Raw genomic sequence first — 144179 nt, 5'->3', positions numbered from 1 at the left:
CAGTGGGTGGATTGCCCACTGTGCCATCCTGGGGAGTGCAAAGCCACAGTCTCACGAGTCTCTACAGTGGGTGGATTGCCCACTGTGCCATCCTGGGGAGTGCAAAGCCACAGTCTCACAAGTCTCTACAGTGGGTGGATTGCCCACTGTGCCATCCTGGGGAGTGCAAAGCCACAGTCTCACAAGTGGATTACTGACTCCACTGGTTCTGGAGGAGGAATGGTGCCCAGAGTGCTACGTGCAGCCCTGCCCGACACAGATGCGGGCCTGCCCCTTCTGCCAATGGGCCAGCGGTGCTTGAGACGGCGGTGCCCAGCGGAGCGGTGCTTGAGATGAAGGGCCCAGCGGAGCGGTGCTTGAGATGAAGGGCCCAGCGGAGCGGTGCAGAGACGGTGGTGCACAGCGGAGCAGTGCTTGAGTTGAAGGGCCCTTTTCAGCGGTTCTTGAGATGGCGGTGCCCTGTTCAGCGGTTCTTGACTTGAAGGGCCCTGTTCAGCAGTTCTTGAGATGCCGGTGCCCTGTTCAGCGGTTCTTGAGATGGCAGTGCCCTGTACAGCGGTCCTTGAGATGGCGGTGCCCTGTTCAGCGGTTCATGAGATGGCGGTGCCCTGTACAGCCGTCCTTGAGATGGCGGTGCCCTGTTCAGCGGTTCTTGACTTGAAGGGTCCTGTTCAGTGGTTCTTGAGATGGCGGTGCCCTGTTCAGCGGTTCTTGACTTGAAGGGCCCTGTTCAGCGGTTCTTGACTTGAAGGGCCCTGTTCAGCGGTTCTTGACTTGAAGGGCCCTGTTCAACGGTTCTTGAGATGGCGGTGCCCTTTTCAGCGGTTCTTGAGATGGCGGTGCCCTGTTCAGCGGTTCTTGACTTGAAGGGCCCTGTTCAGCGGTTCTTGAGATGGCGGTGCCCTGTTCAGCGGTTCTTGAGATGGCGGTGCCCTGTTCAGCGGTTCTTGAGATGGCGGTGCCCTGTTCAGCGGTTCTTGAGATGGCGGTGCCCTGTGCAGCGGTCCTTGAGATAGCGGTGCCCTGTACAGCGGTTCTTGACTTGAAGGGCCCTGTTCAGCGGTTCTTGAGATGGCGGTGCCCTGTTCAGCGGTTCTTGCCTTGAAGGGCCCTGTTCAGAGGTTCTTGACTTGAAGGGCCCTGTGCAGCGGTTCTTGAGATGGCATTGCCCTTTTCAGCGGTTCTTGAGATGGCGGTGCCCTGTTCAGCAGTTCTTGACTTGAAGGGCCCTGTTCAGCGGTGCTTGCCTTGGCAATCCTTGCCATGTTCAGCGTTGCTTGAGTTGGCGCTCCTTCATTGCCCAGCTGGGCTGTGGCTGGCGCTCCTTCATTGCCCAGCTGGGCTGTGGCTGGCGGGGCCCTTCTGGGCAGCTGGGCTGTGGCTGGCGGGGCCCTCCTGGGCAGGTGGGCTGTGGCTGGCGGGGCCCTCCTGGGCAGCTGGGCTGTGGCTGGCGGGGCCCTCCTGGGCAGCTGGGCTGTGGCTGGACTTGTCGGACGTGCTGCCCTTGCCACCCTTCCCTGCTCGTCTGTGGCCCTTTCCTCCCTTTGCCGGTGTGCCAGGTGGCACCCCACTCCCAGACGGTGCCAGGGTAGTGCTTTTGGAGCCTGCTGTCTTTGGCCTCTCGCGCCGGGCACTGGCTTTCTTGGTTTTTTTTGCAGGGGGTGGGCTGGCCGTCTCTTTACTCCTAGCCGAAGTAGCTGGGCTTGAAGGTGGTGGACTCCAAAATCCTTGGACTATTGTCTTTGTAGGTCCAGGTTTTGTGGTGGCTGAGGTGCTGATTGGAGCCTTATGAGATGGAGGGGGTGGGTCAGTTGATGGAAAGAGGTCAAGGTTGGAAAGGAAAAGCAATTTAGTAAGACAGGGACGGGTAGTTGTAGTGGGTATGGGAGTGGAGGAAGAGGATGTGGTTGTAGGAGAGTGAAGTCTGGTGTCTTTGGGTGCAGGTGCTTGTGCTGGAGGCTGTCCTGAGGTGGATGGCTGTTGGGTGGGTGACTGCCTGCGTTTGTGTGGTTTGGAAGAGGGGGTGACAGACACACTGGGAGAGGACCCAGGGGACGTGTAAATGGTTGTGGGGGTGGTGACTGCACGTGTGCGGAGTGTTCTGGTGGGTGTGCTGGTGATGAACGTAGTGGCTGAAGATGTTGTGCATGCAAGTGTGAGTGGAGACGTCACAGGGAGGGAGGAGGGAGACGAGGAGGAGGTGGACACAGAGGAGGCAGTGGCTGTTGGCATGTCTGCATGTGGAAGTTGCTTGTGTGAATGCTTGTGTGATGTGTGGTGCTTATGTCTGGATGAGCTTCCCTTGGGTGTTGAGGTGTGTGCAGGCTGGTCTGTAGGTGTGTCTGGGATAGGCAGAGGTACAGGGGAGTGGGACTGGGTTGAGGAAGTTTGAGGAGGGAGGCAGGAGACAGGGACAATGGCTGCCGTCAGTGCTGAGGCCAGAGCGTTGAACGATCGCTGATGGGCAGCCTGACCCGAATGAATGCCCTCCAGGTATGCATTACTCCGGTGCACCTCCCTTTCTACACCCTGGATGGCATTCAAAAGGGTAGACTGCCCAACAATGAGCGTCCTCAGGAGGTCAATGACCTCCTCACTGAGGGCAGCAGGGGTAACTGGGGCAGGGCCTGAGATGCCTGAGATGCCTGGGGGGAAAGAGATGCCCACCTTCCTGGGTGAGCGGTCACGGGGCAAAGGCTGAGGGGCTGCTGGGAGGGCGGAGCTGGTGCGCTGGGTGGCGGCTGTACCTGTTGTTGCGGTGGGCACGGATGTTGCCGCCACCACAAGGGAGCTCCCTTCAGAGGACGTGTCTGTGTCGCTGGTGTCACCACGTGTTCCCTCTGTGGAGCTCCCCTCGCCCTCCATCTCACTGGTGAAATCCGAGTCAGTTGCATGGCCCTCCATGGCCATGTGAGATGCAGCTCCCTCGTGCTCCGATGCCACTTCTCCTCCGCCTGATGATGCTAATGCACACATGAACAGGAAGACCACAAAAAAACGGGGGGGGGGGGTGGAGAAACAAAGACATGTTGAGTGCATGCATTGGCGACACCGTTGGCGGAGAGGACAGACACAGAAGCCCCCTGCACTACGCTGCGCACTTGGGGTACACTACTCATTGACATGGCCTACAAGCCTATGGACGACAACTCCACACATAGGTGACACAGGGCCATGATTAGCTGTACTAGGCAACCTACAGAGGTGGGGGGCGGGGGTACAGGGCCATGCCTAACGGAGAGGCCTAGCCTACAGAAAACGCCCTGGCCTAGGGATACCCACAGCCCTCCTCCCCCACCCAGACACCTCCAATGTGCGCAAAATCAGCAGAATGTGCTTGTACTCACCCCCTTGTGTCTGCTGTGATGTCCTCACGCGCCCATCCAAATCGGGGTAGGCCACCGCCAGGATCCGGGACATCAGGGGGGTCAAAGTACGACTGGCACCCCTCCTACGTTGGGAGGCCATCCCCAGCAGAGCCTCCGCGGTCTTCCTGCTCCCGTGGCGGATGTCCTCCCACCTCTTCCGGCAGTGGGTGCCCTGTCTGTTGTGGACCCCCAGGGTCCGGATGTCCTTGGAGATGGCACGCCAAATGTCGATTTTCTGATGGGCGCTGACCTATGTGACATGTGCAGGGGGAGAAAATGAAACAAACATCACCTTCTGCATGCTCAATGTGAGTGGCCCCCCATCCCCACCCTTGCCATGTGGCACATGCTCTCATCTTTCGTTTGATGCATGCCTCATTCGCTCCCCTCCCCACCATCTATCATTCACCCCACTCAACCCAGGCATTGGCCCCAATCATGGTCCCAGTGTACTTACCTGTTGGTCTGGAGGACCGTAGAGTAGCGCATACTGGGGGAGGACCCCATCCACGAGTTTCTCCAATTCTTCTGAAGTGAAGGCAGGGGCCCTTTCCCCAGTCGCAACAGCCATTGTCTCTTCCAGACCTAGGCCACAGCAGCACTTGCAGTATAGGTCCTCTCCTGTGGATGATCAGGTATCGAGTGATTAAGCAGATAGAAAATAGCGGTCACGCCCGCGGCGGTGCGTACCGCGGCGGTGCGAACCGCGACCGCCGGCGCACATCCTCATTGGCTCCTGAAACCCATAGGGTTCAATGTTAACCAATGCGGCTTTGCGCTGCGGTCTTCGACCGCCACAGTGTGCCACGCCAGCGCATTGACCTCACATCCCACTGTTGCACTTCACAGGTCAGGCAGCCGCAATTTCAAGGGCCCCCATATCTTAATTTCTACTGCGTCACACATACCTAGGCCTTGCATCAACACTCATACAAGCCATTCAATGCATTGAGAATCGTGTACTGTGCAAGCTGTGGGAACGTACCTCTGGTTTGATTGACTCTGGCGGTTGAGGTGGGGGTCCGCCGCCAGTCTTCTGCACCTCGATGTTGTGTCTGGATACCATGGAACGCACCTTCCCCCGTAGGTCGTTCCACCGCTTCCTGATGTCGTCCCGATTTCGTGGATGCTGACCCACAGCGTTGACCCTGTTCTCTATTCTTTGCCATAGCTCCATCTTCCTGGCAATGGTGGTGTGCTGCACCTGTGCCCCGAAGAGGTGGGGCTCTACCCGAACTATTTCCTCCACCATGACCCTGAGTTCAGCGTCTGAAAACCTGGGGTGTCTTTGGGGTGCCATGGGGTGGTGTGGATGAGATGTGGGGTGGCGTTTGTGGTGATGAGTGTGGTGAGTGTGGTTGTGTGTGGTGTTTTGTGCGTGGATGTTGTGTGAGTGATAGTGTTATGTGCCTGTGAATGCTCTGTACTAGCTGGTGGTGTCTCTCTCTGGCCTTAGTCAATAAATGGTGGTCGTAGGGGTTTGTGGGTGATGTGGGTGTGTGTTTTATATTGTGTTGGGTGTGTGGGAGTGGTGTTTGTATGTGTATCAGGTGTGTGTGTTTTAAAATGACCAATGTGGCAGTGTTTTGGAGCTGTGTGTGTATTTTGACCGCAGCGGTGTGTACTGCCAATGGAATACCGCGGTTGAAAGACTGCCGCGTGGAATCGTGGGTCGTAATGGAATGGGCGTATTTCTGGTGGCATGATGGTGGAGGTTTGGTCATCACCAGTTTTTCGCTGGCCATTGGTGTGGCGTACTTTTGTGGATGTCGGGTTTTTGGCAGTTTGCCTGTTGCGGGTCAGAATGACTGTGGTGGTTTCCCGCGGCCGCGGCGGTGTTATGGCGGTCTTCTGACCGGCGGTAAGCGCCTTTTACCGCCGAGGTCAGAATGACCCCCATTGTCTTCCGTCTGTCTGTTGGCGGTGACCACCATGCTGTTTGTTTGTACCGCCCTGGCGGTCGGAATGTTAAAGTGGCTGTCTATGTTGGCGGTTTCCGCCATGGTCGTGATTCCATTTTCTTTACCGCCGGCCTGTTGGCAGTCTTACTGCCACTTTGACACCGACTGCCAGGGTTGTAATGAGGGCCTTAATATCTACACATCCACAGACATTTGCCAGTACTCAGATGATGTCCTGTTCTGAAATAGTCTACACTTCAAAAGTTTTAACATATTTTCCACCTGCAAGTAAACTACCACTTAAGAATGATCCAGTAAGGCTGCTACTAATCCAAACTTCTTATAGAACCTATATTTTCTCCTTCTGTAAGCAAATCTTTTGTTCTTGTGAAACAACTACACCTTTCGGAATAGACTTTGGGGAAATTAAACGTTTCTCAAAGCAATAATTCTTTTCCTGATTTTACACAAAAATATTTTTTGCTGCTTCTTCAAATGTAAAAAAATGTGTTTTTTCTCCTCCATATATTTTCTCACGTGGTAGTTTTCTTTTTGAAAATCTGTGTTTTCCCTTTTCCCCCTAAAAACACAAAAGCAAAAATACAAAAGTTAAACACTGCTCAATAAATAACAGTCCTTCATCACTACATGGTCTAAACATTTTTACATTTTCCACCCACAATAACATTTTTATGTCTAGTGTAGCAGTACCTTGTTATTCATTTCTCCTGGAAAATTTCACAGCCTCACCAAGTGCTTCTTTCCATTTATTCGAGATAAATTGAAGCATGGAATCAAATCTCTGATTGAGCTACCTACAAACATTTGCAAGATCAGTACAACACAATTAACCAGGAGTTTTAGAATGCATACCTGCAATGTTTAAATTAGCTAGCCTAACAAACTCATCAAGATCATCGAAAACATGCAAGGCAGAGCTCAATTTGACAAAGCAGCTGAACACATCTACATTGCATAACATGCATTTGAACTATTAACACCTCTATAGGAGGCAAAAGCTGGTTCCATAAGGGATTACAGAGTAACAAATGTTTCTTGACACACCTTTGCAAACAGTAAGCAGGGTATATAACTGTAGATAAAGCAGTGTATCCACTGAAACCTCTGATAAGGGTAAAAGATGTGTGTACTACAGTTTCGGAAAATACTATGGTCCTCATTATGACATTGGTGGTGACCATAAAAGTGACGATAATACCGCTAACAGCCTGGTACTTATTACCACCAAATTATGACCATGGCAGAGATACCTCCCATAGACAGGCAATGTACCACACCAACCGCTAGGGCGTGAACACCACTGACCACGGTGGTAGCCATCAACAGCCAGGCAGAAGCCAAGGTACCACCCACCATATTATGACATAGAAAACCACCATTATTTCCGGGGTGGTACCAATGCCATCAAAAGCCTAGCAGAAATACTGCACACAAGAGGAAAAACTCACCTTCAGGGAAACAGAGGAGACCGCTGCCACCATGGAACCGGAACTTCAAGTCTTCCCAATGCTCTTGTACGCCATGGCCCTCCTAGAACAATAAACGCCAACAAAGATGAGAGTACTGCCGCCTAGCACACAAGGGAGGGAGGGAGGAAAAGGAGAGTGACACAGACACTCACAACACTCACCATTCACACACACACACCAGTGTAAAACCAATGTCATAGGACTTACGTCTAATTAAAACAAGGACCACATTGAGATTTAACGAACACTATAATTTGAAGCCAACAGCCGCCATATTGTCCATTTGAAACCAAATGCAGGCTTCCCACCAGGGAGCTCCCATTGGAGGAAGAATCAGTGTCAGTGTTGTCACCTCCTGTCTCCACCGTGGTGTTCCCCTTGCCCTCCGTCCCACTGGTGCCCTCAGCGTTGGTGGACTCTGCCTCCTGGGTCATGTAGGATGCAACTCCCTCAGTCGCCGGTGCCCCTGTTCCTCTGCCAGACTATGCTAATGCACACATGGACAGGATGAAAGAAGAAGATGGAGGGTGGGAGAAAGGGAGCACTGAGTCAATTACAGCACCAACACCACTGATGACATACACATTACCATCACACACAGGGATCAGGATTAAGCACAAAGCACCGCAGTGGCATTCCATTTGGCTAGGTACCACAGCAAGATGTGAGCCAAACACTGCCAACTGCACCCCTCCTGGGACCCACTAAGCCCTTTCTGACATGGAATGCCACCTAGCTAGGTTACAAGATTTTGCTATACACCCATTTACCTTGAGCTGGAACATGCAGCAATGTCTGAGCTGGCATTAAGGGGTACCCACTAACTGAAACCCACTACCAGGATCTCATGCCAGGCAACAAAAATGGTTGTCACGCCCACTGTATTCACCCCCTTGTGGCTGCTGTGCTGCCTTCAAGTGCCCATCCAGCTCTGGGTGGGCCACCACCAGAATGCAGGTTATCAAGGTTCCGACAGGCAACCCACCCTCATTGGGAGGCCATCCCCAGCTGGGCCTCTGCAGTCTTCCGTGACCAGCGTCTCAGGTCCTCCCCCCTTTTCCTGCAGTGGGTGCTGTGCCTGCTGTAGACTCCCAGGATCCTCTCCTACTTGGAGAGGCACGCCACAATCCCTTCTTCTGATGGGCACTGACCTGCAGAGGGAATACAGACAGGAGGACACCATTAACCATACAATCCAGCCTGTTACACACATGGCACACAAATTCCATTTACATCTCCATTGGCACACACATCACCCGGAGCCCTGCATGTACACTACCATCAGACATACCCCACACTTTGTTGCATGCATCGTCCCCATGGTGTACCCACATGTGGCTCTTGAGGACCATACAGCTGTCCATGCAGGTGTAGGAACTCATCCACCAGGTGCTCTAACTCCTCCAAAGTGAAGCCAGGGGCCCTTTCCCCTATCACACGGGACATGGCATGATCTACATTAAGGTCACAACAGCACATGCAGTGGAGGTGTTGTCCTGTGGAAAGTCAGGAATCAAGTGAGGTTATGGATAGAAAATGGCAGTCACGTCTGCTGCGGTTTACAACGTCACTGCCGCCGGTGATCCCCATTGGACACTGTACTCCATAGACGCCAATGAGGATGAGCACGGCAGTGCAAGACAGCCTTCCTCCATGACGCCCAACGCCAGCGGAGTTACATCACTTCCACCTGTCCATACTTAAAGGATAGGCGTTCGCCATTTTTTGGTGGTGTACAACAATCAGAAACTGTAAACTGCGTCATTGCTGTGAATTGTACATACATTGGCATTCACATTGTCCGATTACATACATGCTCAGTTGCACAGGGGGGGTAGTTCCATTGTTCAGTTTGTGACACCCTTCTCACTCTTGTGTCCCTTAGATACCTACCACTGCAGAGGAATAGGAGGAGGAGGTAAGACCCTGTGTAAAGACCCCTTGTGGACTTGGCTACAGTGGAGGACAGGCACATAATACTGACCTATAGAATGGACAGGGCCACAATCACAGAGATGTGTACTCAATTGGTGCCTGATCTGATATCAGCTATTCATCATCCTACTGGCATCCCCCTTCTTGTGCAAGTTCTATCAGTGCTCCATTTCCTGGCAACTGGTTCTTTCCAAGTGACAATGGGCTTGGCAGCAGGAATGTCACAGCCAATGTTCTCCATAGTGCTGGCCAGGGTTTTGTCTGCCTTGCTCACTTTTCCCCAAGTGGTAAATTTGCCACTGTGAAGGCTGGATTCTATGCAATGGTACATATTCCTAATAATATTGGGGAGATTGGCAGAACATATATTGCATTTGTCCCCCCTGCCACAATAAACTGGTGTTCAGGAATCTGAAGAGTTTCCACTCACTCAATGTGCAAATGGTGTGCCTGGTGGACCAGTACATCTCCCACGTCACTGCCAAGTATCCTGGGTCAGTGCATGACATCTTCGTCCTGAGGAATAGCAGCATCCCAAATGTGATGCCACAATTACAGAGGCACAGGTTGTGGCTAATGGGTGAGCCTATGTCCCCACCCAATGTATGTCAGTGTACGTCTTTTTGAGTCATCCCCCACACCATTGTGTAAGGCTAATGTTTGTCCCTCAATTCTCGCAGGTGACTCTGGCTACCCAAACATGTTGTGGCCCTTACCCCTTTGAGGAATGCCAGGACAGGGGCTGAGAATCACTATAATGATGCACATGGGCAAACCAGGCGGATCATAGAACGTACGTTTGGCCTCCTGAAGGCCAGGTTCAGATGCCTACATCTGACAGGTGGATCCCTGTGCTACTACCCTGAGAAGGTCAGCCAGACGTTTGTAGTATGCTGCATGTTGCACTACCTGGCCTTCAGACGACATGTGCCTTATTTGCAGGAGGAGGAGATTGGAAATGCCCCTGTGGCAGCAGTGAACCCTGAGGACAATGAGGATGAGGAGGCAGAGGATGAGGATGTGGACAACAGAACATTAGTAATACGACAGTACTTCCAATGATACACAGGTAAGACAGTGAAATTGACCATTCCTCTAATTATTTGTGTTTTCAGTGTGTATGTAGCAGGATGGCAGTAACCTTTGCATCTCAACTGACTGTCAACTATGCCTTCTCAATTTGCAGATGTGGATGTTATTGCAACTGTGTAATGATGTGATGACTACAGACAGCTACAGATCATTATTTGTATACTATACCAAAGTTCATGCCAATTGCACAAGATGTAACTGTTAACATAATTGCACATTTTCATCACATAAAGCACTGTCACTCAAGTTGTGTCCAAGGTTGTTTATTGTAGTTCAATTTATGGAAGGAATAGTCCAATGGAATAGGGTGAGGGTAGAGGTATGTCCAAGGTATTAGTCCAGTCTGTTTGTAGAACAGGTCTAGTGTCCAAGGGGCCATAGGAAGGGGAGCAATGGCAGATCAAAGTGGGCAGGGCGAGACAGTGGAGCACAAGGGGGACATTCAAGAGGGTCTCATTTCCTGGCGGTAGTCTTGGTCTTGGCAAGTGCCTTCTGGACAGTTGGTTCCCCGGGCCTGTCCTCCCGTGTGCCTCCGCCCCCTTAACGGTGTGCCCACTGCCACTGACACCAGAACCCTGATTGCCTTGGCTGTAAGATGTGGACTGGGGTCCCTGTATGGGCGGGCACACTGCTGATTGACGTGTCCTGGGGACAGAGGTGTGGAGACATTGGGTGGGTGCTGTGGTGTTGGATACTGAGGGGGGAGGCTCTGTGGTGGACTGGGAATGGGTTGGGGTGTCCGACTGACTAGTGGTCCCTAATGGGCTAGGTAGTTCATCTAGATCCAGAAGTCCAGAGTTACTGCCATCACTGGGGGCATCTTATGTTAGGGGACTGGATAGTCGTGGCACCACCTCGCCACTGGGATTGACTGGGGCTTCTGTAGGGATGTAAGTGATGTATTATGCTTCATGTCTGTGGCATATTGTACATCCCTAGCTTCTCCTATATCATTGCTGTTGCCCTACCACCTTTGTTTGTATATGGTGATGTATTGTAGGATCGTTAGTTTTCCATGCTGTGCATGTATTGGTGGTAGGTGTACATGCAGGGCTTGGAGGGTTGTACATGCATTGGTATGGCATGCAGGGCTTGGCATTGGGGTTAGTCACATTTGTAGGTGCACTGTGTGGGATGGAGTGGAGGGATGGGAGTCAGGGTGATGGGTGAGATGGCATGCAGGTATGGGGGGTGATAAGTAGTAAATATTGACTCACCAGTGTCCAGTCCTCTGGCTACTCTAGTGAGTCCCGCATGATGCAGTATTGCCAAGATTTGCTCCTCCCATGCTGTCAGCTGTGGGGGAAGAGGTGAGGCTCCAACACCAGTCCTCTGGATGGCGAGCTAGTTCCTTCCTGCCATGGAACGTACCTTCCCCCGTAGGTCATTCCACCTCTTCCTGATGTCGTCCCTTGTTCCCATGGCGTTCTCCCTGTCTACTCTTCTCTGCCATAGCTCCATGAAGATTTGAGGTACCTGTGATCCAAACAGCTGTGGTTCTACCCTGACTATTTCCTCCACCATGACCCGCAACTCCTCATCTGTGAAACAGGGTGCCTTTGTGGGTACATGGATGTTGTGTGGTGTGTGTTGTGCAGTGGAAGTTGAATAATGTGGTGGGGTGTGTGACGGATGGATGGGTGTTTGTGGTGTGTGTAGTTGTTGCTGTGATTTGCGTGGCTATCTCTTAGCTATTTTTCGTGTTCATAAAGGGTTATGGGTAATGTGTGTGTGTGTTTTATAGTGCTGTGGGTGGGTGAGTGTAGTGTGTGTATCAGTGCCAGGTGTGTGATTTTAGTTTTGGCCAATGTTGTGTTGTTTTGTCTTTAAGTGGCTATTGTGACCGCGCTGGTTTGTACCGCCAATGGTTTACCGTCGTTGAATGTTCACCATGGTGATTCATGGGTCATAATGATATTGCCGTTGTTTTGTTGGCGTAACGGTATGGGAGTTCTTACCAACACTTTAACTCTAACCTTTTGTCTAGCGAATATGTGTTTGTGGCAGTATTCTGTCGGTTTTGTGTGTGTGTCATAATATGGCGAACGGTTGTTTGCCTCCGTGGCGGTATGTTGGCAGCCATCACCTCAGCGGTAAGCGGGATTTACCACCAATGTCATAATGAGGGCCTATGACTTGTATTAACAAACTATAGATTTTTTTACTTTATAATTTGAAAAACACTACCTTCTTTTATACATACATCTGTGTACAGAATGAACAATGTATCCCTGCTGACATCTCTCTACATTCTAATGTCTAATTTTAAAAGGTTATACTGAGGAACCTACACCTCTACAAATGGATTTTCACATACTATAGCACACAATTACAAAATATATTTAAAAAATAACATTATTTAAGCGTGTATTCGCAAGCATAATTCTTTAAATAAACTATAATTTTATATGACTGAAGCTGAAGCTGTTTTTTAAATGTGGTTGAAGACACCAGTCTCTTTTATTAAAAAATAAAATCACTTCTATTGAGCACAAGTCAAAGACACTTCCTTCATCTCTAAACCACCAGACACAATATCAGCTATCTGTGGTTGTATAGCCAATCACATCACAGCATTTCTTCAACCATGAAGTGACAATGGTAACTCTTGGTTGATCTTAATATAACCTGGTCCTATTTTGGTACTTCTCCCCATACAATCTCACAAGACTTGCGGGATCACACAAGCCTCATGAGGCAAGCATCAATCCCTGAAACTTTGAAACTTCTCTTGCAAGGCTCACAAGGGATTGCAGCACAATTGCAAATGCATCGAATACCATACTCCTTTACAAAACTGATACTATTCCATCAATAAATCTTTCATATAATGACTTCCTTCCATTGGTATAGTGATACACACAAGAGTCTCACAAAGTGGGAATACTCATACAGCTGACTCCACTCAAATATTTATCTAACTCATTTGAGACTAAAAAGCCTATAATATATTAAAATAAATATACTAAACTGAAGAGACTGGATTCATCACTCAGACTGCTAGGGTAAAGAGAGGGGCCTTTACATGAGATGTCTCTCTCAGATGACAGATGTATATCTTAGAATGTATAGAGGCACTCACCTCTCCACTGAGATCCCTCTCTTGGACGATATATTTGCATAGTACAGTATGGGAAGAACTAGCCACTCTGCTCAGATGCCTCTCTCAGGTGAAAGGAGTGAATACTAGGGGGTGGGGGGGACTATCCTCTCCACTGAGTCCTCCCTCTTGGATGACAAGTGTACATAGTAGGGTGTGGGGAGAGACTGCCCACTACTCTAATGAGACCCCTCTCTTCTATGTTGGCTGTGTACAGTAGGGTGTGAGAAGAAACTGACCTATGCACTAATAGATATGTATCGCATGATGTGGGTGCATATAAAGGGTGAATGGAGGAATGTCTTCTATAACCTGAATGTTCATTACACTTACTTTCACTTTACATTGTGTTGTTTGATATAAGCTGATCTTGGTCTAGAACTTTCCAATCAACCTGTTTTTTTTATTTTTTTTATTTCATTTGCAGAGTTAGAAGCATTCTATGCTGGTTCATCTGCTCCATTCAGTCTACGAAGAGCCTTGTTTTACTTGTGACATCTTCCCTATTTGGGCTGTTAGTGCCATCAGAAGTTAGTCCCTCTGGAAAAACCCATGCATCAGCAGCAAGATTGGGTCGAGGTGGCAGATAATACATTTCTGCTTCAGTATGATCTGCATTTGTGTTTATGAATGTTACAGTTGAAAGCACAATGACACAACTAATAATAATAATCATAATAATCATATTAATGATTAGTGTGTTTATTTAACTAAACATAAAAAAACAACAGCACCCAAAACAGACCAACCTCTCACCCTAAATGGCTTGAAAACTCATTCTAAATCTAATGTATCCTACCCCTTCCCCTGTTGTTTCAACCTACACCACTGCACCGTGCCCATCCTTTTCCCTAAATCCCTCAAATCTATCAAAACCCCACAAAACTAAACTAAACTAAACCTTACCTATTCTATCCTTTCTCAACTGTTCTTACCCACACCTCCTGCAAAAGGCCCACCCCTCTTCTACCTTTGCTCCTCTAAATGGTCCAGTCTTAGTAATGTCACTGCAAAAATCTGTTTTTTACAAGTAAAAACAAACCTCACAAATCTCACTGAATTGCTAACCAAATAATTGCCTTGATGAGTATACTTCTATTTTTAAAAATCATATTCAAAATGAAAGTTTTGCATTATGCCTGTAATGTGACAATCCTCCAGTTTTACCATTTACGCCATTGTGCATTATCAGGTACCATTTGTTGTAACATTTTACAGTGAATATGTCACTACAAACACACAGGAACATCAGAACATGAGCAACTGTTGTTGCAGTACGTTTTATATAGTACAGAATTATGGATTTTCATTTAATGTAACTACAGGTGAATCATTTCAGAGAAATTTTGTATCGTTATACAAAAGCAATTTATGTGAATTTCAAATACGCTAGTTTTAATAAAGGGCAAAAAGACTAGTAAAGGATCAGGAAAAGAATGATTAAACAAAGGAGAAGGGAATGAAGATGGGAGAAGAAATGTAGCAAGGACGAGGACATGTTGGCACTACAGTAATATAAATAATGGGAAAAGAGGAAGTAGACTGCGGAAGTATAAGAGAATATCAACAGGATTCACAAGGAGGTGTGTGAGATATACAGAAACTAACTATAGTAGATATAAGGATTTGGTAGGAAAAAGATAGGATAAATACAAAAAAAGAAAACACAGGTTGACAGACGGTCACATTGCATTACTATAAGTGAGATTCTTGAAGGAGTAAATATATAATTATACATGACTTACCAGCACCATAGCTAAAGGTTTTCTACATGGTATTGGCATCAGAGAATATTGGATTTCCTGCCTGGGGTTCTTCCTCTTTGGAGTTACTTAAAGCTCATGTAAAACAAAATTGCCAGAAGACAAATGCACTGCTCAAGTAACTGACTCAATTGCCACTCTTTAACTTTCATTGTAAAACAGTTGCCAAGTTAGTTACAACTACAATAATATTGCTCCTCCACTACATTCATAAGTTTCCATTATTATTAAACTAATGTTATCTATAATTAGAGTCAACAGTAATGTGCTCCCAAAGATGGAGTTTGAACAGTGAAAAGAGTTGTGGAGGAGCCCCACCACCATTGAGAAGTTCCTTCTGTCCTCATCACAGGTGACCTCCACTTAACTTGGATTTGTGGAACAGACTTTTTACATCTCAATACCAGCACAATGACTTGACGTCAGTGATATCATCAATTGTGTTATTTTAGATGTCTTTATTTATGTCATTGAATTTGATCATGAGTGATATATATATATGTGTGTGGTCATAAACAGTGCATGGTAGTGGTGCAAGTTATAGTTAGCTCAGTAAACTATAACTAGAGAATTTCAGTGTTTTTTTAGTTTAAAATGTTGCATGTTAACTGGCAATTTCCGGTAACTTTAACATCACTTTAACCTTTGTTTTTTTTCAGTAATTTCTTAGTTTTTTTAATTAATGTATCAAATACTTACCAGACCTAACATTAATGTCACTTTTAATACCCCACCACACAGGGCTTTGGCCATGAGTGGCAAGAGGTTTGCAGGTTGTACTTCCAACCACCCAGTAGGCAGTAAGCCAGGTCCTGTGTCTAATCCCTCTGTAGGAAGCTTGACCCCACTGTGCAAGGCTGGTAGGGTTGACGGCCGGACCCGGCCATCATAATATAATTGGGTGTCATTTTGAATGAGGCAGACCCACTGACTTTACCACAGGTTCAAAACGTCAAAATATAAAAGGCATGCCTTAAGGCTTTGTCTGGGGGTCAGAAAATCAGTATATATGTATATAGAAGATCTATGGTTTTTTCTCAAAGGCTCACCACATTAATAAATGAGCCACACCTCATAACTTGCCAATAAAACAAATGAAGTCAATAACAATAAGCTATTGCATTCATTATTAAAACAAACATAATAATTTTAGCTATTGTCACTAAAATGTTTTCAATAAAGCAATTTAGCACTACTAGAACAAACTTGTGTTTGAGTTCATCTTTAACACTCTTCTGTCCAGTTAATGCAGCCATATAACTAACCACAAGAGATCCCTGCACTCCAGCTGAACACCATAGGGCTCCAGCTCAGACTGCTTTGAAAATGATGGAAAGATCTACTGGATCATGCTTTCGATGACCCAGGAGACCAAATGTATTTTTTAAAACATTCCTAGGAGGGCTGCAGTGCGTCCTGCAGCTCCACTAAAACACTTACATTAATTGTTGGTGGTGCTCCTGCCCCTTCTTGGGGTACCACAAGGAGTCAAATATGCTTTTAAAAATAAGCCCACACAAGGCACTAGGGAGCACTCCAGCCAAGTGATGTATATATTCATTGAGTGGTCTCATCACTTTCAGTTCTGAAGCTGCAGCGAGGCTACAGCTGCTTTCCTTATTTTAACTATTATACTATGGGTGTCCTGGTCCCATTTGGGACATCACCAATATTTATTTTCTTTATTTTCTTTCTTTTTAAATGGCAGTGCAGGGAGCCCAACTACATGCTGTGTAGCCATTTGTGGATTGTTTTGCTTCTTCGGATGCCTAGGTTCTACTTGAGGTACACAGAGACTCTTTTGACTAATGACAGCCTGGGAAGCTTGCTACCTTGCTGCCAATCTGGCTCTTCACCTGCCAGCACATGTGTTGCTGGCACAGGAGCCAGTAGTTTTGGGGTGGGTGTGCGGCAGTGCCCCCTTCTATTTACCTGGGGTCCCGGGTAAAGGAGTCCAAGGACCAGCTGCCAATCTTTTGACACACTGCCATGTCAGTGATGTGGTCAGAATATACTTTGATAGGGATCCTCAAGCACACCCCTTCCCAAATTTAATAAAATAAATGAGCAAAATGCACTCACCCCCCAAGGTCCCACCCTAGAGCACTTTTACTGAAAAAGGACATACCACCCTTTTTTTAAAAACAAAATTCATGCAGTACTGCTGTACTATTGCAGTACCACAAAACAATTTTGATCTGGAAGATTCCTCAAAAGTCACCAAAGTTATTAGCAAAACAAAAAATGTCTTCCTATGGTAAGTTTACCCAAACTATAACTACACTGTGGCGACCATCACTATGTAAACTATATATGTTTAAAAAAGAATTATTTGAGGTGAACACATGCCTCGAACACCTAACTGTATGATGCAGCACCGAAAGAAGCTTCACCATACCTCCTCAAAATTATTTTCAGAGTATTATATATATATATATATATATATATATATATATATATTTACTGTCAAAAACAAAGGTTACAGGGACATTATGGTTAGGTAGTAAATGTACACGTACAAAACAATAGTAACTCAGCAGTTATAGTTAGCAGCCCTAACTATAACATACACCCCTGCAATGCACTGCTTTTGACCTCACATATTACATTACTCATGACATCACTTGTGACACGGTCAGTGACATCACTGATGACATCATCCAATCTGTGCAAGTGTGTAAAACACTTACATGAGTTAAACTTATATACTAAGGTATTGCATACGTTAAATTAGTGCTCTTCCAGAGCTTCTGATCACTGATAGTATTTGTAATAGATGTCATCTGAGTTGATATGTGTGTTTTTGCAATTGTAAGTGAGTGGTTGTATGAGCAGCTGCAAATGTGGGTGAGTGGCTGTATCAGTGGTCGTTTTACTGAGTGAGTAGGACATATGACTGTTGTATGGCCTGTCCTGGTACTAACAAACAGCCTATTTGTTTTCTCACTGTTGTGAGTGCTGCCTTACTCATAGGATTGCATTGGAAATGCCCTGCCTTATGTCTAGGGGATACTGTCTAATTTATGAGGGATAGCGTATGCATATTTGGTATGGTTGTAATGGTAGTGAGAAATGCAGCTTACTGGTTTAGGTGGATTTTTTTATCATTATAGAAATGTCACTACTAGAAAGTGAGCATTTCTCTGTCCTTGCAGCTTGACTCCAATCCACGTCTGAGACAGAGTGACACTTGGACTTTGTGCAAAAGTTTCGGACAGCCTCTACACAGGAAGGGTTGAGGTGTCACAGAGGTGTATCAGCATATTGAATGGTCTTCCTGGGCTGAGAGAAGGGAAGGTGGGGTATACTTAGAATTGTAACGACTGTGCCCTGGCCTCACACAAATGGCTTGTTTACACCCAACTGATGTCTGGAGCCTGTGCTGGAGGAGAGAAGGGGCACTCTCATAACCAGTTGTGACTGGTTGGAACCTCCTCTCCTTTGTGAGTGTTATGCAAGACTGAGTACAAGTACAGGAGAATTTGCCCATGAGAGACACAGGAGAAACATTCTTGAAGAAATGGACACAGAATGCTGTTAGAGGTACTCACTGGGAACTGCCTTGGAGTCCTACCGTCCTGTGCTCCACTTATGTCCCCTTGGGTTGGGTGTTGTGGCCCCTGCAGCTATTTGCTTTCCAATGCAAGGATAGCGCTGTATTTTGCAGCTCCTGTGATGGAGAACAAGTGTCTAACGGGCACTTTACTTCATTCAACTAGCGCCTTGAGAGAACTCCTCCTTTGATTTGCTCAGCACCTTGAGAGAACTCTTTCCTTTATCTGTTTAGCCCCTTGAGAGCGTTTTTCTAGTATTGCAGAGGGAGAAAATCACTGCTGCGACCCGGAGAGGCTGTAATGTCAGAGTGAGTCCGAAGCATGCTCAGTAAGGTGCCCCCAGGGCACAAGAAGAATGAAATCCAGAGCGACCATGCTCATAGCAGTACCCCCAGGGAGAGGCTTCAGAGGAGAGTGCCCCGGGGCACCAGCAGGCACCAACTCCAGCCAGGATCACCACTGTATCCTGAGGATTGCTGTTGACACTCGCACACCAGATTGGGTGTGGGCGAGTGTGGAGGAGTAGCCCCAGGGAGCTCCTTCCTGCTCCCAGGGACACCCCAAGGCCCGGGACATCGTCAGAGCACTCTCCCTTTCATCAGAGGCTTTGCCCCGCAGGGAAGTTGTGCATGGTACCCCCAGATGAGGAGGGGGCATCGGAGAAGCAGGACAAAGGGAAGCGAGGGTGAATCCCTTTCCCCTGGTCGCTGTGCGAGAGGTGAGCGCTCCAGTGTTGCTTTGGGGCCATTGGGCCCTCTGGCCCCCACGAGGGCCAGATGAGGCCCCTGTTATTTGCAAAGTGAGGAGAGACTGCCTTGCTGGGCAGGAGGAAAAACCTCAACAGAGGTACTTTCCCTGCAAAGCTGATTTTGGGCTCTTTCTGAGCAGAAGGAGCACTAGAGCCCCCTTTATCTGGCCCCAGGGATTTGGGCCTGGAAACAGGCAGGGAGGGCTTCATGTTTTGTGGGCACATGAGGATGCTACATGATATGGGCAGTCATGATGGTGCATATATGATAAAGTACTGACAATTGTGGTGATGTACTTACAGTGACCCATGCATTCAAGGTTATATGTTTTCATATCTGGCCCTGTATTCTCTGATGTTCCTTTTATGGGCATGTATGATGGTAACAGATTTATTGTGACCTAATGCATTTCTGATGATATGTTGTCCTGACTTGCCATGTGTTCTCTGATGTTCCTTTTATGGGCATTTATGTTTACTATGACATGTGCATTATTTTAGTAATGTTAACCTGACTACTGCTTATTTGCAGGATAACCAGTGACCTATATGTGACTCCTGCTGGCATTCACAGAGCAATAGTGCTGTGTAATGTTCTGACACCTGCTTGGGTAGCATGGTATTACTTACATGTTGTGTTTGGTCTAATAATGTTGTGTACAATATAGTTTATTTTTAAATAACTTAGTGTTGTGTTTCCTTTGTGTTGTGGAAAGTATGTCACCTGTGTTATGTGTGTTGTGCAAACACTATACACATTGCTTCTGGGATAGGCCTGACTGCTCGTGCCAAGCTACAAAGGGGGTGGGCAGGGGTTATCTTCGGTGTGTAATTTCCTCATGCTGACTAGAGTGGGTGACTCTGCCTTGCTTAGGTGCCTACCCTAGCCAACCAGAAACACCTTTTCTAACAACAAGTGTGGACGTGGTATTGTTTATGGGGAAATATAACTAATCTATGTGAAGCCTATTAAATAAAAGCATGTGGTGATGCACATGTGACTGTGTTATTTATTTGGGTAACCTGCTGTGTCATCCTTCCCATCTACTGATCCATAGTCCAAATATCCTGTTAGTAAGTTACCCAGCTCTTTGGTCTCAGTCCATTCCTGTTCCACTGGATCTAGCGCTATGTGCAACATAGAGTCTCACAGGTGAGAAACAGGCTAAATATTCCTGATTTGTGAAATAGGTGTAAACTTCAAGTGAGGGTGTTATCTCATAAAGAAATTTCACATGGCACACTTGCTACACTTACTCAGAGGAGTGAGGAGGTGTCCCCATTGTTAAGTGTGGACTGTAAATTGGCAAATGTGATGTCTGATCAGGGTGGGCATCCTACATGATGAAAAGCATTGTGGTAATGATACATTCCTAATGGATGACATATCATAGACATGAGAGTTCATACTATCTGTACCATGTACATGTTATTGAGAGGTAAGTGGCTAGCCTGCTATTCACTTAGCCAATTTAATGTTGCCCATGCTACATAGGGCATGATATCTCCTATATTGGTACAAAATACACTGTTTTCTGCCACCATCATGTGTGCATTAGTACTTCCTTCATTTTTAAGATTTTAGATAAAGGTTTCACATACTTACTTTTGCTATTCTGAAGTATTTTAGTATGCCTAAGCTCATTTAACTAGAACTTAATTGTGTTGCAGGTGTTGTACTTGACAGTTACATGTTGGTGGAATAGTATCTGTTGTCAGTCAAATTGCTGGACTATATGTGTATGTGTCAATTACGGTTACTTTAGAAGTGGTTTATGTCAGTGTAACTGTACTCCAAAGATTTGATCTTGTCATACTGAGGTTGCTACTCAGCAAGATTAGTAGAATTGTATGTGGCCTCCATGCACACAACAGGTGTTCATTGTATTGACGGTGTTGGCATGCTCCCTGTGGTTGTCTGTGGGTATACCATGTGTGCTAAATAGACCCCTATTGTTTGACATGCCTCTGTTTTCTATGTGAGAATGACTAAGATGAGTAGGTCTAGAATGTCTGTGTAATCCTTTGCAAAAACACAGTTGATACATGTGTTGCTGAAATGGATTACCTGCAAGTACCCATGCCCCTCCTCCTGCCAAAAAACCCAACCCTCCCCTAGACCTAAGATAAAGCCAAGACCCTCCTCCCAAACCAGATCCCCAAAAAACCCTTCCAAAACCTAATCCCCCACCCAAACCCAATCCCCCACCCGCCCCCGATAACTTCTGAGATGCCTGCCCCACAGATGCCCCTACCTGTGGAGGTTACATGGCAGTCAGGAGCCAAGTCCGGGTCCCACATATGTGCACTGTGAGCATTAAGACTGCTATTGAAGGACTGCCCTTTGGCCTTTGTTTTTCCAATATTTTGGCTTATAATAATAATTTAGGCCAACCTGTTGTTGGTTTACTGCTTAAATCATTGGCACGCATTTCTTTCTCTAGTGTGGTTTTGTTCCAACATTAGTTCTGTGTCTGCATGTGTGTGTGTGTGTGTGTGTGTGTGTGCGCTGCTTGGGCTGCCTGTGTTGTTGAGCCAGTATGTGAGGTTGTGTGCAATGTTTTTGTCCGAAAGTGGTATGATTTGTGGTGTATGATGGACAATTGTGTGTTCAAGATTTTTTGTTGTGTTGGTATTGAGTGTTGTTTGTGTTGAGATGTGTTAGTTTGAGTGCTGTGTGGCTTTGTGTGCTTTGACTGTGTGAGTGTGTGTTTTGTGCATGGTATGTTAGATACGATGTTCTGTGTAAGTCGATCAGTAAGTATTATGGTTGTGTATTTGTGTGTATTTTTTGCCTGTTGGTATTACGTTGTGATGTATGTGTGATGTGTCCATGCAGGACCCTGACAAGAGATTAGAGATGATGTGGTTGTCACCTGTTGTGGTGGTGTGGGGTACTATGTGAGTGTGGGCCTATGCGATGTTTCTGTGTGTACCTGTGTTTGTTTGTGATGTGTATGTGTGTGTGTGTGTGTGTGGTGGCTGCAGTGTGGTTATTGTGTATATGCAAGTGTGTGTGTGGCTGTATGTGAGTGTGCATATTAGTGTGCTGTTTCTTGTGAGTGTTGCCCTCGCATCCCCTTCCTGAATGTATGTTGTGTGGGTGTACAAAAATGGCCAATCTACAACAGTAACAGGTAAGTATGTGTACTTATGGTTGGTGTTGTCATCATCGTCGCAGATTCTGAAGTCTTTGGGTGAGCAGTTGCAGTGGGAAGATGTCAAGTTCAGGTTCCATGGCGGCTCCAGATGAGTATGGCTTCCTGAAGGTGGGTGTCTCCTTTTATACAGTTGGCTTCCACCTGGGTTTCCGTGGTGGTGCGATCGTGATGGAAACCTTGGCAGTGTGTAACCTCGTAATCTGTCTGGCAGAAACATGGCCTCTGCCGGCCTGCAGGTGGCTACCTTCAGCCATGGCAGACAGACAGCAATGGCGGTGCCAGTGGTGCTATGGCTATGTTCTGTACTGAATACCGCCAATGTCATGATTTGGCGGTCTTCTCCACCAGCCTGTTGGCGTTATGGCCGTCAATGCCAACATGGTGGTCCTGAGACCACCAAACTCGTAATGAGGCCATATGTGTTTGTTCTTGACACTGCACAGGGCATCTAACAAGGTGAAGAGCGCAGAGCACAATCTTTGATCCTGTTTCTGTTTTAATTGTATGAACCAGAGGAGATAAAGGGAGTAGTGCATTGAGTACTACATTGGCAAAGCAGCTGACTCCAGAGAGGCTTGAGAACTGGTATCCACCAATTTCATCAGTCTTTTAAGTAATTTTTCTCCAATACTTTCTTCTTCTCTTTTTATCTCTTTTTCTCAGGAACGTCACTATGATCCTTTGAACTCTTTCATTTTGTTAAGATTCTAGGCTTTTGGTAAATTGGGTAAACTGTCCTAGATGACCATAGAGGCTTCTCAAATGGTTATACTCTATCACACAACTGAAATAAGCATTTACAAAGTTCTAACCTTGGACAATGCTACATATGACATAACTTCCTTGAATACGGTGCTACCAATGTTAATAAATACTGCATCTATAGTTAAACCTTGAGACACACGTATTGTTACAACATACGCTAGAGATTCCATAAGATGCTTTCTACAAGCAATTCTATACAAGTCTTTTACAAGCAAGAAACACACAGCAGAGCTTTCTATCTGCTTTACACCATCAAGTTGATCAAACTTAATAGCTAGATACAAGAATCCAGTTTTGCTTGTAGTTTTTTAGTCAACAGTTTTTTCACTCCATTTTTGCAATTGATGTGAGAGTCAATCGTTTTTCTTTCTCCAGATGTACCAATTGTTCATTAAAATTGGTACATTCTTGGAGAGTAGGCATTAGACACACAAAATATTTCTGTTGTTGAATAAATTCAAACAGTAGCTGTGTTGCAGATTTTTTGGAAGGAAATATTTTCTTTATAAGCCTAGTTTGTAAGCAACATTTTCCTTCTTTTCATAGTATACCTACCCCTATATCCTTCAGAATATTACCATATTGCATATTAGATGCTTGACGCATGTTTCTTATTACTTCTGTATAGATGAAATTCAACCAAATTTTCAATGCTTCCTAAAGAACTTTGAGTTTCTTCATGTAAAAGTGTCTTAAACACACACTGTCCTTTCATGGGGTAAGTTACAATACCAAAAACAATTACGCGTTTTCCTCCAAAACGTACATCATACTCTGTCTTCAATAGTTGTTGCATTCTCAAATGTACAAAAGTGATCATTAAGTTTGAGACAATGCTCACTTCATTGATGAGAAAAAGTTTCAGTTTCTTCAAAACTCTGGAAACTTCATGACAAACTTCACAAGAAATGTGTTGTTAGACCAGTTTATTATTGCGTTCAACAAGTAACATAAGTAGACAACGCAATGTAATTAATTTGATGTTATTTGCAGCTAATACAGTAGGTGCTGTTACTTCACATTGCAAAATGGAGTCAGTAGCCCTCTGTAGATAAGTGGTTAGAACTTGGCTTAACAAGCTGTTCGTGTGCCAGCTTATCCACTGACACACAAAAGAATTGGCTTAAATCTTGAACATTTAAATGTATTGTTTTTGTGGAGGAATTCATGCTCTATTTTTGCTTTGACTTCCATATATATTTATTTCTCCTCGTCATTCAGTTGCTCCACTAACTGTTGCAAATCAACATTTTCTTCTCTTGCTTGTTGCATTGCTGTCTCCACTTCATTCAGTGCTATGGCAGCTTCATTTTTAATTACTGACTGTCCAAGAGGATCTTGAATGAGAAGTCCCGAACTCTGGCTGCTTTATGAACTATCTTCCGCTATCTCTTGGTTATTTTCCTCATTTAGCATTTTTTAGGTAGCTGGGAAATATTGGACACTCAATGCTGTCTTTTACAGCATTAAAAGTCTCTTCATTGCAGTTGTACTGTCTAAGTAACTCTGTTTCAGAATGCCACGGTTTGATTAGCTGATGATGTGCTAAACAGAGCTTGATGAGTATGTTTTCTATGGTTTATTTGGGTACATTTAGACTGTCAAACCAAACAACTATCACAACCAGCTGCAGCATATTTTTCTGTATTTATGTTTTCTGTCGCATTATTTCTGTAGCTAGACTGTTTCAGAATTCTTTAAGGCACATATTTTCGAGGTGTAGACTTCTTCTTGGATAGTAGGTTTCCAACATATTTGTTTTTGCAATATCTGTACTCTCTGAATGAAACTCTGCTAAGTACTGAATTCTTGGATAAGATTTCAAGACTGTTTCACGTGTTGGCAAGGCCTAGACTAACCCAAACAATTCCCCTAGACTTTGAGTACAAGATAGCTTAACTCAACCTGTCACAGCATTCAAAGGAACTCATCTCCCATGCAAAAGCATTTTCAAACTGAAACTGTACAATTTCATGAAAAGAGATTTTTCTGCAAAAATCTCCTCCCAGGTTTCCTTCATCTCTGTTTTCTCTGATTTTGTGATGTATGAAGTGACATAGCGAGCAACAGCAATGGGATTGTCTGCTGTAGGAAGCTGGCCTGGTGTGTGGTGGGAACCTAAGTTAGTTACACCTTATACCAGGTCCAGGTATCCCCTATTAGTGTAGTGTAGGCAGTGCCTAGAAGCCAGACTCTCTAGAGATAGCTGTGGATCAGCAGCCAAGGCTTATCTAGGAGATATGAAAAGCTCATGCAATACCACTGTAGTCACACAGCACTTACAAACATGAAAGAATACATTCAATGTTAAAAAAAATAAAGGTACTTTATTATGGTAACACAATGTCAAAATTGCTATAGACGCAACACTCCCTTAGGAGGTAAGTAATACACAAGTTATAGACACTAATTTTCAGAGAATAGTGCAAATAGTGCAAAACACAAAAGAGAATAATGGATCTAGGGGGAGCACAAACCATATACTAAAATAAATGGAATGCGAGAGTGTCACCACACCCAGGAAAGTGGAGTATGTAAAGGGTCGCTGGGGGTAGCAGGAAAGCACAAAAGTAAATACCACAACACCACCCAACAACCAGGAAAGCAGGAGTAAATTACTAGAATTTCCACAGAACACCCACTTAGAAAAAAAGAAGAGAATTGCAAAACCCAGAGATGACTGCAAGAAACCAATGGTGGATTCTTGAAGAGGAAGACCTGTGGAAAGAGGTGACCAAGTCCAGAATACATAGAGAGTCCATTGGGGACAAGAGCCCCTACTCACCAAGCTGAGTTGGTCGATGATGAGGAAGAAGAATCAGCACTGCAGCCCTGGAGGATGGAGGTGATGTCTCACGCTGGAAGTAAGATTGCAGTTGGGTTTGCATGTTCGGATTCCACCAACAAGCCCTGACACAGGGAAAAAGCATGTTTGGCTAAAAGTGGTGCTGCCAGGGACCAAAAAGGCCCAGGAGGACTCAACTCAGGAGGAGGAACCAGTGGAGACCCTCAGCATCGCAGAGAGCCCACAGAAGCACAGGCAGCATTCACAGGAATTCCACAGGAACAGGATACAGAAGTTAGAAATGGAGACCATGCAACACTACAAAAAGGAATCCCACACTGCAGGAGAGCCACTCAGAGAACTGTGTATCACAGGAAAGGAGTGCTGGGGGCTGGGGCTACACGAAGAATAAAGACCCCTTGGAAGAAGTGCCAGTAAGCCTGGGCAGCTGCAAAAGACATAGTGCACAGGGTACTGTCTTGCGTGGGAAGGCAAGGGCTTACCTCCACTTATGTTAGACAGCTGTTAGAGAGGACCATCTGGACCACTTCTGACCATGACCCGTAATGCAGGATCTATGCAACTCAGCAGTAGAGGGGAGCCACGCAGCCAGCCAGCATTGCTGTTGGTGCCCGCAGATGCAGGTGAGTAACTTCTTCACTCCAAGGAAGATTCCTTCTTCTCTCCAGTTCAGACTGAGGACGGGCTGTCCTCAGGAGATGCATGACCAGGAAAATGTTGCAAATGCTGGAAAAAGCCAGGGAAACAATGTTGCAGGTGTAGTCTTTGTCTTTGTTACAGATTGTTTGGTCCTGGAGAGTCCAGATGCAGTTTCTTTCGTCAGAAGTCAAATTAAGGAATGCAAAGGAATCCTACTGGAATCTTGCGAGCTGAATCTGAGGAATCACCCAAAGGAGATGACCCCAAATAGCCCTGAAAGGAGGATTGGTCACCTAGCTGGGTGACCACCTATCAGGAGGGGGCTTTGACATCACCTGCTTGACCTGACCACTCAAATGGTCTCAGAGTTCCCTGACAACCTTGGATCCAAGATGGCAAAACCCAGGGACCCTCTGGTGGAGCTCTGGCCACCACCCCTGGGGAGGTGTTAGAAAGGGGAGTGATCACTCCCCTTTCCATTGTCCAGTTTCATACCAGAGCAGGGACTGGAGGTCCCTGAACTAGTGTGGACTAGTTTATGCATGGAGGGCACCAAATGTGCCCTTCAATGCACACCAGCGGCTTGGGGAGGCTACCCCTCCCAAGCCATGTAACACCTATTTCCGAAGGGAGAGTGTGTAACACCCCTCACCCAAAGGAAATCCTTTGTTCTGTCTTCTTGGGCTTGTGCTGCTCAAGCAACAGGAAGGCAGAAACCTGTCTGTGAGGTGGCAGCAGCTTGGGCTGCCTGGAAAACCTCAGAAGGCTGAGGAAGCAATGCTGGGGTTCTCTAACGACCCCCCAGAATGCATGGAATGATACAACCAATACTTGCAAATGTATTGGGTTATGATTCCAATATGTTTGATAACAAACATGCCTAGGTTCGGAGTTACAATATGAAGCTGGACATAGGTAGTGACCTATGTCCAGGACATGGGTAAAATGGTGTCCCCGCAATCACAAAGTTCAGAAAAATGTGTCTGGAGTTTGTGGGGGCACCTCTGCAAGTGCACAGGTACCTTCACACACAGGTATATCCTCTGGGCTGAGACGGCCTACATAGGGGTGAATTATAGTGACCTGGTGCAGTGATCTATAGTGAAAACGGGTGCATGCACCCGGTTCATGCAGACTACAATGGCAGGCCTGCAGAAACCTTTGTATGGGCTCCCTATGGGTAGCAGAATAACTGCTGCAGCCCATAGGGATTTCCTGGAACCCCAATGCCATGGGTACCTAGGTATCATAGACTATGGGCTTACATGGGGTCACCAATATGCCAATTGTGGGATGAATTACAGAGTTTTCAGAGAGAGAGACTAATCACTGGAGTCCTGGTTAGCAGGATCCCAGTGAACACAGTCAAACACACTGACATCAGGCAGAAAAAAGGGGGCAGTCATGCCAAGAAAGAGGGTACTTTCCTACATCTGCAACAAACTGTCTGTGCATATTTGCATTCCATAATTTTAGAATGACAGGGTTATAATCATTAATATAGATGGAAGCCTCTGATCTTTTCAGACTATATGGATTTTCTGGTGATTTTCCTGTCGGTGTATGCCTGACATCAGACAGAAAGCTGTTTATTCTTCCTCTGGAAATAATAGGCCTCGGAAATCCAAACCAATACCTTGTATAACATTTTCCTTTACAACTGTATGTTGGCTGGAATATTTGCCACATCTATGTGTTTGGAAACATAGACTTGCTGTCTTAGGGTTCTGTTATTATTCTCATCTGGGATGGTGCATGTAATATACTGTTCTATGAAAGAAAGTACACACACATCACTATCAGCTCCAAATTTTGGTGTATCCTTTATCCATAACAGCATGTGTATATGAAAAGCATCTCTTGCCTGGTATTCCTTTCACAAAAAAACTGTAACTTCTTTCAAGAGGAGAATTTGTTTTATTGCATATAAAATGCAGCACCACTTGAAACATGTGATTTAAATACCTACTTACATTAAGGGATCCAAAGAGAAAAGTTTTACTGCTGTCTTCAAATTATTATCCTTAATGTTAGAGTTTGCATCTCTTGAAAAGTGTAGTAATCATCCCATGCATACTCTTCGCAACTAAGTATCACAAACAAAGTAGGTGGCCCTAAGTTTCAGAACATACATTTAAGTTCTTTGTGATGACGATTCCAGTATTCATTAGATCCACGTTGGCATGCCATCAAATTAATTAAGTTGTACTCCAGATTTTCATCCTTACCATGTATCAACAAACTCCAGTGCAGATTTTGCAGATTAACACCTTTCTTTGGAATATGGTTCCCACAATAAGACAGCCCTGACAAGTCACTCTCAAATAATAGATGGGATAAATGGAGAATACACTAGCAAAACCTAAGGTCCTCTGAAAATAGTCTTGTTGTACTGTATTCAGCTGCTGGTATTTCTACAGGTTGGTAATTGTAATGGTTACCCACTCCTGCAGGAAGAAGCTGTGGAAAGCAGCATGCTTCTAAACCTTTTCCCCCACACACTCATTAAAGCTTCTCTACCTTGCTTCATTTGAAACAGATCGATGACAACACCAACAACTTTTTTGGAATGAAGTGGATGCATACTATAGTGCTCATACATTTTTTCTGACTTTTACGCATCCACTTTTGCTATTTATCCACTTGATTTTAATGCTTCATCAGCTAAATAACTTACATGTCCATTTTTTTAAAATTCATTATTTTCTACCAAGTATAATGTGGCTTCTTTTTACTTTATTCACATCCACTAACTCTTGCCACATTTATTTTACTTTTAGTTAGCACTCCATTTGCTAGAATGATGTGTGGTTCTTCTACATCTTTCTCAACACCCACAGTATCAACATTTTTTTAAAATCCAAAGGTAAATAGACAACCCTTCCTTTAAGTTCTTTCTGTAGTTCTGTTGCTGGTACTTTCTCTACCTTCTACTCTCTTTCAACTATTGCTTGAAATGGATGGACAGTTTGTAGTAGAATTGATTCATACATATTTAATTGTTCAAGTTCTTATGGGATTGGTACCAATTCTAATCTTTATCAATTGCTCTAGCTGTCATTGTATTATCCTCTAATTTATCATAACAATACTTACATATTTTTTGCTTTGTGGCTAAATCAAAGCATTCTTCTACAAATGGCTATTCACCAAATTCCTGCCACTGATCTCTATCTTGCTCGGTTTTAGAAAATAGAACTACTTTATGAGTTTAGTTTTTGTAGTGAGTGTGGCGAAAACAAAGACAACTTATTCAGGCTTCTCAGAAGATGGTGCAATACACTTTCCTATCTCTTTTCCAACATTTTTGATACTAATCTCTGTGTCCTGTTGCTTTACAGATGCAGTCACTACCTCTCCATTTTCCCTATATTCTTCTTTAAGACCAAAAAAACAGAACTGAATGTATTCACACACTTTCTCAACCTCTGCTACAGTACCATATAATAAAGCTAAATTAATAACTCCTAAACATAAAGCTAGATGTTTTATGTAATTAATTCTCCTTACTAAATTTCATATTTTTGAATAATGCACAACTAACACTCTACAGTAATGAAAAGTACGTTTACACACTTTCTTTGAAAGACATGCCAGTGAATGGCCTTGTACACTAGTGTATTTTCTAACTTTGCATGGATCTAATCCTTGAAGCATTTCAATTTTCTGTTTCAGATTTTTCTATGAGATTCTCTTAGTAATGTTTTCAATTTATCAATTGATTCTTGAAGGACAGTACAAATACTGGTACACTTCCACTTGTACAGAGGAGCCAGTGCAAACCTTCCTTGTACTTCTTCAGCTGTCACTTGTTCTACATTCTTAGGAAGTATCTATTCTTTGTCTATGGGAGTACCATCCCTTACTCCATAGCAATGACCACTTGTGACAAGTGCATGCACTAATGTATTCTCTTTGGAGTAGATCTGTTCATTACAAATGGTTCTGTACTAGATGTGTGTATCCATTAACCTTTAAAAACTTTACAAAATGTACTTTTGTTAATAAGTATTTTCCTTAATGTCATTTTCCTCATGCACATGACTGTTCTGTCTAGTGTCTTCATTCTATTCAATATTAAGAATAAAACATTCCTCTTCAGAGCAAATGCCTCTTAATATGTTGCTTTTCTTTAACTAGAGCCCTTCCACTCATATACTTCTTCATCTTCTTTAGTAAAGTTTATGTTACTCTAGTTAAATTTTTTTTACTCTTGTCTCCTTAAGCAGTTCCTATCTACAAGTCAAATGTTGTCTTTCCTTATTAGATTTTCTACTTTTAGAAGCATGTAGTCCTTCCTGGTTCTCAATTGATTTACAACTCCTGTTCCTGGACAAATTGTGTTTTCAGTTTGCATTCTACAGATAATTAGGTGTGTGAATGTGTTCACTACCATGTACATGTGTGCCACAGACTGCCCAAGTGGTGGGTGAGTTATTTGCAGGTAAAGTAGAGTTTAACATTTGGCAAAAGTATTTTCAATGACAAATAGAGCTATCAGTAAAACTGCATTCTAAGGCTCTGTAGTAGTAGGCCTGAGCCATGTTTAAAAATGTTCTTCCATCAATAGTTGAGTAGGTTGTGTCAATATTTGACTACATATCTCAATGATTCTATCAGTATCTCTATCAGTATCCCACCACATATTTGAGTAAATATGGTGAGTACAGGGATAAGTAACTGTATATGCAACTACATCAAATACTGCTGAAAACAGAACCACTGTCTGGCAGTGTGCGTGAATATATAAGCAGCCCTCTCAGTTTCTCAATGAGTGCACCAATGACTCTCTCCTTTTCCTAATAGCTATATAAGTTGCAGTATTAGTGGGCCACTGCATATATGAGTGAGAATAAGAATCTGCAAGTACATGTTTAAGTCACTAAATCGTAGAAGGGCATGTTTATTTCTTTAACCAGAAAACACCCTGTTGTACCACCTAACTACAACCTAGCTGAGAGCTCAATTTTCTGTAGTAAAAGGATAGTTTAAGGATTGTCAAGGAGCCTTTTTAATGGTGAATCAAGATGACAGTAAATCTGCTCACTAAGACTCTGTAGTAGTAGGCCTGAGCGATGTTTAAAGTTGTTCTTCTCTAGATGGTTGGATAGGTTTTCACAGTGCCAGGCTTCAGTTCTGAGTGAGTGTATCATTGCGTCTATGAGTGCACCATCAGATAGTTGAGTAAATGTGATGAGTACAGGGGTATGTAACTGTGTGCGTAACTAGCGCCAACACTGCTGGAAACATAACTGCTATCTGAGTGTGTGCAGGAATGTATAAGCAGCTTTCTTACTGTCTGACTGGATGTTTCATTAGCTGTATCCTTTGGTTAATAAGTAAATGAGTTGCTGTATGGGTGGAACATTGTATATATAAGTACAGATGTAACTCATGAAAACCTTGAAGGAAATGTTTTCATCTTTTAACCACAATGCACCCTGTTCTATGCCCTACTTACATCCTAGCTGAACACTTAAATTTCCATAGTAAAACAACAGTTTAAGGATTGACAAGCATACTTTTTAATAGCAAGTGGAACTGACAGCAAAGCTGCATTTCCTCTTTCAATAAAATAGTTTATTCACACTTTTAAAAAAAAGTATCATTAGAATTGCAACTACAAAGACACAGTCTGGTCTTTTTTATTCCCTTCCCCCCAGGCTCCTGTAGCTCTGTTACCAAGGAGATGTAATTTGCAACATTCTGTTGGAGCAGTAGGTCACAAGCTCACTAGTAAAGGACAAATAGCAGGTATGGTTGGGCTATTTAAATAACACACATTTCCCAAACAGCAATACTTTTTCTACTTTTTCAAAGCCCAATCCAACATATTTAGAACATCTAGTAAAATTTGTTCTTTCAAATTCTAACTAGTAGCCTCCATTTTTAACTGCATTTCATGTCGAAACTGCCTTATTGAACTGCAGCCTTTGTGGCATCAATAGCCCCCTTTGGTTGAAACCATTAAGGATTGCCAACACCCAGACCTCATGACTGTGCACTGTGGTGGCAATAAGCTGGGCACACTGACTGGGGTCAGACTAGAAATCCCTCTGAAGGATATCTTAGGAAAATTAACGGCACTCTTCCCACGCAGTGCCTTGTTTTTTTCTAACAATTCCCAAAGGCAGAGGTGGAACTGGTTGAGTAAATTCTGTCCACCAATAGACAAATCCAGGAGTCGTGTTAGTAAAACTGTTTCTGCATTCGTCAGAGACCATAACATGGGCTCTATATACCACAATATTTTATTGTTTGATATGGGTCGTATTTATTGGAATTATGGAGTTTACTTAACAGACAAAGGCAATAATGTGTTACTGCAGAACTTGAGGGACTGCATCCTATTTAACATGTAGTTATCAACTACACACCATAAACACAAAGGCTCTTTTCAGAGCTAACCCTCTTAGTACAGACAATCAACTTTTTTTTTAATTCCTAATTTTTAAAATCTAAATTCGGATACTCAGATCCATCCCCGGATCTCGAACATTCCAAAGAAGACACTTTTTTAAATTTACACCCATTATCAAACGTTGTCCCAAATTTATCAACCTCCACGGGTCAGAGCACTTCTACCCTGACCTCTTCATATACATTTCAGCCTACATTTCTTCCCTGTGACATTTTCCAAATAACACAAAATGAAGGACACATCATTCCCTATCAGGTTGTGGACAAGCAAAACTGTATGTGTGGCTGCCTAGGTGTGTGACAGGGTGTGCGATGGTATGCCGGTTGTGAGAGTGGATGTGAGAAGGTTGGTCTGGTGGTGGGAGTGGTTGTGACATCGTGTGCCTGGGTTTGAGTGTGGGATTGAGAGTATGGGGGTCATTACAACCCTGGCGGACAGTGTTAAAGCTGCGGGAATACCGCAAACAGGCCGGCGAAAAAAAAAGGGAATTATGACCGTGGCGGAAACCGCCAACATAGACAGCCACTTTAACACTCCGACCGCCACAGCGGTACAGACAAGCAGCGCGGCGGTCACCACCAACAGACAGGCGGAAGACAAAGTACCGCCCACAGTATTACAACAGGCCAACCCGCCACCTTTTCCGGGGCGGATTCACCGTGGATAAAAACACGGCGGAAACAGCTTTTGCAATGGAAAATGATCACCTTAACACACTCCATGAGGAAGGAGGCCACCATGGAGCCGGAACTCCAAATACTCCCTGCTCTTGTCTTCCTGCTCCTCTACGAACATCAGCAACGGCGGCGCCGAAGGCAACAGTGAGTACTGCACCTACGACATAGGGGAGGGGGAGGCAAAAGTCAGGGACACACACACGCAACACTCCCACCCCCACTGATTGGTCCTGGGGAGTGCAAAGCCACAGACTCTCAAGTGGATAACAGTCTCCACTGTTTCTGGAGGGGGACTGGTGCCCAGAGTGCTTCATCCTGTTAAGGACTGAGGTAGTGGATGCTGTTCTCCACTGGTTCTGGAGGGGGACTGGTGGCCAGAGTGCTTCATCCTGTTAAGGATTCAGGTAGTGGATGCTGTTCTCCACTGGTTCTGGAGGGGGACTGGTGCCGAGAGTGCTTCATCCTGTTAAGGATTTAGGTAGTGGATGCTGTTCTCCACTGGTTCTGGAGGGGGACTGGTGCCCAGAGTGCATCACGCTCCTCGTGACGGTCCCAGTTCCGTCACTGTCCCAGCCGCACATGGGCTAACGATGCTTGAGTTGGCGGTGCTTGCCCTGTTCAGTGGTGCTTGCCATGGCGGTCTTTGCCCTGTTCAGCGGTGCTTGCCATGGCGGTCTTTTCCCTGTTCAGCGGTGCTTGCCCTGTTCAGCGATGCTTGCCCTGTTCAGCGGTGCTTTCCATGGCGGTCTTTGCCCTGTTCAGCGGTGCTTGCCATGGCGGTCTTTGCCCTGTTCAGTGGTGCTTGCCATGGCGGTCTTTGCCCTGTTCAGCGGGGCTTGACTTTGCTGTCTCTGACCTGTGCAGCGGTGTGTGGTATGGCGGTCCCTCAGTGCCCAGCGAGGCTGTGGCTGCCGGGGCCCTCCTGGGCACTGACGCTAGCGGTGGTCTCCGGACCAGTGACGATAGTGCTGCCCTCCAGGGCACTGACTCTGGCGGTGGTCTCCGGACCAGTGACGATAGTGCTGCCCTCCAGGGCACTGACTCTGGCGGTGGTCTCTGGACCAGTGAAGATGGGGCTGGCGGTGGTGTCCTGGCCAGCGGGGAGGGTGGCGGCCTTCTCCGCCGCGCTGCACTTCCCAGACTTTGGCGACTTCCCTTCCCCACCTTGGGAGAAGTCACAGCTGACTCGACACTCCCTCCGGGACCCTTGTGAGTGGCTTTGCCGGCAGCAGTCTTCCCCCTCTCCCGTCGGGCACTATCCAACTTCTGGTGCTTTACAGGGGGTGGACTGGCAGTGCTTTGGCTCCGTGTCACACTGGCTGCCCTGGTGCCCGGTGCACTCCATATACCTCTAACAGGCACAACTGGTACCGGACTTTTTTTGTCTGAGGTGCTAGTACGGAACCTATGAATTGGAGGGGGGGTGGTGGGACAGAGGTCAAGGTTGCTCAGGAAATGTTTCTGACGAACACTGGGACGGGTAGCTGGAGGGGGTCTGGGAGTGGAGGAAGAGGAGGTGGTTGTAGGAGGTGTAACTTTAGATGATTTGGGTGCAGGTGCATGTTCTGGAGGCTGTCGTGAGGTGGATGTATGTTGGGTGTATGTGTGCCCGTGTTTGTGTAATTTGGGAGGGGGCGTCACAGACACACTGGGAGAGAACACAGGGGATGTGTAAATGGTATTGGGGGTGGTGAGTGCAGGTGAGCGGGGTGTGGTGCTGGATGTTCTGGTGCGAGTCCTAGTGGCTCTAGATGTAGTGCATGCAGGTGAGAGTGTAGGTGACACTGGGAGGGAGGAGGGAGACGACGAGGAGGGGGACACAGTGGAAGCAGTGGATGTTGCTATGTCTGTATGTGGGTGATGCTTGTGTGAGTGCCTGTGGGATGTGTGGTGCCTATGTTTGCCTGAGCTGCCATTGGGTGTTGACGTGTGAGCAAGCTGGTCTGATGGTGTGCTTGGGATAGGCTGGGGTACAGGGGATTGGGTCTGGGTGGAGGAAGTTGGAGGGGGAGGCTAGACACAGGGACAATGGCTGCCATCAGTGCTGAGGCCAGAGATTGCAGGGTTCGATGATGGGCAGCCTGACCAGAATGAATGCCCTCCAGGAATGCATTTGTGTGTTGCAATTCCCTTTCTACACCCTGGATGGCATTCACAATGGTAGACTGTCCAACAGTGAGTGACCTGAGGAGGTCAATGGCCTCCTCACTGAGGGCAGCAGGGGAGACATGGGCAGGGGCTGAGGTGCCTGGGGTGAAGGTGATGCCCACCCTCCTGGATGAGCGGGCACGGAGCGAAGGCTGAGGGGCTGCTGGGAGGGCAGTGCTGGTAGGGGGGGTGGTGGCTGTACCTGTGGAAGTGGGGGGCACAGATGGTGCCACCACCACAAGGGAGCTCCCATCGGAGGACGAGTCCGAATCGCTGGTTGCAGATCCGGTGACCGACGTGAAGCTCTCCTCGCCCTCCGTCCCACTGGTGTATTCTGAGTCTGTGGTGTGGCCCTTCATGGCCATGTGGGATGCAGCCCCCTCGTGCTCCGGTGCCACTGTACCTCCGCCTAATGATGCTGATGCACAAAAAAACAGGGAGACCGCAAAAAGGGGTGGGGAAACAGAAGAAAGACAGGTTGAGTGCATGGCTTACCACTACCGTTGGCGGACAATACAGACACAGCAGCCCCCTGCACTACGCCGTGTTCTTGGCCTCTACAGATGCAGTTCCTGGGATATGGCCTACATGGCTATGAGTGACATCTGCCCACATAGATGACACAGGGGCAGGTATACATGTACTTGGCACTCTACAGAGGTGGGGTGGAGTGGCACATAGCCTGCATTCCGGAGGGGCCTAGCCTACGGAACTCGTCCTGGCCTAGGGAAACCCACAGCCCACCTCCCCCACCCATACCCTTACACTGCGCGCAAAGTCAGCAGAATGAGAGTGTACTCACCCCCTTGTGGCTGCTGTGATGCCCTCATGCGCCCATCCAACTCCGGATACACCACCGCCAGGATCCCCCTCGACGCGCACCCCTCCCATGTTGGGAGGCCATCCCCAGCTGAGCCTCCGCCGTCTTCTTGCTCTAGCGGCGAATGTCCTCCCATCTTTTACGGCAGTGGGTGCTCTGTCTCTGGTGGACCCCCAGGGTCCAGACGTCCTTGGCGATGGCACGCCAAATATCCTTCTTCTGGTGGGCGCTGACCTACATGACATGTACAGGGGAAGAAGAGAAGTCATTAGCAACTGCACCGTCAAAGTGAGTGGCCCACATCCCTGCCCTTGCCATGTGGCACATGCAATCACACTCCTTCATGCTCGCAGAACTTTGCCCCCTTCCTACTTACATCCAGCCCTCTCCACCCAGACATAGCCCATACAACTTGCACCCTATGTACTCACCTGTTGGTCTGGAGGACCGTAGAATAGCGTGTACTGGGGGAGGACCCCGTCCATGAGCTTCTCCAACTCCTGTGCAGTGAAGGCAGGGACCCTTTCCCCAGACGCACGTGCCATTGTCTCTTCCAGACCGAGGTCACAGCAGCACTTGCAGTGTAGGTCCTCTCCTGTCGAAGATCAGGTATCGAGTGATTAAACAGATAGAAAATGGCGGTCACATCCGCAGCGGTGACCTCCACGGCGGTGCGTATCATCGCCGGACTTCGTCATTGGCTCCTGGGATCCATAGGGTCCAATGTTAACCAATGCAGCATTGCGCCGTGGTCTACGACCGCCTACCACGACGGTGTACAACGCCAGCGCAGTTACCTCACATCCCATTGTCCCACTTTACAGGTCAGGCATCGGCCATTCCAGGGGCCCACATGGCTTCATTTACAACTGCGTCACACATACCTAGGCCTGGACTCAACACACATACAGGAAGAATTTTGTATTTTGTGTCGTGTTCTGTGTAGCTGTGGGTACATACCTCAAAATTGGTTGACTCTGTGGTCGCTGTTGTCCTTCCTAGGCACCGTCAGCTGGGACATGTGAGGAGATGGCAGAATCCTCCCATGTACCGACCGCTGGTGGACCTGTTGACAATGGAGGAGCGACATTTAATCATCACCTACAAGTTTGACCGTGCCACAATCCAGGAACTGTGTACCCAGTTGGAGCCAGACCTCATGTCACCAATCCGCCATCCCACAGGAATCCCCCCTCAAGTGCAGGTGCTATCAGTGCTCCATTTCCTAGCAAGTAGGTCATTTCAAACAACAGTGGCCATGGCATCAGAGATGTCCCAGCCTATGTTTTCCAACGTGTTGTCCAGAGTGTTGTCTGCCCTGCTGAAACACGTGAGGAGCTACATCGTTTTCCCTCAGGTGGAGGATTTGGCTACAGTTAAAGGTGACTTCTATGCCCTGGGACATATCCCTAACATCATAGGTGCCATTGATGGGACCCATGTGGCTTTGGTCCCCCCCACAGGAGTGAACAGGTGTACAGGAACCGGAAGAGTTATCATTCAATGAATGTACAGATGGTATGTTTGGCAGACCAGTACATCTCGCAGGTAAATGCTATGTTCTCTGGCTCAGTGCATGACGCCTACATCCTGCAGAATAGCAGCATCCCTTATGTGATGGGTCAACTCCAGAGGCACCGTGTGTGGCTATTAGGGGACTCTGGTTACCCCAACCTGTCATGGCTATTGACCCCAGTGAGGAATCCCAGGACCAGGGCAGAGGAACGCTACAATGAGGCCCATGGGCGGACTAGGAGGGTGATCGAATGCACCTTCGGCCTCCTGAAGGCCAGGTTCAGGTGCCTGCATATGACAGGTGGTTCCTTATTCTACTCACCAAGGAAGGTGTGCCAGATCATCATCGCCTGCTCTATGCTTCACAATCTTGCTTTGTGACGCCAGGTGCCTTTTCTGCAGGTGGATGGTCCAGATGATGGTGTTGTGGCAGCTGTGGAGCCGGGGGACAATGATGAGGAGGAAGCAGAGGAAGAAGACATTGACAACAGGGACTCTGTCATACAGCAATATTTCCAGTGACACACAGGTGAGAACAATATGTTTACTATTACATTTACTTTCACACTTCTACCTCTATCCTGTCTGTCAATTTGAAGTAGTATTTGCTAACTGAGTGGTACATTTCCATTACGGTTTTACAGGTGTGGTTACCAACGTGTGTCATCTGCTTGCATCCTTCATGGGCTTGTGATGTGTAACATAGGTATGTTGACATTACATTTTCGAACGGATTTTGTCATTGTCATAGATAATACACATTTTAAAAATCACAGACTGACTCCACATTGTTTTGTGGTTCAAGGGTGTTTATTGAAGTGCTAATTATTGGAGGGGGTGGCAAAATGGTGATGGGTGATGGTGGAGGAATGTCCATGGCAGAGTCCAGTCTATTAGTCTCACAGGTGCACTGCCCATATGGGCATAGGAAGTGGATCTGGGGCAGTTCCAATCTGGACAGGGTAACAAGGTGGGACAGTGGGAAGACAATCAGGGTGGTCTCATTTCCTGGCGGGGGTCTTGCCATCTTGCTCTGTCCTGTTCCTGGATCTCAGGGACCGCTTGCGGGTGGTTCTCAGTCTACAGGGGGTGGGGTGCTGGTGTGGTGGTACTGTGGCGGGGCGTCCTGTCCACTAGCGCCGGCGGAGGTGGTGGGCAGTTCATCGTCCAGGCTAGTGTCAGGGGCCCCTTGGAGTGCCACAGTGTCCCTCATGGTCTTCTGTATGTCCTTCAGCACCCCTACAATGGTGCCTAGGGCGGAGCTGATGGTTCTGAGCTCCTCCCTGAACCCCAAATACTGTTCCTCCTGCATGCGCTGGGTCTCCTGAAACTTGGCCAGGACCGTAGCCATCGTCTCCTGGGAGTGGTGGTATGCTCCCATGATGGAGGAGAGGGCCTCGTGGAGAGTGGGTTCCCTTGGCCTGTCCGCCCCCTGTCGCACAGCAGCCCTCCCAGTTCCTCTGTGTTCCTGTGCCTTCGTCCCCTGGACTTTGTGCCCACTACCACTTCCCGCAGGTCCCTGTTGTTGTTGGGGTGGTGGGTTATCCTGGGTTCCCTGTAGTGGTGGACACACAGCTGATTGACGTGTCCTGGGTACGGAGGTATGGGCCTGCTGGGTGGGTGCTGTGCTGGTGTTACCAGAGGGGAACCGACTGTCCCGAGGCCCACGATGGTCCGTTCTGGTCGTCTGGATCCAGTTGGCCAGAGCTGCTGTCATCACTGTGGGCCTCTTCTGTGGGTGGGGTAGAGATGTCTGGACCCTCCTGTCTGGTGACATTACGTAATGGTCCTGCAGTGGTATAAAAGCATGATTATATCATCTGTGTGTGTCATGGTGTGCAATGGGTGGGTGAGTGTGTACCCCAGTGCAGGCATTCCTGTGTGGGGGCTTGTGTGATGATGGTTCGGGGGTGTTTGGGTATGTGCAGTCGACATGCTTTAGTGATGGGTGTCCATGCTTTGTTGTGTCATGCAGGGCTTGGTGTTGGTATATGTGGTTTGTGATATTGGGACATTTGTGAGGAGTTGGAGTGATAGGGGTGAGGGCGAGGGTGGGGGTATGTGATAGCATGCAGGTTGGGTGGGGGATATGATAGTTGAGATTTGACTTACCAATGTCCATTCCTCCACCGACTCCTCCGAGGCCCTCTGGATGCATAATGGTCAAGACCTGCTCCTCCCATGTTGTTAGTTGTGGGGGAGGAGGTGGGTGTCCGCCGCAAGTCCGCTGAATAGCATACAGGGAGTCCCTTCTTGAAACAGTAGAAGCCAGGCAAAGTCCTTTTTTTGGAGAAGCCCAAGTATGCAGCTGGTGCAGTCCTTCTGAGTGCGGTGTCCAGCTTCTGGATAGGGGGCCAGCAGGGCAGTCCTTCTTCTTGTGGTCCTGTTACTGTGAAGATCTGCGGTGGGGTGCAGCTTTGCCAATTGTATCTTTGTTCCTGGGGTGGAAAACAGAGGTGGCTCTTGACCAATCACTTGCAGGCCACCACACTTTTGAGTGACCACTTCATGTGAAGTGTGGCAAAAATCAATCCTAGGGAGCAACATTCGCCCAAAATCCAAGAGGACAAAAATTCAATCTCAGAAGTTAGGTCTGGCTGAGCCTATCCACTGGTGTAGCAAGGATTCCCTCGACTCACCTCTTTCCAGCACTTTCTTAATCTAAACAGGAGGCACCTGGCTGCCTGGGTTTTCAGGGAATGGGGGAGGTACAGTTGCTGTCCCAAATGTTTTTCCTGCTTTGAATTCCAGTTTGGCTGCTCTGCCCTCATCCTGTTTCACCATTTGCTGAGGTAGATCTCTTCCCACCAGATGCTTCCTTTGTGTCAGCCCAGGCCACTACACACCTCATCAAGACAGCCTGGCTCAGGCTGCCAGAGGATGACCAGTCAGAGAAGGGCACTGTAGCGCTGAAGCTGGTAACTTTTAGAAGGAGTTCTAAAACTCCCTTATTCAAGTTATATAGAATTTGACAGTGGAAAGTTGTTGGATTTATTATAGCTATTACTTGGATACTAAACTTGCAATATTTATCTCCTTCCTATAGAACATAAGACTTTATTATTTTAAAATAAAGTCGCTCCATGTTAGCCTAGTGAGACCATTCACTACATTGGGGAAAACTTAATTTGGCCATTTTTTCCAAACTAGGGCTTATAAAACATCTTATATAAAGCCCCCGCCTATAGTTACACTGCACCCAACTCTGGGGCACTTAGGGCATACTTTAGGGTTGTCTCTTTTGTAATAATAAGCTAGCATAGGTCTTTGGAAGTACTTTTCATTCCAAAGTTGAATTTGGGGTTAACTTTAAATTAAAAGCAATGCAGGCCTGCCTTTAAAATGATACTGGGCACCACAACACTGCATCTATTGGATGCACTATCTATGCTGGGGTCCCTAGACCTACATACCCTATGGTATACTAGGCATTTATAGGTAGGTTTGTTCAGCCAATTATAATTAGCTTAGCCTAATTTGGATAATCTATTTTACACAGACCACTGGCCCTGGGACTGACTAGCAATGCCCAGGACACAGTCAGAGTCAGTTATCACAAGTATCAGTCAAAATGTTTGGGGGTGAATAGGGCAAAAAGGAGGACTTTCCTACACTGCCCTCCCCAGATGAAAGGTGATGGCTACTAACCTAAACCTTGTTAGTCATCAACAGCTAAATGGAAAAACCTAAAAATGCCATCTGCATTGGCATGGGCAGCCCCAGGTCTATTCTCTACTGTAAAGTCCATCCCCTATAGGGAAATCAACCACCTTAACAGTTTTGGGTGCCCTTCCCCCCTCATCTGCATGAGCCATCTGAGAGGAATGCAGTCAGTTGAACATGGGATTGAGTGCCAAACAGTTATGGCCTCAACTTCTTCAGGGGCCAGCCGACAGCAAAGGCCTCCCTCTCAAAGGCACTCCCTCTTTGCTCTTAGGAGTGTAGTCGCCTGCTGATGAAGGCAACTGGCTGATCCTGGCCCTCCTCATTTACATGTGTCAACACTGCCCCAATCCCTTTCTCTGAAGAATCTGTTTGCACAATAAATTCTTTATTGTAATAAGGGGGACAGGCAGCACTTGTGCTGAACATATAGCCTCCTTTAGAGTGTCAAAGGCCTTCTGATACTCTGGGGTCCAAAAGACTTTCTTGGGCGGTTTCTTGGAGGTGAGCTCTGTCGGAGGGGCCACAATGGTCCCATAGTTCTGGATAAGCCTCCTGTAATGTTCAGTCAGGCCACCAAAGTCTGGGTTTTAGGAGCCTCCCAATCGAGAATGGTCTGGATTTTGGGCCGTAGAGGCTGTAGATGACCTCCAACTCCAAGATGGCACAGGTACACCACTGAGTTCCGCCTTTTCTGGCACTTGGTTGCCTTGAAAGTCAGGCCTGCCTTGAGCAGGGCCTGAAGCACTTCCCTCAGGTACGCTGGGTGATCCTCCCAGGTGGATCTGATTATAGCTATATCATCCTTATAAGCTACACTAAAAGGTCCTGACCTAGAAAAGATTCTGTTCACCATCCTTTGGGAGGTGGCAAGAGCATTTTTCAAACCAAAGGGCATCACCTTGAATTGGGGGAGAAAATATTGACTGGATTTAGGGCAATCTGCCAGTGTCCTTAGGTCAGATCAAATGTGCTCAGAAAGTTAGCAGCCCCTAAACTGTCAATTAGCTCATCAGCTCTAGGTATGGGGTCAGCATCAGTCTTAGTGACTACATTCAACCTCTGTAGTCTACAAAGAATCTGAACTCCTTCTTGCCACCCTGGGGATTAAGGTCCTCATTATGACCCTGGCAGATGGCGTTATTTTGGATAAAGTTACTGCCAACAGGCTGGCGATACCTTTCCTCAAAATATGACATTGGCAGTATGGCACAAGCCAAACCGCCAATGTACCACTCCGTCCGCCAGGGCGGTAACAGACACCAGTCTCCAGCTAGGGGGATGTCACAATCCCACCCTCGGGATTATGGCCCAGCCTACCGCCATGGTTTTTCGTGGCAGACTTACCTGCTTGCAGGGGGTCTCCCGGCAGCAGACCTTACTCTTGTCTACCGCCATAACCGTAGCCGGAATTCCGCCAGGCTTGTGGCAGAATTCCAGCTATGGTCATAATATGGCGGACGGTAGGTAGCCACGGAGACTGTCTTTTGGGGGCTGTCACCATGGCGGTAGGCAGATTTACTGCCTATGTCATAATGATGACCTAAGTTTGGGTACCAGAATCATTGGACGGGCATACGGACTATCAGAGGGCAAATACCCTTAACTCCAACATCTTAACTACCTCAGCTTTGATGTCAGTGCTGACCTGGTCTGACAACCTGTACTACTTATTTGTGACAGATCAGCTGTCACCTCTGTCAGTGTCATGGAGGCACCAAGTGGTGAGTCAAGGGTTCAGGGGAAGCAACACCGCAAACTGTTTCAACACTTGCCTGCAGTCTTGTTGCTGCTGGGCTGTTAGCTTGGGGGAGAGTATTACTCCCTCCACTGACCCATCTTGCACTTTGGTAGAGAGGAGGTCTGGCAGAGGTTCAGTCTTCTCCTCTGTTCCCTTATCTGTGACCATAAGCATGGTCATGTCTGCCCTGTCTTGGTGGGGTTTAAGTCTGTTGACATGCAGGATCCAGTAGGGATTCCTGTGGTGCCAAGGTCCACCAGATAGGTGACCTCCCCCTTTTTCTCCAGAATGTAGTAGGGCCTAGTCCACTTGGTCTGGTAGGCCCAAGGAGCCACATGCTCCAAAACCCATTCCAACTGACCTGGATGGTACTCAGGTATAGTAACCTTCTGGCCATGCCAGAGCTTCATGAGCTGTTGACTGGCCTCCAGGTCATTGCTTGCTTTCTTCATGTACTCTGCCCCGCGTGACCGAATGCCTAGCACACAGTCAAGCACATTCTGTTTAGACTCTTTGAATGGCTTTTCCCAAGACTCTCTCACCAAACACAATGGGCCTCTAACAGTGTGTACAAACAGTAACTGAAAGAGGATAAAGCCAACCCCCTATGCGGTACCTCCTTGTAAGCAAACAGCAGGCATGGGAGGAGAACATCCCATCTCCTCCTGAGTTTGTCAGACAAAACCATGAGCATTCCCGTCAGTGTCTTGTTAAATCTTTCTACCAGATCATTGGTCTGGGGATGATATGGGGTGGTGAACGTATACATAGCACCACATCCATCCCACATTGCCGCCATTTAGTCATACACAAAGTTTGTGACCCCTACCTGAGACCACCTTCTTGAGAAAGCCCACTCGGGTGAATACATCAAGTATGGCCATAGCCACTGTGGAAACAGTGACTGTCCTGAGAGGTATTGCCTCTGGGTACCTGGTGGCATGGTCCACTACCATCAAAATGAATCTATTGCCTAAGGCAGTTGGTGTGTTCAGGGGACCAGGAATTTCATTCCACACTCTCTCAGAGGGAGTCCCAAATCTTTGCCCCTGGACTCTTCTCTGATGGGTCCACCCACCCCTTGCAATACTGCCAAGTTAGGCAGAGCTTGCAAGGGTGGGGGACTCCCTCAGAGTTCAAGTTCTTCCTCTCAGGATTAGATTCCTCCTGCATCTCTATAACACGTGGGGCTGGCATGCCAGACCCTGTGCCCTTTTTCTTACTTCTGGCGGCTTGGTCCATTGTTCCAGGGTCCAAGTGTCCAGCACTTCCTTGTTGTGCAGCCTGTGACCTGGTCACAGCACACACCCATTCAGGGAAGTCCAGCATCTGTGCATGGACCATTCTCTCCAAATCTGACCATTCAGATGCTTCCTGAACCTTTCCCAGAAGACACCCTACTGGGAGAGCAAGAGCTACATCTGGATTTTTAGGGCCAGTCACACCTCCTAATTCCAAGCTTACCATGGTTATGGGAAATAGCTTGGTTCTGCTGCTGCATAAGGTACCTGGTAGAATACCCCAGGTACAATCTGCTCCTGGGAAACCAGTTTCTCTGTGTCCATGGTCACACTGGCTCCTGTATCCCTCACAGCGTACGCCTCAGTCCTGTTGACCTTAGGCATCTGCATGTATCTCTCTGTGCTTATAGGTAAGGCAGCCAGGACTACAACATCCCCCACTGCCATGGGCAGTACGGTGACATCTTTGTAACCTGAATCCATACTTGGATCAATTCCTACCCCACCCCTAAAGTGGCAATCCCATGGAACTGCCTACCAGTGTGGGGCTTCCTGGAGCATACAATATCTGCTTCTGTGTCCAGACTGGTGACACTGAAAACACTTCCCTGCATTGTCAAGTTCCTGGAACTTTCCTACCTTAACATGGTCATAATGCTTACCCTAATACCCCCTCTCCTTGGAGGTGGCATGGCCAGGGGTCCTCCCCCTGATGAAGGCTTTGGGGACTCTTGTAAGAACTCTTGATTTTTTATCCTCTGTCTCTTAGGCTTTCCCCTGGGAAGGACCTTGCACTCCTTTCTTCTGATCACCCCCTGGGATTATTGGAAACTTTGGTTCTCAACCATTTACTGAGATATCTACTAAGTCAGCCCAGGACTAGGTATTGACCTTCAGGGTCTCCCTAAGCTTCATTATGTATTGGCCTCGTGTAAGTCCAAATGTCTGGGTGAGGCACTTCATATTGGGATAGGAGTCTGCCTCTTCTTCCCCTAGGGTCAGGAGTCTATTTCCCCCAGATTTGGGGATCAGCTCCCATAGGAGTGAACCCCAGTACTGAGGCTTTACACTCCTTATCCTGAGAGCCCTCTCAATGGCTGTCAGACACTTGTCTATGTCATCCCCCCCCTGATAAACAGAAACAACTCCCTTGGTTAGTATGGGACAAAATCCACCACCCATGGATATCTCAAAGTCTTCTTTGCTGCTACCATCTCTCTGTTCTTCTCTTGCCCATTTTCTCTTTTCTAGGGCCAACTTCTCTGCTTCTTGTGCTATATAGGCCAATTGGGCCTCAAGTTCTCTTTCCCTGAGGGACAGGTTGGCCCATTCTGAAGGGCCCACAGCTAGCTTGAGGCAGGGCCCCGGTAACTGTGTGGAGAGATGACCCCCTCCTCCTCCCCATCACAGAGGTGAAGAAGTTCTCCCTTCTCTGAGAGATGGGAACTGGCATCCCCCTTCTCTCCAACTGGAACTTCCTCTGTGCCTACCTCCTGGATCTCTGGCCCGGTTGTCAGGGATTTATTCAGCTCATTCTTTTTAATGTTAGTGGCTGCTGGCACACCTCTCCCGGCACAAAACCCCCTAAACTGGACTACAGTTAGTGTGGGTAGGCTAACCAGATCAGGCCCCATGGTATCCCTACATTTGTGTCACAGAACTTTTGCATTGCAAAAATTGAATTAGAAGTTTAGTTTGGCAATGAGCTGTTAGTCTTAACTTAGGAGAGAGGTGTGTAAACCATTTAATAATCACAAGATAGTAAATGAGTAAAACACAAAACACAATAAAAATCCAATACCAATTTATAAAAATAGATTATTTTATTATAATTTTTATAATGACAATGACATTAAAATGACAAAAATCCAATGAAGAGAACTGGAGATATGAATTTCTTGAACAATACAGTGGTCATTACGAGGTTGGTGGTCCTAGGACCACCACGGTGGCGATGGCGCTTGAACCAGTGCTGGCCCAGAGAAGAAGACCACCATATTACGAGCATGGCGGTGTTCCCTACAGAACACAGCTAATATACCGCCAGTACCACCAGTGAGGGCGTACCGCTGCAGCTGGTGGCAGGCATCTTCAGGCTGGTGGAGGCTATGGGGGTCATTACGAATCTGGCGGCCGGCGGGACACTGGCGGCAACACCACCAACAAGCTGGCGGTGTTCCGCCAGTGTATTATGACTGTGACGCATTAGCCATGGCCATACCGCCGGCCCCTCCACTATACCACCAGGCTTCTGCCAGGCAGTCATAATCCCCAGGGCAGCGCTGCAAGCAGTGCTGCCCTGGGGATTATGAGTACCCAACCGCCAGCCTGTGCATGGCGGTAAGGGGGACTCAGGGTTCCCTGGAGGAAGCCTGCATGGTTCCTTCTGCACAGGCTTCCCAAGCACAGTTCTTGAGATGTGCACGGCAGGAACCCTCCCCTCTCAGCCCTTACATGTGTGCACACGTGTGTGCACACATGATCAGGTGTAACCAGCCCAGGTCCTCCTACAATTGCTGTGCCACAGCAGCCTTTCCTAAGCACAGTGGCACCGGTGGTCACACGCGCAAACAAATCAGGGCAGACCAGATGGTCAGAACCATCCTCTCACAGTGGGTTTGGGTGGAAAACATGCTGGCTATCAGGGGAGATGTTACTGTTCTAATGTCAGAGCTATTTGTACTATGCTATAGTCCAGCATCACATCTACATTGACTTAGGCATGCTTGATGTTCCCTGTACTGCTATGTCAACTGCAATAGGACTGCCAAACATATTAGTGTTACTAGTATTGTTATCTATCAGCACTGTACACAATGGACAATTATGGAACATAGCTTTTACTGACAGTGGAACTTGCCTTTAGTGGAGTTACGTCAGCTGTGAGGGAATGTCCATTGGGAAAGCATGTCTGGAAAAAGTGGGTCTGCCATGGTAATACCTGTTACCATTCCACTTGCCTATTAGCACTAGTGAGCATGACAATGTACTACATGTGTTTTGAGTGTGCAATATTGATTCCTAACATGATGTTTGTCCCTGTCTTGGTCTATTTGCAGGTATGTTGGGTGGTGCTACTGTTGTAAATCAGTAGCGATTAGATTAAGCATTAGCAGAACACATCTTGTATTTAGCAACTATTGTGAACATTTCACGGAATCTATTTTGTATTCATGGCAGCCATTTTCTCTACCATGTGTTCGCCATGTGCTCTGACCTACCTTTCTGTTAACTACTCTTGAAAATCTGCCTAGTGACAAGTTATATTTAGCATCTCCCACTTTCGCACATGCCCAGTAAGGTCTGCAGCTGTTAGGCCTTGAAAACTGTTAGCCGCTCCTACCTGTCGACTGTGCATTTCCATATGACCTTACATGTATGTAAGTCTTGCTTCTATAATTGTACCACCTTCTTTTAGCCCCTGCGTGGGTATAAAAGGACCATGCTCTCTCAGTTCAGTGTGCTACTTCAAACATTACCGAAGGGTGCTGTTTGAACTGTAGTACCACCTCATAAGGTTTAATAAAATTTGTCTTTTATTTCACTTTCTGTGCCAACTTCTTCCTATATGGTCTGAGGACTTTGTGCAGAGAAGGGCGAACCTCTTGCACTAGTAGTCCTTGCTGAGGCTTACCTCGACACTACTCTGGTTCCTGGCTTGAGTGGTGGCTCCCTTGACAGAAGATTTCAGATTATGGTGGTCATTATGAACATGGTGGGAAACACCACCCCTCAGGCGGTGGCGGTAACTACTGCCAACAGGCTGGCAGTTAGGACCGCCAAATACTAAAGCCAATGAGAAACAAGTAGTGGTCCATCCACACACCGCCATATTTGTGGTCCCGACGAGGATGGAGGAGGCCGTCCACAGGCTGGCAGAAAGGTCCTACCCGCCCACCAAATAATGAAACACAAGACCACCAGCAGTTCCAAGACGGGAACCACCACCGGGCAAAGCATAGCGGAAACGGACAATATAAAAGGAAACACTCATCTTAGGCACACACAACACGCCGACATGGAGAGAGAGTTGGAAATCATGCCAGTGCTGCTCCTTGCCATATACCTCCACAACCGTGACCACCGACGAAGACGACAATGGTAAGTACTGCAACCTAGTACACATGGGAAGAAAGGGCACAGTTACACACCCACCCCACCAACGCTGCAACACACTTCCAACCCCTCCCGCCATCCCAAACCATACATACTAAAACAAGATGTACTTACCAGACACAAGGCAACAAAGACCTGCACCAATGTACACACCTGTGCACACCACACCGCCACAGTTAAAGGCTGAACAATGCCACTATATTGTGCCAACAGCAGCACTGGGCACGCATATTTTATTTAATGAAAAAAAGTATTTTTCAAATAAGGCCATTGGCCAGTCTATTGCAAATACCCTGAAGGGCATAAATAGGCTGAACTTGACTCCCACATGTGCAAGGTGTACTCCACTTGAAAGGGGCATCAAGGAGGCTACCAGGCACCTCAGGGAACAGGGGCAGGGGGTGGGGGGGTGTATACTTACATCTGGAAGGGGAGGTTTGGGCTTAGGTTTGGGAGGTGGAGGGGGTTTGGGCTTACCCTTGGAAGGAGGGGGAGCAGGCTTGGACCGGGGGTGGTAGAGGGAGGCAGCAGCAGTGACTGAGGGTGCAGTGCTTTGGGTGTGAATGGTGTGGTGACAGACAGGGTGGCGGGGAGGATGACACTCTGGGGGAATTGGATGTTGTTGTGTGTGCTGTGGTATGTTTTGTGTGTGCCTGCTTGTGGTGGGAAGTGTAGTGCTTGTGCTTGTCTGTGTGCTTCTTGTGTGTTGATGTGTGTGCATGGCTGTCTCTACATTTGCTTGGGATGGGTTAAGTGAGTGAAGTGCTGGAAGGGGCAGAGGTGGTGGGGGGGAGCAGAAAGACCAGGGACACTGGCTGCCGTCAAAGAGGAGGCCAGACCCTGAAAAGATTTCTGTAGGCCAGACATGGCACCGTGAATGTCTTACAGGTAGGCATTGCATTGCTGCATCTGGGATGCTAGCTCCTGGATGGCATTCACGATGGTTGTCTGCCCTACAGGGATGGTCCTTAGGAGGTCAATAGCCTCCTCCGTGAGGGCAGCAGGGCTGACTGGGGCAGGGGATGAGGTGTCTGGGGCGAAGGAGACACCCACCCTCCAGGGTGAGCGGGCACAGGCAACTGGGTGGGGAGCAACTGGGAGGGCAGTGATGGCATGTGGGTGGTGGAAGATGGCATAGAATGGGTGTGCCCAGTAGGTTCCGCCACCACCAGGGAGCTCCCATCAGACGAGGTATCAGAGTCACTACCTCCAGTGGTAGTTGCCTCCCCGTGGTACTCCCCTCGCCCTCCAATCCACTGGTCCCCTTGACGTTACTCGACTCTGCCTCCTTGGAAATGTGTGCTGCTGCATCTTCACTCGCCGGTGCCACTGCTTCCTCACCAGATGATGCTGATGTACACAAAGGACACAAGAGCGCAGGGGTGAAGAGACAAAACAAGGGAGAACTTTGTCACAAATTGAATATATGTACATCTCTGGCTCACACACACTCCCATCCAGGTCACACACGTACACACAGCACATACAACATACATCATGATTGTGCCCCTGACTAGTGGCCATTACCCCAGAATTCACCAGATTACCCAGAGAATACATGGACCGGTTACACTGTGTGGAGTACACCCATGAGAGACCACGCCCAGCCAATGCACTTACAAGTCCATGAGGCCACAAAGCATAACAGATGACAGAAAGGGGACCCCCCATGGGCCTATAGAGACTGCCCAAACTAGCCCTCACACCATCCCATGGACTTTGAGGGAGCAGGACTGCAGGAACCCACCTGTCCAAGTCCCTGCCACTAGAATGCATACATACCACAGCACCAAAATACATCCATCAAAGCAGTATCACAACAGTGTTGGTACTAACCCCCTTGTGGCTGCTGTGCTGTCTTCAAGCACCCATCCAAATCCGGATAGGTCACCGCCAGAGTGCGGGCCATTGGGGGGGTCAGGGTCCGAAGGTCACCCCTTCCTCATTGGGAGGCATTTCCCAGCTGGGTCTCTCCAGTCTTCCTGGCCCAACGCCTCAGGTCCTCCCACCGCTTCCTGCAGTGGGTGCTCCGCCGGTTGTAGACCCCCAGGGTCCGCACTTCCCTGGCGATGGCTTGCCACAGACCTTTCTTTTGATGGGCGCTGACCTGCATGGGACACACAGAGCAAATAAACAGACGCCAGTATGTGTGCACCGAATACAGATGACATGTTGTTCCCTACGGAACGGCTATTGTTGAAAGGCATGTTTTCAACTCACATACAGTACATACCAGACAGTCTACGGCTTGGGCAGTCACACATCAAACACACATGCATACAGGCATCCGACGCAATCACACACATCTATGGATGACAGACACCAGCTCACCTTCTCCTCTGGTCGCCCATACAACTTGGCAGACAGGGGTAGGACCCTGTCCACCAGCTTCTCCAGCTCCTCGGCGGTGAAGGTCTGGGTCCGTTCCCCTGTGACCCGCGCCATCTCAGGGACTAGAGTTAGGACACAGCAGCACACGCAGTGGAGTACTAGCCTGCACGGGAATCAGGAGTCAAGTGTCAAGGGTCTGACAAAATGGCATAGGTACAGCTCACCGTCGGCGGCGATCATGATTGGCCCAGCTTCCCCATTGACAAACATGTAAACCAATGATCGGGTGCACGGCGGTGAACACCGCCTTCTGCCATGACGAATAACGCCAGAAGAATGAAGTCACTTCCACTCCTTCAAACCTGGGTGGCAGGAGGCTGCCATTTTACTACCACCACTTCACCATAGCTTGGCAAGGGGCCCCATCCAGGGCATCCAAATCTCCGACCTTAGTCTCTTGCTGACATGAGTCTAGGATCCACACATGCACTCATTTTTGGAATTGTGTTCACACTGGAATGCCAGTATTACAGAGTTAACTCAGCACACATATGCCTGACGGTGTACTTCATACTTTGGGTCTATGTGGGTTACCTATGTGTCGCACTTACAAAGATACAGTGACATCATGTGATGCAGGTGTATGTTTACACTCAATATGTGTTCCTTCCACCACCATAGGTACAGACCGATGTGGCGAGGGAGAGCCCCATCTGTTTACAGACTTCTGGTTGATTTGGAAACTATGGAGGAACATCACATCATTAGAACCTACAGACTCAATAAAGCTACTATCCTTGACCTCAGTGCATTAATGGATGCTGTTCTGAAACCGGCAAATTGGAATCAGCATTCCATCTCTACAACTGTGAAAGTGCTATCTGTACTCCATTTTTTGGCTATGGGCTCATTTCAGGTGACAGTGGGCATGGGTGCAGGGATCTAACAGCCAATGTTCAGCCTCATCCTGTCAAAATTCTTGGACTAATTCATCTAACACCTGCAAACCTATATCCAGTTTCCCCAGAGGGCTGAAATTCCTGCCATCAAATCTGGACTTTATGACTTTGCCAACATCCCACCTGTGATTAGTGCCATTGATGGAACCCACATAGCTCTCATACCACCAAGAGTGAATGAACAGGGGTACAGGAATCAAAAGAACTCTATCTCCATGAATATACAATTGGTGTGTACTGCTGACCAGTACATTCCACATGTCAAAGCCAGGTTCCCAGGCTCAGTCCATGATTCCTTTGTCCTGAGAAATAGCAGTGTTCCACACTTAATGGGCCAACTACAAGGGAACAGAGGATGACTCATAGGTGAGTGTGTATGACACTGGATCTGTACATAGCTGACAGCCAGCCAATATGTATGTGAAGTCAGTTTCTTAAGGTCCTGTTTCACCCACTTTTGCAGGTGATTCTGGCTACCCCAACTAGCAATGGCACCTGACACCTGTGAGGAATCCCAGGACAGATGCAGAGAGGAATTATAATAAGGCCCATGGACCTACTAGGAGGGTGATTGAGCGCACAATAGGTCTCCTGAAGGCTAGATTTTGTTGCCTCCATCTCTCTGGGGGATCGCTGTGCTATGCCCCTGACAAGGTGTGTAAGATAGTGGTGGCCTTCTGCATGCTGTACAACTACAGCTATGAGGAAAGCTATCACCCCTGAAAGAGGAGGGTGTTGTCCAACCAGCCCTACAAGCTAAGAGAGGGGATGAGAGTGATGGTGAGGAAGAAGAGGGGGAGGATCTCAACTCCAGGAACCAGCTGATCCGCCTATACTTCCAGTGACTATGAGGTACTATGCACTGGTGCTGATGTTTTCACTGCATAGTTTCATTCGGAATAATGTTATTGGTAATGTGGCGTCTATAGTCATTGACACTGTTAACTGATGACTGAAGTGGCAAGTTCCAGGTAACCCAATAGTAGGTACACTGTGACATACTTCAGACACTACAGTGCTTTGGATCCCCTCCTGCCATAAAGTTATGATGATGAAACAGACTGGCTAATGCATGCACAATCACAATTAATATCTCATTGGTAGATGGTGTGATGACAGTGGCAAGTCAACAAGGGAGCATAGTGGCATACAAGTGAGACAGTTCAGGGCAGAGTCACTTCCTAGCGTTGGGCTTGGTCTTTGATGGTGTTTCAGTGGCGTGTCTGGTTCTGAGGGCACGTTTGCAAAGCTAGAGCTGAGCTGCAGGGGTAGGGGTGCTGGTTTTCTGAGTGTCCTCTGGCAGTGCCACCAGTCCAGTAGCTACTGCAGATATAGATGGCAGGGCAGTGTCCTGGCTAGTGTTAGGGGCTTGCATGCACATGGAGGTCTCAGACTGGCTGTGGTACTGTTACTGCAGCACCCCTGCAATGGTGGCCATGGAGGCATTGAGCTGTTTCCATTGCTCCATGGCCTCCTGGTGGTGTGCTATCTGCAGCCTCTGATTCTGCTCCAAGGTGGCCAGGATCTGGCCCATAGTGTCCTGGGAATGGTGGTATGCTCCCAGGACCTTAGATATTACCTCCTGGGCTGCTGCATCCATCTTTTGGCCACCAACCTGGGCCACTGATGTCCTCCCACTGGCCCGTGCCCTGTGCCTGTGCCCCCTGCACAGGTCTGGCAGTCCCACCTCCACTGGGCCCTTCCTTATCCTGACTGTTGGTGGGTGGAGACTGTGGCATCTGTGAATGTGGGCCGCCAGTCTGTGGACGGGTGGCACTGGTGTGGGGTTGTTTGGCCAGAGCTGATGATGGTGGCTGGGTGGTAGGGCTGTCAGTGGTATCCTGGGGGGCTGCTGGAGGGTGACAGTCCAGGACTGTGTGATGGGCCTGGGTATTCCTCACTTTCCATACATCCCTCTCCACTCTCCTTAGTGGGGCCTCTGTCTCCGTGTGGGGCGCTGGCACTCCTTGGCGTTTCCGTCCAGGTGGCATGGGTGGTGGTGCCTGTGGGGGGGGAATGGACATGTGGGTGCCAGGTACCTTTTTCAGCAATTAATGCACAGCTCTGCCCTAATTTGTGCTTATATTCCTGTGTTGTGACATGCAAGTTCACTTTGTCTACATATCTTTGCATTTTATGTGGGGGGTAAGTGCATTGTGGGTGATATAGTGCCACTGGGAATCCAAGCAGGGGTAGGTGCCTGTGCACAGGGGGCATGATGGAGGTCTGTTTGTGGGATTATGGGCATGCAGGATAATTGGATGTGGTTGTTGTGGACTGGGTGGGGATGGGGTCCTGGTGGTAGTGAGAGGGGTGGGGTGATGCATGCATTATAGGTGGGGTGACTGTTAAGGTATTGTAGTTGACTTACCTGAGTCCATTCCTCCAGTGAGTCTAGTGAGGCCCTCCGGGTGCAGGATAGCCAGGACCTTCTCCTCCGAGTTGGTGTAATCGGGGGGTGTCTTTTATGCGGTGATGTTGTGCCTGGATGCCATTGACCGAACATTCCCCCGCAGGCCATTCCATCTATTCCGGATGTCATCCCTTGTGCTTGGATGGTTTCCCACTTCATTGAATTTGTTGACAATTATATGCCATCTTTCTGGCCATGAGTGTCTGCTGCACCTGTGCCCCAAATAGTTGTGCCTCGACCCTAAGTATTTCATCCACCATGGTCCTTAGCTCCCTATCTGTGAAGCAAGGGTGCTTAGGGGGTGCCATGGTGTGTGTTATGGGTGGTGTGTTGTGGGTGTATTGGTGAGGGTGCTGTTGTGTGGTTATGTGTGTGGGATATACAGGTGTTTGTGTGTTTTGGTGGTGTATTTGTGCATGTGACTTGTGTGATTTTATTCAGTGTATGCGTGTTGTATTGTCAATCTCAATTGTGCTATTGGCGATACAAATGATTGTCGGGTGTACATGTGTGTGTTTTATAGTGTTGTGGATGTGTGTCAGGTATGTTGGTTTCAAGGTTGCCAATGCGTGCATTTGTTGTTGGTGCGTCCCATTGCTGTCCGTGGCTGTCCGTATCGCCAATGGTCGTTCAGCATCCACTATCCATCACGCTGATTTGCGCTTCATTATTTGATGGGCGGAGGATTTGTCTGCATGACGGTGGCAGGGTGGGGTGTACTGCCTTTCTGCTGTTGTAGGCCCTGGCGGTGGGTAGAGGTTGCAAGATTTTTGGAGGTTTAACTTTTTGACCTTCTAATTCGTTGGTGTCCAGTCTTCCACCACTGGTGGTCTTCTGTTTACCGTCGCCACGGCGGTTGTCGGTGATTGCCGCCAAGTTCATAATGAGGGCCTATGTCTCTTCTACTGTCTTTGTCCTTGCACGTTGCTCCCCCTACTGTCTATCTTCCAGACCTTTAATGCTCAATGTGTTAAGTGTAACAACATATTGTACAACAGTAACTCTTACTTTTAACAATAAAGACAGGTAAGCAGTAGCTGTGCTCAATGGTGTTTATTGTGATGCACAAGTGCAATGGGTGATGAGTGGGGTCATGGTGGATGACATCATCAGAGTAGTGGGACCACCGTAGGTAGTCCAGGTCCAGAATCAGAGGGGCCATGGGAAAATGGAGACATGACAGTGGACAGTCAACATTGGCACACAAGGGAGAATGTTCAGAAGAGTCTTGCTTCCTGGCAGTGGTTTTGGTCTTGGCATCAGGTCCTGCAGGAAGTCTGGGTGGATGACCTCAAATGCAGGGGGGTTCCTCAACTACAGAGGGAGGGGTGATGGTGGTCTGTGGGTCTTTTGACAGGGCATCCATCCCACTAGCTGCAACAGAGGTGGATGACTCAGTTGTTATGTGGCTAGTGGAAGGGGCCTGTTGGTGGGTGGAGGATACATGCAGGATGGTAGCAAGTTTCTTGTGCACCCCTGCGATGGAGGCCATAGTGGCATTGTGAGCCTGCCAATGCTGCATGACCTCCTGGTGGTATTCCCTCTGCAGTCTCTGGTTCTCCTGCAATGTTTAGAGTATCTGGCCTGTCTTGTCCTAGGATTGCTGGTAAGCTCCCAGGACTTTGGTGATGGTGTCCTGGCCAGTCATTTCCCTTGGGTACTCCATCCCTTGGACCACGGATGCACACTCACTGGCCTTGGCCCCCGTGCCTGTGCCCACTCACAGTTACACCGGACCTTCATCATCTTGGGTGTGAGAGGTTGACTCTGGTCCCTGTACTGTGGGGCACACTGCTGATTGTACAGTCCTTGGAATACAGGTTTGGGGACGAGGAGTTGGCTGTGCTGTTTTTTGCACTTAGGTGGGGCACTCAGATGTGGCCAGGGTGGGGCTGGTGGTGGTGGACTGACAAGTTGTCCCAGATGGGCAAGGTATGGCATGCAGGGCGAGGGGCATCAGGTGATTGAGGGTGGGGTGGCAGAAGTGTGAGATGGGGTGAATTGAAGAGTTATAGGGTGGTGGGGATGCATGCTGTTCAGGAGTCGGTGCAAGGGGAGTGTTGTTGACTTACCAGAGTCCAGTCCTCTTGTTATTCCAGTCAGGCCCACTGGATGCATGATGTCCAAGACCTTCTCCTCCCATGATGTGAACTCTGGAGTAGGAGGTAAGAGTCCACCGCCAGTCTTGTTGATGGCAATCTTGTGTTGTGAAGCCATGGAACGCACCTTCCCCGGTAGGTCGTTCCACATCTTCCAGATGTCCTCCCTTGTGCGCAGGTGAGTCCCACTGAGTTGACCCTATCAACTATCCTCTGCCATAACTCAATTTTCCTGACTAATGATGTTTGCTGGACATGTGCTCCCAACAGTTGTGGTTCTACCCTGATGATTTCATCAACCATGACTCTCAACTCTTCGTCAGTGAATCGTGGGTGCTTTTGAGGGGACAGGGTGGTAGTGATGTGGTAATAGGGTGGTGTTGTGTGCAAGGGTAGGGTGTTTGGGGCTTAATAGGGCATGGCGGTGCTTAGTTTGGTGTGCTGGTTTGTTTTGGTGTATGTGTGCAGTTGTGATGTGTGGATGGTGTTGATGGTGCAGTTGTGTGGTGTGGTGCTGCGTATGAAGTGTATGTGTGAATATGCTGTATCAGTGGTAGGTGATAGGTTTGTGGGTCCTCACTGTCTGTCTGTGATTGTAGTTGCAAATGTTTGTGGGGTGTGTGGAAATATGTGGAAATGTGTTTTATGGTGGTGGGTGTGGGTATGTGTAGTGTGGGTATGTGCCTCAGGTGTGGGGTACTCATACTGTCTAATGTGGTGTTGGCTTCTGGCGGAGGTACTAATTTGAGCGTGGCGGTTTGCACCGCTAATGATTTTATGCCGTGCAACAACAGCTGATTTGTGGGTCATAATATGGAGGGTGGGATGTTGTCGGCGTGGCAGGGCTGGTGGGGGACCGCCTCTCTCCTGCACTCGGTCAGCCTGGCGGTCAGATTTGTGGCTTTTTTTGGACAGTCTTAAGTATGTGACTTGTAATATGGCGGTCAGGATACCGCCATTACTGCTGGTATTTTGGAGACCGCCACCACATCAGTTTTCCCAAAAGACTGGCAAATTCATATTTAGGGCACTGAAACCTGCAACCGACCCACCCCCCAGAACCCACCCTGACCATCCACGACTGGCCCACGCTCAACACAGAGGAAACAGTCAACATCATGAATAGCACCCACTCCGGACCCCCTAGAGACCCCTGCCCACACCACATATAAATCAGAGCCAGCACATCCATCGCCCTTGAGCTTCATAACACAATCAACTGCTCCATCAGCATAGGCACTTTCCCTGAGGACTGGGAACACGCTGAAATATGCCCTCTCTCAGCCTACCTGAACCGCCTCATTTCCTTCCACACCCCGCCAGATCCCTCCACTCCACCCAGATGGCCCTGGCCACCGTCCCTCACATTTGTAAAACCACTGCTTGGGGACGATCTTTTACCTACACTGCAGCGAACAGCTGGAACAACCTCCCCCTCCACCTCAGACAAAGCCCGTCACTCACCAGCTTCAGGAAGATCCTCAAGATGTGGCTCTTCGGACAAGTCCCCTCCCTCTCCCCAGTGCCTTGAAACACTCACGGGTGAGTAGCCACGTTTTACAAATACTGATTGATGGACGTTTTCAAGTGCCTAGAAATCAAAAGTGCCACTCTGGACATTTGGTCGCACTCGATCGGGACAAAGTCAAAATTTGAAGCAGAGCGCAATGGAGCCCTGCTTGGCTACACTGACCGGGAGGACTCAATTAAAGTTTTACCTTTACACTTAGGCCCTCATTACCTCTCTGACGGTGGGTAATAACGTGGTGGTAATACCGCCAACAGGCTGGCAGTAATTACCACCAAATTATGATCATGGCGGTGATATCTCTTGTAGACAGCCAATGTACCACACCAACAGCCAGGGCGGAAACAACAGCCACCACGGCGGTAGCTGGCAACAACCAGGTGGAAGACAAAGTACCGCTCACCATATTAAGACACAAGAAAACGCCACAGTTACCATTGCCAACAAAACCGTGGTGGAAACAGAGCTCAGAAGTGAAAGGACTCACTACTGGAGACACAGGGAAGAACCACGCCGCCATGGAACCCGAACTGCAAGTTTTCCCGATGATCTTCTACGTTATGTTCCACCTAGAACACCAACGACGACAACGGTGAGTAGAGCGCCTAGCACACAAGGGAGGGAGGGAGGAAAACAAGAGTGACACACACATGCACAACACACACCCCACACACACACATACACCATTACAAATCTCAAAACTGTATGTTATTGTGTCATCAAAAATTGAAGAAGGCAACAGAGATGAGTGGCAAGACTTTGCAGCTTATTTATTTGTAGAGGAATGTTTTGAATGTTGCACACAACAAATGATATGTAAAAAATATTATGATAAATAATAAAATAAAATACCAGCTACATCAGTGTGTAACAAGTCAGAACTAGTTTCTATTCTGCAATAACTACAAGATTTAAATATTCATGAGTCTATACTTATGCAATGTATACCCCCATTCTGAACAATTGTCCCTATGGAGCCAAAGACAGGAAAGTTACCTCAAACAGAGCTCCAGAAGGGTCTAAAAGGTAGAGTTGTTTACTTGTCATTAGGTTTTAAGAAGAATGTTGAAACTGTAGGTGTGGAAAGAGTCTTGGAAGAAGGACTTATAATTGTAGTGAATGGTGTGCCTACTAAGAGTAAAAAGATATGGCATAAGTTAGTAGATGTTAGCAAAGTTAATATAACAACATTATGGGGGTCATTCTGAGTTTGGCTGGCGGCGGGCGCCGCCAGCCAAACGGGAACCGCCAGAATACCGCTGCGCGGTCAAAAGACCGCTGCGGTTATTCTGAGTTTCCCGCTGGGCGGGCGGGCGACCGCCAGAAGGCCGCCCGCCCGCCCAGCGGGAAACCCCTTCCCACGAGAAAGCCGGCAGAGTGGGAAGGGTGCGACGGGTGCAGTTGCACCCGTCGCGATTTTCAATGTCTGCTATGCAGACACTGAAAATCTTAGTGGGGCCCTGTTAGGGGGCCCCTGCAGTGCCCATGCCATTGGCATGGGCACTGCAGGGGCCACCAGGGGCCCCACGACACCCGTTACCGCCAGCCAGGTTCTGGCGGTCAAAACCACCAGAACCAGGCTGGTGGTAAGGGGGTCGGAATCCCCATGGCGGCGCTGCCTGCAGCGCCGCCATGGAGGATTCCCCAGGGCAGCGGAAAACCGGCGGGACACCGCCGGTTTTCCGTTTCTGACCGCGGCTGTTCCGCCGCTGTCAGAATGCCCATGGGAGCACCGCCAGCCTGTTGGCGGTGCTCCCGCGGTCGTTGGCCCTGGCAGTCCATGACCGCCAGGGTCAGAATGACCCCCTATATCTGGTACAAAATAACATTTACTAGAGAAATGTAGATACTCTATTTTTCACATACAAATGATGACACAGTAACATCGAGAGGCCAAATTTTAAAGGTGGATCAAGCAAAAAAAAGTAGAAATTTATGAACATTATAGTATTCATCCTCAACATTCTAAAGAGATTTTGGAGATGCTATTGAGCTATTCCAAATGAAAAAAGCAAAAGGAGTCCATTAGATGTAAGGGAGAAAAGTTTAGAAGCTTGTTGCTTCCCAAACCTGTTTCCTACTGGAGTAGGTTGTGAGTATGATGACCGGCCTGTTCAAATACCAGTAGCTGAGTACAGGTCAACTTGGTCATAGGTTATCCTATCCAGTAAATAACATTCAGAAAATGACAGCAGGGGAATTTGTTGATAAGGTTCAAAGAAAAGGTGAACACCTTGAGTACAACTTAATCAATTTGATGGCATGTGAAAGTGCACAAATGAATATTGGTATTGTTCCCATTGTGATTTGAAATGCAAGTTGAGGAATCTAGGATCATCTACTTGATTTAGCACTCCTCTTTGAATTCTTATGAGAAGCAAACTCTAACTTAAAAGATATAAATCTGAAAACACGAGGAGAGCTCTGTTCATTGGATCCTGCAAAAGGTTGTAGCTGCTTCAACTATCAGTTTTAAGCAATGATTGCTTTTATCTGTAGCAAAGCAGATCCACCTCTGGGTTAAGTTACTGATTTCTCTTGGTGAAAAGAGTACCAAGCTAGGGGTTGCCCCAACGTTTCAAACAGATAGTAATGACTCTGTGATGTCTTTCATTGAACAGTATTTGAAATGTGTCATACCAAAGGAAACTTCTGACAAGACACCAAGGCCCAAATTTATACTTTTTTAGCTCCACATTTGCATAATTTCTTGACGTAAAAGTGGTGCAAACGTACAAAATACAATTGTATTTTGTAAGTTTGCGCCGCTTTTGCATATAAATATGGGCCCAAGATTCTTAGATTTCAAAGTCATAGGTGTGATAAATACTGTTGTCGAACATACAGATCAAAAGAAAAATAGTATACATGATGGTGTTTTGGATCCTCACAACCTGTGATCTCAGAAGGTAGAGTAAATAGCTTTTTGTCTGTAGTTAGATACACATTGACACGGAAATCACCAAAAAATATGTACAATCTCAGAAGAACAGAAGCATCAAAATATATCAATGACTACAATCCTGTTATTCTGAAGAATTGGAATGCCAATGCAGTTATACAATTTGTTACAGATAATTCTATTGCTGTGCCAATGAGTTACTTCTTACATAACAAAGGGCAGAAAAGACAGAGATGAAAGAGATGTAGAAGGAGATTGCAGCAGAAAAGAGTCTCCCCAAAATTGAACTGTTTTCATTTCAAAATGCTTTCACATGCAGAAATTAGCTCTTATGAATGCACAAATAGGTTGAGCTATGCAAGTTTTTTCTCCAAGTCTAGAGGAATTGTGTGAGTAAGCTTAGGCCTTGCAAACAGTCATAACAGAGTATTTAAGACTTTTCCAGAAATACAGTATCTTGCAGACGTTGTTCCTGAGAGTACAGACGTTCTAAAGACTAACATGTTTGATTCATACTACCCAAAATTAAGTGTCCATCTGGAAATTGTATGCTTGTATGAAGTACTTCAGCATTACACATACAAATCTAATGTTAGATAAAACATTTAAGAAGGACTATTTACAGTTATTGGATGTGATGGCTGTTTCATAAACCATATCAAACTACATCTAATTAATCACAGAAAGCCTAGTTGCCAAACTCCAGACAGAAAAGAAGTTTTTTATTAACTCTTCAAACCGTGACAAAATGAATCAGAACTACTAGGACACTATGGGGGTCATTACAACCCTGGCGGACGGTGTTAAAGATGCGGTAATACCGCAAACAGTCAGACGGACAAAAAAAGGGAATTATTACCCTGGCGGAAACCGCCAACAAAGACAGCCACTTTAACACACCGCCCGCCACGGCGGTACAGACAAGCAGCGCGGCGGTCACCGCCAACAGACATGCGAAAGACAATGTACCGCCCACAGTATCACAACAGGCCAATCCGGCACCTTTTCCGGGGCGGATTCACCGTGGATAAAAACACAGCGGAAACAGCTTTTGCTATGGGAAAACGCTCACCTTCTACACATCCCACGAGGAACGACGACTCCATGGTCCCGGAACTGCAAATACTACCTGCCCTTGTCTTTCTGCTCCTTCACGACCAACAGCGATGTAAGCGCAGAAGATACCAGTGAGTACTGCACCTACGACACGGGGGAGGGGGAGGCAAAAGTGAGGGGGACACCCACCAAACACCCCCACCCTCGCATATTACAACATACACAGCAATGCAGTCACAAAAAGAACAGTAACAACCCACAATCCCCCCGGAAGAATGCAAAGACAATGCGAATTTCGGGCAAACTTTTTAGTGTGCCACTATACATGTCACACAAAAATATACAAATATATGTATTCCAAAATCACTCATATTTACATATACAATCCGAGAAGTATTGCAGATATGTACACAAAAATGTCGGTACACAAACAGTCCGAAAATGCATGGGCCAGGCCCACAATAGATACCTGACCAAAATCGGAGAAAACACTGCCGGGGCATCAGATAGAAACACTACAGGCACCTCAGGGGGAAGGGAAGGGGGGGCACCTCAGCCAGATAAATGCAATGCCAGATCCACAACGGGGGTCCATGCCCATTGATGTGTCCTCGGGAGTGCAAAGCCACAGTCTCTCAAGTCTCTACAGTGGGTGGGTTGCCCACTGTGCCATCCTGGGGATTGCAAAGCCACAGTCTCTCAAGTCTCTACAGTGGGTGGGTTGCCCACTGTTCAATCCTGGGGAGTGCAAAGCAACAGTCTCTCAAGTCTCTACAGTGGGTGGGTTGCCCACTATGCCATCCTGGGGAGTGCAAAGCCACAGTCTCTCAAGTCTTTACAGTGGGTGGGTTGCCCACTGTGCCATCCTGGGGAGTGCAAAGCCACAGTCTCTCAAGTCTCTACAGTGGGTGGGTTGCCCACTGTGCCATCCTGGGGAGTGCAAAGCCACAGTCTCTCAAGTTGATGCAGGTCCATACTGGTACTGGGGGGTGACTGGTGCCCAGACTGGATGAGTCTCCCTCCCCGTGAAAGGTAGTGTCCTGTCACTGTCCCAGCTGCACATGGGATAAGGATGCCTGATGTGGTGGGCCATTCATTCCTACCCGGTGCATTGCGTTCTGTTCAGCCGTGCTTTGACATGGCGGTTCTGGACTGTTCAGCGGTGCTTTGCCATGGTGGTCTTTGCCCTGTTCAGCGGTGCTTTGACATGGCGGTTCTGGACTGTTCAGCGGTGCTTTGCCATGGCGGTCTTTGCCCTGTTCAGCGGTGCTTTGACATGACGGTCTTTGCCCTGTTAAGCGAGGTTTGCCATGGCGGTCTTTGCCCTGTTCAGCGGTGCTTTGCCATGGCGGTCTTTGCCCTGTTCAGCGGTGCTTTGACATGGCGGTTCTGGACTGTTCAGCGGTGCTTTACCATGGCGGTCTTTGCCCTGTTCAGCGGTGCTTTGACATGGCGGTCTTTGCCCTCTTCAGCGGTGCTTTGCCATGGCGGTCTTTGCCCTGTTCAGCGGTGCTTTGACATAGCGGTCTTTGCCCTGTTTAGCGGTGCTTTGACATGGCGGTTCTGGACTGTTCAGCGGTGCTTTGCCATGGCGGTCTTTGCCCTGTTCAGCGGTGCTTTGACATGGCGGTTCTGGACTGTTCAGCAGTGCTTTGCCATGTCGGTCTATGCCCTGTTCAGCGGTGCTTTGACATGGCGGTCTTTGCCCTGTTCAGTGGTGCTTTGACATGGCGGTTCTGATACAGACATTGGTGTGTGGCATGACGATTTCCACACTGGACATTGGTGTGTGGCATGACAATCTCCATACTGGACATTTGTGTGTGGCATGACGATTTCCACACTGGAAATCTAAAAATGGGGGTGAATTATGAGTGATAAGGCGCTCCTGCCTCTATATATATAACAACACTAGTATCGTGATGCACGGTGCCAAATACTGGGGTTACACCCTCCAATTTCCCCTAAAGAAGTAACCCACTGTTACCTGTAGTCTAATATACGGTATTAGCACACATACAAATAGTATAATGATCAGTAAATTATCATACTAGTTTTGCATAAAATTATACACACTCCCAAATGAAAAAACATAGTTTAGTATAACATGAGTTACAGTTGCATAAGTTGAATCCAAAAAAGTTCATCAAATTTCAGGTTAAATGTAGTCTGATTCAAAAATTGTTCATAGGTAAGTGTCTATCACATCATCCCGCTGTCACAATTGCATGAATTAAATCCCAAAAGTTCATCAAATTCCAAAATAAGCGTAATCCAATTCAAAAATTATTCCTGAGTAAGTGTCCATCCAATCCCAAAAGTTCATCAAATTCCAAGATAAGCATAATCCAATTCAAAAATTATTCCTGAGTAAGTGTCCATCCCAACACGTGTTTCATCCTGGGAGTACCCACGGATTTCTTCAGGACCTCCTTTAACTAATTGTTCCACTTGCGTGATTGATGAAATATTCCTTGTCATCTGTTTGGTACTATATGGACCTCGCTATTTTATGTAATGCCGCCATCGCGCAAGTACGCTGCCCCGACGAGTTTCCAATAACTAGCAGTTATAATTTTTGAATTGGATTACGCTTATTTTGGAATAGTATGATAATTTACTGATCATTATACTATTTGTATGTGTGCTAATACCGTATATTCGATTTCCACACTGAACATTGGTGTGTGGCATGACGATTTCCACACTGGACATTGGTGTGTGTCATGACGATCTCCATACTGGACATTGGTGTGTGGCAAGACGTTCCATCATTGCCCAGCGGGGCTGTGGCATCCCGGCCCCGCCTGGGCTGTGACTGCAGCGGTGGTCTCTGGACCAGTGACGATACTTGGGCCCTCCTGGGTTGTGTCTTGTGCGGTGGTCTCAGGACCAGTGACGATACTTGGGCCCTCCTGGGCTGTGTCTTGTGCGGTGGTCTCAGGACCAGTGACGATACTTGGGCCCTCCTGGGCTGTGACTCTGGCGGTGGTCTCAGGACCAGTGACGATACTTGGGCCCTCCTGGGCTGTGTCTTGTGCGGTGGTCTCAGGACCAGTGACGATACTTGGGCCCTCCTGGGCTGTGTCTTATGTGGTGGTCTCAGGACCAGTGACGGTACTTGGGCCCTCCTGGACACTGACTCTGGCGGTGGTCTGTGGACCAGTGACGATACTTGGGCCCTCCTGGGCACTGACTCTGGCGGTGGTCTCTGGACCAGTTACGATACTTGGGCCCTCCTGGGCACTGACTCTGACGGTGGTCTCTGGACCAGTGACGACGGTGCTGGCGGTTGTGTCTGGACCGCCGGAAATGATGGCGCACTTCTTCGCCGTGACACTCACAACAGGCTGGGCAGACTTCCTCTGGACCTTCCCTACCTTTTTTGGAGTTACAGCTGACTCACCAATCGCCTTCGATCCCATTTCACTTGTTGTCCCACCAGGAGTCTTGACACGGTCCTGTCGTCCACTCTCCAATTTTGGAGCCTTTACAGGGGGTGGGCTGCCAGTGCCTTGGCTCCGGGTCCTACTGCCTGTCCTGGTGGACGGTGCACTCCAAAAACCTGGAACACGCACCACTGGTACTGGAGGCTTTTTGGCTGAGGCGCTACAACAGGACTGATGAATTGGATGGGGGGTGGGGGCAAAAAGGTCAATTTGACAGAGGGACAGTTTCTGACGAACACTGGGATGGGTAGCTGGAGGGGGTCTGGGAGTGGAGGAAGAGGAGGTGGTTGTAGGAGGTGTCACTTTAGCTGTTTTGGGTGCAGGTGCAGGTACTGGAGGCTGTCGTGAGGTGGATGGATGTTGGGTGAGTGATTGCCGCGTTTGGGTACTTTGGGAGGGGGTGTCACAGACACACTGGGAGAGGACACAGGGGACGTGTAAATGGCAGTGGAGGTGGTGAGTGCTGGTGAGCGGCGTGTGGTGCTGGGTGTCCTGGTGCAAGTCCTAGTGCCTGTAGATGTGGTGCATGCAGGTGTGTGTGTAGATGACACTGGGAGGGAGGAGGGAGAAGAGGAGGAGGGGGACACAGTGGAGACAGTGGATGTTGCTGTGTCTGTATGGGTGTGATGCTTGTGTGAGTGCCTGTGGGATGTGTGGTGCCTATGTTTGCCTGAGCTACTTTTGTGTGTTGACTTGTGTGCATGCTGGTCTGTAGGTGTGCTTAGGATGGGCTGGGGTACAGGGTATTGGGTCTGGGTGGAGGAACTTGGAGGGGGGAGGCTTGACACAGGGACAATTGCTGCTATCAGTGCTGAGGCCAGAGATTGCAGGGTTCGCTGAAGGACAGCCTGACCAGAATGAATGCCCTCCAGGAATGCATTACCGTGTTGCAACACCCTTTCTACACCCTGGATGGCATTCACAATGGTAGACTGCCCAACAGTGAGTGGCCTGAGGAGGTCAATGGCCTCATCACTGAGGGCAGCAGGGGTGACTGGGGCAGGGGCTGAGGTGCCTGGGGCGAAGGTGATGCCCACCCTCCTGGGTGAGCGGGCATGGAGCAAACGCTGAGGGGCTGCTGGGAGGGCGGTGCTAGTAGGGGGGGTGGCGGCTGTACCTGTAGAAGTGGGGCGCACAGATGGTGCCGCCACCACAGGGGAGCTCACATCGGCGGACGAGTCTGTGTCGCTGGTTGGTGATCCGGTGGCCGACGTGATGCTCCCCTCGCCCTCCGTCCCACTGGTGTATTCAGAGTCTGTGGTGTGGCCCTCCATGGCCATGTGGGATGCAGCTCCCTCGTGCTCCGGTGCCACTGTACCTCCGCCTGTTGATGCTGATGTACAAAAGGACAGGGAGAGCAGGAAAAGGGGGGGAGACAGAACAATGAGAGTTTTAGTGCATGGCATACCGCTACCGTTGGCGGACAAGACAGACGCAGCAGCCCCATGCACAACGCCGCTCTCCTGCCCTCTGCACATGCAATTTCTGGGATATGGCCTACATGGCAATGGTGGAAATCTGCGCACAAGGATGCCAGAGGGGCAACTATACCTCAACTTGCTAATTTACTGAGGTGGGGTAGAGTGCCACATGGCCTACATTACGGAGGGGCCTTGCCTACCTAACTCGCCCTGGCCTAGGGACACCCATAGCCCACCTCCCCCACTCCCAGCCACCTCCACTGCACGCAAAGTCTGCAGAATGAGGTTGTACTCACCCCCTTGTGTCTGCTGTGATGTCCTCAAGCGCCCATCCAACTCCGGGTAGGCCACCGCCAGGATCCGGAACATCAGGGGGGTCATGGTACGACGGGCACCCCTCCCACTTTGGGAGGCCATCCCCAGCTGAGCCTCCGCTGTCTTCTTGCTGCAGCGGCGAATGTTCTCCCATCTCTTCCGGCAGTGGGTGCCCCGTCTCTGGTGGGCCCCCAGGGTCCGGACCTCCTTGGCGATAGCACGCCAAATGTCCCTCTTCTGGTGGGCGCTGACCTACATGACATGCACAAGGGAAGAGGAACAGTCATTACCAATTGCACCATCAATGTGTGTGTCCCCCTCTATACTCTGACCATGTGGCCCATTTATTCCCATGCTTTACTGTAGTATGACTTCTGCCCCCTTCCCTCTTCCACCCAGCCCTGTCCACCCAGGCCTAGCCCCTACAACGTGCTCCCTGTGTACTAACCTGTTGGTCTGGAGGACCGTAGAGTAGCATGTACTGGGGGAGGACCCCATCCACAAGTTTCTCCTACTCCTGTGCAGTGAAGGCCGGGGCTCTTTCCCCAGACGCAGCAGCCATCGTCGCTTCCAGACCGAGGTCACAGCAGCACTAGCAGTGTAGGTCCTCTCCTGTCGAAGGTCAGGTATCTAGTGATTGAACAGATAGAAAATGGTGGTGACGTCCGCGGCGGTGACGTCCGCGGCGGGGTGCATCATCACCGCCGGCGCACCTGTTAATTGGCTCCTGGGACCCATAGGGTCCAATGTTAACCAATGCAGCATTGCGCCGCGCTCTATGACCGCCTACCGCGACGGTGTGCAACGCCAGCGCTGTTACCCCACAATCCCATTGTCCCAGTTTAGAGGTCAGACAGCCACCATTTCAGGGGCCCACATGGATTCATTTTCAACTGCCTCACACATACTGAGGCCTACACTCAACACACAGACAGGAAGGGTTTTGTGTCTGGTGTAGTCTTGTGTGTAACTGTGGGTACATACCTGGCTGAATAGTGACTGTTTCTTCGCTGTTGTCCTTCGCAGGCACCGTCAGCTGGGACATATGAGAAGATGGCGGAATCCTCCGGTGTACCGACCGCTGGTGGATCTGTTGACAATGGAAGAGAGACATTTAATTGTGACCTACCGGTTTGACCGTGCTACAATCCAGGAACTATGTACCCAATTGGAGCCAGACCTGATGTCACCAATCCGCCATCTGACTGGAATCACCCCTGACAGGCAGGTGCTGTCAGTGCTCCATTTCCTTGCAAGTGGGTCTTTTCAAACAACAGTGGCCATGGCATCAGGGATGTCCCAGCCTATGTTTTCCAACGTGTTGTCCAGAGTGTTGTCTGCCCTGCTGAAACACGTAAGGAGATACATCATTTTCCCTGAGGTGGAGGATTTGCCTACAGTAAAAGGTGACTTCTATGCCCTTGGACATATCCCCAACGTCATAGGTGCCATTGATGGGACCCATGTAGCTCTGGTCCCCCCGCAGGAGTGAACAGGTGTACAGGAACAGGAAGAGTTATCATTCAATGAATGTCCAGATGGTCTGTTTGGCAGACCAGTACATCTCGCAGGTAAATGCTATGTTCCTTGGCTCTGTGCATGATGCCTACATCCTGCGGAATAGCAGCGTCCCTGATATGATGGGTCAACTCCAGAGGTACCGTGTATGGCTATTGGGGGACTCTGGTTACCCCAACCTTTCCTGGCTATTGACCCCAGTGAGGAATCCCAGGACCAGGGCAGAGGAACGCTACAATGAGGCCCATGGGCGGACTAGGAGGGTTATCGAGCGCACCTTCGGCCTCCTGAAGGCCAGGTTCCGGTGCCTCCATATGACAGGTGGATCCCTATTCTACTCACCGAAGAAGGTGTGCGACATCATCATCGCCTGCTCCATGCTCCATAACTTGGCATTGCGACGCCAGGTGCCTTTTCTGCAGGAGGATGATCCAGATGACGGTGTTGTGGCAGCTGTGGAGCCTGTGGAGCCTGTGGACAGTGATGAGGATGAAGCTGAGACGGGGAGTCAGTCATACAGCAATATTTCCAGTGAGACACAGGTGAGAACATTTTCATTTTTACCATTACATTAACTTTCACACATCTACATCTGTCCTGGACCGACATTTCACTCACTATTTGTTAACTGAGTTGTCCCCTTCCATTTCAGTTTCACAAATGTGGTAACCTACGTGTCAACTGTTTGCATCCTTGAAGGGCTTGTGATGTGTGACATAGGTATGTTAGCCTTCCAATTGGTAACCCATTATGAAACTGTAAATGATACAGATTTACAAATCATAGACTGACTCCATTTGTTTTTAGTGTTTCAAGGGTGTTTATTAAAGTGCTCTAAAAATAAAGGGGGGTTGTAAAATGGTGATGGGTGATGGTGGAGGAATGTCCATGGCAGAGTCCAGTCTATTAGTCTCACAGGTACATTGCACATCTGGGCATTGGAAGTGGAGCTAGGTCAGTTCTGATTTGGGCAGGGTAACAAAGTGGGTCAGTGGGGGGACAAACAGGGTGGTCTTATTTCCTGGCGGGGGTCTTGTCATCTTGCTCTGCCCTGTTCCTGGATCTCAGGGCCCGCTTGCATGGTGGTTGTCCGTCTGCAGGGGATGGGGTGCTGGTGTGGTGGTCCTGTGGCGGGGCGTCCTGTCCACTAGCGCCGGCGGAGGTGGTGGGCATTTCATCGTCCTGGCTAGTGTCAGGGACCCCTTGGAGTGCCATGGTGTCCCTAAAGGTCTTTTGAATGTCCGTCAGCACCCCTACGATGGTGCCCAGGGCGGAGCTGATGGTCCTGAGCTCCTCCCTGAACCCCAAATATTGTTCCTCCTGCAGACGCAGGGTCTCCTGCAACTTGTCCAGGACCGTCACTCCCACTGACACCAGGGACCTCATTGTTTGGCCTGTGTGGTATGGACTCGGGTGCCTGTACAGGTGGGCACACTACTGATTGACATGTCCTGGTGACACAGGTGTGGTGGTTTTGGATGGCTGCTGTGGTGCTAGATTCTGAGTGGGGGGGCTCTGTGGTGGACTGAATGGGATGGGGTAGCTGATTAACTAGTTGTCCCTGATGGGCAAGGTAGTTCATCCAGATCCAGAGCTCCTAAGTTCCTGTCATCACTAGGGGCATCTTCTGGTAGGGGACTGGTTAGCCATGGCACCTCCTCGTCGCTGACATTGGCTGGGGCACCAGTAGGGATGTAAGTGATGTATTATGCTACATGTCTGTGACATATTCCAGATTACTAGCTTTCCCAATGCTATTGCTGTTGCCCTCCCAACTTTGGTTGTTTATGGCGATGGATTGTGGGATTGGTAGGTGGTGGGTGTGCTGCAGAGCTGGAAGGGATGTGCATGCAGTGGGACTGGCATGCAGGGCTTGGTATTTAGGTTTGGTAGTTGGGATGGTGCACTGTGTGGGATGAGTGGGGTGATGGGAGTCAGGGTGAGGGGTCGTGATGGCTTGCAGGTATGGGGAGGTGATATGTAGTAAATGCTGACTCACCCGTGTCTAGTTCTGCCTACTCCAGTGAGTCCCTCAGGATGCAGTATTGCCAAGACTTGCTCTTCCCATGCTGTCAGCTGTGGTGGGGAAGGTGGGTGTTCACCACAAGTCCTCCTGATGGCGAGCTGGTGCCTTGCTGTAATGGAACGCATCTTCCCCCGTAGGTCATTCCACCTCTTCCTTATGCCGTCCATTGTGCGTGGATGTAGTCCCACGGCGTTCACCCTGTTGACGATTTTCCGCGATAGCTCCATCTTCCTGGCAATGGAGATTTGCTGTATCTGTGCTCCAAACAACTGTGGCTCGCCCCTGACTATTTCCTCTACCATGACCCACAACTCCTCATCAGTGAACCAGGGATGCCTTTGGGGGGACCTGTGTGTAGTGTGGAGTGTGTTGTGCAGAGGGTGATGTGTGAAGTGGTGGGGTGTGTGGTGTGTGACGGATGAATGGGTAGGCTATGATATGTGTGTGCAGTTGTCTCTGGGATTGGCATGGCAGAGTGTAGCGGTTTTCTTGTGATTGCAAAGGATTGTGGGTGATGTGGGTGGGTGTTTTATAGTGCTGTTGGTGGGTATGTGGGGTGTCTGTATTTGTGTCAGGCGTGGGTTTTTGGTTCTGGACAATGTTGTCTTGTTTTGTTTTTGAGAGGCCATACCACCGTGGCGGGGTACACCGCCAATGTTTTACCACAATTGAATGTCCACTGTGGTTATTGGTGTGTCATTATTTGGAGAGTGTTGTTTTGGTTGCCTAACGGTATGGGTGGTGGTACCAACAGTTTATCACGTTCAGTGGGTCTGGCGGATTTGTGGTTGTGGCTGTTTTCTGTCGGTTTTGTGTGTGTGTGTGTCATAATCTGGTGGACGGATGTTTGTCTCCGCAGCGGTATGTTGGCAGCAGTCAGTGCAGCGGTATTCGTTTTTTATTGCCAATGTTATAATGAGGGCCTTAGTCTTTTTCGCGAAGATTCTCTTCACTGGGATGAAGTCGCAAGTCAGATCTGACCTCCCTGGATCCTTCTTCGGATACTCGTTGCAGGAGACCTTGGTGAGGAATTCTTCCTTTGGAATTAGATGATAAATTGTGATTGAACTCTTCATCTGGGCTGTACTTGAAATTGAAGCTGACCTGTCTACAGCCAGCTCTGCCACATATATCCTTAATCCAGAGATAGCAAGCAGGTTGCCTCTGTCCAATCACCTGTAGGCCACCACCCTCTTGAGTGACCACTTACTGGGAAGTGTGGCGAAAATCAATCCCAGGGCACAACATTCCTGTTTAGATCTGGCTGAGTCCACCCACATCTGTGGCTAAGTTTCCCTTAATACACACCTTTCCAGCCCTCTCTTAAGCTCAACAGGGGGAACCTGACTGTCTGGGTTTGCAGGAAATGGGAGAGGTACAGTTGCTGTCCAAAATGTCCTTCCCTCCTTTGATGTCTAATTTTGCTGCTCTCCTTCATCCTGTTCCACCATCTGCTGAAGCAGATCTCCTCCCATTAGAGGCTTCATTTGTTTCATCCTAGGCTACTGCACACCTCATTAAGGCAGCCTGGCTCAAGCTGCCAGAGACTGACCAATCAGAGAAGGGCACTAATGGGCTGAGGTTGGTAACTTTTAGCAAGAGTTCAAAAACTCTTTCTAACTATACATTATATTAAATTCAACAGTGGCAAGTTGTTGGATGAATTATTACTTTTAATGTGATACTAAACTTGTCAGATGTAGCTCCTTCCTATGGAAAATAAGCCTTTATTATTTTAAAATAAAGGAATAGGTTCAAGAGAGCCTAAAGCCATATATTGCCACATTAGCATCAAGCTAATGTGGCGATGTTGTCGCAAAAACGCCTCACCATATTTACAAACTGGTACAGTGCATGCATTGCTCCACTTTGTAACCCCTTGCGCCACATTATGCCTGTGCCAGGCATAACGTATGCAAGGGGGTGTTCCCCCATTAGTGGGGCTGAAAAAAATGGCACAATTAAATCTAAAAGATTTCGTTGAGCCATTTTTAGCTGCATGTTTAATGCCTGCACAGAGCAGGTGTTAGAAGGAGGCACACCATTGTTTTCAATGGGCCTCAATGTGCTTTGCAGGATTAGCATCAACATTTTTTGTGATAATCCTGCAATGCGCCAAACTGGCATCCAAAATGTTGACGCTAGTTCCCTAACTACCGCCATGGGACACCAAATATTTAATACTGCGCACACATGGTGGCGGTAGGGGAGCACTAGGGGCACAAGAAACTGGGGCTGCATTGGATGCAGCACCACTTTTTATAAATCAGACCCAAAGTCCCTCAATTCTAGCTTATGGAGCCCATTCACTACAATGGGGAAAAACAAATTTAGTTAATTTCCCTGACCATGGCTTATAAAACATCTTTTATAAAGTCCCTGCTTATAGTTACGCTGCACCCAGCCATGGGGACACTTAGGGCACTTATATTTAAAAATAAGGTAGCTTAGGACTTTTTAACTACTTTTAACTACAATGTCGAATTTGGGATTATCTTTAAGTTAAAAGCAGCCAGCAAGGCAGGCATGCCTTTAAAATTACACTGGGCCCCACAGCAGTGCACCTATGGATGAATAACCTTTCCTGGGGCCCCTAAACCTGCATGCCCTGCCATATTCTAGGGACTTATAGATAGGTTGGTACAGCCAACTATAATTATCCTAATTAGCATTTATATTTTAATCAGAGCACAGGCCCTGGTCCTGTTTAGCAGTACTCAGTGCAACATCAGAGTCATAAAAACACCATTATAAGTGAAAGAATGGGGACAGAAAGTTGTGAGCTTCTCTAATCAGCCCAGTTTTCCCACAGCAACTCAAACAAATACTCACTCACCCATACAGTCACTAAATGATCCACTAACTCACTAAGACATTTGCTAATATAGCTTCTCATTGCCCAATAAAACCTCAAACACACAAACGTACTCACCCATACAGTTACTCAAAGATAATCTTACTCATCAATACACCTTCTCACAAATGCACTTACTGCCCCACTCAACAACTAACACATCAACTAAGTCATGACTACAGCTACTCATACACTCATTCAATCATCCACATACTCAATAAAAAACAGTTACACACCAATTCAGTCACTCAAAAATCCAGTCTCTAGACTACACAAACACTGTCACACCCACTCACTCACCTGTATAGTCACTCAGACAACCACTCACTGTACCAATGCAGCCTCCCACATAGTCATATGCTCACCCATATACCTACTTACACATCCACTCACTCTTTTATAGAGCAACCCAGTTAATCACTAACACACTAATATAAGCACTCACATGTTTACTCATACATACATACAACCATGTACAGGCATTGGATAATGTCATCAGTGATGTCATCAGTGATGTCATTTGAGATGTCATCAGTGATATCAGTGACTATGTCATGAGGGATGAAATATGTGAGGTCAGAAGCAGTGCATTATGGAGGCGCAAGTTATAGTTAGCTCAGGTAACTATAACTGCTGAATTTTAATGATGGTTTTGTATGATTAAATTGTGAGCATTCAGTGAATATATATATATAAATATATATAGTAGTCATGGTTTCTCTTGAGTGGATTTAAATACCTGAGTGGGTCTGGGCACATTGCTGTTCTCATCATCAGTTGCACACTTGTAACTTTGATCTTTCATGTTGAGTATGAGTTATGAGTGTTCCGCAATAGTAATGGTGTTTGTGAAGAATCTAAATGAATTGCCAGAACTGCCATAGCCCTGGAAAACTCCTAAATGCCTGCTGTTTATTCAGGACATGACAACATGTATTTGTGCCAGTTACTAAACTATCGCTTTCTAGTATGGAGAGAAAATAATGTGGGCAAGATATGTCTGGATGTAATTGTTCAGCTTATGTATTTTACTAAGAGACATTAGCATGCTTTAGGCTGGTAATACATAGAGTGCTCCTTTTCAATCAATCACTTGTAGAGCGCGCTACTCAACCGCGAGGGTCTCAAGGCGCTGAAGGAGGGGAGGGGGAGTTGCTACTGCTCGAACAGCCAGGTCTTGAGGCGTCTCCTGAAGGTCAGCAGGTCCCAGGTCTGCCGTAGGTGGAGGGGGAGGGTGTTCCAGGTCTTGGCGGCGAGGTGGGAGAATGATCTGCCACCGGCTGTAGCTCTGTGGACGCGCGGAATGGTGGTGAAGGCGTGGTTGGTGGAGCGAAGTTTTCAGTTGGGGGTGTAGAAGGTCAGTCGTTCGTTGAGGTAAGCTGGACTGACGTTCTGGAGAGCTTTGTGGGTGTGGGTGAGGAGCTTGAAGGTGATCCTCTTGTTGACGGGGAGCCAGTGTAGGTCTCTCAGGTGGACCGAGATGTGACTGCGGCGTGGGATGTCGAGGATGAGGCATGCAGAGGCGTTCTGTATACGTTGCAGTCTTTTCTGGAGTTTGACCGTGGTTCCCTTGTAGAGAGTGTTTCCATAGTCCAGTCTGCTGCTGACAAGGGCCTGGGTGACCGTACTTCTGGTTTCAGTGGGAATCCACCTGAAGATCTTGCGCAGCATGTGGAGGGTGTTGAAGCAGGATTATGAGACGGTGTTGACTTGCTGTGTCATGGAGAGTGATAAGTCCAGGATGAATCCCAGGTTGCGTGTGTGGTTGGTGGGTGTCAGTGCGGTTCTTAGAGTGGCCAGCCACCAGGAGTCTTCCCAGATGGAGTGTGTGGAGCCAAGGATGAGGATCTCCGTCTTGTACGAGTTCAGTTTCAGGCAGCTGTTCTCCATCCAGTCGGCAAAGGCCTTCATTCCGTTGTGGAGGATAATTTTGGCAGTGGCGGGGTCCTTGGTGAGTGAAAGGATCAGCTGGGTGTGAGACGATGTTGAGGTTGTGTGATCAGACGATGTTGGCGAGCGGTGCCATGTAAACTTTGAAAAGGGTTGGGCTGAGGAAGGATCCTTGGGGAATGCCGCCAATGGTCTTGGTGGTTTCAGATCAGAAGGGAGGGAGGTGAACTCTCTGGGTTCTGCCTGTGAGGAAGGATGTAATCCAGTCCAGGGCTTTGTAGCGGATCTCTGCATCATGGAGGCGTGTGCGTAGGGTGTGGTGGCGGACGGTGTCTAGGGCGGCTGAGAGGTCTAGGAGGATGAGGGCCACAGTTTCGCCTCTGCTTAGCATGGTTCTGATGTCGTCGGTGGTGACAGTGAGGGCAGTCTTGGTGCTGTGGTTGCTGCGGAAACCCGATTGAGACGGGTCCAGAGTGTTGTTGTCTTCAAGGAAGCAGGTCAGTTGACTGTTGATGATCATCTCGATGACCTTTGCCGGGAAAGGGAGCAGGGAGATGGGCCAGGTAGTTCTGAAGTGGAGCCTTTTTGGTTGTTTTATACATATATATATATATATATGTATGTGTATATATATATATATATATATATATATATATATATATATATACACATATATATACATATATATATATATAGAGAGAGAGAGAGAGAGAGTTATTGAGGGCCAAACATACAAACATAACTGTAGTGATCCTCATCAAAAAGAGGAGGAGAGGTATGATTGGAAGATTTAGGGCAAGATTTAGGGCAAGGGTTTATCCAAGAGGAGCAATGGTAACCTAAAATCTAGGGATGAGCTCCTTTTTTCTGGGATCAGAAGAAAGGATAATTTGAATCAGTTAGTTCAATCACTACTTGTAATGCTGATTCCCAAACTATCAAGAAAATGATTTGTAAACATTGTTATCTTGTGAGATCTGACTCAGTGATCTGATCTGAGGTACCACTTAGTGCCCCTATCACATATAGGAAATCTTCCTCTTTGAAGGACTTGTTAATACACAGTTATATGATGTCACAGCAGGTCCACAGGGGATATCTCATGGAACAGTGAGGATTTTACAAGTGTGGCCACTGCAAAGCATGTAGAACAATTAAAAATGTTAAGATTTACCTGTTGCCTAGAGGGAAAACGAGATATAATAACAAGCTAATAACATGCAGTGGTTATGTGCTGGTATGCCCGTGTGGTCTCCTACATGTAGGGAGTACAAAGTTTCCAGTCAAAAAAAGAAGATTGTAACACATGAGGGCCATCAGGAATGTTGATCCAAGTTATCCTTTGGTAATGCGTTGGTCGTTGATGCATAAACAAAATACTGATGATCTATACTTTTATGGCATTGACAGAGTCGTCCTCAATAAACGAAGAGGAGACAGGGAGAAGAAACTACGGATTATGGAATCCGAGTATATAATTCAGATGAACAGTTCCTTTCCTGAAAGGTTGAACACAGATGAGGAGCTTTTTGTGCATATTGGCTGAAGCTTTTCTTTTTCAAATTGGCCTAACATTGTATAGATAACGCTAGTTAATAGCTATTTTGTTGCTGTCATGTAAATCTGTTCATTGTCTTATGTGGGGTTGTGGAGGATGAATAACGAATATGATTGGAAGGGATTTTTCATTAGCCCATGAGATAATGGGGCAGAGATGATTTTGGTGTATTTATACAAATTTATGATTTGTTTAAAAGATTAAAAGATTAGTATCATTTATCATTGAACAGATGATGATTAGTGACATTCGGAATTATGATGTGATATCTGTGGACAAAGAAATTTATTTTGTAAATGTTAGGCCACTGGGCTAGAATTATTCAATTTAATTTAATTTACTTTTAATTTAAATTTAAATTTTTTATTTTATTATTATTTTTCTACTATTTAATCATAGTAAACGAGGTATCATAGAATTCATAACCTCCGAATAAGGTTGTGTGCCCACATGAAAATTGTTGAAAGAGTCTGTTTTTCACACAGATCACTAATGGTGATGATTTGTCTTCTATGTTTATGATTTCCCATGATGACGTTGCAAACTTGTTTTTGAAAGGTAATTGGGCACTTGTTTTCTGGTTTTGGGTGTTAAAAAGATTGTCAGATCGAAACGTGTTGCTGCATAAACCTTTTTCTTGAACCACGGTCCTGGAGTGCGAGTTTGGTGTCCGTATGAAATCTGTGTTGCTTATATTTATATGTTAGTGGGTTTCCAGCTTGCCTCTGAATCGCACTGACCTCTTGAGGTGGAAGTAATCAGCATCAGATGGATGATGTTATTTATATTTGTATTATATACATGTATATATATGTATATAGATATGAATATATCTATATCTATATATATATATATGCAAAATACAAACGAGAACTCTAGGTAGTTGCCAAATTTAGGTGGAGAGCAGCTCCAATAAAGAGCACTCTACAACACCAGCGAAACTCTAGATTTGCTCACCTTAAATGTCTGTTTATCTAGCAAAGTTTTTAAGCATAGGATCAGCATAGTGTTGTCCAAGCTGAGCTAGATAAAGACAAAGGCGGTCATTACAACATTGGTGGTAAAAGCCGCTTATCGCCGAGCAGAAGACCGCCAACACACCGCCGCGGCCACGGAATTCCGCCACAGCTATTATGACCCACATCACGGAATCCGACAAAATTCAGACACCCACAGAAGCCCGCCACACCAAAGGTCAGTGATAAACTGGCGAAAACAAAACCTCCACCGTCACGCCAACAGAAATACGCCAACACTATCACGACCCACGAATCCACGCGGCGGTCTTTCAACCACGGTATTCCATTGGCGGTACACACTGCCGCGATCAAAATACACACACACACACACATACTAAACTCAGCCACATTGGAAAATTCGAAATACACACACCTGTTACACATACACACATACACACACCACTCTCACACACCCAATACAATATAAAACAAACACCCACATCACCTACAAACCCCTACGAACACAATTGAGAAAGAAGCACAGAGAGAGACACCACCATCAACAATACTAGCATCCACAGGCACACAACACCATCACCCACATAACTTACACGCACCTCACACAACACCCCACTACATATCGGCACACTTATCACCATACGCACCACCCTACACATCACCCACACCACCCCATGACACATCAAAGACACCCCAGGTTCTCGGAGGAGGAGCTCAGGGTCATGGTGGAGGAAATCGTCTGGGTAGAGCCACAGCTATTCGGATCACAGGTGCAGCACACCTCCATTGCAACCAAGATGGCGCTATGGCGAAGAATAGTGGACAGGGTCAAGGCAGTTGGACAGCACCCAAGGAATCGGGATGACATCAGGAAGAGGTGATACGACCTACGGGGGAAGGTGCGTTCCGTGGTCTCAAGACACCACTTTGCGGTTCAGCGGACTGGCGGCGGACCCGTACCTCCTCCCCCACAACTAACAACATGGGAGGAGCAGGTCTTGGCGATTCTGCATCCTGAGGGCCTCGGAGGAGTAGCAGGAGGAATGGACTCTGGTAAGTCAAAGCTTAACTATTACATCCCCCACCCTACCTGCATGCCATCACATAACCCCACCCTCACCCCCATCATTTCAACTCCTCACAAATGTCCCAATATCACAAACCACACATCCCAACACCAAGCACTGCATGCAACAACAAAGCATGGACACCCGTCACTAAAGCATGTCCACTGCACATACCCATACACCCCCCTAAACCATCATCACACAAGGTCCCACACAGGAATGCAAGCACTGGGGTACACGGTCACCCACCCATTGCACACCATGACACACACAGATGCAATAATAATGCTTTTATACCCCTGCAGGACCCCTTCCAACGTCAACGGACAGTAGGGTCCACACATGTCCACACCACCAACAGAAGAGGCCCACAGTGATGACAGCACCTCTGTCCAACTGGATCTAGATGACCAGCCCGGCCCATCGGGGACCTCAGGACAGTCGGTTCCCCACACCCAGTCACAGGCCACCACAGAGCTTCCCCCTCTGGAAACACGAGCACAGCACCCACCCAGCGGGCCCATACCTCCGACCCCAGGACACGTCATTCAGCAGTGTGTCCACCACTACAGGGAACCCAGGCTAACCTACCACCCCAACAACAACAGGGACCTGGGGGCAGTGGTAGTGGGCACACGGTCCAGGGGACGGAGGCCCAGGAACAAAGGGGAACTGGGAGGGCTGCTGTGCAACAGGGGGTGGACACGCCCAGGGAACCCACTCTCCACGAGGCCCTCTCCTCCATCATGGGAGCCTACCACCACTCCCAGGAGACGATGGCAACGGTACTGGCCAAGTTTCAGGAACCCCAGTACCTGAAGGAGGAACAGTATATGGGCTTCAGGGAGGAACTCAGAACCATCAATTCCACCCCGGGCACCATCGTAGGGGTGCTGAAGGAAGTACTCAACACCAGGAGGGACACTGTGGCACTACAAGGGGCCCCTGACACTAGCCTGGACGATGAACTGCCCACCACCTCCGCCGGCGCTAGTGGACAGGAGGCACCGCCACACACCACCACACCAGCACCACACCCCCTGCAGAGGGAGAACCACCCCGCAAATGGTCCCTGAGATCCAGGACAAAGACAGAGATCGATGCCAAGACCCCCGCCAAGAAATGAGACCACCCTGATAGTCATCCTACAGTCCTACTTTGTCACCCTGTCATCCTAAAACTGCCCTAGTTCCACTTCCTATGCCCATTTGGGCAATGCACCTGTGAGACTAAAAGCTTGGACTCTGCCATGGACATTCCTCTGCCATCACCCCTCACCATGTTACAACCCCCTCCAATACTGAGCACTTAAATAAACACCCTTAAAGCACAAAACAATCTGGAGTCTGTCTGTGATTTCAGAATACTGTATTAGCAATAACTGTGGCAAAAAGCTTTTGCATTGGTAATGGCAACATACTTATGTCACATGAATCAAAGCAGATGTCACACAGTGGGACCCACATCTGTGAAATCGTAAGGGAAAGTGACAAGTCAGTTACCATACACTGGGTGAAAACGACAGACAGTGGAGAGGTAGTAGTGTTTAAGTACATGTAGTAGGCAGGTTTGTATTCTTACCTGTGTGTCACTGGAAATATTGCTGGATCACTGAGTCCCGGTTATCCATGTCTTCTTCCTCTGCTTCCTCGTCTTCAATGTCCACAGGCTCCACAGCTGCAACAACACCGCCATCTGGACCATCCTCCTGCAGAAAGGGCACCTGTTGTCGCAAAGCCAAGTTGTGAACCATACAGTAGGCCACGATGATCTGGCACACCTTCTTTGGTGAGTAGAATAGGGAACCACCTGTCATATGGAGGCACCTGAACCTGGCCTTCAGGAGGCCGAAGGTCCGCTCGATCACCCTCCTAGTTTGCCCATGGGCCTCATTGTAGCGTTCCTCTGCCCTTGTCTTGGGATTCCTCACTGGGGTCAGTAGGCATGACAGGTTGGGGTAACCAGAGTCACCTGCAAATGGCGAGGGACAACTGTTAGACACACACTAACCTGCAGGGATATCCCCAGACCCAGACAACCATTCCCACTGACTAGCTTCCAGGTGCTCACCTAATAGCCACACACGGTGCCTCTGGAGTTGACCCATCACATAAGGGATGCTGCTATTCCGCAGGATGTAAGCGTCATGCACTGAGCCAGGGAACTTGGCATTCACATGGGAGATGTACTGGTCGGCCAAACATACCATCTGTACATTCATCGAATGATAACTCTTCCGCTTTCTGTATACCTGTTCACTCCTGTGGGGGGGACCAAAGCCACATGGGTCCCAATAATGGCACATATGAAGTTGGGGATATGCCCCAGGGCATAGAAATCACCTTTCACTGTAGGCAAATCCTCCACCTGAGGGAAAACGGGGTAGCTCTGCATGTGTTTCAGCAGGGCAGACAACACTCTGGACAACACGTTGGAAAACATAGGCTGGGACATCCCTGATGCTATGGCCACTTTTGTTTGAAATGACCCACTTGCAAGGAAATGGAGCACTGACAGCACCTGCACTTGAGGGGGGATTCCTGTGGGATGTCGGATAGCTGACATCAGGTCTGGTTCCAACTGGGTGCACAGTTCTGGATCGTGGCACGGTCAAACCTGTAGGTGATGATCACATGTCTTTCCTCCATTGTCGACAGGTCCACCAACGGTCGGTACACCGGAGGATGCCGCCATCTCCTCATGTGTCCCAGCGGACGGTGCCTATGAAGGACAAGAGCGAGCACAGGGTCAACCAACTCAGAGGTACGTACCCACAGCTTGCACAGAACACGAATCATAATCAAAAATGTGGCCTGTACGTGTGTTGAGTCTAGGCCTAGGTATGTGTGACGCAGTTAAAAATTAAGCCATGTGGGCCCCTGAAATGGTGGCTGCCTGACCTCTAAAGTGGGACAATGGGATGTGAGGTAACTGCACTGGCGTTGTACACCGTTGCGGTAGGCGGTCGAAGATGGCGACGCAATGCTGCATTGGTTAACATTGGACCCTATGGGTCCCAGGAGCCAATGACGATGTACGCTGGCGGTGACGGTATGCACCGCCGCGGACGTGACCGCCATTTTCTATCTGTTCAATCACTCGATACCTGATCTTCGAGGAGAGGACCTACACTGCAAGTACTGCTGTGACCTCGGTCTGGAAGAGACAATGGCTCGAGTGTCTGGGGAATGGTCCTCCCCCAGTACACGCTAATCTACGGTCCTCCAGACAAACAGGTAAGCACACTGGGAGCATGATGTATGGGCTATGCCTGTGTGGAGAGGGGTGAATGTAAGAAGGAAGGGGTGATAGTGCTGCATGCATGAAACAACGGTGAGTGCATGTGCCACATGGCAAGGGGAGGGATGGGGGCCAATCACTTTGACGGTGCAGTTGGTAATAACTTTCTCTTCCCCCTGTACAAATCATGTAGGTCAGCGCCCACCAGAAAAAACCTATTTGGCGTGCCATCGCCAAGGATGTCCGGACCCATGGGGTCTACCACAGACGGAGCACCCACTGCCGGAAAAGAAGACAGCGGAGGCTCAGCTGGGGATGGCCTCCCAACGTGGGAGGGGTGTCCGTCGCACCATGACTCCCCTGATGTTCAGGATCCTGGCGGTGGCATACCTGGAGTTGGATGGGCGCTTGAGGGCATCACAGCAGCCACAAGGGGGTGAGTACACTCGCATTCTGCTGACTTTGCGCACAGTGGAGGGGTCTGGGTGGGGGAGGTGGGCTGTGGGTTTCCCTAGGCCAGGGTGAGTTCCGTAGGCAAGGTCCCACCATAAGGCAGGCCATGTGGCACCCCACCCCACCTCTGTAGAGTGACAACTACACCTAGTCATGCCCCTGTGTCATCTATGTGTGCTGATGTCGTCCATAACCTTGCAGGCCATTTCCCAGGAATTGAACAGAGGAGCCCAAGAGCGCGGTGTAGTACAGGGGGCATCTGTGTCTGTCGTGTCCGCCAACAGTAGCGGTAATGCATGCACTCAACATGTCTTTCTTCTGTCGTCCCCCCTCTTTTTGTGATTTCCCTGTTCTTGTGTGCATTAGCATCATCAGGCGGAGGAGCAGTGGCACCGGAGCACCAGGGGGTTGCATCCCACATGGCCATGGAGGGCCACACTACCGAATCGGACTTCACCAGTGGGACGGAGGGCGAGAGGAGCTCCACGGCAGGGACAGGAGCTGAGACCAGTGACACGGGCTCGTCCTCTGATGGGAGCTCCCTTGTGGTGGCGGCAACATCTGTGCCACCCCCATCTACAGGTACAGCCACCACCCCCCCCTTCCAGCACCGCCCTCCCAGCAGCCCCTCAGCCTTCGCCCCGTGCCCGCTTACCCGGGAGGGTGGGTATCACCTTCGCCCCAGGCACCTCAGGCCCTACCCCAGTCACCCCTGCTGCCCTCAGTGAGGAGTCCATTGACCTCCTCAGGTCCCTCACTGTTGGGCAATCTACCATTTTGAATGCCATCCAGGTTGTAGAAAGGCAGATGCAACAAACCAATGCATTCCTGGAGGGCATTCATTCTGGTCAGGCGGCCTTTCAGCAAGCTTTTCAGACTCTGGCCTCAGCACTGATGGCAGCCATTGTCCCTGTGTCTAGCCTCCCCCCTCCAACTTCCTCCATCCCAGCCCAATCCCCTGTACCTCAGCATATCCCAAGCACAACTACAGACCAGCATGCACCGACGTCAACACACAAGGGAAGCTCAGGAAAACATAAGCACCACACATCCCACAGGCACTCACGAAAGCATCACACACATGCAGACACACCAACATCCACTGCCTCCACTGTGTCCCCCTCCTCCTCGTCTCCCTCCTCCCTCCCTGCCTCGTAAACACTCACACCTGCATGCACTATCTCTACAGCCACAATGTCCCTTTCCAGCACACCCAGCACCACACCCCGCTCACGTGCAGTCACCACCCCCTCTCTATTCACATGTCCCCTGTGTCCTCTCCCAGTGTGTCTGTGACTCCCCCTCTGAAGGTACACAAATGCAGGCACACACCCACCCAACAGCCATCCACCTCACAACAGCCTCCAGCACATGCACCTTCACCCAAAGTCAGCAAACGAACACATCCTACATCCACAACCTCTTCCTCCACTCCCAAACCCCCTCCAGCTACCCATTCCAGTGTGTCAAAAAAATGTTTCCTGTCCAACCTTGACCTCTTTCCCACACCTCCCCCACCCCGTCCGTTTCAAAGGTCCCGAACTAGCACCTCAGCCACAACATCTCCGGGACCAGTGGTGCCTGTAGTCACCCGAATCTGGAGTGCACCGGCCACCAGGGCAGCCAGTGTGGCACGGAGCCACAGCACAGACAGTCCCCAACCTGTGAAGCATCAGAAGTTGGCCAGTGCCCGGCAGGAGAGGGGGAAGACTCCAGCCACCAAAGCCGCTCCCAGGTGTCCCGGTGGGACTGTGGAGTCAGCTGTGACACCTTCCAAGGTGGGGATGGGCCACAAGAAATCCGGCAAGTCTGGGAAGAGCAGCATGGCGGAGAAGACCACCATCATCCCCGCTGCCCAGGAGGCCACCACCAGCACAAGCCCAGCTGCCCAGGAGGCCAGCGCCAGCACAAGCCCAGCTGCCCAGGAGGCCACCGCCAGCACAAGCCCAGCTGCCCAGGAGCCCACCGCCAGCACCAGCCCAGCTGCCCAGGAGGCCACCTCCAGCACAAGCCCAGCTGCCCAGGAGGCCACCGCCAGCAAAAGCCCAGCTGGGCCATGAAGGACTGCCAGCAAAAGCCCCGCTGGGCCATGAAGGACCGCCAGCACAAGCCCCGCTGGGCCATGAAGGATCGCCAGCAAAAGCCACGCTGGACCATCAAGGACCGCTAGCACTGGGCCATGAAGGACCGCCAGCAAAAGCCCCGCTGGGCCATGAAGGACCGCCAGCAAAAGCCCCGCTGGGCCATGAAGGACCGCAGGCACAAGCCCCGCTGGGCCATGAAGGACCGCCAGCATAAGCCCTGCAATGGAGACCGCTGTCTGAAGCACCGCTGAACAGGGCACTGCCACCTCAAGTACTTTTGCAATTACGACCGTGGCGGAAATCGCCAACAAAGACAGTCACTTTAAAACTCCAACCGCCCGGGGGTACAAAGAAACAGCGTGGCGGTCACCGCCAACAGACATGCGGGAGACAAAGTACCGCCCACAGTATCACAACCTACCAATCCGCCACCTTTTCCGGGGCAGATTCACTGCGGATAAAAACACAGCGGAAACAGGATTCCGAAGGGAAAATGCTCACCTCTACACACCCCACTGACGTGTAGGCTCTCATTACCCTAATAAGACTACTGGATTTTTGGGTGGCAGGATCGTTCACAGTGTGGGGGACTAAGTCTAACCCATGGCGAAGGACCCTTGTCACCCCCAATCCGGTTTTGCCCGGCTAACTAGAAGTGCCTCATCTCTCCCAGAGGGAAGAGATAATTGGGCAGCCGAGCGCATGACATCTTAGTGCTTCTCAGGGAAGTCGTGGTCACTCAGATCCCAACCAGTTCTCTCATACCCAGTGAGGTAAGATTGATTTAATAAAACGACTGCATTTTAGATAACAAGGCATGAGCCGCAATAAGCAGAACCATACAACACAGTAGGATTGAGATAGTAACGAGGAGAGTGAAACATAGGAATAATACTATCATAGTGCTACTAGATTACGTTCTCTCTTCTAAGTTCTATTTTGAGCACAGCATGCTAAGCTCTAAGCCTGCCTTTCAGGTTCCCTCGGGAGGACATCAACCATTCATACCTGAGCAAAGGCCTGTAATCTGGATCAGCATCTGCAACAAGGCAGTCAGCGTCTAGTTGTGGTTCCCTGGTCGGAATCTCCCTCTTACGTGTACCAGGAATAGGAAGTGTTTTTATAATTAACATGCCGGTGTTCTAAGAAACGTCCCTACATAAGAATGTGCATTTTCTACGAACCCTAGAGACTAAACTCCTACCATGTCTATCGGCAATGTACCAGACTGTGGCCCTCATTCCGACCCTGGCGGTTTTGGAAGCACCGCCAACAGGCTGGCGGTGCTTCCCGGGCCATTCTGACCGCGCAGGTTTACCCCTGGCCCAGGGAATCCTCCATGGCGGCGCTGCTTGCAGTGCCGCCATGGGGATTCCGACCCCCTTCCCGCCAGCCTGTTTCTGGCGGTTTACACCGCCAGAACCAGGCTGGCGGGAACGGCTGTCGTGGGGCCCCTGGGGGCCCCTGCACTGCCCATGCCACTGGCATGGGCAGTGCAGGGGCCCCGTAACAGGGCCCCACAAAGATTTTCAGTGTCTGCTTTGCAGACACTGTAATTCGCGACGGGTGCCACTGCACCCGTCGCACCCCTGCAAATCCGCCGGCTCCATTCGGAGCCGGCTTCCTCTTTGCAGGGGCTTTCCCGCTGGGCCGTCGGGAAAGTTAGAATGACCGCCGCGGTCATTTGACCGCGGTGCGGTTTTTGGCGGTTTCCGCCCGGCGGGGTCAAAATGACCCCCTGTATCCTTGACTGAAGCACAGAGCGAGCAAGAATGTATTGTTTGAGAACTCCAATGCTGAAGTCAGCTAAACAGTGTGATAGAAGAAATAAAACAAGACCGTGAAACTGGTTATTGAAAAATAAAAGTGCGAGGCTACATAAAATGCATCTAGAACAAAGTGCACAAAGGCCAATGCTTTAAGCAAACATGCAAATGCTATATTAAAAATGGGTACACTACACCACGAGGAACGAGGACACCATGGATCCGGAACTCCAAATTCTCCTTGCAATAGTCTTCCTGCTCCTCTACCAGGAGCACGAACGACGGCGGCGAAGACCGCGGTGAGTACTGAACCTACGACAGAGGGGAGGGGGAAGGAAAAAACAGGGACACACACACGCAACACGCAACACCCCCACCCTCACCCTCACCCACTACAACACACACACTAATACATATTGATACATCAAAGTTACACCCCCTAACCAACCCTGGAAGAATGCACAGACCAAAGAAAATGAGTGTAACCATTGTAATATATTAAAAGCAAGTAGGCAAAAAAAAAAAATATATATATACACCATTAACAAAATATACACCAAGCACAGTAGTCCAGGTAGTGCTCCAATTAAGTCTGTGGAACACTGTGCCCACAGGTATGGGCGAGGCCAACACAAGATCCCCGACCATGACGGAGAGAACACTGCAGGGGCATCAGAGAGCAACAAAACAGGCACCTCAGGGGGAGGGAAAGGGGGGGCACCTCAGCCGGTTGACTGCACGACACCAAATCCACGAGGGGGCCACATGCCCATGGTTCAATCCTGGGGAGTGCAAAGCCACAGTCTCTCAAGTCTATACAGAGGGTGGGATGCCCACTGTTCCATCCTGGGGAGTGCAAAGCCACAGTCTCTCAAGTCTCTACAGTAGGTGGGTTGCCCACTGTTCAATCCTGGGGAGTGCAAAGCCACAGTCTCTCAAGTCCATACAGTGGGTGGGTTGCCCACTGTTCAATCCTTGGGAGTCCAAAGCCACAGTCTCTCAAGTGTCTACAGTGGGTGGGTTGCCCACTGTTCAATCCTGGGGAGTGCAAAGCAACAGTCTCTCAAGTCTAGACACTGGGTGGGTTTCCCACTGTTCCATCCTGGGGAGTGCAAAGGCACAGTCTCTCAAGTGGATAACAGTCTCCACTGGTTCTGGAGGGGGCATGGTGCCCAGAGTGCTTCATCCTGCTAAGGACAGAGGTAGTGGATGGATCTCTCCACTGGTTCTGGAGGGGGCATGATGCCCAGAGTGCTTCATCCTGCTAAGGACAGAGGTAGTGGATGGATCTCTCCACTGGTTCTGGAGGGGGCATGGTGCCCAGAGTGCTTCATCCTGCCCGTGACGGACTCAGTAGCGTCAGTGCCCTTGGCCCTCATGGGCCAGCGTTGCTTGAGACGGCGGTGCCCAGTTCAGCGGTGCTTGAGACAGCGGTGCCCTGTTCAGCTGTGCTTGAGACGGGGGTGCCCTGTTCAGCAGTGCTTGAGACGGCAGTGCCCAGTTCAGCGGTGCTTGAGACGGCGGTGCCCTGTTCAGCGGTGCTTGAGATGGTGGTGCCCTGTTCAGCGGTGCTTCAAGTGGCGGGCTCCTTTGCAGTGACTCAGCTGCTGGCGGTCCTTCATGGCCCAGCGGGGCTTGTGCTGGCGGTCCTCTCTGGCCCAGTGGGGATGATGGCGGTGGCCTCCTGGGCAGCAGGGCTGGTGCTGGCGGTGGCCTCCTGTGCAGCTGGGCTGGTGGCGGTGGCCTCCTGGGCACCAGCGCTGGTGCTGGTGGTGGACTCCTGGGCAGCTGGGCTGGTGCTGGCGGTGGCCTCCTGGGCAGCAGGGCTGGTGGCGTTGGACTCCTGAGCAGCTGGGCTGGTGCTGACAGTGTCCTCCTGGGCAGCTGGGCTGGTGGCGGTGGCCTCCTGGGCAGCTGGGCTGTTGCTGGCGGTGGCCTCCTGGGCAGCAGGGCTGGTGCTGGCGGTGTCCTCCTGGGCAGCTGGGCTTGTGGCGGTGGCCTCCTGGGCAGCAGAGCTGGTTCTGGCTGTGGCCTCCTGGGCAGCTGGGCTGGTGCTGGCGGTGGGCTCCTGGGCAACGGGGATGATAGCGGTCTTCTCCGCCGTGCTGCTCTTCCCAGACTTGCTGAGTTTCTTGTGCCCCTTCCCCACCTTGGAAGGTGTGGCAGCTGACTCCACACTCCCACCTGTACTGTGGGAGCGGCTTTGGTGGCTGGAGTCTTCCCCCTCTCCCGCCGGGCACTGGTCAACTTCTGATGCTTGACAGGTGGGGGACTGTCTGTGCTGTGGCTCCCTGCCACACTGGCTGCCCTGGTGGCCGGTGCACTCCAGATTCTGGTGACTACAGGCACCACTGGTCCCGGAGATATTGTGGCTGAGGTACTAGTTCGGGACATAGGAGACGGACGGGGTGGGGGAGGTGTCGGAAAGAGGTCAAGGTTGGACAGGAAATGTTTTTTGGAGACACTGGGACGGGTAGCTGGAGGGGATTTGAGAGTGGAGGAAGAGGTAGTGGTTGTAGGAGGTGTTTGTTTGCTGACTTTGGATGAAGGTGCATGTGCTGGAGGCTGTTGTGAGGTGGATGGCTGTTGGGTGGGTGTGTGCCTGCGTTTGTGCATCTTGGGATGGGATATCACAGACACACTGGGAGAGGACACAGGGGATGTGTGAATGGTAGTGGGAGTGGTGACTGCACGTGAGCGGGGTGTGGTGGTGGGTGTGCTGGTGATGGACGTAGTGGCTGTAGAGGTAGTGCATGCATGTGTGAGTGTAGACGAGACTGGAGGGAGGAGGGAAACGAGGAGGAGGGGGACACAGTGGAGGCAATGGATGTTGGTGTGTCTGCATGTGTCTGATGCTTGCGTGAGTGCCTGTGGATGTGTGGTGCTTATGTTTGCCTGAGCTTCCCTTCTGTGTTGACGTGTGTGCATACTGGTCTGTAGGGGTGCTTGGGATAGGCTGGGGTACAGGGGATTGGGTCTGGGTGGAGGAAGTTGGAGGGGGGAGGCTAGAGAGAGGGACAATGGCTGCCATCAGTGGTGAGGCCAGAGTCTGAAAAGTTCGCTGAAGGGCTGCCTGACCAGAATGAATGCCCTCCAGGAATGCATTTGTTTGTTGCAACTGCCTTTCTACACCCTGGATGGCATTCAAAATGGTAGACTACCCAATAGTGATGGACCTGAGGAGGTCAATGGCCTCCTCACTGAGGGCAGCAGGGGTGACTCGAGCAGGGCCTGAGGTGCCTGGGGCGAAGGTGATGCCCACCCTCCTGGGTGAGCGGGCACGGGGCAAAGGCTGAGGGGCTGCTGGGACGGCAGTGCTGGAAGGGGGGGTGGCAAATGTACCTGTAGATGGGGGGGCACAGATGTTGCTGCCACCACAAGGGAGCTCCCATCAGAGGACGAGTCCGTGTCACTGGTCTCAGCTCCTGTCCCCGCCGTGGAGCTCCCCTCGCCCTCCGTCCCATTGGTGAAGTCTGAGTCCATAGTGTGGCCCTCCATGGCCATGTGGGATGCAGCCCCCTGGTGCTCCGGTGCCACTGCTCCTCCGCCTGATGATGCTAATGCACACAAGAACAGGGAGACCACAAAAAGGGGGGAACGACAGAAAAAAGACATGTTGAGTGCATGCATAACGGCGACATTTGGCGGACACGACTGACACAGAAGCCCCCTGCACTATGCCGCGCTCTTGGGCTCCACTGTTCAATTCCTGGGAAATGGCCTACTAGGCTATGAATGACATCTGCACACATGGATGACACAGGGGCATGACTAGGTGTAGTTGTCACTCTACAGAGGTGCGGTGGGGTGCCATACCGAGGGACCTTGCCTACGGAACTCGCCCTGGCCTAGGGAAACCCACAGCCCACCTCCCCCACCCAGACCCCTCCACTGTGCGCAAAATCAACAGAATGAGAGTGTACTCACCCCCTTGTGGCTGCTGTGATGCCCTCAAGCGCCCATCCAACTCTGGATACGCCACCGCCAGGATCCTAAACATCAGGGGGGTCATGGTGCGACGGGCACCCCTCCCACGTTGGGAGGCCATCCTCAGCTGAGCCTCCGCCGTCTTCTTGCTCCAGCTGTGATTGCCCTCCCATCTTTTCCGGCAGTGGGTGCTCCGTCTGTGGTAGACCTCCAGGGTCCGGACGTCCTTGGCGATGGCACGCCAAATATATATTTTCTGGTTGGCGCTGACCTACATGAGTTGTACAGGGGGAAGAGAAACTTATTACGAAATGCACCGTCAAAGTGATTGGCCCCCATCCCTACCCTTACCATGTGGCACATGCACTCACTGTCGTTTCATGCACGCCGCACTCTCCCCCTTCCTTCTTACATTCACACAGGCATAGCCCATACAGCATGCTCCCAGTGTACTTACCTGTTTGTCTGGAGGACCGTAGGTTAGCGTGTAATGGGGAAGGACCCCATCCACGAGTTTCTCCAACTCTTCCGATGTGAAGGCAGGGGCTCTTTCCACAGACACTCGAGCCATTGTCTCTTCCAGACCGAGGTCACAGCAGCACTTGCAGTGTAGGTCCTCTCCTGTTGAAGATCAGGTATCGAGTGATTGAACAGATAGAAAACGGCGGTTACGTCTGCTACTGTGCGTACCTTCATGGCCGGCGTACATCGTTATTGGCTCCTGGGACCCATAGGGTCCAATGTTAACCAATGCAGCATTGCGCTCGCCTACCGCGACGGTGTACAACACCAGCGCAGTTACCTCACATCCCATCGTCCCACTTTACAGGTCAGGCAGCCGCCATTTCAGTGGCCCACATGGCTTCATTTTCAACTTCGTCACACATACCTAGGCCTAGACGCAACACACATACAGGCCACTTTTTAGATTATGATTGGTGTTCTGTGTAAGCTGTGGGTACGTACCTCTGAGTTGTTTGACTCTGTGCTCGCTGTTGTCCTTCATAGGCACCGTCGGCTGGGACATGTGAGGAGATTGCGGCATCCTCAGGTGTACCGACCGTTGGTGGACCTGTCGACAATGGAGGAAAGACATGTGATAATCACATACAAGCTTGACCATGCCACAATCCATGAACTGTGTGCCGAGTTGGAGCCACACCTGATGTCAGCTATCTGCCATCCCACAGGAATCCCCCCTCAAGTGCAGGTGTTGTCAGTACTCCATTTCCTTGCAAGTGGGTCATTTCAAACAACAGTGGCCATAGCATCAAGGATGTCCCAGCCCAGGTTTTCCAACGTGTTGTCCAGAGTGTTGTCTGCCCTGCTGAAACACATGCGGAGCTACATCGTTTTCCCTCAGGTGGAGGATTTGCCTACAGTGAAAGGTGATTTCTATGCCCTGGGACATATCCCCAACATCATAGGTGCCATTTATGGGACACATGTGGCTTTGGTACCCACCCCCCCACAGGAGTGAACAGGTGTACAGAAACCGGAAGAGTTATCATTCGATGAGTGTACAGATGGTATATTTGGCCGACCAGTACATCTCCCATGTGAATGCCATGTTCCCTGGCTCAGTGCATGATGCCTACATCCTGCAGAATAGCAGCATCCCTTATGTGATGGGTCAACTCCAGAGGGACCGTCTGTGGCTATTAGGTGAGCACCTGGAAGCTAGTCAGTGGGAATGGTTGTCTGGGTCTGGGGATATCCCTGCAGGTTAGTGTGTGTCTAACAGTTGTCCCTCGCCATATGCAGGTGACTCTGGTTACCCCAACCTGTCATGGCTACTGACCCCAGTCAGGAATCGCAGGACAAGGGCAGAGGAATGCTACAATGAGGCCCACGGGCGAAATAAGAGGGTGATCGAGTGGACCTTCGGCCTCCTGAAGGCCAGGTTCAGGTGCCTCCATATGACAGGTGGATCCCTATTCTACTCTCCAAAGAAGGTGTGCCAGATCATCGTGGCCTGCTGTATGCTTCACAACTTGGCTTTGCGACGACAGGTGACTTTTCTGCAGGAGGATCGTCCAGATGGTGGTGTTGTTGCAGCTGTGGAGCCTGTGGACAGTGAAGAAGAGGAAGCAGAGGAAGAAGACATGGACAAAAGGGACTCAGTGTTCCAGCAATATTTCCAGTGAAACACAGGTAAGAATACAAACCTGCCTACTACATGTACTTAAACACTACTACCTCTCTACTGTCTGTCGTTTTCACCCAGTGTGTGGTCACTGAGTTGTCACTTTCCCTTACGATTTCACAGATCTGGGTCCCACAGTGTGACATCTGCTTTGATTCCTCATGGACTAGAGCTGTGTGACATAGGTATGGTGACATTACAAGTGAAAGAGCTTTTGCCACAGTAATTGCTAATACAGTATTCGGAAATCACAGACTGACTCCAGATTGTTTTGTGCTTTAGGGGTGTTTATTTTAGTGCTCAAAATTGGAGGGGGTAGCACAATGGTGAGGGGTGATGGCAGAGGAATGTCCATGGCAGAGTCCAGTCTATTAGTCTCACAGGTGCATTGCCCAAATGGGGATAGGAAGTGGAGCTGGGGCAGTTTAAGGATGGACAGGGTGACAAAGTGGGACAGTAGGATGACAATCAGGGTGGTCTCATTTCTTGGCGGGGGTCTTGGCATAGTTCTCTGTCTTGTTCCTGGATCTCAGGGACCGTTTGTGAGGTGGTTCTCCATCTGCAGGGGGTGGGGTGCTGGTGTGGTGGTCCTGTGGTGGTGCCTCCTGTCCACTAGTGCCGGCGGAGGCAGTTCATCGTCCAGGCTAGTGTCAGGGGCCCCTTGTAGTGCCACAGTGTTCCTCCTGGTGTTGATTACTTCCTTCAGCACCCCAAAGATGGTGCCCAGGGTGGAATTGATGGTTCTGAGTTCCTCCCTGAAGCCTATATACTGTTCCTCCTGCAGGCGCTGGCTCTCCTGAAACTTGGCCAGTACTATTGCCATTGTCTCCTGGGAGTGGTGGTAGGCTCCCATGATGGAGGAGAGAGCCTCGTGGAGAGTGGGTTCCCTCTGGCCTGTCCACTCCCTGTCGCACAACAGCCCTCCCAGTTCCCCTGTGTTCCTGGGCCTCCGTCCCCTGGACCGTGTGCCCACTACCACTGCCCCCAGGTCCCTGTTGTTGTTGGGGTGGTGGGTTAGCCTGGGTTCCCTGCAGGGGTGGACACACTGCTGATTGACGTGTCCTAGGGACAGAGGTATGGCCCGCTGTGTGGTTGCTGTGCTGGTGTTTCCAGAGGGGTGCAGCTCTGTGGTGGCCTGCGACTGTGTGTGGGAAACCGACTGTCCTGAGGTCCCCGATGGGCTGGGCTGGTCATCTAGATCCAGTTGGACAGAGGTGCTGTCATCACTGTGGGCCTCTTCTGTTGGTGGTGTGGATATGTGTGAACCCTCCTGTCCGGTGACATTGGGTAGGGGTCCTGCACGGCTATAAAAGGATGTTTATTACATCTGTGTGTGGCATGGTGTGCAATGGGTGGGTGATCGTGTACCCCAGTGCTTGCATTCCTGTGTGGGATCTTGTGTGATGATGGTTTAGGGGGGTGTATGGGTATGTGCAGTGGCTATGCTTTAGTGATGTGTGTCCATGCGTTGTTGTTGCATGCAGGGCTTGGTTTTGGGATGCGTGGGTTGTGATGTTGGGACATTTGTGAGGAGTTAGAGTGATGGTGGTGAGGGTGAGGGTGGGGGTATGTGCTGGCATGCAGGTAGGGTGGGGATGTAATAGTTATGCTTTGACTTACCAGAGTCTATTTCTCCACCTACTCCTGCGAGGCCCTCAGGATGCAGAATCGCCAAGACCTGCTCCTCCCATGTTGTTAGTTGTGGGGGAGGAGGTGGGGGTCCACCGCCAGTCCGCTGAACTGCCAGGTGATGTCTTGAGACCACGGAACGCACCTTCCCCCGTAGGTCGTTCCACCTCTTCATGATGTTCTCCCTGTTTCTTGGGTGCTGTCCCACTGCGTTGACCCTGTCCACTATTCTTCGCCATAGTTCCATCTTCTTTGCAATTGAGGTGTGCTGCACCTGTGATCCGAATAGTTGTGGCTCTACCCGGACGATTTCCTCCACCATGACCCTGAGCTCCTCCTCCGAGAACCTGGGGTGTCTTTGTCGTGCCATGGGGTGGTGTGGGTCATGTGTGGGGTGCTGTGTGGGGTTATAAGTGTGCTGATATGTAGTGGTGTTGTGTGTGAGGTGAGTGGAAGTTATGTGGGTGATGGTGTTGTGTGACCGTGGATGCTAGTATTGTTGATGGTGGTGACTCTCTCTGGCCTTCGTTCGTGAATTTTGGTCATAGGGGTTTGTGGCTGATGTGGGTGTGTGTTATATATTGTATTGGGTGTGTGGGAGTGGTGTGTGTATGTGTATCCGGTGTTTGTATTTCGAATTGTCCAATGTGGTGGTCCAATGTGGAGATGTGTGTGTATTTTGAGCGCAGCGGTGTGTACCACCAATGGAATACCACGGTTGAAAGACCGCCGCGTGGATTTGTGTCGTAATAGTGTGGGCGTATTTCTGTTGGGGTGACGGTGGAGGTTTTGTTTATCACTGACCTTTGGTGTGGCGGACTTGTGTGGATGTCTGAATTTTGGCGGATTCCGTGCTGTGGGTCATAATAGCTGTGGCGGTTTTCCGCGACCACGGTCTTCTGCACGGCGGTAAGCGGCTTTTACTGCCAATTTTGTAATGACCGCCTTTCTCTTTATCTAGCTCGGCGTGGGTAACACTATGCTGATCCTATGCTTAAAAACTTTGCTAGATACACAGACATTTAAGGTGAGCAAATCTAGAGTGTCTCTGGTGTTGTAGAGTGCTCCTTATTGGAGCTGCTCTCCACCTAAATTTGGGAACTACCCAGAGTTCTTGCTTGTATTTTGCATAATTTATGCGTCACTCTAACCCTGAAAGGGTCTTGTTTTGATCTATATATATATATATATATATATATACATATATATATATATATATATATATATATATATATATATATATATATATATATACATATATACATATAGATATATATATATATATATATATATACATATACATATATATATATAGCAAAAACGAGATGTCCTCAATGAAAGCGCGCTCCCAACTGGTTATAATAAGGGTTTTGAAAACAAAGCCAGCAACTCACGGTGAGTCCTTGAAGCATTTTCATTTTTTCTGGCCTTTAGTAGTAAAGTCATCTCTGGACACGTGTTTCCGGGTAGATCCCATCATCAGCAGAGAAAATGTAAAAAGTATTCCACCCTTGTGGGTACAGCCAGTGCTGGATGTAATTCAGACAGTCTCTTTAAAAGCACCGAGTGCGAGGCTCTTCAGCTAGTTTGATTAATTGCAGGCACCTGATGAATCCATTAAAATACCAGTCCTGCCCCTGTGGGCCTCTGTAATGGCAAGTGCACACTGGTTATAGTTGTCCTGCAAAGTCGTATTCCCCAAGTGGGTTGCTAGAGCCAAACACGAAAAAATGAAAAACAAAGTGCATAACCTATGTAGGCAAATTCACAGTAAAATTGTCGGTTTTGCTAAAAATATCCCAACCATGTTGTTCAAATGTGATATATATATAAAACCAAACAATGTCCGGAATGCGGAAGCTGCGACGCAAAAACCTCCACTGTACTGTAAATTCATATGATTCATTGGAAAAAATGGATCTCCCCTCCAACGCATTTCAGCCGTAGCCTTGCTCATAGATGGAGTTGGTTTGAAATATAAATCTTTAAATACCAATAAACACAAATGAGGGACATCTATACAAATACTAACACTATTGCATAGATGATGGTTGCCACCATTAAACATTGTAGTTCTCCTTGGTGCGCTGTAAAAATCTATCTAGTGCCTGCATCTATAGCAATCTATTTAAATATTTCAATCCTTTCATGATCATATATCATTCATTATATTAGAGATATAGAGGCCACATGTATCTATTATATCCAACTACAAACATTCCCTATTGATCTAATTCATTATATAAAACAGTCACAATCAAGCCCTAGTGGGCCAAATCTTTATTCTAAATATACACTGCATAATTGGATTCTAAGGGGAACACTCATTATGATTACATCCCAAATCGCAAACAGATCATGTTTACATTATTATTATATGTACATTTATTGCAAGCCTACTAAAAATAAACAAATGTACCTCACTATTTAGATAGCATGTGTCACCAAACTATTCTTCAGACCTATAGCCACATACTTAAATCTAAATGAACTGAGCACAACCTACTGCCATCAACTTCATAAATTATCACCAACAGTGTGACATAAAACCAATAAAGTTAAATCAACCCCACAAATATATGACATATAAATACAAAATCAAAATCATACCAACGAGGCTCATACATTCAATGGTCTTCCCTCTAACTATCCCAAATGAACGCTCATTTCTTCACTAGAATTCAACCCAGAGGGATACTTTATTATGAATTGGGACTCTAGTACTCTTAATTCCTGTTCCCTATTTCCTCCTTGACTATTTACCTTAGTCTGATCAATTACTGCAAATCAAAGTAAATTTTCATTCTCAAAATGCCTGTCTTGAAAATGCCTTGCTACGGGGTAGCGTTTCTCATGATGTTTAATAGCTCTTTTGTGTTACAGCACTCTTCTTAGCACAATGAATCGTTCTACCCTCATAGGTCTTCCCAGATGGGCCTATTAGGCAGTACACAAAAAATCAGTATTCCAGTTGTAATGGCCCTTAATAGTGTGTTCTTTTCTATTGCCCTTCACTTTTATTTATTTGCAATTCTCACTGTTCCTACACGCTTTACATTGCATGCAACAGTAAAATCCAGATGAAGCCCCAGTCATCGTCACCCTTTTCCTCACATGTGTCACAAAATTGTGACAGAGATCATCTTTGAGTAACTTACTCTTTTTGAATGTGATCTGTGGTGTATCATGTATTTACTTGCATAACACCAGATCAGTTTGTAAAAATGCCAGCTCTTATCCAAAATTCTTCTTACATTATGCGACTGATTACAATATGTATTATTATAGCTCACCAAGGAGAACTACAATGTTTAAAGATGGTCACCGTCATCTACTCTATAGTGTTGGTATTTGTATAGATGTCCATCATTTGTGTTTATTGTTATTTGAAGATGTATATTTCAAACCCACTCCATCCGTGAGCAAGGTTACGGCTGAAACTCGTTGGAGGGGAGATATATATATTTATATATATATATATATATATATATATATATATATATATATATATATATATGTTTTCTGTGACAGAAGAAAATAATTTGAAGAGTGGCACTCAGGATGTAGTATTCTAACTGTAGAGTAGACTGTAATTTGGTAAGTTCCTATCTTCCGGCTCCTTAACGTTTGTATGCATATACCAAAGGTGTTGTTCAGGACTAGTTGTGGTCACCATTTTCTGTTCAACTAATGCAACTCTGCTACAATCAGCCAAGAGTTACAGGTAGCTATATCAGCTCTAATTGATAGGACTTTCATAGACATTTTAAAGTCTCCCCCACAACCGTGGACATGGACACTCTCAGGACTATTATTTCTTTTAAGATACTCTCCAAGGCTGTATCCTGTATCATTATTTCTGGTTCTTTTATAATTTTTTCTCTGTCACCATTTCTGTAATAACAAAAATTCTCACTGGTTTCAGCATTTGATAATCATACTCAAATTGTGCCTAAGGTTCAACTCTGATATGTGCATCTGAACCACAACAGATTTACAGGATACTGTCTCAGTATTAAGTGTACCTCTGGTACCAGTGTCTATGTTGTCTGAATAAAGTCTGAGAGCTTCTGTCTCATGACTTTAGTCTTGAGGGAGTAGCAAGAAGTGGGTAGTACTTCTATGAGCCTATTGATGATACCCACTAACACCATTCACAGTGACATCATTCAAAATTGAGAACCACAGTCATTTTAAAGTTAATATCCTAGTGCCCTTTATTTGTTCACTGCTTTGAAATTTGTGACCAATTTGCATGCTCATTGCTGGACCAACACCCCTTCCATAGCGGCGAGCAAGTACAATATTACTGTGGATTTTTATTACTTCCTTTATCTGTCTGGGCTTTGCCTCCTATATCAGAGGGTGTATGGCATGCTTAAGACCTCAAGTCAGATGAAGAGGCTTTGGGGTATGTGCCAGTTATAGATCTGTCACCTTTCCACGATAGGTGCTGCCAGGTAACTTGAGTAATCCTCTTTCTATTGCATCCAGTGCCACTTTCTGATCTTGTCAGCTACATCAACTGTTTCACATTGACAATGATGGGCTCACTGATCTGCTCCCTTGCACTTCACAGTCCAGTGGGTTAAGCACCTCCTCTTCCCATGGGATATTTGTTTTAAGTCAGCACAGCTGACTGTATTGTGAGCAGTGCTTCCCTTGTTCTAATTCTGATGTCTCTTTTACCACTCTACTACCTCCCATTGTTCCCAGCAGGTCTTTAGTGCTATCTTTCATCTGCTTGTTCACAGGGCATCAGTTTCATCCTGCTGCGTCCTGGTTGTTGCCTCTGAATTTTGGGCTGCCATGGATCTTCAAAGGTGCACCACCATCTTTCTGAGCACTTTGCTCCTGCCTCGATCTTTAATCATTTTTAACAAACAACCATCCATAATGGTTTGTTCCAACAGTTGTTATTGATTGAAGATCAATCAGCCAGATGAAAAGAAACAACTCCTAATGTGGGGCATCAAAATATAGCAAAGTCAGTTTGGAGGAGAAGAAACATGGTGAAATAAAATCAACAGTAATCTGACAAGAAAACACTGGTCAATTTTTAATCTTGCTAGTCAAAATGTTCACCAAAAGGAAGTTCTCTCTTTTATCTAAGCAATTATTATGCTGATTGTTCGAAGGCGGAGTATCAGTAAGGGCAGGTAGGTACCTAGACTTAATAACAGGCCACAATCCCACACTGGATCCAGTTTAGGTCTCAATAAATTAATACTTGGTCAACTGTTGTTAGCTTGACCTACGAGCATTTAGGCTTAATCTAGGAGACAAGTGTGTAAAGCATTGAATATCAACAAAACAGTAAATAAATAAATCACAACACAAAATTCAAATCCAACACCAATTTATACACATTTTAAACATTTTTATATTTAAAAAGACACCAAAACCACATAAATCCAATGTAGGGAACTGGAGATATGAATTTTTAAGGTTTACATGTTCAAATGTGCGTTCTAGTGCCTAAACAAACAAATAACTGCTGAGCAGTAGGCTAATGTCAAAATGTTACCTTTTTACCTAGTCTCTTTTTTGGACCTTTTTCTCTCATCATCGAACAAGGCTCTTTTTTAGGCCAGACTGCGGCATGCCTCAGGGTGAGGTCCCAGTCTACTCCTGGAAGTGTCGTCATCAGGGAAAAATTCTGGAGCTTCAGCACGATGGCTATGAAATTCAAGCTGGGTCACGGTTCAACGTCACTGGCTTGACTCTCGTCAACGGGCAGGTCACCTTTTCAAAAAGGGTCCACACACCTGATCCAAGGTTCAAGAAGCTCTGAGTTGCTCCTTGGAAATTTGAGGCTACAGCTCCCAGAATGCACATGGGCAGAAACCTCAAATGACCACTGGACGCTGGTCAGCTGCGCTCTTTTTGCAGGACTTGATGTAGGGGATTCTGTACATCTCCTTTGTAACTGTAGCTTACAGGGAGTCCACTAAGGTGCTGTAGAAGCAAGGCAAAGTCATTGTCTAGGTGAAGCCCAAAGACTACAGCTGGTGCCGTCCTTGTGGTTGCTGTCCTTCAGGTGCAGACTAGGGGTTCAACAGGACAGTCCTTTTTCTCCAGTATTTTCTTCCAGCAGGTATCTGCATTGCTAAGCAGTTCTGCCATATTTATTCTTGCTCCTGGGTTTACAAGCAGGGGGCATCCCTGACTAATGGGGTGCAGGGTGCCACCCTCTGTGGGGACCACTTCCTGTGAAAAGTGGCAAATATCAATCCCATAAAGCAACATTTTTTAAAAGTCCAACTTGGAGAAGATCTCTCCTTGAAGGTTACATCTGGCTGAGCCCACGCACAGGTGTGTCTAAGTTTCCCTAACACACACCTTCAATCCCCTCTCCTAATTTAATTATGGGTCTCTCTCTGGCTGGGGGAGCAGGAAATGGGGGAGATCTAGGTTCTGTTCAAGGTTGCTTTCCCTCCTTTTGATACCAGTTCAGCCACTTTACCCCCTTCCTGCTCTACCATCTGTTGCAGCAGTTCTCTTCCCAACAAATGCTTCTGTTGTTTCAGCGCAGGCCACTTCACACCTTCTTGCGGTAGCTGGACTCAGGCTGCCAGAGGCTGACCAAACAGGGAAGGGCACTACAGGGCTGATTTTGATAACTTTCTCCAAAAACTCTTTCTCTGTACTAGTTGTAATAATTCCAACACTGGGAAGTTGTTGGAGTTAATCTAACTTTTAATTTGATGTGAAAATATATTTAGTTCTTTTCCATTGGAAATGAAACTTTACTATTTTTAGATAAAACTTCCAAAGGAGCTAATGTACTACAATTTGGGGAAATTAAGCTGGATGTTTTTCCCTCATCAGGGTTTATAAAACATATTTTATAATGTCCCTGCTTATATTTACACTGCACCCACTCATGGGGCACCTAGGGCAGACCTTAGGGGTGACACATAAAAAATAGAATCAGAGTCAGATTTGGGGTTAACTCAGCAAGGCGGGGATGCCTTTAAAATATCACCAGACACCACAGCGGTGATCCAATGGGTGCCCTAATTACACTGGGGTCCCTATACCTACTTTCCATACCATATACTTGAACTTACAGGTAGGTTATCAGAGGCAATTATAGTTATGCCTAATTCAAAATTACCATTTTAAAAAGGGTACTGGCCCTTGGACAGGTTAGCAGTGCCCATGGAACAATCAGGGTCAGAAAATCACAGTAACAGTTAAAAATGGGGGCACAAAGTGAGGGGGCTTCTGCAATAAGCCCAGTTTTCTCACATTCATTTTGAGTCTTCAGTTCTTGTACTTAGATGTTAAAGGTCCAATTCATCCCACTGTATACTTATACATCGAAACCCAATATCCTGATTCAGAAAATCAGGATCCATGACGTTTCTGTGCATTTATTTTACTTACAAACTATCTTTGTTTTGCACACAGTAAATGTCTCTGGATTCATAACATACTTCTCGTTGGACCTGGCCCTGCAAGGTCATCCCCAAACCTTTGGTCTTTGCCTTCTTTTTTCTAAATTCTTCTTTGTTGGCATTAGGATTCTGTCCACTTTATCACTACGAATTAGTGCTAAAGCGCTTGTGCTCTATCCTATTCCACTTCAGACCTGACCTGGCAGTTTGGGCTAGACTCAGTCATATGCAACGTGTGATTTGCATATGGCTGGGTCCAAACTGAGGTGGCATAGTGAGCAATAAACAATGGATTGGGATGCGGCCTGAGTTCTTGCCAGTGGCTGAGATTAATTCAAACATTCCGTCCTTCACTTTGCTGTATTTGCATTCTTCACTCATTAGGGCCTACAAAATCCAAATCAGCAGAAATTAATACAAACTTAATTAACTATAGCCTATGCTTGTGCAACATGATTCCACTTTTCCTTGAGAACTTCACTAATGCAGTTTTATCTTACCTTAGCTTTAATGTCCCTTGAGACTTTGAGATGTTTGCCATAGTGGGCACCACCTTGGAGACTCCCTTATCTGGTACTCATCTCCGAAATCACCCATTCAGAATGGCATGAGCCATAACACTTGACGGTTCAATTATTTCTACTGTCTCACCTTACATTACTTTTCCATCACCAGCTGGTAAAGTAAATTTTCCTCAAAACACATATTGCTCCTTTGTTTGTAGTGTCACCTCTGGCCACTGCATCAACCAAATTAATCCACCATATTTTTTTTTTTACCATTCAATGTATTTTTATTTTAAAATAGTAAAAATAATTAATTTCATTTAATTTGAATTCCGATGGGGTTTTATTGCCTCAGCTCCAGTACATTAACTATAGTTTTGGGTTACTTTTGGCTGTAGTAATGTAGAAGACCTGTTTTTGAATAGGAATTGGCTTACTCTTTTGAGGGTGGGTATATGTTCCTCCTTACACTCCTTCTTACCCCTAAATTACCCCTCCTTCATCCTGCCAAATCTCCTCCTATTTAGTAGTAAGCATCCCACGTGTTTTAGCCTCTTTTCCTGTCCCTCCTATATTTGCTGATTAAATGTAGGGGGTACATGTACCAACATCTTAACAGTCAGACAGATATCTACACATAAAATATAGGCCTTCTCATATAGGTTTGTGAATAACATTTTGTAGTATGTGTGTAGTACTAACGTAGTACTAATAAATATATTTAAAAATGGAGCTAATGAATAAGCTCCATAGTGATTATATTTATTAACTTGTATCTGGGTATTGGAAGAAAGTCATGTAGTCCCTGAGATTTATGCTATGTTTGTAATGTGTTACTAAAAGGAAATAATCTAACATTTATTCATCATTTCTTATGTTTTTGTTTAAATCTGTTTATTGACATTTTTAGTTTTTTTTTCAATCCCTCCATACATGCTATACATAAGAAAGTCATTCAATAGCATATGAATGTACAGCAGATACTCAATAGCTAGATTATCATGGAGCACCAGTTTGTGAAATGTATCTGCACAGTCATAGAAATAATACTTGTGAGGTGCATAGTAACTGCATATCAAAAACCTTACACACAACATTAACTTATGAAACATTTACAGAATGTATGCCAACAGGCGTTAGTCACAATGCAGATATGTTAAAATACAAAGAAAATGGCAACTGTGATAAACTACGAACAGAGCTGCACCGAACTAGTGTATTCAAGAGATAACTATTTAAAGCCTATTGTGTGATACAGTGATCTAAATGAGGTTGGGTGGGTGTTCCTCAAGGGGGCAGGCTATAGCGGACCGACTCTTGGTCCACAGTGTTTACTTCAGCATGTGCACATAAAATAGAAACACCATCAAGAATCATCTGATTGTTGAACAGTTGTCTAGAAGTCTGTAAGTATTGTGTCCCAATAGTTAGCCAAGAGGCCCTTTCATAATCCCAATGCATTGCCTCAGTGTAGGGCGATGCTCTCTGCCTGTGCTGAGGTGAGGACCGAACGATCCTATGCAAGAAAAGAAGAGGGATAGGGGACTTCCACTTTCATGGGATTAGGCACTTAGCCAGTAAATGACCTGGAGCCAGGAACATGTCAGTGGCCTTGCGTTTTTCGCCACAATGGAGCTATCACAAGACATTTCCTTCCCAAGTGTTCATTGCTGGACACACTTTACAGTTTGCCAGGTGAGTTGTGACTGCATGCCAATATAAGTGTAAAGGTGGACAAGACCATAGCACGTGTAATATGTCAGCATCAATGACATGGCAAAGATGACAGGCAGTGTCAGTACAAATAAAATACTGATTGGTCTTTTGTGGGGGGGGATGTAAGCTCCATAGAGGACATAGTATTGCATGAGGCAGAATCAAGCACTTCATCAGATCTGAATACCACTGTCCAGCGCTACATTCCTTTCTTCATCTGTAAACGTGTGACCTATGTTGGGCATAATAATTAATTAATAAAACTAGCACAGGGAAAGAATTTTAGAACTTTCTGAATGTTAACAAGTTCAGCCCTGTAATGCCCTTTCCTGATAGGCCAGTCTCTTGCAGCCTGAGCCTGGCTGCCTAAATGATGTGTGAAGTGGCCTGAGCTGACACATAGGAAGCATCTGGGGGCTGATAACTGCCACAGCAGATGGCAGAACAGGATGGGGGAAGATTAGCCAAATCGGTCTTCAATGGGGGGAAAGCCACTTGGGACAGAAACTGGACCTCCCCCATTTCCTGCATCACTGATTAGATTAGGAGAGGAGCTGGAGGAGGTGTGATAGGGAACATCAGCCAGATGTAACCATCAAGGAGAGATTTGCACCATGTTTGCTTCTTAAAGAATGCAACTTTCTGGGATTGAATTTTTCACAGTAAGTGATCACCCCAGCAGGTGTTGGCCTGCAACCCAGTGAACAGGAGCAATCCCTGCTTTCCACCCCCAGGAGATAGAATAAAAAGACTGTGCTGCTGGACTGCACCAGCTGTATACGTTGGGCTTCATCAAGAAAGGGACTTTGCCTTGCTTCTGCAACTCCAGTGTTGGACTTCTGGTAAGCTACAGGTACAAAGGAGCTAACCAGAGTCCCCTGCATCAAGCCCTGCATGAAGAACCCAGCTGACCAGCGTCCAGTGTCCATTTGAGGATTCTGACCAGGTGCATTCTGAAAAATGTAGCCCCAACTTCCAAGGAGCAACTCAGAGCTTCAGGAAACTTTGAGGAAGTTTGTGGACACTTTGAGGACCCACAAAGTACTTCTGGAAGAAGATCCAGATGTTTGGAGCAACTTGGAAAAAAATCTCCATAAAGTGACCCACATGTCGATGAGAATCACGCTGATTTCGAACTGTGACCTGGCCTTAATTTCAGGTTAATCCACCAGCAGCTCTGGAGCTTTTCCTCATTGACAAAACTTCCATGAGTTGAAAGGGACCACGCACTGAAGTAAACCACCTTTGTCGCTTTGCAGCCCAGGCTGAAGAGGAGCCTTGCCTGACGGCGAGAGAAAAAGGACCAAAATGTGTCTAACTCTGAATGCAAAAGCACAAGCAGATGTCCCTGGTTGGCACTTTTAGTTTTTTTAATGACTACTGTTCCCTGCATTGGATTTTTGTCGTTTTGGTGCCATTTTAAAGTTAAAAATATTTGATATTTTTATAAAGTGGAGTTGGATTTTTATTGTGTGCTGTGTTTTACTTACTTACTGTTTTGTTAATATTAAATGTTTTACACACCTGTCTCGTAAGTTAACCCTAGCTGCTTGTGGGCCAAGCTACCCAGGGTTGAGCAAGGATTAATTTACTGAGACCTTGACTGGACCTAGAGGGGGTTCGCGGCCTATTGCCAAGTGTAGGTACCTACCTTTCCTTACCTACAATCCACTTTCGAACAATTGTATAGTGAGATGCATTTGGTGTTCCTCCTGCATATTACTAAATTTTCCCCAGAACTCCAAAAAGCAAGATATTGAGAAACAATTGACCTGGGGAAAGGCCCTCATCCTCTCTCAAGGTCACCAGCGGCACGAGGACACAATCACAATACAGGTCTCTGAGCGTGTGGATCCTTGCAACATTCTAAGTGGTCAATTCAGCTTGTGATGTCGGTAGGTCCTCGGCGTGGTGTGCTGAGCTATGGGATCGCTGGCGTATGAAGGTGGGCATTTGTCATTTCTTATGTTGTAATGTTCAGTTTCTCTTTGTATCTGCATTTAATATAAAATCATCTTCACAGTCAGGGAGAAGCCAGCTCATCATCTAGGGAAGTGATGGAGCAGCCACTTGAGTCGGACATAAGCGTTGTTGGTGCAGAGGGACCTAGTGGTAGAGATGATGAGGAGGTGTGCATGAAAGAAAGCTCAGAGTCAGAGTTGAACACAGCGTTAGATCATGACTAGCAGGGCTTTGGCCAATCCTTTGGATGGCAGCAAAGACTGTGCCATCTTCTTCTGGAGCTGTCATTCCCCCAGTACTCCTGCAACCCCAAAGAGAGCACCAGGCTGTGTCTTCTTTTTCCCAGACACCTCTTGGCCCATTCCTGTTCCACCACTCCTTGTTTCCAAGTAGGCACCCCAGTCTATGAGGGAACTCTGTGTTTGTAGACTGCAGTGTTGGTTGTCCTCCAGTATTTGATCCAGAAAGTGAACTAGTTGGTTGAAATCCCGTAGAACATTTGTTACACAAAGGCTGCCTAGCAACAAGTCTCTTGCCTCCTCAGAAACATGGACTGCCATCCCAAGTCCCACCCATCAAATAATATGCCCACACCTTAATAAGGACAGACACCTTGTTTCCCATTCTACCACTCCTTTACATCAGGCGTCTAAGGGCCTGTGAGACGTCTTTGGTGGAGGGGATTACTCCGTCACAATCGTGACGGATATCCTGTTCGCCGTTTTACAAGTTCCATAGGATATAATGGAACTCATAATATGGCAGAAGGGATATTTGTCACGTTTGTAACGGAGTAGTCCCCTCCGCCAAAGTAGTAATCAGGCATTGGGGCCCTGGTTTATACTTTTTGATGCAAAACTGCGCTAACGCATTTTTGCGCCAAAAGGTTTAGCGCGAACTAGCGACATTTTTTAATGCCTCCTGGGCGTCATATTTATATTATGATGCTGGGTGGTGCTAAAAATTGTTCAGAGTCTTTTCCTCAACGTTAACCATTGCACCTTGTCATAAGGCAAAATGACGTTAAAGCCAGAAAAATTACTCTAACCTGTTTTGCGACACGTAAACATGTCGAAAAAAGGAAATGTAACATTTTTGCCCTCCTTAGCATCAAATACAGACGCTAACGAAGACAACAGTGTAAAGGAGACTGTTTCAGGTCCTGAGCTCGCCCCCCACGACCGCAGCACCAACCTGCTGCCTCCTGCCTGTGTCCCCCGTCCACGCTGCCGTTTGCGTGTTCGAGGCCCTTCTCCACCCGCACGCATCCTCCTGCGCCTCATCCCTGGTGGCTAGTGGGCTCACTTGACCCGTGTGCCGCTTCCGCCGTCCTGTAAGTTGGTTTTTTGCTTTTTCTGCGCCTCGCCGCCGGCGCTTCTGCCCCCATTGTGCCCCCCTGATTGCTGTCTCCCCGATCGTGTATTGTGCCATTATTGTATTTCTGATTGTGTGGTTTTCTTATTGTGACTGCCTTTAATTTTGCTCGTTTTCTGTGTTTTTGCCCCTTGTGCGCTCCCCGATCCCTGCCGCTGCCTCCCTGCGGCCTGCCCCCCTCGCGCCCCCATTTGCCGCTCCCTCCCGCCTCCCGCCTCCCAGCTGCTCCTCCCTCCCCCCTCCCTTCTTAATGGCTGCCGCTGCGCGTCGCGAGTGAGCGAACTCTGACCTGTTTCAGGTCCTGAGCTCGCCCCCCACGACCGCAGCACCAACCTGCTGCCTCCTGCCTGTGTCCCCCGTCCACGCTGCCGTTTGCGTGTTCGAGGCCCTCCTCCACCCGCAGGCATCCTCCTGCGCCTCATCCCTGGTGGCTAGTGGGCTCACTTGACCCGTGTGCCGCTTCCGCCGTCTTGTAAGTTGTTTTTTCGCTTTTTCTGCACCTCGCCACCGGCGCTTCTGCCCCCATTGTGCCCCCCTGATTGCTGTCTCCCCGATCGTGTATTGTGCCATTATTGTATTTCTGATTGTGTGGTTTTCTTATTGTGACTGCCTTTAATTTTGCTCGTTTTCTGTGTTTTTGCCCCTTGTGCGCTCCCCGATCCCTGCCGCTGCCTCCCTGCGGCCCCGCCCCCCTCGCGCCCCCATTTGCCGCTCCCTCCCGCCTCCCGCCTCCCGCCTCCCAGCTGCTCCTCCCTCCCCCCTCCCTTCTTAATGGCTGGCGCTGCGCGTCGCGAGTGAGCGAACTCTGACCTGTTTCAGGTCCTGAGCTCGCCCCCCACGACCGCAGCACCAACCTGCTGCCTACTGCCTGTGTCCCCCGTCCACGCTGCCGTTTGCATGTTCGAGGCCCTCCTCCACCCGCAGGCATCCTCCTGCGCCTCATCCCTGGTGGCTAGTGGGCTCACTTGACCCGTGTGCCGCTTCCGCCGTCCTGTAAGTTGTTTTTTCGCTTTTTCTGCGCCTCGCCGCCGGCGCTTCTGCCCCCATTGTGCCCCCCTGATTGCTGTCTCCCCGATCGTGTATTGTGCCATTATTGTATTTCTGATTGTGTGGTTTTCTTATTGTGACTGCCTTTAATTTTGCTCGTTTTCTGTGTTTTTGCCCCTTGTGCGCTCCCCGATCCCTGCCGCTGCCTCCCTGCGGCCCCGCCCCCCTCGCGCCCCCATTTGCCGCTCCCTCCCGCCTCCCGCCTCCCGCCTCCCAGCTGCTCTTCCCTCCCCCCTCCCTTCTTAATGGCTGGCGCTGCGCGTCCGCGCCGCTGGCGCGCCAGAGGCGCGCCAGAGGCAAGCCCGTCTGCGCTGTCCGCGCCTGGACCGCACCCAGCGCCACCCCCCCTGGTCCTCGCGCCCCGCGTCCGCTACTCAGCCAACGAACTCCGCGCTTTCAACACCGGCTCCTCCACGGAGTGCTTCCTGGCGTCCCCGAAGCACACTAAAGGACCTTCTTCCTGCCGCTCCTGCAACTTCTCCTGCATCAGAACGACAAAACCAACAATAGAATCACTCAACCCCAACCACCTGAACTGCATCCTCATCAAAACCCGCTCCGCACGAAAACACGCCATCGAGCTCTGGGATTTGCTCGACTCCACTGCACCCGACGTGGCCTTCCTGACCGAAACCTGGTGGAACGACTCCTCGGCTCCGGACATCGCCATCGCCATACCGGACGGTTACAAAATCACCAGAAGAGACCGAACCAACGGAATCGGCGGCGGAATAGCCATCGCTCACAATGCTACCCTCAAAATCCACACCCACACTGACGACACCCTCAAGACAGCCGAACACCTCCACTTCCAGATCCACACAGACCCCAACACGACCCTCAGAGGAACCCTCATATACCGCCCTCCAGGACCAAGAGCCCCCTTTAGCGACACCATCGCCGACCTCGCAAGCACCCACGCCCTCGCTTCCCCGGACTACATCCTCCTGGGAGACCTAAACTACCATATGGAAAATAACAACGACGTCAACACCGCAGCACTGACCTCCAACCTCCTCAACCTCGGACTCCGTCAGCTGGTCAACACTCCCACCCACATCGCTGGACACACCCTCGACCCCCTCTTCACCTCAAGCAACCACATCTCTTTCAGCCACACCTCCGAACTCCTCTGGACCGACCATCACTGCGTCCATTTCTCCTATAAGAAAATTACCGAGCAGCACCGCATCCATCTAACCCCCTACCGCCGCTGGGGCAAAGTCACCCAAGACCAACTGACCAGCACCCTCGTTAAAAACCCTCCACCCGACGCGACCGACCCGAGCACAGCCGCCATCATCCTCCTTCAATGGATCCTTGACTGCGCCAACACCTTAGCCCCACTCAAGAAGCCCACCGCCAACCAAGAAAAGAAAAAAACAGCCTGGTTCACAGACGAACGGACCACCTCCAAAAGCCGTTGTCAGAAGCTCAAAAAGAAATGGATCCTAGAACGCACGCCCGACAACCTCGCCTCCCTCAAAGACGCAAACCGTGAACACCACCAACGGATCCGCGTCGCCAAGCGCGCCCACTTCACCGAACGCATCAACAACAACGCCCACGACTGCAAAGAACTCTTCAGCATCGTGAAAGAACTCTCTAATCCAAAAGCCAACGCCAACGACATCCCGCCCTCCCAGAAACTCTGCGACGACCTTTCCACCTTCTTCCACCAGAAAATCGCTACCATCCACAACAGCTTCAACACCGGCCCACCGCCAGATCCCCCCCCCGACGTCTCCAACCGCGACTGCTGCCTCACCGCCTGGACCCACGTGGACGACGCAGAAACCATGGCAACCATGAACACCATCCACTCAGGCTCCCCCACGGACCCATGCACTCATCATGTTTTCAACACAGCCAACGCCACCATCGCCCCCAAACTCCGCAAGATCATCAACCTCTCCTTCACTTCCGCCACCTTCCCGGACAGCTGGAAACACACTGAAATCCAACCCCTCCTCAAGAAACCCAAGGCCGACCCCAACGATCTCAAAAACTTCCGCCCGATCTCTCTCCTCCCTTTTCCAGCAAAAGTCATCGAGAAGATCGTCAACACACAACTCATCCACTTCCTCGAAGACAACTCCATCCTGGACCCCTCACAATCCGGATTCAGAAGAAACCACAGCACGGAGACTGCTCTCCTCGCCGCCACAGATGACATCAGACATCAAATGGACAACGGCGAAACCTCGGCCCTCATCCTCCTCGACCTATCAGCCGCTTTTGACACAGTCTGCCACCGCACCCTACTGACCCGCCTCCAGGAAGCCGGCATCCAAGACAAAGCCCTCCACTGGATCTCATCCTTTCTCTCCGACAGAACTCAGAGAGTCCGACTCTCCCCCTTTCGCTCCAAAGCCACCAACCTCATCTGCGGCGTCCCCCAAGGATCCTCCCTCAGCCCTACTTTGTTCAACGTCTACATGGCCCCCCTCGCAAAACTGGCCCACCAGCATCACCTCAGCATCATCTCATACGCCGACGACACCCAGCTCGTCCTCTCCCTGACCAAAGACCCACTCACCGCCAAAACAAACCTCCACGAAGGACTAAAATCCATCGCCGAATGGATGAACAACAGTCGCCTGAAACTCAACTCCGACAAGACGGAAATCCTCATCCTCGGGCGCTCTCCTTCGGCCTGGAACGACTCATGGTGGCCCGCCGACCTCGGACCCCCACCCACCCCTGCCAGCCACACAAGAAACCTCGGCTTCATCCTGGACTCTGCACTCACCATGTCCAAACAGGTCAGCACCGTCTCCTCCTCCTGTTTCAACACCCTCCGCATGCTCCGCAGAATCTTCAAGTGGATTCCAACAGAGACCAGAAAGATGGTGACCCAAGCCCTCGTCAGCAGCAGACTTGACTACGGCAACGCACTCTACACAGGCATCCCAACCAAAGACATCAAACGACTCCAGCGTATCCAAAATGCCTCCGCCCGACTGATCCTCGACATACCCCGCCGATGTCACATCTCCCCTCACCTGAGGACACTCCACTGGCTCCCGGTGGAGAAGAGGATCACCTTTAAACTCCTCATCCACGCTCACAAGGCACTTCACAACGCCGGACCCTCCTACCTCAACTTCAGACTCAATTTCTACGCTCCCACACGTCAACTTCGATCCGCCAACCTCGCCCTCGCCGTCGTCCCCCGAATCCAGCGCAAGACCTGCGGCGGCAGATCCTTCTCCTTCCTCGCCGCCAAGTCCTGGAACTCTCTCCCCACATCTCTACGCCAGACCCAGGACTTCCTCGCCTTCAGGAGACTCCTCAAAACCTGGCTCTTCGACCGCTAACTGCAGCACACCTCCACCCCCCCCCCCCCTTCCCCCCAGCGCCTCGAAACCCTGACGGGTACATAGCGCGCTTTATAAATATCGTGATTGATTGATTGATTGATTGAAGGAGAAGCAAAATAGACCCAGAAAGCGAGGAGAGATCCCAGGGAGACCTTAATCAACCAGGAACCATCCAGGAGGACACAGACAAGACCCAGGGGAGGGAGAATTAAAAGAGAAAGTGTTGTTTCAGTTCACAGGCACATAAAATACTAGTGAGAGAGATGATGGAGCATCAAAATCAACATTTTGTCACCTCAAAATTGCCAAATGGAAGGAGAGAGGCAATTTGGCAGCAGATAATAGACAAGATTAACAGTGTGCAAGACGTCAGGAGAACCGTAACAGAGTGCAAGAAATGCTGGCATGACTGCAAGCGAAGGACAAAGGAAAAAATGGCAAGGAACAGGAAGGCAGCATTGCAAACTGGAGGTGGGAGTCCAGCACCACAAGAGGACTTGGATGAAAAGGAGGAGATGGTTGCAGCGGTCCTCCCGGAGGAACTCGTCACAGAAACCGAAGGACAGCACAGACTACCAGGAAACACCACAAATCCAGGGTAAGTTGCATAGGGGAAATGTATGCTAAAATGTCAAGTGCAGAAAGGGAGAGACACATAGGACTCACACAATGCATGTCAAAGGAGCGCAGAGGGACACATTGCACGTTAAGCAAGTTGCACCATGCTGATGTAAGCTACACATCTACCTACGCCTTGGTAGTGCCATACACCACAACACATACACAACCTGGACATATGTTAATCACCAGGCCTATATACCTACATGTACATATGCAGCACATAGCATAGATGGCATGTATAATAACAGTGCCTTTAGTTGTGTCATCGCAACACCCCTTGTATATAGTCATATCAACCCTACCAACACGACCAAGACTTCAGAGACTAGGTAATCAGTCAATACCGTTCCTGGGGTAACGTCATGATGGTGTCCATTGCAGTAACACCTTGCAACTGCCTTGCCTCATTGACCAAACACATGTGTGCTGCATCTGACAGTAAACAAGTCATTGAAACTGTCCCAACAGTACCTAGACATGTGCCGGTAGCACCACCACCCCTCACATTGACAACACATCCACATAAGGCAGCCACCACTCCATCATGGAGTCAGGATGCCCCCTGGGTGCAGGGAACAATGAACTGAACAGACGCTGGGGGAATAGCAGGAAGGTACTGTATCATTGATAACAGGCCATCACCCAGACCAACTAAACTAGTGTAGTGTTGAGCCACACATCTTGATGCTGAACAGAAATATGCCACTGTAGAAAATATGTACCATAGATAGCAAACAGTAGGTCACAACAGTCACAGGCTGAGCCTACAACTACTCTGACATAACCATGTGGAGCACATATGAATGGGGAAATAAACACACACAAAAAACACATGGTGTATGACTGTGAACATAATGGTGTAGAATTCCCTATCGATTGGTGGGGGATAATGCATGGGCAATTCCGTTGTTGGTAAGACTGCCAGCGCAGTGTACCCTTTGCATTTGGCAATATAAGTCACACATTGGGACAGTGGGTGGAAATCTGTCTGCTCAAGGTAGCTCTGTGGGGCACTTAGTACAACTTTGTTGATGGATCAAAAAGAGTTGGTGCCAATTTTAGGGTGCATTGGATGTGACTGGACATGCTGCACTTAGCCCTGCAAATCAGTTGGTGAAAAGGGCAAAAAGCTAGGGCATGGAACCCCCTGCACTGCCCATGCCAGGTGCATGGTTTGTGCAGGAGCTCCCAGGGGCACACCACACCATATCACCACCAACCTTTGAATGGGGGTTTGACCGCCATGCAAAGGCTGGCGGAAATGCGGAAACAGACCAGGACGGTAGCATTGAATGTAATACTGGTCTGGTGTTACAGGACAGCTGGTATTGCCAGTCTGTAAGCTGCTGGAAACCTGCCAGGCAACTGGCCCATGGGGCATTCCCTATTTACATCAGTTGCCACTACGGCCTGTGCTGTTGGGGTGGTCAAATAGACAGTGGCAGTCAGGTGCCCATAGGACTGACACACTTGAAATGAGGGACCAGTATGCCTTCCTGCAGAATCACCATCAAACTAGCTTCAGGCCCTGACATAAGTTCAACTCCTGTTATCTGGCTATGTCCATAGACTCATTTATCATCAGGCACTGTCACATACATAATAATGTACATAGCAGAAATGTCATACCCATGCTGGCCATCCCTGGATCTAACCCTGTGCCTGCGTCAAATTAGCTGCACTGCCACCATGCTGCATTCATGTATAATAGTGCAAGAAGGGCTGCAATGAGGGGGAGGACATAGGTGTGCAGGAAGGCAAACCCATCTGCACAGACAGAAGATGAAATTGAACTCTGCTAGGTCCATGAGTGCTATGCAATGTATGCATACACAAAGATCAACATGAGGAGCCATCAATGGTAACAAGAGCATAGTGTCCTGGCAGTGTCATCCCTGGGGTGGTGCAAGGTCTCAGCACCCCATGGGTGTATGTGAATAATGAAAGACTGGGACAGGGGAAAATTGCCATGTGTAGTGCTGTGGTATGAGCACAGCAACTTCCATTGCAAGGCCTCACCATGCAAATGGATGCACAGGGAGGATTGACAATGAAAAGATGGTGTCAAGCCACAAAAAAGATATACATCACAACTAGAAGATATGGCGCAGCCAATTGCGCCAACTGGGCTAACCTTCATGTGACACGCAGGTGGGGTATAGTGCTGATAGACTGCAACCATGATTTACAGGAACAATGTTTGTGAACTAAGATGACAATGAGCCTCAAATAACAAGTCAGTGACGTGATATATCAACAGCCACAACACAGATAAACTGATTTTACACCATTTTGTTGCAGAGGATGATGGCTCTCCTGCGGATCTGCCTGTCCTGGAGTACCTCGATGACCTGGATAACCAGCTGACAACCATAAGCCAACAGACCCTTCAAGAAGTCTTGTAACCCTCCAGACACCACCTCCAGTCGCAAGGAGTAGAATTAATGTAGCAGCCATCCCAGAGGCTCTACCTAACACCCCAATGGTACAACCTGCCAGCACCGACACAGCTGAGGGCTTATAGGACGAAGGGACCAGCTTTGAGAGGACAGTGGTAGGAGTCCACCGGGAGCTGGCAAAGGAGGCGAAGGTGAGAATGCAAAGTATGGCAGCCAGCCTAGAGGGTATATGTAAATAAACACCACTTACACAACCAGCATGTCTTTGTGTATTGTGACACATCTAGTACGCTTAGGAATTGTGATGTGTGTAACATGTCTTTAGTCACAGAGTGTCAGTACAGGAGTACAGGAGTACGGGAATATGGTGGCACATAACTATGCCCAAGGGGACATATTTATACTCTGTCTGCACCGAATTTGCATCAAAAGTTTTGACGCAAATTCGGCACAAACCTAACACCATATTTATACTTTGACGCCAGCGAACGACAAAATTCCGCTGTGTGCGTCATTTTCTGGATGCGTGAAACCACCTTGCGTTAATGACATGCAAGGTATGCGTTCCTGTCCCAAAAATGACTTAAACACCCGTGCACCATATTTATCATACCGCACAAAAATGCAGCACGGCTGGGAGGTGGAGTCGGAAAATGGTGCACAGCCCGATTTGCATCAAAAATGTATGCCTGGGTCAGGGCAGGCGTTAAAATGGGGTAAACACACCAGTACTTAAGGAAAACACACAGAAGCAACAGCAGAGCTCCAAAAGGAAGACATGGAGGTGCTATTCATCCAGCATGCACGAAGACACAGAGCACAGGACCAACAGTAGCAGCTTCCACCACACCAGCAGGGAGGATATTCAGGACCAGGACAACCCTTCTCGGCCTCAGGGAACATGACATCATCCAGAGGTACAGACTAAACTGGGAAGCCATTTAACAGCTGCTGCGCCACATTAAGCCACAGTTGGCACCCAGCTTGCAGCACCCCACATCATTCCACCAGAGACCAAGCTGCTAGCTGTCCTACACATATCGGCAAGTGGCCTTTTTTATCCACTGGTGCCCTGGTTGCCGGGATCTCACAGCGCTCATTTTCTGGCTTCCTACCCAAGGTACTGGAGGCCATCATCTCCCTCACACCCCGCCACATCAGCTTCCCCAACACACGGCAGAAGCAGCAGGAGGCCAACCAAGGCTTCTACCAAATCAATGGCTTCCCACACATGCTTGGTGCAATTGACTGCACACATGTACGGATTGTGCCACCTGCTGCAACCAAGCATCTATACCGCAACAGGAAGCACACACAGTCCATCAATGTGCAGGCCATTGTGGATCACCGGGGTTTGATCACCAACATTGTGGAAAAGTATCCTGGGAGTGTACATGATTCATTCATCTTCCGCCACTGCACCATCAATCAACACTTCGAGGATGGACGATATGGAAATGGCCTACTTGTTGGTAAGAACAGAAACCCAGTTATATACACACTGCACAGCAACCCTGTAGGACACACAACACATACACCACTACATTGACACGTGCCCAGGAAGACACTGAGGTTGTGACACTGATAGTCATGTTTGATATCCTGACCCAATGGGATACACACCTATGGACAAATGACAGATGCAAATAACAAGAGATGCCACTCCAGAGACACAAGGGAACAATTTAAAACCACACAGTGACAACGACATGGCCTTATCTGGCAGTACAACTTGGAAGATGAATCTTCCAACATCACATCAATAACACTCAATGACACACCCTTCCAAACAATATGTGTTGTGTAAGGGGTAAGCAATGTGTTTCGCTGCAGGTCAAACACCATGACACACATAGCATGATGATGATGACTCCAATGAATGGGACATGGAATCATTGTGGCTGTACCAACATCTCACATCACTCCTGGGCTGACATTGCCCACTACCAATAAGCAAGTGGACTGTGCTAAGAACACATATTGATGTGACAATATTGCAAAGTGCACATTGCTATACATACGGACAATTACACATATACACAACAGATGTACAGGCATATGGACCTTCTGACACTTAAAGCTTCACCCCCACAACCAAGTTAGCCAGCTTACCTGGACCAGGTTCAGTAGTGTAGGTACACGTTTGAACATGAGCCAACTCAGTGAGGGCAGAAAAATAGGTTTGCATAGAAATTGTCACAAATGGGATATTTGTGCATTGTCAATTGTCAACACTTCAGTGCTGGCAACTTATGGAGATGTGTTGTACATAGTCACCTACCCAAATCAAAGGGCCTCACTGATGTTGAACAAATTCTATTGTATATGTTAAATTGGATGGGATGTCCAGGACAGTACAGATGCAACCAGGTTACCACCACTGCGAAATTAATTCTGTGTATGGAAGCATCATGTCACCCCCAGTTAAGACACATGGACACCTCTTTCACATGACATAGGCCCTCATTCTGACCCTGGCGGTCGGTGATAAAGCGGCGGCCAAGCCGCCAACAGGCCGGCGGTCTAAAGTATGCAATTCTGACCCTGGCGGGAACCGCCAACACAGCCCGCCAACTTAACACTCCGCCCGCCACAGCGGTACAAACAAACAGCGCGGCGGTTCCCGCCAACAGCCAGGCGGCAGACAATGTACCGCCCACCCTATTACGACCCACCAATCTGCCACCTTTTCCGGGGCGGGAGCACCGCCGATAAGAACACGGCGGAAACAGACTACGAACGGGAAAACGCTCACCTCTACGCACTCCACGCGAGATTCCGGCAGTATGGAACCAGAGTTGCAGGTCATCCCCGCACTCCTATTCCTGCTCATATACCAGGAGCACGCCCGGCGGCGTGGAAGACATCGTTGAGTACTGCACCTACGACACAGGGGAGGGAAAAGATTACCGGCACACACCCACCCACCCACACCCACTACAACACACACATCAATGCATTCCCACAGATCACTGTCACAACCCACAAACCACCCCCCTCCGAAATAATGCAAAGACCAAAAGAAGAGATCATAAACGGGCAGATATATTGAAATATGTACACCAGTAATCCCAATAAATAAATAAACTATGTACAAAATATATACAGCTACTAAATGTAGTCCAACCACTGTCCGTGGATCACAGGCGTCCTGTGCAAAGGGGCAAGGCCCAGTCCCACGACAAGAACTCCACGGAGAGAACACTGCAGGGGCATCAGAAAGAAATAAGGACAGGCACCTCAGGGGGAAGGGAAGGGGGGGCACCTCAGCCACTTGAGTACACGACGCCAGATCCACGAGGGGACTCCATGACCACTGGGCCATCCTGGGGAGAGCAAAGCCACAGTCCATACAGTCCATACAGTGGGTGGCCTGCCCACTGGGCCATCCTGGGGAGAGCAAAGCCACAGTCCATACAGTCCATACAGTGGGTGGCCTGCCCACTGGGCCATCCTGGGGAGAGCCAAGCCACAGTCCATACAGTCCATACAGTGGGTGGCCTGCCCACTGGGCCATCCTGGGGAGAGCCAAGCCACAGTCCATACAGTCCATACAGTGGGTGGCCTGCCCACTGGGCCATCCTGGGGAGAGCCAAGCCACAGTCCATACAGTCCATACAGTGGGTGGCCTGCCCACTGGGCCATCCTGGGGAGAGCCAAGCCACAGTCCATACAGTCCATAACAGACCCCACTGCCACTGGAGGAGGCAAGTTGGCCAGAGGACATCCTGCAGCCCTGCCCGAGATAGATCCTGCCCTGCCACGTCTGCCAAAGGGCCAGCGGTTCTTGCCTTGAAGGGCCCAGTTCAGCGGTTTCTGAGACGGCGGGGCCCAGTTCAGCGGTCCTTGCCTTGAAGGGCGCAGTTCAGCGGTTCTTGAGACGGCGGGGCCCAGTTCAGCGCTCCTTGCCTTGAAGGGCCCAGTTCAGCGGTTCTTGAGACGGCGGGGCCCAGTTCAGCGCTCCTTGCCTTGAAGGGCCCAGTTCAGCGGTTCTTGAGACGGCGGGGCCCAGTTCAGCGGTCCTTGCCTTGAAGGGCCCAGTTCAGCGGTTCTTGAGACGGCGGGGCCCAGTTCAGCGCTCCTTGCCTTGAAGGGCCCAGTTCAGCGGTTCTTGAGACGGCGGGGCCCAGTTCAGCGCTCCTTGCCTTGAAGGGCCCAGTTCAGCGGTTCTTGAGACGGCGGGCCCAGTTCAGCGGTCCTTGCCTTGAAGGGCCCAGTTCAGCGGTTCTTGAGACGGCGGGGCCCAGTTCAGCGCTCCTTGCCTTGAAGGGCCCAGTTCAGCGGTTCTTGAGACGGCGGGGCCCAGTTCAGCGGTCCTTGCCTTGAAGGGCCCAGTTCAGCGGTTCTTGAGACGGCGGACGGTCTATGGCCAACTGCTAATTGCCTGGTGGTGCCCTCCTGGGCAGCGGGGATGGTGCTCCTTCACTGCCCACCTGGGCTGTGGGTGGTGGGGCCCTCCTGGCCAGCTGGGCTGGGTCCTCCATGGGCAGCGGCTATGGGGGTGGTGGGCTCTCCCGGGGCAGCTGTGCCGGTTCCTCCCGGGGCAGCGGCTATGGGGGTTGTGGGCTCCTCCTGGGCAGCAGGCCTGCTGCCTGACCTCTCCGACTTGCTGCCCTTGTCCACCTTAGTCGTCGGCCTGTGGCCCTTTCCTCCCTTTGGAGCTGTGGCTGGTGACTGTCTCTGGGTGGTGTCCGGGGGGGATGTAGAAGGCGGGCTCCTGCGGCGCCCCTTCCGCCTTCTGCTCCTCTTCCCAGGGGGTGGGCTGGCTGTCCCCTTGCTGCTGGGCGAAGATCCAGACATGCGGGCTGGCGGGCTCCAATACCCCTGCACCCTTGTCAAGGGGGCTGCAGGGCTGGTGGTGGCTGAGGTGCTCTTCTTACCCCGACGAGAAGGAGGGGGGGGCTCAGGGTCAGGAAAGAAGTTAGTAGTGGCGAGGAAGAGCTTCTTGGGACAATGGAGAGTGGTAGGTACAGTGGGAATGGGAGTGGAGGGAGAGGATGTGGTTGTAGGTGAGTCACGTTTGCTGTCTTTGGGTGCAGGTGCAGGAGGGATAGGCTGTCGTGAGGTGGATGGCTGTTGGGTGGGTGGGTGGCTGCGTTTGTGTGGTGTGGAAGAGGGGGTGACAGACACAGTGGGAGAGGACACAGGGGACGTGTAAATGGCAGTGGGGGTGGTGACTGCACGTGTGCGGACTGGAGTGGAGGGTGTGCTGGTGATGGAAACACTGGCTGATGGTGAGGTGAATGGAGGTGTGAGTGTAGACGTCACAGGGAGGGAGGAGGGAGACGAGGAGGTGGGGGTCACAGAGGTGGTAGTGACTGTTGGCATGTCTGCATCGGAATGTTGCGTGTGTGAATGTCTGCGTGATCTGTGGTGCTTATGTTTGGATGAGCTTCTCTTGGGTGTTGAGGTGTGTGCAGGCTGGTCTGATGGTGTGGGTGGGACAGGCAGAGGAACAGGAGACTGGGAGGAGGGAGTTAGTAGAGGCAGGCAGGAGACAGGGACAATGGCTGCCGTCAGTGCTGAGGCCAGAGCCTGGAACGATCGCTGATGGGCAGCCTGACCCGAATGAATGCCCTCCAGGTACGCATTGCTGCGATGAACCTCCCTCTCCACCCCCTGGATGGCACTCAAAAGGGTAGTCTGCCCAACAATGAGCGTTCGGAGGAGGTCAATGACCTCCTCACTGAGGGCAGCGGGGGTAACAGGGGCAGGGCCTGAGGTGCCTGGGGCGAAGGAGATGCCCGGCTTCCTGGCAGAGCGGGCACGGGGCGAACGCGGAGGGGCTGCTGGGAGGGCGGAGATGGTGCGCTGGGTGGCGGCTGTACCTGTAATGGCGGGGGGCACGGATGGTGCCACCCCCGCAAGGGAGCCCCCTTCCGAGGACGTGTCCGTGTCGCTGCAGGGTCCAGTCGTCCCCGTCGTGGAGCTCCCCTCGCCCTCCGTCTCACTGGTCCAGTCTGACTCTGTGGCATGGCCCTCCTGGGCCATGTGAGATGCAGCTCCCTCCTGCCCCGATGCCACTTCTCCTCCGCCTGATGATGCTGATGCACACAAGCACAGAAAGACAAACAAAAAGGGGGAGGGAGAGAGAAATAAAGGGATATTGAGTACATGGATCTCCGGTACAGTTAGCGGACATGACAGACACAGATGCCCCCTGCACTAAGTTGCGCACTTGGGGTCCGCTACGCATTCCGTGGAACATGCCCTACACGCCTAGAGTTGACAACTGCACCCATGGATGACACGGCCCAGGGATGGCTGTACTGACAAACTACTGAGGGTGGTGGCTGGGGACACAGGGGCTTACGGGGGTGCCCAGCCTACAGATATCGCCCTGGCCTAGGGGGACCCCCAGCCCTCCTCCCCCAACCAGCCACCTCCACTGCGCGACAACAGAGTAGATAATGCTTGTACTCACCCCCTTGTGTCTGCTGTGCTGCCCTCACGCGCCCATCCAATTCAGGGTAGGCCACCGCCAGGATCCGGAACATCAGGGGGCTCAGTTGACGGCAGGCACCCCGCCTACGTTGGGAGGCCATCCCCAGCAGAGACTCGGCGGTCTTCTTGGTCCCGCGGCGGATGTCCTCCCACCTCTTGCGGCAGTGGGTGCCCCGTCGATGGTGGACCCCCAGGGTCCGGACTTCCTTGGCGATGGCACGCCAAATCCCGATCTTCTCATGGGCGCGGACCTATGTGACACGTACAGGGAGGGAGAAATACCACGTTCAAGTTTGTCAGCATTTTCCTTTCCAGTGGCCCAACGCCCCCCATCCCCGCCAGGCCCCCCGCCATGACCCCCGCCAGGCCCAACATGCCCCCCATCCCCGCCAGGCCCCCCGCCAGGCCCAACATGCCCCCCATCCCCGCCAGGCCCCCCGCCAGGACCCCCGCCAGGCCCAACATGCCCCCCATCCCCGCCAGGCCCCCCGCCAGGCCCAACATGCCCCCCATCCCCGCCAGGCCCCCCGCCATGACCCCCGCCAGGCCCAACATGCCCCCCATCCCCGCCAGGCCCCCCGCCAGGCCCAACATGCCCCCCATCCCCGCCAGGCCCCCCGCCAGGACCCCCGCCAGGCCCAACATGCCCCCCATCCCCGCCAGGCCCCCCGCCAGGCCCAACATGCCCCCCATCCCCGCCAGGCCCCCCGCCAGGCCCAACATGCCCCCCATCCCCGCCAGGCCCCCCGCCAGGACCCCCGCCAGGCCCAACATGCCCCCCATCCCCGCCAGGCCCCCCGCCAGGCCCCCCGTCAGGCCCAACATGCCCCCCATCCCCGCCAGGCCCCCCGCCAGGCCCAACATGCCCCCCATCCCCGCCAGGCCCCCCGCCATGCCCCCCGCCAGGCCCAACATGCCCCCCATCCCCGCCATGCCCTCCGCCAGGCCCAACATGCCCCCCATCCCCGCCATGCCCCCCGCCAGGCCCAACATGCCCCCATCCCCGCCATGCCCCCCGCCATGCCCAACATGCCCCCCATCCCCGCCAGGCCCCCCGCCAGGCCCAACATGCCCCCCATCCCCGCCAGGCCCCCCGCCAGGCCCCCAAGCCAGCCAGTGGCCCCAAATCCATATTGAATTAAACTCACTTGTTGGTCTGGAGGACCGTAGAGTAGCGCATACTGGGGGAGGACCCCATCCACAAGTTTCTCCAACTCCTCTCCAGTGAAGGCAGGGGCCCTTTCCCCAGGTGCAGCAGCCATTGTCCCTTCCAGACCGAGGTCACAGCAACACTTGCAGTATAGGTCCTCTCCTGTGAAAGTTCAAGTCGCAAGTGGATAAGTAGATAGAAAATGGCGGTCACGTCCGCGGCGGTGCGTACCGCGGCGGTGCGTCCCGCCACCGCCGGCGCCCTTCGCCATTGGCTCCTGAAACCCATAGGCTTCAATGTTAACCAATGCGGCTTGGCGCCGCGGTCTTGGCCCGCCGCCCGCCGCGGTGTGCCACGCCAGCGCATTGACCTCACATCCCATTGTCACACTTCACAGGTCAGGCAGCCGCCATTTCCAGGGCCCACATGGCTCAATTTCAACTGCGTCACACAGGCCTAGGCCTTGCTTAGCCACTCAGACACGCCATTCACTGCATAGAGAATCGTTTACTGTGCTAGCTGTGAGTACGTACCTGTGGGTTGCTTGACTGTGTGCTCCATGTTGTCCTTCCTAGGCACCGTCCGCTGGGTTGGGCGAGGAGACGGATGAATCCTCCCGTGTACCGACCGCTGGTGGACCTGTCGACAATGGAAGAACGCCACATTATCCTGACCTACCGTCTTAACCGTGCCACTATCCATGAACTGTGTGCCCAGCTGGAGCCCGACCTGATGTCCCCCATCCGCCAACCCACAGGGATTCCCCCTCTGGTGCAGGTCATGTCAGTACTCCATTTCTTGGCAAGTGGGTCATTTCAGACAACCGTGGGAATTGCTTCTGGGATGTCTCAGCCCATGTTTTCGAAGGTGTTATCCAGAGTGTTGTCTGCCCTGATGAAATCCGTGAGGAGCTACATCATTTTCCCTGAGGTGGGCGAATTGGCTACGGTGAAGGGTGATTTCTACGCCCTTGGACATATTCCCAACGTAATTGGTGCCATTGATGGGACCCATGTGGCTTTGGTTCCCCCAAGAGACAGGGAGCAGGTGTACAGGAACAGAAAAAATTACCATTCAATGAACATCCAGGTGGTGTGTTTGGCTGACCAGTACATCTCGCATGTAAATGCCAAATTCCCTGGGTCAGTGCATGACGCCTACATCCTCAGGAATAGCAGCATCCCTTACGTGATGGAACAGCTACAGAGACACCGTGTATGGCTAGTGGGGGACTCTGGGTACCCCAACCTGTCGTGGCTACTGACCCCAGTAAGGAATCCCCGGACCAGGGCAGAGGAACGGTACAATGAGGCCCATGGGCGTACTAGGAGGGTGATCGAACGCACCTTTGGCCTCCTAAAGGCCAGGTTTAGGTGCCTGCATATGACAGGTGGAGCCCTAATGTACTCACCTAAGAAGGTGTGTCACATCATCGTGGCCTGCTGCATGCTTCACAACCTGGCTTTGCGCCGCCAGGTGCCTTTCCTGCAGGAGGATGGTCGAGACGGTGGTGTTGTGGCAGCGGTGGAACCTGAGGAGAGTGACGAGGAGGAAGACGACGGGGCTGAAACAGACAACAGGGACAGAATCATTGAACAGTACTTCCAATAGGACACAGGTAACATTTCAAAGATAATTTAGTAAATGTTAACTACTCTCCAGCATCTCTGCTGCCTGTCTATTTGCCCCAGTGTATGATGACTGAGTTTTGGCTTTTCCCTCCCTATTTCAGATCTGGGGTCCCCACTACGAGTCCTGTGCTTCGTTTCCCCATGGACTACAGCTTTGTGGCAGCTGTTTGTTGACTTCACCATGTACAAGGACATATTTGCACTGTCATGTCAATTACAATCTATTGAAATCACAGCCAGACTCCAGATATTTTGGTGCTAAATAGGTGTTTATTTAAGTGCTCAAAATGGGATGGGTGGTTTCAAGTGGGTGGGGGCTATGGTGAAGGAATGTCCATGGCAGAGTCCAGAGTAACAGTCACACAGGTGCATTGTCCAGAGGCCTGTGGAGAGATGGAGCATGGGCAGTTCAAGGATGGACAGGGTGACAATGTGGGACAGTGGGATGACATCAGGTGGTATCCATTGCTGGCGGGGGTCTTGACATCCTACTCTGTCTTCTTGCGAGATCTCAGGGCCCTCTTGCGGGGTGGTTCTTCTCCTGCAGGAGGTGGGGGTCTGGTGGGCTGCTGCTGTGCGGGGGCCTCCTGTCCACTAGCGCCGGCGGAGGTGGTTGGCTGTTCTTGGTCCAGGCTAGTGGCAGGGGCCCTTGGGTGTTGTTCAGTGTCCGCCCTGTTGTTGACGAGGTCCTGCAGCAGCCCTACCATGGTAACCAGGGTGGTGTTGATGGCTCTGATGTCCTCCCTGTACCCCTGATAGTGTTCCTCCTGCAGTACCTGGATCTCCTGGAACCGGGCCAGTACCGTCGCCATCGTCTCCTGGGAGCGGTTGTATGCTCCCATGATGGTGGTGAGGACCTCGTGGAGAGTGGGTTCCCTGGGCCTCTCCTCCCCCCCCTGTCGCACAGCTGCCCTCCGAGTTCCCCTGTTTCCCTGGGCCTCTGCCCCCTGGCCGGTGTGCCCACTACCACTGCCCCCAGGTCCCTGTTGTTGTTGGGGTGGTGGGTTATCCTGGGTGCCCTGTAGTGGTAGACACACCGCAGATTGACGCGCCCTGGAGACAGAGGCATGGGCCCGCTGGGTGGGAGCTGTGCTGGTGTTCCCAGAGGGGTTTGGGTCTGTAGTGGCCTGGGCCTGTGTGAGGGGAACCGACTGTCCAGAGGTCCCCGATGGTCCGGGCTGGTCATCGGTGTCCAGGTCGACAGAGCTGCTGTCATCGCTGACGGCCTCTTGGGTGGGGGGTGTGGATAATTCTGGCCCCTCCGCCGCGGTGTGTTGACGGTCGGGTCCTGCAGGGGTATAGAGGTATGGTTATAGTTTCAATGTGTGGCATATGGGTGTATCTGTGGGTTCTCGTGTCCCCAAGTGCTGGCATTCGTGTGTGGGGGCTTTGGTGAGGGTGGCTTGTGGGGGGGATGTGTATATGCATTGGGCATGCTTTGGTGATGGGTGTCCATGCTTAGTGGACGCATGCAGGCCTAGGATTTGGGATGTGTGGGTTGTGATGGTGAGACATTGGCGGGGAATAGGTGTGCTGGGGGTGGGGGTGAGGATGGTGGTGGGGGTGAGGATGGTGGTGGGGGTGAGGATGGTGGTGGGGGTGAGGGTGGGGGTGAGGATGGGGGTGGGGGTGAGGGTGGGGTTCGAGGATGGGGGTGAGGGTTGGGGTCTGATTTGGCATGCAGGTGGGGGGGAAGCAGTATTGAAGCTTCAACTTACCAGTATCCATTCCTCCGCCGACTCCTGCGAGGCCGTCAGGATGCAGGATGTTCAAGACTTCCTCCTCCCATGATGTGAATTGTGGGGGTTGAGGTGGGGGTCCTCCGCCAGTCTTCTGCACGGCGATGTTGTGCCTGGATACCATGGAACGCACCTTCCCCCGTAGGTCGTTCCATCGCTTCCTGATGTCTTCCCGATTTCTGGGGTGCTGTCCCACTGCGTTCACCCTGTCGACAATCCTCTGCCATAGCTCCGTCCTCCGGGCAATGCTGGTGTATTGTATCTGTGTGCCGAACAGCTGGGGCTCTACCCGAACGATTTCCTCCACCATGACCCTGAGTTCTTCGTCTGTGAAGCGGGGTTGTCTTTGGGGTGCCATGGGGTGGTGTGTATGATGTGTGGGGTGGAGTATGTGTATTTAAGTGAGTTGAGTGTGGTGGTGTGTGTTGTTTTGTGTGTGGATAGTGTGTGGGTGATGGTGTTGAGTGGCTGTGGCTGTTATTTTTTGGATGCTGGTGTCTCGCTCTTGCCTTCTTTACGAATTTTTTAGCGTATGGGTTTGTGGGTGATGTGGGTGGGTGTTTTATATCGTATTGTGTGTGTGGGAGTGGTGTGTGTATGTGTATCAGGTGTGTGGGATTCAAATCGTCCAATGTGGCTGAGTTTTGTTCGTTTGTGTGTATTCTGACCGCGGCGGTGTGTCCCGCCAATGGAATACCGCGTTTGAATGACCGCCGCGTGGATTCGTGGGTCGTAATGGCATGGGCGTATTTCTGTTGGCGTGACGGTGGAGGTTTTGTCACCTCCACCTTTCCGCCGACCGCTGGTCTGGCGGTCTGTTGTGGCGGTCGGATTTTCGGAGGTTTGCCTTCTGCGGGTCAGAATGACCGTGGCGGGTTTCCGCGACCGCGGCGGGATTATGGAGGATTTCTGACCGGCGGTAGGCGCCTTTTACCGCCGAGGTCAGAATGACCCCCATAATGCGTAGGAGTACACAATGTACTGCAAGCCCACAAAAAAAACGCTGACATATGGTCAATCAGGCAAACACCAGCAAACACCAGTTTAGATAATGAAAAATCCCAATGCTGATGGTACATCCTAGGAGCCTAGGATTCCACACAATAACACACACACAGATGAGTCACAGACAACACAAGATAACAACTGCCATTCAAAGTGATAATCATGGTGCAAGCTCCATCAATACTTTTCTCTCATTTTCTCTTTCAGCTGATCAGGGGTATAGGGTCCAGCCATGGATCATGACCCTATTTGCAAACCCAAGCACTGCAGCAGAGCGTGCCTATAATGAGGCACATCGGAGGACACACACCATAGTAGAGAGGACCTTTGGCATCCTGAAGTCAAGATTCAGTTGCCTCAACATCACCGGATGCAGCCACTTATAGTCACCGGAAATGGTTTGCAAGATCATTCTGACCTCTGCCATCCTGCACAATACATGTGTAATGAGGAACATTCCCCTCTATAAACCAGACCCACAAATGCCTGAGGAGGAGGAAGAGGAGTATGCTGTCCATCATTATGAGGGGGACCATCAAAACACTGCTGCAGGATTGCATTGGAGACAACACATTGTACAAAACTTCTTATAACTATAGTCACCATCACCACTTTCTTACCACATCTCATTAAACACCTAATCTAATCACAAATCATGGTCTGGGTAATTATTTATGCATCACATCATCCTAGGAATCACAATCTGAGTTTAGCCTCATGGAGCAGTGCAGTAATACATATTAGGATACTGAAAAAGGCATTTCAAATTTTTTGGGTATGAAGGTACACCCAACTTCACATACAGTGTAAATGACATATATGGTGTTCATCTCACATGTGAAGGGCAATGTGTAGGAGGCTGGCCTGGCTTATAGTGGGTACCTGATGGTCCTTACACCTTGTGCCCGGTCCAGTTATCCCTTATTAGTGGATTAGTAGTGTTCTAGCAGCTTAGGCTGATAGAGGTAGCTATAGCAGAGCAGCTTAGGCTGAACTAGGAGACATGCAAAGCTTCTACTATACCATTTATATCACATAGCACTGTATCACAAGAAAACACAATACTCAGAGTTACCAAAAATAAAGGTACTTTATTATAGTGGCAATATGCCAAAAGTATCTCAGAGGATGTACTCCCTTAGGAGGTAAGTAAAATACACAAAACATACACACAAACCAAAATCAGGTAAGTAAACAGTAAGAAAAATAGTGCAAACACTGAGGAACACAATAGAATGCAATAGGAGACAATAGGCCTAGGGGCAACACAAACCATATAATCCAAAAGTGGAATGCGAACCACAAATGGACCCAGGCCTAGTGTAGTGTGTAGAGGGTCGCTGTGAGTGTAAGAAAACACTAAGGGTGTCCAAGATACCCCACCCCAAGACCCTGAAAAGTAGGAGTGAAGTTACCCTACTACCCCAGAAAGACAATAAAGTCGAGATAGGGGATTCTGCAAAGGCAACAACTGACTGCAAAGCACTGAAGATGGATTCCTGGACCTGAGGACCTGCAATGGAAGGGGACCAAGTCCAAGAGTCACGCAAGTGTCCAAGGGGGGGGCAGGAGCCCACTAAACCCCGGATGAAGGTGCAAAAGGGATGCCTGCGGGTGGAAGAAGCCGAAGATTCAGCAACAACGGAAGGTGCCAGGAACTTCTTCTTTGGTCAGAAGATGTCTCATGGCGTGCTGGAGGATGCAGAGTTATTTCCACGCAGAAAGAACGCAAACAAGCCTTGCTAGCTGCAAGAGTCGCAGTTGAACATTATGGGTGCTGCTGGGGTCCAAGAAGGACCAGGGGTCGCCCCTTGGAGGAGGAGACAGAGGGGTCACTCAGCAACAGAGAGAGCCCACGCAGGAACAGGCAGCACCCGCAGAATCACTTGAAAAGACGTTCAAGAAATCTGAGCACGGCAGTCGTCTCAACACAACAAAAGAGGGTCCCACAAAGCCAGAGGTCAACTCAGTGAGTTGGGCAATGCAGGACGGAGTGCTGGGGACCTGGGCTGTGCTGTGTACGAAGGAAGTCTTGCAAAAGTGCAGAGAAGCCCTAGCAGCTGCAGATCACGCAGTACACAGGATTACTGTCTGGCGTGGGGATGTAGGGACTTACCTCCACCAAATTTGGACAGAAGGACCACTGGACTGTCAGGCTGACTTTGATCCAGCTCCTGTGTTCCAGGGACCACGCTTGTCAAGATGAGAGGGGACCCAGAGGACCGGTGATGCAGAAGTTTGGTGCCTGCGTTAGCAGGGGGAAGATTCCATCTTGCTAGCTGCAAAGGTTGTGGTTGAAAAAAATGGGTGCCTGCGTTAGCAGGGGAAATTTCCGTCGACCCACGGTAGATTTTTTTTGGGCTTCCAGTGCAGGGTGAAGGCAGGCAGCCCTCAGAGCATGCACCACCAGGACACAGTTGAGAAAGCCAGCAGGATTAGGCGCTACAAAGTTGTTGGTAGTCGTCTTGCTACTTTGTTGCGGTTTTGCAGGCGTCCTGGAGCAGTCAGCAGTCAGCAGTCGATCCTTGGCAGAAGTTGAAGAGAGAAGTGCAGAGGAACTCTGGTAAGCTTTTGCATTCGTTATCTGAAGAGAAGCCCACAGGAGAGACCCTAAATAGCCCTCAGACAAGGATTAGCTACCTAACCAGGTAAGAGCCTATCAGGAGGGGTCTTTGACGTCACCCGCTGGCACTGGCCACTCAGAGGTCTCCACTGTGCCCTCACACCTCTGCATTCAAGATGGCAGAGGTCTGGGACACACTGGAGGAGCTCTGGGAACCACACCTGGGGTGGTAATGGACAGGGGAGTGGTCACTCCCCTTTCCTTTGTTCAGTTTTGCGCCAAAGCGGGGGCTCGGGGAACACACTGAACTGGTGTAGACTGGCTTATGCAAGGAGGGCACCATCTGTGCCCTTCAAAGCATTTCCGGAGGCTGGGGGAGGCTACTCCTCCCGAGCCCTTAACACCTATTTCCAAAGGAAGAGGGTGTAACACCCTTTCTCAGAGGAAATCCTTTGTTCTGCCTTCCTGGGACTGGGCTGCCCAGACCCCAGGAGGGCAGAAGCCTGTCTGAGGGTTGGCAGCAGCGGTAGCTGAAGAGAAAACCCCAGAGAGCTAGTTTGGCAGTACCCGTGGTCAATGCTGGAGCCCCAGGAACACATGGGATTGGCACCCCAATACCAGATTTGGCTTGGGGGGACAATTCCATGATCATAGACATGTTACATGGCCATGTTGGGTGTTGCCATTGTGAAGATACACATAGGTATTGACCTATATGTAGTTCACAAGTGTAATGGTGTCCCCGCACACCAACGTCCAGGGAAATTGTCCTGAAAAATGTGGGTGCACCTTGGCTAGTGCCAGAGTGCCATCACACTTAGTAACTTTGCACCTAACCCTCACCAAGTGAGGGTTAGACATATAGGTGACTTATAAGTTACTTAAGTGCAGTGTAAGATGGCTCTGAAATACTGTGGATGTTATTTCACTCAGGATGCAGTGGCAGTCATGTGTAAGAATTGTATGAGCTCCCTATGCTGCAGCCCATAAGGATCTCCTGGGACGCCAACACCCTGGGTACCTAGGTACCATATACTAGGGAATTATTAGGGTGTTCCAGTGTACCTATAAGAATTGGAGAAAATAGTCACTACCCTGCTGTGACAATTTTAAAAGCAGAGAGAGCATAAACATTGAGGTTCTGGCTAGCAGAGCCTCAGTGATACAGTTAGGCACCACATAGGGTACACATATAGGCCACAAACTATGAGCACTGGGGTCCTGGCTAGCAGGGTCCTAGTGACACATATCAAGCACACTGACAAATAGGGTTTCCACTATGAGCACTGGGGTCCTGGCTAGCAGAATCCCAGTGAGACAGTAAAAACACCTTGACATATACTCACAAACAGGCCAAAAGTGGGGGTAACAAGGCTAGAAAGAGGCTACCTTCCTACACAATGTCAGAGTCGCACAACTATGTTGGCAACATGGTTCATTGCAGCATATGGCACACAACTAAGACACCATCAATCACAAGTAAAAAACCTGTTCATACATGAGCCAGTGGATTTGCAATTGCATTAGTAGCAGGAATGTATTACCACACCCTTGACAGCAATAAGTGTGACATCAGCTATTTCTGCAAGAAGCATGTGTGACAAGAAGTCCAAGTATGACAAGCATTGCTCACAAGACATGCCCTGTGCATGCCATCCCAGGTTGTAAGTTCTGTCACAGGCATTTACTCAGTCTCTCCCCACCCTTCTCTAGGTGTCCCTGTAACAGGACTATGGGGGTCATTACAACATTGGCGGTAAAGGGCACTTACCGCCGTGCAGAAGACCGCCAATACACCGCCGCGGCGGCGCTAGTCTGCCACAGCTATTATGACACACATCTCGGAATCCGCCGAAATAAAGACACCCACACAACTCCGCCACACCAAAGGTCAGTGTTAAAGTGGCGAATACAAAACCTCCACCTCCACGGCAACAGAAACACTCCCATGCTATTACGACCCACGAATCCACGCGGCGGTCTTTCAACCGCGGTATTCCATTGGCGGTATACACCGCCACACTCAAAATACACACACATCTCCAAAACACCGCCACATTGGACAATTCCAAATACACACACCTGATACACATACAAACACCACTCCCACACACCCAATACAATATAAAACACACACCCACATCACCCACAAACCCCTATGACCACAATTCACGGACGAAGGCCAGAGAGACAGCACAGCCAAGACAACACCACCATACAGAGGCACACAACACCATCACCCACACCACAACCACGCGCAAAACACCACACACCACTACACATCATCACACACATCAACACTCACACCGCCCCACACATCACACACACCACCCCATGTCACACCAAAGACACCCCCGTTTCTCCGAGGAGGAGCTCAGGGTCATCCGGGTAGAGCCACAGCTATTTGGATCACAGGTGCAGCACACCTCCATAGCCAGGAAAATGGAGCTATGGCACAGAATCGTGGACAGGGTCAACGCTGTGGGACAGCACCCAAGAAATAGGGATGACATCAGGAAGAGGTGGAACGACCTACGGGGGAAGGTGCGTTCAACGGTCTCCAGACACAACATTGCGGTTCAGCGGACTGGCGGCGGACCCCCACCTCCTCCACCACAACTAACAACATGGTAGGAGCAAGTCTTGACCATCATGCATCCAGAGGGCCTCGGAGGAGTGGGTGGTAGATGGGACACTGGTAAGTCAAATCTTAACTATCAAATCCCCCACCCTACCTGCATGCTATAACACACCCACACCCCCTTCCCTATCACTCCAACTCCTCACTAATGTACTAATAACACAAACCACACATCCCAACACCAAGCCCTGCATGACACAACTAAGCATGGTCACCCCTCACTAAAGCATGCCCACTGCACATACTCAGAACACCCCCTAACCATCATCACACAAGCCCCCACACAGCAATGCCTGCACTGGGGTAAACACACAAATGCATTAATTATGCTCTTATGCCCCTGCAGGAACCCGAAGGACCGTCACCACACCAGAGGGTCCAGACAACACCACTCCACCCCCAGAAGAGGCCCACAGTGACGATAGCAGCTTTGCCCTACTGGATCCAGATGACCAGCCCGGACCATCGTGGGCCTCAGGACAGTCGGTTCCCCTTGCACAGGCACAGCCCAACACTGACCTTCCACCCTCTGGTAACACCAGCACAGCACCCACCCAGCGGGCCCATACCTCCCTACCCAGGACAGGTCAATCAGCGGTGTGTCCACCACTACAGGGAACCCAGGAGAACCCACCACCCCAACAACAACAGGGACCTGGGGCAGTGGTAATGGGCACACGGTCCAGGGGACGGAGGCACAGGAACACAGGGGAACTGGGAGGGCTGCTGTGCGACAGGGGGCGGACAGGCCAAGGGAACCCACTCTCCACGAGGCCCTCACCTCCATCATGGGAGCATACCACCACTCCCAGGGGATGATGGCCACGGTCCTGGCCACGTTTCAGGAGACCCAGCGCCTGCAGGAGGAACAGTATTTGGGGTTCAGGGAGGAGCTCAGGACCATCAGCTCCGCCTGGGCACCATCGTAGGGGTGCTGACGGACATACAGAACCTCTTGAGGGAAACCGTGGCATTCTAAGGGGCCCACGACACTAGCATGGGCGATGAACTGCCCACCACCTCTGCCGGCGCTAGTAGACAGGACACCCCACCACATGACAACCACACCAGCACCCCACCCCCTGCAGACGGACAACCACCACGCAAGCGGTCCCTGAGAGCCAGGAACAGGACAGACCAAGATGGCAAGACCCCCGCCAGGAAATGAGACCACCTTGATTGTCCCCCCACTGACCCACTTTGTTACCCTGTCCATACTTGAACTGCCCCAGCTCCACTTCCTATGCCCAGATGGGCAGTGCACCCGTGAGACTAATAGACTGGACTCTGCCATGGACATTCCTCCGCCATCACCCATCCTCATATTACAACCCCCTCCCATTTCTGAGCACTTCAATAAACACCCTTGAAACACAAAAACAATCTGGAGTCAGTCTGTGAGATTGTAAATATGTATTATCAATGACAGAGTCATAATGCGTTTCCCACTGTAAAGCCAACATACCTATGTCACACATCACAAATCCTTGAAGGATGCAAGCAGATGACACACGTTGGTAACCACACCTGTGAAACCGTAATGGAAAGGTACAACTCAGTACAACTCAGTTACCAAATACTGCTTGAAATCGACAGACAGGATAGAGGTAGACGTGTGAAAGTTAATGTAATGGTAAAAATTTAAATGTTCTCACCTGTGTCTCACTGGAAATATTGCTGTATGACTGACTCCCTGTTGTCATTGTCTTCTTCCTCAGCTTCCTCCTCATCACTGTCCCCAGGCTCCACAACTGCCGCAACACCGTCATCTGGACCATCCTCCTGCAGAAAAGGCATCTGGCGTCGTAAAGCCAAATTGTGAAGCATCGAGCAGGCAATGATGATCTGGCACACCTTCTTCGGTGAGTAGAATAGGGAACCACCTGTCATATGGAGGCACCTGAACCTGGCCTTAAGGAGGCCGAAGGTGCGTTCAATCACCCTCCTAGTCCGCCCATGGGCCTCATTGTAGCGTTCCTCTGCCCTGGTCCTGGGATTCCTCACTGGGGTCAGTAGCCAGGAAAAGTTGGGGTAACCAGAGTCCCCTAATAGCCATAAACGGTTCCTCTGGAGTTAACCCATCATATCAGGGATGTTGCTATTCCGCAGGATGTAGGCGTCATGCACAGAGCCAGGGAACATAGCATTAACCTGGGAGATGTACTGGTCTGCCAAACAGACCAGCTGTACATTCATAGAATGATAACTCTTCCTGTTTCTGTACACCTGTTCACTCCTGTGGGGGGGGACTAGAGCTACATGGGTCCCATCAATGGCACCCATGACGTTGGGGATATGTCTAAGGGCATAGAAGTCACCTTTAACTGTAGGCAAATCTCCACCTCAGGGAAAATTATGTATCTCCTTGCGTGTTTCAGCAGGGCAGACAACACTATGGACAAGACGTTAGAAAACATATGCTGGGACATCCCTGATGCCATGGCCACTGTTGTCTGAAAAGAGCCACTTGCAAGGAAATGGAGCACTGACAGCACCTGCACGTCAGGGGGGATTCCTGTGGGATGGCGGATTGGTGACATCAGGTCTGGCTCCAACTGCGTACATAGTTCCTGGATTGTGGCACGGTCAAACCTGTAGGTGACGATGACATGTCGCTATTCCATTGTCAACAGGTCCACCAGTGGTCGGTACACTAGAGGATTCCGCCATCTTCTCACATGTCCCAGCTGACGGTGCCTACGAAGGACAACAGCGATGAATCAGTCATTTTTCCGCCAGGTATGTACCCACAGTTACACACAAGACTACACCAAGCACAAAACCCTTCCGTATGTGTGTTGAGTGTAAGCCTAGCTATGTGTGACGCAGAGGTAAATGAAGCCATGTGGGCCCTTGAAATGGCGGCTGCCTGACCTCTAAACTGGGACAATGGGATTGTGGGGTAACAGCGGTGGCGTTGCGCACCGTGGCGGTAGGCGGTCGTAGACTGCGGCGCAATGCTGCATTGGTTAACATTGGACCCTATGGGTCCCAGGAGCCAATGAACAGGTGCGCCGGCGGTGATGATGCGCACCACCGCGGACGTCACCGCCGCGGACGTCACCGCCATTTTCTATCTGTTCAATCACTAGATACCTCACCTTCGACAGGAGAGGACCTACACTGCAAGTCCTGCTGTGACCTCGGTCTGGAAGCGACAATGGCTGCTGCGTCTGGGGAAAGGGCCCCTGCCTTCACTGCTCAGGAGTTGGAGAAACTGGTAGACGGGGTCCTCCCCCAGTACACGCTACTCTACGGTCCTCCAGACCAACAGGTTAGTTCACAGGGAGCACGTTGTATGGGCTAGGCCTGGGTGGAGAGGGCTGGTTGTAAGAGGGAAGGGGGCAGAGTTCATAGAACATTAATGCATGTGAATGAATGGGCCACATGGCCAGAGTAGGGAGGGGGCCACTCACATCGACGGTGCAGTTGGTAATGACTGTTCCTCTTCCCTTTGTGCATGTCATGTAGGTCAGCGCCCACCAGAAGAGGGACATTTGGAGTGCCATCGCCAAGGAGGTCCGGACCCTGGGGGCCCACCACTGCCGGAAAAGGTGGGAGGACATTCGCCGCTGCAGCAAGAAGACGGCAGAGGCTCAGCTGGGGATGGCCTCCCAACGTGGGAGGGGTGCCCGTCGCACCATGACCCCCCTGATGTTCCGGATCCTGGCGGTGGCCTACCCGGAGTTGGATGGGCGCTTGAGGGCATCACAGCAGACACAAGGGGGTGAGTACAACCTCATTCTGCGTAGTTTTGCGCGCAGTAGAGGGGTCTGGGTGAGGGAGGAGGCCTGTGGGTGTACCTAGGCCAGCCAGACACACGAAGACTAGGCTCCTCTGTAATGCAGCCCATGTGGCACTCTACCCCACCTCAGTAGAGTGCCAAGTCGAGGTATAGTTGCCCCTGTGGCATCCATGTGTGCAGATGTCCACCATTGCCATGTAGGCCATATCCCAGAAATTGCATATGCAAAGGCCAGGAGCATGGCGTAATGCAGGGGGCTGCTGTGTCTGTCTTGTCCGCCAACGGTAGCGGTATGCCATGCACTCAACCTGTCTTTCTTCTGTCCCCCCCCTTTTTCTGCTCTCCCTGTTCTTTTGTGCATCAGCATCATCAGGCGGAGGTACAGTGGCACCGGAGCAAGAGGGAGCTGCATCCCACATGGCCATGGAGGGCCACACCATGGACTCAGAAAGCACCAGTGGGACGGAGGGCGAGGGGAGCTTCACGTTGACCACCGGATCACCAAGCAGCGACACGGACTTGAACGCCGATGGGGACTTCCTTGTGGTGGCGGCCCCATCTGTGCCCCACACTTCTACAGGTACAGCCGCCACCTCCCCTACCAGCACCGCCCTCCCAGCAGCCCCTCAGCGTTCGCCCCGTGCCCGCTCACCCAGAAGGGTGGGAATCACCTCTGCTCCAGGCACTTCAGGCCCTGCCCCAGTCACCCCTGCTGCCCTTAGTGAGGAGGCCATTGACCTCCTCACATTACTCACTGTTGGGCAGTCTACCATTGTGAATGGCATCCAGGGTGTAGAACGAGAGTTGCAACACAGTAATGCATTCCTGGAGGGCATTCATTCTGGTCAGGCTGTCCTTCAGCAAACCCTGCAATCTCTGGCCTCAGCACTGATGGCAGCCATTGTCCCTGTGTCTAGCCTCCCCCCTCCAACCTCCTCCACCCAGACCCAATTCCCAGTACCCCAGCCCATCCCAAGCACACCCACAGACCAGCATGCACACAAGTCAGCACACACAAGTAGCTCAAGCAAACATAGACACCACACAACCCACAGGCACTCACGCAAGCCTTATCCACATACAGACACAGCAACATCCACTGCCTCCACTGTGTCCCCCTCCTCCTCTTCTCCCTCCTCCCTCCCAGTCTCGTCTACACACACACCTGCATGCACCACATCTACAGGCACCAGGAATCACACAAGGACACCCAGCACCACAAGCCGCTCACCTGCACTCACCACCTCCACTGCCATTTACACGTCCCCTGTGTCCTCTCCCAGTGTGTCTGTGACGCCACCTCCCAAAGTACACAAATGCCGGCAATCATACACCCAACATCCATCCACCTCACGACAGCCTCCAGTACCTGCACCTGCACCCAAAACACCTAAAGTGACACCTCCTACAACCACCTCCTTTTCCTCCACTCCCAGGCCCCCTCCAACTACCCATCCCAGTGTTCGTCAGAAACTGTCCCTCTGTAAAGTTGACCTTTTTGCCCCCACCCCCCCTCCAATTCATCAGTCCCATCGTAGCGCCTCAGCCAAAAAGCCTCCAATGCAAGTGGTGCCTGTTCAAGGTATGTAGAGTGCACCGGACACCAGGGCAGGCAATGTGACCCGGAGCCAAGGCACTGGCGGCCCACCCCCTGTAAAGGCTCTGAAATTGGAGAGTGGACGACGGGACCGTGTGAAGACTCCTGGTGGGAAAACAACTCACATGAGTTCCAAGGGGATTGGAGAGTCAGCTGTGACTACAACAAAGGTGGGGAAGGGCCAGAGGAAGTCTGCTCAGCCTGTTGTGAGTATCACGGCGGAGAAGGGTGCCATCATTCCCTGCGGTCGAGACCCAACCGCCAGCACCGTCGTCACTGGTCAGGAGGCCACCGCTGGAGTCAGTGCCCAGGAAGGCCCAAGTATCGTCACTGGTCAGGAGACCACCGCCCAAGTCATAGCCCAGGAGGGCCCAAGTATCGTCACTGGTCAGGAGACCACCGCCACGCCGGAATCATAGCCCAGGAGGGCCCAAGTATCGTCACTGGTCAGGAGACCACCGCCGGAGTCATAGCCCAGGAGGGCCCAAGTATCGTCACTGGTCAGGAGACCACCGTTTGAGTCATAGCCCAGGAGGTCCCAAGTATCGTCACTGGTCAGGAGACCACCGCCGGAGTCATAGCCCAGGAGGGCCCAAGTATCGTCACTGGTCAGGAGACCACCGCCGGAGTCATAGCCCAGGAGGGCCCAAGTATCGTCACTGGTCAGGAGACCACCGCCGGAGTCAGTACCCAGGAGGGTTGCCACAGCCCAGGTGGGTCATGAGGGAACGTCATGCCACACACCAATGCCCAGTCTAGGGAACGTCATGCCACACACCAATGCCCAGTCTATGGAACGTCATGCCACACACCAATGTCCGTACCAGAACCGCTATGGCAAAGCACAGCTGAACAGTCCCGAACTGCCATGGTGAAGTCCGCTGAACAGGGCAAGCACCGCCATGGCAAAGCACCGCTGAACAGGGCAATGACCGCCATGGTGAAGACCGCTGAACAGTCCAGAACCGCCATGGCAAAGCACCGCTGAACAGTCCCGAACCACCATGGTGAAGACCGCTGAACAGGGCAAACAGCGCCATGGCAAAGCACCGCTGAACAGGGCAATGACCGCCATGGTGAAGACCGCTGAACAGTCCAGAACCGCCATGGCAAAGCACCGCTTAACAGACCCGAACCGCCATGGTGAAGACCGCGGAACAGGGCAAGCACCGTCATGGCAAAGCACCGCTGAACAGGACAATGACCGCCATGCTGAAGACCGCTGAACAGGGCATGCACCTGGTAAGAATGAATAGACCGCCACATCAAGCATCCTTATCCCATGTGCAGCTGGGACACTGACGGGACAGGAACTTCCACAGGGAGACTAATCCAGTCCGGGCACCAGTCCCCCTCACGAGCCACTGGCGGATGTTATCTACTTGCGAAATTGAGGCTTTGCACTCCCCAGGATGGCACAGTGGGCAAGCCACCCACTGTAGAGACTTGAGAGACTGTGGCTTTGCACTCCCCAGGATGGCACAGTGGGCAAGCCACCCACTGTAGAGACTTGAGAGACTGTGGCTTCGCACTCCCCAGGATACATCAATGGGCATGGAGCCCCGTCGTGGATCTGGCTTTGCACTCATCCGGCTGAGGTGCCCCCCCTTCCCTTCCCCCTGAGGTGCTCTCCGATTGTGGTCAGGTATCTTTTGTGGGCCTCGCCCATGGATTTTTGGACTAGTGGTGCACGGACATTGATATGTACATATCTGCACTACTTCTCGTACTGTATATATTTCTGCCAGATTTTCGTATATATCTGTATATTCTTGTAATACTTGTTTATTGCAACATTACAATGTTTGAACGGATTTCGCTTTGTCTTTGCATTCTTCCGGGGGGATTGTGGGTTGTTACTGTGATGTTTGGAAATGCATTGGTGTGTATGTTGTAATATGCGAGGGTGGGGGTATTTCGTGGGTGTCCCCCTAACTTTTGCCTCCACCCCCCCCATGTCGTAGGTGCAGTACTCACTGTTGTCTTCGGTGCCTACGTAGATGGTGGTCGTAGAGGAGCAGAACGAAAAGCGCAGGGAGTATTTGTAGTTTCGGCTCCATGGAGTCCTCGTTCCTCGTGGGATGTGTTCAGATGAGCATTTTCCCATTGCAGCAACTGTTTCCGCCGTGTTTTTATCCACTGTGAATCCGCCCCGGAAAAGGTGGCGGATTGGCGGGTTGTAATACTATGGGCGCTACATTGTCTTCCGCCTGTCTGTTGGCGGTGACCGCCGCGCTGCTTGTATGTTCCACCCTGGCGGGCGGTGTGTTAAAGTGGCTGTCTTTGTTGGCGGTTTCCGCCAGGGTCATGATTCCCTTTTTTTGTCCGCCGGCCTGTTTGCGGTATTACTGCCGATTTAACACCGTCCGCCAGGGTTGTAATGACCCCCTATATGTACCCTGATAATCCATTATCTACACACACCCAGACTCACATTCTGACTCCAGTGTGCTTCCCTCTTTAGTATGGCATGCCATACTCCTAGTTCATCTGACTGCATGGACTGCAGGTCCCACAGTTCACTGCCTGGTAGTCTGTAGGACCTGTAATCACCTGTCCATAGCTTCCCATGTAAAAGGTACTGTTGGCCCTTTGAACTTGATTCTCATCTACAGGACTTGTGAGAGACTGAAGCTGCATACACCTGTGAGCACTTCCATGCAGACCACCCATTTGAATCTGCACTGCCATTGCTGCTGCCTTGAACTGCTAAGAAGCTGCCTTTTTATGTATATCCTTGTTGTACATTGCCGTATAAACCACTTGTGTAACACAGCTCTTGGGTTATTGTGTAACATTGCAGCTGACAGCACAAATCCAGTTTTAATTATCCACAGTATTGTTCAGGCTTTTCCCAGCCTGAGTCTGCTCACTGTGCATTTGCCTTGTTCATGATAGTTTCTGACAGATCGTGCATCCTGTTAGCCTGATTGTGACCTGTTTTTGTGTTACCATAGAGGTTCCCTATGGCTACATTTTTCTCATAGTTGCTTTCCATGCCCTCACTTTCCTCCTGGGGTATTGTGTCTGGTAGGTCTATGATGAATCCACAAATATATTGTATACTTTATTCATTTTACAAATGGTATCAAGGTCTGGGACATGTATTCAACTGGCCTAATCCCGACACTTTCCCTTGCCTGTGTTTCATGTATGCATGAGTGACAAACAGTGACAGTGTACTATGGCTGTATGCATGGATTCAGAATGGTGCCTCCAGCACAAAAAACAATGTTTGCTAATGTTCATGAATGGACAAAACATTTTTGTGCCCTGAAAGTCCGCACACAGATTCACATTGGCTGCAACCCAATGATGGTGCTTGCGTGGTGAATAGCTGTGAGATTAATCAGCACAGAGGAACTGATGTTCCCTGTTGCATTGGGAATTTTAGAGGCCACCCTGTGTACAAATGTTGTGATGAAAGCTGCTGGGTTCTATTTAATGATCCATTACATTTGTGAGCACGCCAAGGTTACCCTGTTGTCAGCCTCATAAAACTTCTGTAGTGCCATAGCTCAAATATCCCCATGTGTGTTGTCAATTCCTCTTTGGCTTTCAGTCACTTCTTCTTGAAGGATACTCTGTTAATGCAGGGAATGGATCCACAGACTCATGAGTAGACATGCACTCAACAGTGACAACATGGAGGACAATAATGACACTGGGTACAAATAGCCACACACTTGAACTGGACACCTTTGCGCAATTAACCACTGAAAATATGTGAACACATGCAGCTTGGTCTGCTGGTCCTCCACTGCCACACGAGAAACATAGGTCATATATAGGACTCAAACAGTGAAATGACATTACATTTTTGGATTGTTTTGTGACTCTGTGCCACAAACATTGTACCTACAAAGCATTTTCAAATGACTGACTCATGGCTAGTATACAAACAAGTTACCGGGATGTGGTATCCAACATTCCTGTACATATGATGGCTTACTCATTGCCATTATCAACCGTCCTCTATCTATCCTGTGAATAGTTTGTCATAGGAGATGTATTGTCCCAAAAGACAGTGCAGTTCACACAGCATTAGATGCTACGTGTATGACAAACACATATCCTGACTCATGTCTACACTGAATAGTTTGTGAAGGTTATCCACATTTACAACACATGCATACAAGCACATTAATGAAAGCACGTCTTGTGACGTTCACACAGGGGCCCAACAAAAATTGAAATAGCCAATTCACAGACATTGACACACAGGCAATGAGTTAATGTATTAAGTTGCGTAGCCTTGCTATCCTCTAATGACGCACAACCTGCTCAAACTGGGTAATACTAATTTGTATTAAAAAAGTTTGGGTATCTATTGCATCAGTGAAGAAAGCTCATCCGGTAGAACAACTGGAGTATCATGGTCCGCAGTAGTGTGATCTGCCACATGTGCCCAAACACTGTAATACACAATGCTGGTGCAAACAACATATCTCTGTATAGTTGCAGCTGCCAGTTACTTTAAAAATATGAGAAATGACACAAACACATTAAATGACATAAATTTTGACGCAAAGGCATCAAATAAGACGCATATGCATCACAAATCGCCGCATGTGCGCTGAAAAAATTACGCTCACAGCCATTATACATCGATTGGCTCTGAGCGGTAATTCCTACATTGTACCCCATGAAATTGGTTATCAATGCTAAATATTTTGAACTATGGATTTTTAAGCATTTGCGTAAAAAAAAATTGACGCATAGACTGTAAGCATCATAAAATTTTCACGCATCATAATAAAAACGCACTGCTTTTGAGGCAGGAAGTGATGTAATAGGATATCCTGTTTACAGAAATGGTACAGCTGGTGTACTTTCACTTTCACTTTGCAGTCCGTGATTTTTCTAGACTGTGGGGGTCATTCCAACCCTGGCGGTCGGTGTTAAAGCGGCGGCCAACCCGCCAACAGGCAGGCAGTGCAAAAAATGGAATTCTGACCCTGGCGGAAACCGCCAACACAGACCGCCACTTTAACACTCCGACCGCCACGGTGGGACAAACAAACAGCGCGGCGGTCACCGCCAACAAACAGGCGGGAGACAATGTACCGCCCACCCTATCAAAAACCACCAATCCGCCACCTTTTCCGGGGCGGGAGCCCCGCCGATAAAAACACGGCGGAAACAGACTATGAACGGGAAAACGCTCACCTCTACACACTCCACAAGGAATCTGGACAGCATGGAACCAGAACTACACATCCTACCAGCTATTGTCTACCTGCTCCTCTACCAGGAGTACGAACGCCGGTGCAGAAAACAACGGTGAGTACTGCACCTACGACACAGGGGAGGGGGGAGGAGAAAAGATTAGGGGCACACACATACGCGACACACCCACCCTCACCCACAACTACCTACACATCAATGCAGAGCAACAACTCAGAGTGACACCCCCCAAACCCCCCGGAAGAATGCAAAGACAAAATAAAATGATCATGAAATTCAAATATATTGTAAGGCTACGTAAAACTTTTTTTTCAAACATCTATAACTATATACACATATGTAAATTGTCTGGTCCAAATCGGGTTTCAGTCATTGTACGTGGGCCGATGGGCCTCAACACATGGGCAAAGCCCACACAGGAGACCCGAAGCCATTGGAGAGAACACTGCAGGGGCATCAGATAGAAAAACTACAGGCACCTCAGGGGGAAGGGAAGGGGAGGCACCTCAGCCACATGAGTCCACAACGCCAGATCCACGAGGGGCCTCCATGCCCACTGTGCCATCCTGGGGAGTGCAAAGCCACAGTCTCACAAGTCTCTACAGTGGGTGGCTTGCCCACTGTGCCATCCTGGGGAGTGCAAAGCCACAGTCTCTCAAGTGGATTACAGACTCCACTGGTACTGGAGGAGGCATGGTGCCCAGAGTGCATCATGCAGCCCTGCCCGACACAGATCCGGCCCTGCCCCTTCTGCCAATGGGCCAGCGGTGCTGTGCTTGAGACGGCGGTGCCCAGCGGAGCTGTGCTTGAGACGGCGGTGTCCAGCGGAGCTGTGCTTGAGACGGCGGTGCCCAGCGGAGCTGTGCCTGAGACGGCAGTGCCCACTGGAGCTGTGCTTGAGACGGCGGTGCCCAGCGGAGCTGTGCTTGAGATGAAGGGCCCAGCGGAGCGGTGCTTGAGATGAAGGGCCCAGCGGAGCGGTGCCTGAGACGGCGGTGCCCACCGGAGCTGTGCTTGAGACGGCGGTGCCCAGCGCAGCGGTGCTTGAGAGGAAGGGCCTAGCGGAGCGGTGCTTGAGATGAAGGGCCCAGCGGAGCGGTGCTTGAGATGAAGGGCCCAGCGGAGCGGTGCCTGAGATGAAGGGCCCAGCGGAGCGGTGCTTGAGATGAAGGGCCCTGTTCAGCGGTGCCTGTCTTGAAGGGCCCTGTTCAGCGGTGCCTGTCTTGAAGGTCCCTGTTCAGCGGTTCTTGAGACGGCGGTGCCCTGTTCAGCGGTGCTTGTCTTGAAGGGCCCTGTTCAGCGGTGCTTGAGACGGCGGTGCCCTGTTCAGCGGTGCATGTCTTGAAGGGCCCTGTTCAGCGGTGCCTGTCTTGAAGGGCCCTGTTCAGCGGTTCTTGAGACGGCGGTGCCCTGTTCAGCGGTGCTTGTCTTGAAGGGCCCTGTTCAGCGGTGCTTGAGACGGCGGTGCCCAGCGGAGCTGTGCTTGAGATGAAGGGCCCAGCGGAGCGGTGCTTGAGATGAAGGGCCCAGCGGAGCGGTGCCTGAGACGGCGGTGCCCACCGGAGCTGTGCTTGAGACGGCGGTGCCCAGCGGAGCTGTGCTTAAGATGAAGGGCCCAGCGGAGCGGTGCTTGAGATGAAGGGCCCAGCGCAGCGGTGCTTGAGAGGAAGGGCCTAGCGGAGCGGTGCTTGAGATGAAGGGCCCAGCGGAGCGGTGCTTGAGATGAAGGGCCCAGCGGAGCGGTGCCTGAGATGAAGGGCCCAGCGGAGCGGTGCTTGAGATGAAGGGCCCTGTTCAGCGGTGCCTGTCTTGAAGGGCCCTGTTCAGCGGTGCCTGTCTTGAAGGTCCCTGTTC

This window comes from Pleurodeles waltl, chromosome 5 (genome assembly GCF_031143425.1).
Source record: "Pleurodeles waltl isolate 20211129_DDA chromosome 5, aPleWal1.hap1.20221129, whole genome shotgun sequence".
NCBI lineage: Eukaryota > Metazoa > Chordata > Amphibia > Caudata > Salamandridae > Pleurodeles > Pleurodeles waltl.
This window is presented reverse-complemented; position numbering follows the sequence as displayed.